Source organism: Polyodon spathula, chromosome 2, assembly GCF_017654505.1.
Source record: "Polyodon spathula isolate WHYD16114869_AA chromosome 2, ASM1765450v1, whole genome shotgun sequence".
NCBI lineage: Eukaryota > Metazoa > Chordata > Actinopteri > Acipenseriformes > Polyodontidae > Polyodon > Polyodon spathula.
This window is the reverse complement of record NC_054535.1, coordinates 35,056,958-35,200,450: the sequence shown is the minus strand read 5'-3', so window position 1 is coordinate 35,200,450 and position 143,493 is coordinate 35,056,958. Positions and strand designations below refer to the sequence as shown.

Genomic DNA, 143,493 nt, shown 5'->3' with positions numbered 1-143,493 from the left:
CACCCCATAAACTGCTCCCATGTAATCATGACTAGTCCGTGAAATATTTCAATCCCTCCTTGCGGAATCACCTTGACCAACCTCCCCATACTAGATAGGCCCAATCTTAAAAACAATCCCGTGCACACACAAGTTTTTTTTTTTTTTTTAAGGTTATTAGCAGAGGAATTAACCCTAATCCCTCAGAAGGCATTCCATCATCTTGCCCATCATACCCAAAAATGTCCAAAATCCCTAGGAGGTTGTTACTAGTGAAGATGACCACACTGGTGCTACATTCTTGTCATAATGTAGCCCCAAAAGGTATTTCAGGCAAATTCACGGCTGAAAAGAGCGAATGGAATAAAAGTATTTTCTAACAAAAGTGGAAAGCAATGACAAGTTGTTTTGCAGCACTCAATTGTTAAACAACGTCTTGTTTGCATACAGTATGAAAGCACCTTCAAAATTGTTATAATAAAGCATTCCACAAAATAAAGAACACACATAACTTGTGCTAAAGATTATTGTAACCACAACTGGATAAGCGATTCTCTATATAGGCCTATCTCTATTGACAAATACACATTGGCTGAATTTGCAATGCTAGACAAACACACTTCCAGATGTAATATATTTGAACTGCTTTACCAAGAAAAACAAATCCTGTAGTGCCAGAGTACAGATTTATTTTCCAACATATAGACAATCAATTTGGTGGCCTAACAGCAGCACATATAAAGTACTGTAAAATGGGGTTCTGTACCTGTGTAGCCATGTGGCATAGCAACACACAACTTTCTATATGGGCCTTAGCAGCACAATTCTCCAGAGATCTGCCCTCCACTAAGACAAAATGTACTCATACCAGGCTTGCCTTCTGTCTAAGTGCAGTTAAACACAGACAGCTCAAACACATGTTTCTCCATATGAACCCAGGTCCTGACACTGTCAATAACGTGAGTTGAAGACTGTTGTAATCAAGTTTGACTACAACTGGATGAGCCACTCTTTATGGGAAATACTACAATTACTGTACTTGCATTTAAAGTCTAATCTAAATTGTACCCCAATTGGAATCAGTTGAAAAATCAAGATGCAATCCTAAGGGAGCTTTGCAATATCCATTTCCATTCTCCCTCCTGAAGTCATTTTAATTCCAGGAAGCAGCACTCATACATTCTTCTGTATAAAAGAAAACCCTGATTGCAACCTGGGGGAAAGGAGTGCCGTCTGCCTGGGTTAAAAGAGAAAACGTGAACTTCTAAGCAACAGGACTAAAAGCAACCAGCAACTCATGATGCCACGAAACTATTTAAACAAGATTCTGCTTTAATTACAATGTCAGTCATCACAGGGTTGAGTGATTGAAAAATCCCTTGCTCAGTACTTAAATTACGTGGCACTTTTACACAATGTTTGACAAATTACACTGCAATGCCATAAATGTATTCCTGGAAGGGCAACTACATACCATCTAAGTATACATTTTGGACCAATTATTCTGAATGACTTGTCATGAATATCATTACCGATCTGGCTCTAGTGAATATTTATGAATAAATTTAGGCCATAATTGGGTCCGTTACCGTTAACTGCTGATGTTATGCCTTATAGTGTATTCGGTGTGTGACCTACAGTACATGTTACACATTTTGATAGATATCATCAAATGTATTAATGTTACGTAACAAAACAATATTTGTTTGGGGCATTTGACAATGGCTTATGTTTCGTGTGTAAGATATTATATTATCTCAATGTGGTTATTTCACATTCCACAGCACATTTATGCCTAAAACACGAACGAAGCAGCAACCAAGTGGCTTGCCTTTCTAATCTACTTTTCATCAGCTGTCAGTATATGAATGGCGTTAGGGAAAAAAGGGCGAGAAGACAATAGAGTGTGGACATATGCAGTGAGAACAGCTCTGAAATTTTCCGAATGGTCACTTTACAGTACTTCTCACTTCTGCATATTTTACTGCATTCAGTTTCTTATAAAGTAAAAATCTTGGGTTACCTTAAGTTAACATTCGATAGTTCAGGATTAGTGGCAATCAGACTGTGAAACCAGCAGTTAAAGGTCTCTGTGTTGTTATTAACCAAGATCACAACACAAGCTACACAAGTTTAATTCTGTACTGTTTGAATATACAGCTTCAGGGCTGACATTTAATAAGATGCTACGTCATGACATTCTAAAGACTGACAGCCCAGCAATTTTAAGAAAGCTGCAGAATATGAAGGTTTTATTGTTTTGGAGGACTCCTAAATGCTAAAGTACAAAAAAATGGGTGTCCTGAGGCACCTCCAACTATTTAACTACAGTCTTTGGCTGAAAAAGCACCACAGACTGTTTTTGGATTTTTATTTATTTTTTGTCTCATACATGGGAGTGCTACACACAGACTCCAGTTTTACAGAAAATCAATACCAATTTTAGGCAAGTCATGTTTATAAGATTTTCAAATGCAGCAGTTTTTTCATTATCAACATGGATTTTCTTGCCATGAACATTACTTGTGCATTTAAGGGTTTGGCACTCAATAGGGTTGTTACTGTATTCTGCTAGGACAAGTCAAATTGTAATATGACAATGTTCTGATTTTGTGCTGTAAGGGTATAAGTTGCTGATTCGTTTTTCAATGTTTTAAATGAATAAATAACATTAAGCGTCCTAATAAAGAATGAAATACAGCATTTTTTTAAATAGCTATAAACTAACTCCACCATTGCTCCTCAGTTTGTGTAGTGTAAACTTTAAGCTGAATGTATGGCAGGACAAAATTTCAGATCCTGAACAGTTGTCCTTAAGCAAGTCAGTCACTGTGTCTGTCCTTTAAGCCCTACTGACTTGAAATAATACTTTATGGGCAGTGTTTATTTTGAGTAATGCTGAGGTCAGAGCATATCAAAACAAGATTTATTATTGTAACTGTTTATACAACCTACAGATCAAACAAACATGACTGACCTAACTCTTGACTAACAGCTGAAGGGTGTGTTTGCAGTAGCATCCTAACAACTTGATCACAAAGTATTAAAATTGTATCAATATATGTGTTAAATTAAAAAAAAAAAGCAGTCCTACCAAATACCGAGTAGCATATAGTAATAAAAAAAAAAAAAAAATAAAAATCCAGTGAAAAGTTATTGCATTAGTGTTTCAATATGTTATGCATTTAATGATGGATTGATGCTAGTGTATGAAGGTACAATGTTAATATTTTTTCGATCAGTGGTTTAACACATTCGATACAGATAGCTACTGTACTAATATTGCATGATTGAAATTTCAACTGCATCGTTGCCTGGTGACACACTTAGTTAAGTTATCCAACATAACGCCAACGCCTCTTTTAAAAAAAAAAAAAAAAAAAAAAAACCATAACAATAACTGCACGTGGATTGCATAGCGCATTATTATACATTACAATGCACTTGAACAACTGATGCGAATTGGAATGCAAATTCACCACGGGATGCACACCAGCTGTACAGTGTAGAATAAGCAGATAATAAATCAGCAGTTTGCCTCTTAAGCATGCAACGTGATTTAGATTTGCATTATGGTACGTTTACTTACAGCATCTGTAAAACTGTTTAAACATAAACGTGACCAATTATAGTTAACAATAAGGATCTGAAAATATTAAATTGACTCCAACAAATAACGAAGGAATGCGTTCAATACTGGTACAAAATCACTACAATGTCAAATACTAATAATCCATGACTGTAATCATTTGGACCAAACGCTGATCTGACTAACATTTAAGCATGTCTTGATAATCAATTGAATGAGTATCTTTAGTCTCATTCCCAATTTGACAGACACAATACGATATAGGAACTACTGCGTAACTTGCCTAAACAGTGACCAGTGTCAATGAATTACACGACACTAATGGCAAAAAGATTAACTGCTGCATATTTTGAATTTCATAATGTAACAATAAATCTGTGAATGTCTCGACTTACCCATTTGTAAAGGCTCGTGGAGTCCACACTACAGTCCCCTGAGTGTATGGTTTTGATGATGCTGAGGGTCTAGACAATGCACTCAAACTATTATAATTTTTATGTTATTTTTTCTAAACTGGAGAAGTCTCAGAATAGGGATTTTAGTCACACTGACGTCCGGGCAAGGCCCACCTCACACCCGCACCTCACCACACAGATAACGATACAACTAGCACACACGCTTCAGATTTCTTCCGACGGCTGCTGCTGCTGCTGCTAACAATACAAAGATGCAGGCACCCAACAAAGTTAACGGACTCGGTTATGTAATGTATCAAGGGAGCCAGATCTAAACACCGAAATTACATAAATCCTCCAATCTAATTATTTACTTCCTTCACTCTACAGCCAGGTTGCAGCACCGACTCTCTGCAGGACAAAAGCCCGCCCCTTCGTTGGATTTCATTGGCGGTTTGCTTTTAGTAGGGATATATTTGATTTTGATTTGCTGAAATCTTTGTCTCCCGCAAACACCCCGCCTTCTTCACCCCAGCTGTGAGCTAATTTTTGTTCTGCACTGGCTTCACAGGGGTGTTTTGTTGTTTAGCGCACAATAAACACTTTACAATTTGACAAACGTGTCGCAAGGGGGTAAAAAAGACCGAATGGAAACGCATAATAAAACATACATGGACGCTGGACCATACCCGAGTTTAGTGTTTGCTGCCCTCAAGAGTTTTGATATTTGGACAGCACATTTCCACAGCTGTCTGTATTTAAAACAAAAACAAACAGAAGGTTACCAGTAGTCAAGATTCATTGTGATGAAACTTACTAGCTAATTTGCATTTACTTAAACATGAGGATATTTGATCAGTTCTGGTCTGTCATTGCTTGTGCTACTGAAGACTAAATCTTGAAAACTACTCAGTAGTATTTCATTAATCTGTGCTTGGACATGCTTTGAATTTAATTCTGGCCATATTAAGAAAAAAAGTAGTGCAAGAAAACCTCTTCAAACAGCTGTTTGATCAACTGCCAACTAATAGGCACATTGCAAATCTTCCCTAAAGAGAAACTAGTTATGGGTGTGAAATATCAGAGTTATCTTAAGTGATGTATTCTTAATGTTTAGATTAGTATCAGTCATCACATCAATAGAGATCCTGTGCCATTAACTGAAAGAAAGTCCTGGCAATATCACTGGGTGCACCAGATAAGATTCTGAGAGCACTATTGAGGCCACAGTAAACAGGATGTTATGAATGAAATACAGTGATACAAAGTCAATCTTTTCAGCAAGAAGGATACATCAGTCTGATATTTAAGTCTAAGTCACTCTTTAAAGCTGGATTGAAAACAACCTTTTATTAAAACTATAATTACCTTACACAACCACCTTGACAGCCAACACAGCACAACCACAAAAGTAATAGTTGCATTACAAATATGCCTTCAGATGGATGGATTGTGATACAATATATACCCTTCAACCTGTTCTTTTCTAACAATATCTACCAGCTCTTCCCCTTATAACTAGCATGGTTTGAAGCTTCAGTTTCCCAACTGTACATTGAGTCTATTGCCAGCAAAACAAAAAATGAAAACTTACAAAACAAAAATGTGCTTCTTATGTGTACATGTAGTACTTAATAGACTTCATAAGGGGTAGTCGGGACAAGCACATTTGAGTCAGTGTAAGTAATAACATGTGTCAAGTGCGTGTTCTTATGAGTGTGAACGTTGTTTTTTTATAGTTTTCGGAAACATGAATGTCTTCTAATTTTACAAAGGACAAGATAGAAATTTATAGGAACACAGATCAAGCACAATGCAAGGGATTTTATTATAAGTGCCCGTTACTGCGTCACTTCATCCATCTCTTCTCACGTCAAAACTTTATAGCAACTCAACATCAGCAGTAGATCATGCAAATGTGTAATCTAGTAACGGTAAACATAACCCTGCATTACATTAGACTACTAATAGTAATTTTATCTACATTTATCATAAAGCAACAAGTCTGAGTGCAGTTTGTTTCATTGTTTGTATTGCAGTACCGTCCCTTTCCTTTCGGCGCCAGCAATAAAGTCGCTGATAAGGTAAGTGTTGTTTAATCCTTTCATTAATAAAACTACCAACAGAACTGTAACTGTAGTATCATCCTCAGTGGCCAACTTGCAGGTCCTGTCTCTCTCTTCAAACTGTCACACCTTTTGATGGCTCCTTCTCCACCACTCACACACCACACCTGCAGTCCTCTGCAGATCTAACTAACCCTATTCACTCCACAACACGCACACGCGTGTTGAGTACGCTCTGCATCTAACTAACCCTATTCATCCTCTGTGCACACAGACTCCCAGTGCATACCCAGCTTAAAGCGATACACACCCAGGTACAACATAGACCACGCCCAGCAGTATTTGACAACATCAATGTTTCCCCCTTAAAGTCCATCTCCCTTAGTCCCTCATCCCTGAGAGAGTCACAAAGTCCCAAAAGTGACTTGGCATTCTTTCTGCTTCTTGTTGGGCATGACTGAGGGCTCCATTGTGCCCCCTCCTGGTTTGGGGCAACAGTGTCACTGGTTGTGGGTATCAGGCTCCTCAGGTCAGCCACATCTTTGTCTGGGTTGCGGACTGTGGTGGTCTCTTGCAGCATGTTGAGGTCCGGGGTGACAACAGTGGCAGGTGGTCCACCCTCAGTTCCCGTCCCCAAGTATGGTGCCATGTGGTCCCAGTGTATGATGACCTTCCGGCCCCTGTAGACTACCTCCCCAACCCGATCCAGCACTTCACATGGCCCCACCCATTGCTTCGGGCACCTCCAGGCTGAACACCCAGACATCCTCCCTGGCAGAGAAGTGGCGTCCCTGAGTCCTCTGGTCATAGTACCTCTTCTGTCGTAGAACAGCAGCCTGGAGGTGGTGCCTGGAGAAGTCATGAGCCTGGTGAAGTCATGAGCCGGCTTGCAGTCAACGGGCATACTCTGGTCCTGGGAATGCATCCGGGGCATCTGGCAGACTTCCATTCATCAACTCAGCAAACATCTGGATCTCTTGTCCCATTATGAGTAGGGCCGGGGTGGAGGAGGTGGACTCTTGGACCACGGATCTCCAAGCCGTGAGCACCAAGACCAGGTGTTGGTCCCAGTCCTGTTGGTGGGCAGAGATAGTCAGTGTGAGTTGGGTTGCCAGGGTTCAGTTGAACCTCTCCACCAGGCCATCGCTCTGAGGGTGTAGAGCCGTCATTCTGGTCTTCCGGATGCCCAGCAGGTGGCACGTCTCTGCAAACACTTTGGCTTCAAAGTTTCGACCCTGGTCTGAATGTAATTCTTGAGGTACCCAGAACCATGCATTGTATATCCAGAATGTTAAAAAAAAATAATTTATAAATACGATATACAGGAAAAAGATGAGGCAAGTTTCGATCACAACAGCTACCTAGTAGACAAACATCTCATTGTTTCTTTTCTATTACTGGTGGAGAGTAAAGAACACCTTGTTGTAATAAATTAACATAGTTTCAATTTCACCCCTGTGACAGAAATACAATGATTCTTGGTGGTAAATCTACAATGATTCGTGGGTGTGGTAAATCTGTTCTTGCTACTCTACTTGGTGCTACGAGAACACTGCATACTCTAACATTCCGAGGGTTAAAAGGAAGTCGCTCACATAAAAAAAGAGACGGAGCTTCAGTAAACTAACTCATTGACCTGGAAGGGCAAATGATGTGGCAGCTGTGGATCATAAAAACCAGCTGCAATCATTTACTAAGGGGTCATGAGTGACGGTATAAAAAGGGGGCGAATCAATGTATCTGTTCCTTTGTTTTTGGTTATTAATAAGTGACCTGGAAGGACCTGTATTTGTGTGGTGAATAATTGTGAGTGTTTGTTTTGTTCTGTCTATTGTTGTTTGTAATCACTAGATGGCTAACACGTTCTGGAGCTGTCGCCAGAGGCCAGCACAAACCCTGGACAGCACTTCACTTGTACCACTGTAAAACTGTATTGCACCACAATCACTAATTCACGCACTAAACAGACTTGTGTATGTGTTTTGTGTTTAATGTGGGGATACAATAACGGGACTATTATTTTGGGACCAGCCCAAGGATTATAAATGTAAGTAATACACGCCGCTGTATTACTTACCAGCATTATTATTTACTTTTTGTTTTGCCGTCAGGCACTGGACTTAAGGAATAAAAATAAACAAACCTTTTTCACCTGGATTACAATTGTCTCTCTGTTCTTTATTACCTGCACCAGCACAGTATTATGACAGGTGTCTCATATTATTATTATTATTTATTATTATTATTATTATTATTATTAAGGGGGTGCTCATGGCTGTGAACACATTTTCTGAGGGGGTGCACTATCTCATGACTATTAAAACAAGAAACTAAGAAAACTTCCCCTACTTGTGTATGTGTTCGCATTTACTTTTTCCAAAATACTTGTTTTATTTCTTTTTAGCACTATGCACCTCTATTAATATAGAGCATAACACATTATTTTAAAATAAAATACAGTGCATGGTGGGATACTATCATATTCATTTCCACTGTTCATTGTGCTGCTAGGAACTGTAACCAAACTATTTTAATAGTGTGTGTACACATATGAACCCAGACTAAACATGAAACAATACTTCAGTGTGGACGCTTTGAGCTGGATTAATTAAAACATTTTTGAGTACGGTTCTCGAGATCGGTTATGTAGTGTGGACAGGGCCTAATTCAACAATCGCAAAGCTGATTCTCTGCCAATCAGAGAGCTTATAACCCATCGCATGCTCAGCTATGCTTAGTTACGGTATCCAACCGCAATAACCAGAGACAAGCAAATGCCATATTGACATATTTTCGCAATGTTATGGTATATGTTTTTTTTTAGTTAGTGGTGAAAAATTGTGAAAAGGTGTGTCTGGAGGACTTGCAGCAGCGACACAGGTACAGTACCCAGAACGTTTGGAAGGGGCAATATATTTTATTCCTTTCCCAAAGCCAAAGATGAACTTTGAAAAATGTATGCTTTGAATCAAGCTTTGCGGTAGACCACAAGATCAGATGTACATAAAACGCATCAGTAATAGTAAAGACACCTACGACTGCTCCAAGGTACGATGCCCAAATCGCATAATGTTTGCACTTTACCTGCTCTTGTGGACTTTTTTTTAGTTTAGTAACAGTTTATAATTAAAAAATATATCTCAAAAACTGTCTGGACACGTCTGTGGTAATAATAATGCTAAAAATAGTTCACGCACAGTTTAAACTAAACTTGACAAAAGGGAGTTCAACATATCTACTGAATATGTAACATAAAAGAAATAATAAACCTCCACGTCATTCTGCTTCTTTTAGACACTACGAACAAACAGCACATTTGTCTTTTGGTATAACAATGAAGTTACAAAACATTTTTCAATCGAGAACTCACTTTATGACTGTAGATTAGGATTCATTTGTTAGAATACTAAATAAATAAGGGCTGCACAGTGGCGTTGTGGTTAGCGTTGCTGCCTCACAGCGTCAGGGTCCTAGGTTTGAATCTGGCCTAGGGGGTCTGTCTGTTGGAGTTTGCATGTTCTCCCCGTGTTCATGTGGGTTTTCTCCGGGCACTCCGGTTTCCTCCCACAGTCCAAAGACATGCTGGTTGTTCAGGTTGATTGGTCACTCTAAATTGCCCTGTGTGTGTGTGATACCCTGCAATGGACTGGCATACCATCCAGTGTGTAGTCCTGTCTTGCACCCTATGTATGCCAGCTCACCGCAACCCTGTAAAGGATTAAACAGTTAATGATAATGGGTGGATAAATAAATAAATAAATCTGATGTTGCCAATAACAATATAAATGGCAATACTCTTTTTATCATTTAGAAAACACTCCAACCAAGTACTTTCTTTCTATGTCCTCTATTAAGTTTTTAAACCAAAAATGTGTTTACATCCCCAGACCTGTGGTAACTCTGACTGTCCCTTTGTGTGTTGTTATTTTGTGTGTGTGTGTGTGTGCCTGCTGTCTCCCTTGCTCCCCTGAGCTCCCTTACTTTTTATAGTAGAAGGTGACAACAGCAGTAAACGTGATGCTTTGTTCTAAGCATACTGAATAGCTAATGATATATTAGTTTTATGTTTATGTGTATCGTTCTTTTAACAATTGTGCTTTTAACAATTGTCTTTATTTAAAAAAATAAGTAATTTGTTTTGTCAGAAACATGCAGTTTGTGTTACAAGGTCAGCTGTAAAAAAGCAAACAAACACAGAGAAGAGTACTCGACCTTTAAACAGCATTTAAAAAAAAAGACTAAAAATACATTGAAACTTTGCCTGCCATGAAAATCACATGAATTGTTCGCATTACAAACACAGTGTGAAAAAAACAGAAAGTGGAACAACCAATTTATTAATAAAGCAACATATTTTATTGAAAAATAAACAGTTAAATGTGAATATTAATATTCTGTAAGTAGGGGTGTAGAATTGCGAAGGGTGCACTTTCTTATAGGTATAGCTATGCAAAAGTGAATCCCCTTCACATTACATAATGTGTGCATGCGTGGCAAAGCCAACGGCGTCGAAGGGATGCACTGTTTCATGGGGTGCAGTTTGTCATGCTACAACAGGAGCACTTTTAACAGAAAACTAAAATTGTCTTACATATATCCTCTACTCACCGGCTCCTTGCCCAGCTGTCCCTACGTGCCAAAGTACCCCACGTCGAACAAAGTACATAATTTGTCATCGTGATTCGATTTTGATAGTCCCACATTAAACTTGAAACCGAAAGAGAAGTATATATGTAAAAAAAAAAAAAACATTATCTACAAATTAAAATTTTACAAAAATTATATTATATATATATATATATATATATAATATATATATATATTATATATATATATATAATATATAATTATGCATTATTTAAAAAATGATCATATCGGGTTTTAGCCTCTTGAAGTGCTTAACACAGAAAACCCGCCCCTTCAACTCTCTGATTGGTTAAATGTTGTGTCAAGACATAATACAGCAACACAGATGTCATGTGGAACCAACTGTTTTTTTTTACCCAGCACACGCAAGTGATCTAGTTTACTAGCAACACAATCAATCCTTACTGTTGAAGGCACAGTAGCATCTGCAAGACAGGCTGCTCTTACTTGAATAAGGACACTTTGGCTGATCTGGCTGATGTTACCTTTATCTATGGTAGACAACTAAAATTGAATGGCAGGTGGAAAGCATGAAAACACACTTATCAAAGACTAACTTCAAGAGATGTGTCTGAAATGAATGCTAAGAAGAGGCAGGGAAGATGGGGTCAAAATGATTGCTTATATTTATCCTTACGGCAACTAATATCACACTGAACACTTTTCATTGGCTCATTCAAGCTAACTGCTGGTAGAGCAGAAAAGCAAGTGTGATTTTTGGAATGACAAAGGGTTATCACATGCTATCACATATGCATACACAATAATACATATTTCTGTCTGTTTACATATCAGGCACAATAATTAAGAATCTCATCCATCAAGTTTCACAATGCAGATTTCAACCTAGATTCAGACAAAATGTTCTGGAAGCTTTTGAAACGGGTACAAGAAAAGCTGCTGCAAAGAAAAACTAGTGTGACTGCACTTTAATTCTGTTGACATGATATTCAAAAATAGTACTGTATGAATTCAAGGTGAACTCAAAGCAGTAGGATAAGTGCTGATTCATTCCAGACTATGTGTCACTCTCAACATCACTTCTCACTGAATCCCTGCATCATCAAATAACCACTGATTGAACCTATCATGTATTTTAAATTATACTGTGTTGTACAAATCTGTTAAGATATTTCTAGAAAAGTCTCTTGAGATATAGGGCCTCATTTACGAAAGGGCATTTAGAGTAAATTTAGTGCAAGCAATAATTTAATGTGCATGATAATGTCTGAGACTTACACGTGACCACCTATGATATAAAAAGCCCCAGCAGTCACAGTGGCTTATTGTGAAAGGTGGAGGTGGCTTACATTGACCGAAAATGAGCGATCAACAGACACAGGCTTCAGCAAGGAACAGGCAGTGGCAATTAAAGTGAAACAGCACTGCTTACTATTTAATTTTAACATGTATTCCTTGTCTGATGTCAAAAAAAGAAAAAAAGCCCTTGTCCTTTCTCCTTTAATACATAAAAGCAATACAAGTCATGTTGTGCCATGGCATATTTTCCTTTTTGTTCTGCTTACTCGAGAATTGCCCAAGGAATTCTGGGCAAGCCAGCTGGGACCCTGCTTGATCGGGGGGGCTCAGGCAGCCTACCAGGCCATGACGGACGCCGAAGCTGCCCAGTATGACCTGGTAAAGCAAGCCATTCTGCGGCGTCTTAACATCACGGGGGAAACACACAGAGTACAGCTCCGGGAGTACATGAATTCCCCGGATACACGCCCCAGGGTTGTTGCACAGAAGTTGTGTGATCACATGGTGCACTGTCTCAACCCCGCCCAGAAAACGAGCTTGGAGATAGGCGAGGTGATCATAGAAGAGCAGTTCTGCCATGTGGTCGGCACCTAAACCCAGGCATGGATATGGAACCACAACCTAGACACCCTGGAAGAGGAGGTGAAACTAGCCGAGGATTTCGAGTACTCCCTGGTTTCCACCCACTCACCGCTTCAGCACAATGGAGCAGCCAAGCACCACCTCTTTTCTCTGCTCCACCATCACTGGGACCGGGTCCGAGACCTCCTAGACCGCCGACCCCAATGGGCAACCTTGCCTTCCCTCAATGGAGGACAAGGTTGACCCCCAGCTGGGGTATAGTTGCTGCCCCTGCCTCGTTGCCATACCAGCAACGGGACAGATATTTAACCTCTGCGCCTTCCTTCCCCCCTACCTATTTTAGATGCCACCAGCCAGGACACCAAGCCAGGTCATGCCCATCTGCGATGGGGTGTGATATGGCAGCTTGCAACTGGGCATCAGAAGCTGGTAAGCGAGAGGAAAATGGTCGGCACGGGTCTTTTATTCTTGATGTAGTTTTAGGGAATATGAAAACCCACACATTAGTGGACACAGGATGTGAGCAAACCTTAATTAGGACAGCTCTCTTGGGCATTGTGTCGTGGCAGCCACAAGGTCAAGTGGTATCTTCTGTATCTATGGAGACACAGCGGCATACCCCACATTAAAAGTATACTTATCGGAAGGGCCAATAAAATGTCACCTAGTAGTAGGGGTGGTGGAAAGGTTACCACACCCGATTATTCTGGGCCAGGACTGGCCAAAATTTAAAGAATTTATTAAATTAATGGCAAGATCAGCCACACACGTAAATGTGGCAGAAAAAGTGAAAGGGGAAATGATTTGTGATATTTTCCCCTTACAGTGAAATGTTTTCCCCTGTTTTACATCCTAGAAATACATATAAAGAGAGAAGGACCGAAAAATGGAAGGGAGCATCAATGAGGCAAGGCTGGGATCTGTTGGGAGTCCGCTCGGATGGTAACAAAGGCCAATCAAAGGGGTTTGGAACACAGTGTGACTAAGAGAGTGAGGTTACTGGGCCATCTAGGGTAGAAGCTACAACAGCCCCTCTCAATATACCGGACATGAGGCACTCACCTACGGACATAGTGTGTGGCCATAACAACGACCCCTCACTAGTGCACACTTGGGGACAGGTCCGGTCTATTGAAGGTAAGCATATTGAAGGTACTGGGGTGGTAGTATTTCCGTGCTTTATTATTAAAACGAGGGAATGGATATTGGCTCTATTTTATTGGATAGGGCTTCATAATGAAGTGGCGAAATATGTAGCCAGATGCCCAGACTGCCAGAGAGTAGCGCCGGGTCAAGTGCGACACACCCCTTTAGTCCCACTGCAGATGCTGAGACGATTTGTGAACCAAGAGCAAAAACACTGGGCATCACTTCTTCCCTACCTCCTTTTTGCAGTGAGAGAGGTGCCACAGAGTATGGCTCTTGTATGGCCGACAGCCTCGCGGCATCCTCAATCTGTTGAGAGAGGGGTGGGAGGAGCACAAAGGTTCGTCCAAAAATGTAGTGCAGCATGTGCTCCTACTGAGAGATTGCCTGGATTTGGGTGGTCTTTTGACCCAGGACAATCTCAAATAGGCTCAGCACCGGCAACAGCAAAATTCTGTGCTAAATGGCGGGGGCCATATGAGGTGATTCGGGCTATAGGAAAGGTGAATTATGAAATTAGACCGCCCCAATCATCGTAATGAACAAGACATTTGTAAATGTATTATAAAGCCCTGGCAGTAAGTGTAAATTTACGTGTTTTGTTTAATGTGTGATTCTGAAGCTGAATAGCAATCGATCGTATTTGCTCCAAAGACACATTAAGATATACAAAACAATTAACTCAGTCTGCATGTACAGTTTCTTTGGGAAATATCTTGAAATGATCATCAGCTGAAATAAACTTTGCTTATTTTGTTGTCCATTTCTACTATTTCACCTCCAATGCTGAAAACTAGATTTTAGCAACCTAAATGAAAACAATGCATCACCAACTTTGTCCCACCCCCTACTGCACAGTACAGGTCACAGAAAAGCAGTAAAGACACACTGATAGGCTCATTAAAACTTTGTTGTCATTTGAATAGTAAACAACAAAGTTAACCGCTTTGGATACATTTTTTTCACGATTTCCGTGAAATCCGTGAAATTACAATTTAGGTAGACCCCTACCTGGCAGGCAAGAGGGCCTTATTTATAGCCCCAGGTGAAGCAGAGGATGATTTAAGCCCTGGTCTAGAGACCTCTGGCACTAAAGACATTTCGACGGGGGAACAGTTACTTCCAGATCAGCAACGAGAGCTGCGTAAGTTAATTGAGGAGTTCAATTATGTTTTTTTCTGACTTGCCCGGTAGAACTAAACTTCTTCAATATGACATTATCTCTCCCCCAGGTGTCACGGTGCGAGAGAGACCTTACTGGCAGAGATACTGATCCCATTAACCCACAGTTCTAGAGAGAAAACAGGAGCACTGCTTTAGTAAAGGTGAAGTGTTCTGTCAACAATCTGTTTCAATTTTCTACCATTTGGGCTTCTGTTTCTCATTGGCCTTTTTTCAGGTGCAGTGCCCCTGACTTACAGTATTGATTGAGAGGTGTGGCTGTAAATGAAAGAACATCACTTAATTAGCTAATTTCCACTTTTTATTTACGTATTTAACTTTTAATTATTTATTTTTTTAAATAGAATAGAGCTCTACCAAATGAAAAATATTCCATTAGGTCTGGGAAGGAAAATTGTAGCAATGCAATTACACTGTATTACGCAAAAACAAATCCCCATTATTGTAACAACACAAAGTACTTCAAGTGAAGGTTAATTTACCCATTTGATTTGTTTCAGTGTTGGCTGAAATGACTAATTTTCTTTTTTTTTTTTCTTTCTTGTTTTTAGGTTTCTAGTCTTGAGGGAAATGTGTTATTGCCACAGAGTGAGGCATTGTTGTTTTACCTCTGTCACATTACTAAGTTGTGATGTTAAAAGACAAGCAATTTAGGATGAATCAATGCTACTGCAGTCCGGACCAATGCTGTATTAACATGCCTTTGAGGGCTACATCAAATATTTTGCACTTATTTCATTCCACTGGGGAATTCAGTTATAAAACTCTAAGAACGGTTGAAGGCTTTTTAAATGTTATTTTTGATTCAGGATAACCTGAATATCTTTCACTTATTGAGAGTACTTTTTTAGGGATGTCCTCAAGTAATGAGACCTGCTTACACCAACCTGTGGGAGTGAACAGTTTTAGAAAACCTTATAAACTAGTGTTGTACAGGAGTTCCTCATACTTACTATGGGCTATGCATGCTAGGGGACAGTCAGTGGTACTGCTGCACAGGGAAGCCAAGCAAGGTAATTCAGTGACAGGTCTCCTTTGCTTTTCCCTAACCACTAAGGTACACTGCCTCCTCTATATACTTTATACTTGTACAATACCTTTCTGTAGCAGGCTAACAGGAACATTTACCATATAATGTAGGTGGGAAATTTACATTGTTGGGAGTGAAATGTTTTAGGACCAACTAGCACAAAGCCCTTTTCAATTCAATTCAATTCAATTCAATTCAATTCAAAGGTGTTTATTGGCATAACTAACATCGACAGTATTGCCAAAGCATTTACAAAGTACAATAACAGCTAATAATAATAATAACAGTAACAATAATAATTATAATAATATAAATACAGCATTTATAAACTCTATGAACATATTTAATTTACAAATAGTAAATGTTCTTTTCTTGAATATACATATTTAAAGAACATGTTTGTCATTAATCTACTTATGTTTCACTTATGTCCAGGTCATAACACAATGTTTTCTGCGACAGAACGGATTTTGTAGCATTTTAGTTTAGTTTAATACAGTATATTGACCTGCTGACCTGCTTACAATTAGATTATATTACAGCTGTGAGGTGATTTAGAAAGGATTGAATTGATCTCAGAAAATAAGGCACCATCTAGTGTTCAACTCACAATTAAAAAAATTATTCTACTTCAGAAGGGTAACTAGTAATACCGGGTTAATAAATAGTAAGTCACAAGGAAAGGTTAAAATAATTAAATCTCTTTGTCAAAGAAAAATGAGTAAGGGGAATTTAACTGAAGTTAAATAGACTATTTGTATGATAATATTCACTGATTGTACTACTTTACCTGCCTTATGTGCTACCATAGAACATAACCATTGTATTGCTATGTAATAGCATTTGAAATGCATATTTATATGTAAAAGCAAGTGTAAGGGGAATTTAAAAAATGTGAAGACCATGGCAACCGTTTAAAGCTCACTTAAGGGAAGAGAGAAAAAGGTTAATCGCTCAGCCTGTTAAGGTAGCGAATCTGTATGAATTCAGTAGCAGTAATGAAACAAAATGAAGAGGCTCTAAGACCCATACCTGACACTGCTATACAAAATGAACAGCTGTAACCTTACTTCACTGTGAACCTCACTGTGAACCAGCCAGCGCGCAGACAAGGTACACCTAGTATTTACTTGTCTGCGCGCCTGATGTTAGCTGAGGGTCTATAATAGTATTTACTTGTCTGCGCACCTAATGTTAGCTGAGGGTCTGCAATAGTATTTACTTGTCTGCGCGCCTGATGTTAGCTGAGGGTCTACAATAGTACGTTTTCAGGAGATCCTGGTTCCCAGCGGTTGATGTTCAGCTGACTGGTATTCCCCTGTTCTGGATGATATATATGGTGCAGTGCAGTACCTGGAAAATACTGTACACACTAAACTAATGTGCCAAATGTGTATCTTCCAGGAAAAAATATATGTTATCTGACCCACACTTCCAGCAGCAGTTAAAATAACAGTGCAATGTGAAAATGTAAATACACACAGCCACCTTAAATGGAGCAAAATTGTTGGTTTATTTTACCTCTCAAATTTAGTAACTCAGAAAAAACAAATGCAATAAGTAATATTAATTAACCCTTAAGAATTTAAACTGTTCGAATTATGATTCATTTCTTAATTCCAACCAAAACAAAGATAGCACTGTGATACTAGAACATAAACACAAATGTTGTGTTTTCTTAACCCAGCTCTAATAGCAAATTAGTTACAGTACAGTTATTTGAAATACATGTTCACAGTATCTACACACTAAACAAAAATATGTATATATATATATATATATATATAACGAGACCCACTGAGGAGGGACAAGCAGACAATCCTTATTCCTGAGTCATACAGTCTTCTGTCATTTTAACGACTCTTCTGTTGGCTGATACACTAGGGTGGAATTCAACACACAACAAGACGTTTTGGGGACTGTAGTTCCGCTAGCACAGTCAATAATAATAATGCTATGGCCTACAATTTCAATGGGGCTTACACATCATTTTAATTTGCCAATTCATATTTGTTGAAATTTAGAGCAGTTTCTAGAATAAGTGCATGCACTGTAAATGTACTACTAGAGAATGTAAATTCCTTGCAAATCCAATGTTTGTCCTTAAGAGGCCGTTCTGTACGAGTATAAATATTTTAATATGAACTCTTTGCATGTGCTAAAGCTCAATGAAAAGGGTTAGGTTGATTTTTTTATTTTTTTTAATTAATTGAGGAAAGTACCACTATTGTACCACTACTTGTTTCGATCTCTATTTTAAGCAGATTGTTTGCCCTTGTCTTATGACAGCTGATTCAGTGCTTTTACTAGACTGCATCTACTAATACACAGCACAGGACAACAACATGGGGGTCTGTTTTAACGATCTAAACCAGGAGCTTTCAGCCTGGGGTACGCATACCCCTGAGGGTCTTAGGGGGTTTGCAGGTTGACTCAGAAATGCTAAAATAAAAATGAAAGTAAAAGAAAATAATGATCTTGAGGTGATTATTTTAATAGTATAACCACTGGCATAAAGATTACATTTTAGTTTAGCAGCTCAAAGTTTACAGTCTGATTATAGTTTTAAAATGATCATCCACCTGTGCAAATGCGTGATTTCAATTGAATAGGTGGCATTTTAATAATAGCAATAGCGTCTGCTTGAATTGTTTTCAGTGTTTGATAAAATACATCCAGATAATCCTGTGCATCATTTCTCTAGTCAAAAATTGATACATTTCTTACCTGCAAAAGAAACATTAAGGAAGAAAACACATTTACATTACAGACTATTTTGGAGTATGTATAATAACTTTGCCAAATAAAAAACAAATATATGTGTTTAGCAGCACATGTGCTTTGCACACAAAGACATGTAATTTAAAGTGTTAAAAATTGTTGTTTGATATTCTGTCCCAAACTGTTGGTCACACAAATTATATATTAAGTCTAATAGGGGTCTGTAAGTCTATTTTTAAACCCAAATTTTAAAAAAAAATATCTCCCATTAAAACAGCTATCTTTTTTTATTTAAAAGAAGTTTGTGAATAATAATAATAATAATAATAATAATAATAATAATAATAATAATAATAATAATAATAATAATAAATAAAAAGGTTCTGCGTCTTTAAAACTATCTGTTAAATTCTGTGCAATTTCTAAACCATTTTTTTCCCTGACAAGCTTTTATTTTGTTTTTACAATCAATAAAAACAATACCAATATCATATATTGATATCATAATTACTGTAGTTGTTTCATCCATGCCTGTCTTAACAAAACATTGGATCTGGTTTCCAGTGGTTGGTTGTCTCTTTGATGTATTGCTTAGCCTGGCAAGGTCTATAGATTGCTGTGCAGTTTAGATAAATTGATCAATCTTCAGTGTTTCATCCTTGTGCACTGCCTAAACTGTAAAGGGCAAATAAACCTCCATGAATTAGAACACACCTACTATAATCATTAAGGTATTTCTTATATTGCAGTAAAAACACATTAAATAGATAGATACAATGCATTGTTTTATTGCAGCATCTGATATATAAATTTGCCAACAAATGGGTGATGTTGACAAACTGTGAAGCAACAATTTTGTTTCCTGGGTTGCTTTATGAACCAAGGTAATTTATGGCTTCAACTTCCTATTTATGGCTTCAACTTCCCAGATGGAAGAACAATTAATTATTGCCATCAACATAAGCTAGTTAATATATATTGTACAACTGTTAAAAGACCACAACGTGTAGCTGTCTTGTCCAGTATTAATGGTTTCTATGATTTGGATCACTGTATCAGGTCTCTTGTTGCACGCATGCTGCTGGCTCAATCCATCAAGACCCAAATTGTTCTTTCCGGTGGTGGTTTTCTGCACACGCTGTCGTTCCAGGAGAGATGGTTGATGAAAATGTAATTCAATGCAGCCAATGCGTTGAAGGATGAGTGGGTTGCACATGCACCCACTATCATGTCCATTATGACCTTCCTGCTTTCCTTATGTGTCTAGTGGATCACATGATACCGTACATACATGTATTGCAGACTAGGGGATTAATATGACAACAGTACAAACTGTAAACATGTAAATAATCAATTTTCTTATTTATTAAATGTGCAGACCTATAAGTGTTTCCAGCAATAAATGCTGAAAACATTAACTCGAAATTATGAAACTAGAGGTATGTTAATGATAAACTGTATGGGAAGCCTGCTGTGTAAGGGACTTTCAGTTTAAGTGTGAATAAACATGTTTTATATATATATATTTTTTTTAAAAGGTCGATTTTCAGGAAAACTGGTAACGACAGTGGTCAAATCAGTTGTTCGGTCTGCAGTGTCTGCGCAAATGTAGTTTGTTACAAAACCTGTACAAACACGCGGTTTGAAAAAAAAAAAAAAAAAAAAAAGAAATAAATAGACGCTTCGTCGGGCAATGGAGAATGCTCTGCATCACGATGACGACCAGCTGGATGCACATAGCTGGCGCGTTAAGTAAGTGAGCGGCTCAGAAAGCACAGTGAGCTCATTTAAATGACTTAACGCTGTGCAACACGAGAGCGCTGAGCGACATTTAAAAATGGAAAGTAATAATTCTTTAATTGTTTGTGTTTCTGAGGTGACGGTAGATGAAATGGCCCTTTGTGAAGTTACTGACCCCTGCTGTACCTCACCGAGTTCGGCGCTCTGTTTGGACTGAACTTACTTAACGCTGTTAGATGTTTACATTTGAGAGATTTTACAGTTTCACAGTTCTTGAAATTTACAGTTGCAAAGAATTTACAGGTCCCTTTTAAATCGGAAGTTACAGTTGTGATTGACTCTTTCAGAGCTCCTTCTATAAGTTTTTCCTTCCAATTAATTGCTGGAAGTGGGCTCTCCACTTCCCCAGAATCGGAAACTCGGCAACTGGAGGCTGAGCTAACGCTACGCAACTGAGTTTCGTTTAAAATGTGTGTGTGTGTGTGTGTCTCTCTCTCTCTCTCTCTCTCTCTCTCTCTCTCTCTCTCTCTCTCTCTCTCTCTTATATATATATATATATAAATAATTAAACAGCCTACATCGATTGTAGTCTGTTTCTAAACCTGCAGATTGCTGCCTTTGTTTTCTTCTGTTCCCTTTTTTTAGAAGGGAGATCATGATTCCAGTGAGGCACAGCTGTACTGTGATCTGCTGTGGAATCAAAGCCCTTGGGCTATGGCAAGCAGTTTTAACATTTAATCCTCAATTGCTGATAATCAAGAATGGCATTTTGGAGATCAAGAATTGCATTTTTGATACCAAGAATGGCATTTTTGATATTAGTATTGTAATCACATTTTTTATATCAGAAATACAGTTCTTGATATCAAAAACACCATTCTTGATAGCAGAAATGCCATTCTTGATCTCAAAAATGCATACTAATGAGCATCCGGTTTGAATTCTTGATATCAAAAATGCATATTAATTAGGTGATGAAATCTGTTTGGCAAAATATCTGAGAATTCTCATGACATGGACAATGTTTTACGAGCAAGTCATAGAAAATGCACTTCCAGACAGGATTGGAACTCGAAAGGCTTATATAGTTTCAAAAATTTAAGACAGCTGTAGTAATGTTCAGCTAAAGCATTCTGAATGCAGATTTATTTATTTATTTTTAATATATAGGTTATACAATGTGATATGACCACACAATACATTGTTAAATCTCTTTTTCTTCATCTTTGAAAAGACCTGCGTGTTAAAGACACTAACTGTGATACTTCGTTATTGTTAAACATGTCTGTTATGGCCCGTTCTATAGATGAAAAAACGCGCCTTAATACAACAGAAACATTATTAGCGCTATCGGCTATGGCATACCCAGGATAATGTGCTTACAAATGTGTCGACCGGATGTCTCCGTCTTATTAGCCTCGCTACCCCGGCGCTTCGACGCCCTGTGTGTCAGGATTGCTACACGCTTCGGTGCTTCGATGCCTTGAGGCTTTTTGAGCCTGTACGACTGGTTTACAACAGAACATCTGTCAAGGCTGGGTCTCTCCCTCAACGATGCAAAAAGCCAATTAACACTGGTGCAGAGTATGGTCTATTTGGGTCTCTGGCTGGATTCCCTTACAATGCAAGCCTACCTGTCGGATGACAGGGTGGCTGCTATTCGTAACTGCCTGGCCCTGTTTCAACCAGGGACCACAGTGAAATTAGTGTTGTGCCAGAAACTACTGGGTCTGATGGCCGCGGTGTCCTCAGCCATTCAACTGGGGTTACTTCACATGTGCCCACTCTAAGCGTGGATCAGTGCCTTTCAGTTACACCCCAAGCACGACAGACACAGTCGTCTGACAGTGTCTCGCCTGTGCTGGAGGAGGCAAGCCCCTCACTTGAGCAAAGGCGTAAAGATGGGAGTCATTTACAACCGTCGGGTGGTGACGACAGACTCATCCAACTGCGGTTGGGGGGCGGTCTGGGTAGGCAGAGGTGTTCACGGATCCTGGTCAGGCCACTGGACATCCCTGCACATAAACGCACTAGAGCTACAGGCATTGTCCATGCACAGTTCCTGTATGCGTGTTTGGGACAATGGAAATGGTGTCGTTGCACACGAACCCTGCTTTCCTCCCTAAGGTGAGTACAGCTTTTCACTTGAATCAGTCTGTGAAACTAGAGGCTTTTCACCCCCCTCCCTTTGCAGTCAGTCACAATTCAATTTCATTCTGTCTAATCTCACATCAAAATATCACCAAGTATGCTGGAAATGCAATGGATCAGATCATTTAAAGCACAGGTGCTTCATTTATTGTGCAGTGATTAGTCTTTAAAATGTCCACAAAAAAAAAAAAAAGGTTTCTCTCTGATTTACCATCTGCCTGAGTCATTTCAGCTTAACTAAGTAAGCAAGACTGTTAGTAGTGGCAAGCACAATAAAAGACATACCACCATGGAGAATATCTACTGCTTCTTATCTGATGCAGCACTTGTAGAGTCTTTGCAAGTTTGTGTGGTACTAAACTGAATAACACATTGCAATAGCTGATCCCTCATTAAAAGCCCATAAACATTTACTATGGTAAACACTCATACAAATGCCATATCCACACTGCCTAAATGATGCAGAATAAAATTTAAATAAAAACAAAAAATATGATTTTGAATGAAGTGAGTGACGATCGAGTCTTTTTAATTTGTGTTAATTGCGGGCTATTAGGTAGTGTGAATAGGGTATAATTTGTTAAAAATGAGTGTAAAACTCATAAAAACTAGAAATGCTTGCTATGAAAACTAAAATGAAATGAGTTACATTTAAGCAGGTATCTATCAGTATGTAGTGAGGGTCTGGAACTAACTCGTCAGTAATGTTGTTGAAGCTAACACACTGGGATCCTTCAAGAAAGTGCTTGATGAGATTCTCAGATCAATAAGCTACTAACAACCAAATGAGCAAGATGTGCCGAATGGCCTCCTCTCATTTGTAAACTTTCTTATGTTCTTACAGCTTCTATTTTGTGTTTATTACCTTTTTCTGTGTTTATTTTTTAGAAATATTCAGGTTTTGTAAACAGACAAAATACTCCTGTTTTATTAGCAACGGTTTGAAATACAGAGATCTTGAGAATGTATTTTGTGATCTCAGTATAGCAAATTTGTATTCATTTTTAGCTGTCCTTAATTAACCACCACGGTGAACTGATTGGGTCACATAATAACACAGGGGAATCACATGGCAAACTGAACCTGTAATACAACACAACACAATAAACTGCACAGCAAACCACAGGAGGAAGTGAACACAAGATAACTGGTAGTCTCTGGTGTTTTTTTCAATGTTTATAGAAAAAACACAGGTTTAACTAAGTTAAAACCTAATTATAAAAAAAGAAAACCTAAACTAGAAATAATATTGTCTTGCAGTCCATACTGCCTGTATATTGTTTACAAAAGTTTAGAATTCTGTTGTCCTAGAAGTTTCACAAAATGGTATCTTCATTTTTTATGACAAATGTTTATTGCATCTGGATCTAAGATTCAGTGACAGTGACAACAACAGCATCTAAATCTTCAGTACTTTGAATTCCCATCAGGGTTGTACAAGAGTAATATTTAATCACACTTTTAGTGATGTGTTTACCACTTGCCTCAGTAGAACTTCATGAAGTAATTGAAAAACATCACATGACGCCTCAATGATGAAAAATAGTCTTGTCATAAACCCACAAGCTACTAACCTCAGACTTGGGAGTCGTTACGTGTCAAACAGGCGAGGGGTCAGACGTGTCATTAAACTGTTAGATTGTTGTTGGCTTATTTAACAACAGCATAGGTAACTTCATTAGTATCAGACTTAATCTTAGTCATTAAAAAAGGTAGAGCTTTGAGAATAGGGCCCATGCATTTTGTTTTGATAACCTCGATATAAACGTATTCCTATGTATTTATAGAAACTTCCAGTACACCTATATGGTGCATTTTCATAGGTACTAGCGACACAATTTTAAGGACACCATTAAGGAATGTTTTGTTAAGGGCTTATTAAAGCCCTTTTTGATTAATTAAATCAAGCCTGCAGAAACCTGTTTAAACTGTTTTAGAAAAGGTTTTTTTTTTGTTTATCCTTAAAACACTATTTGAATAAGACAATGTGGTAACACTATATATTGTGTGGCATAAATTAATATTAAATAGATGTGCAATTGCATATTAAATTAATGTTATATTAATGTTTAATAGATATGCAATAGCTGATTTCTTGCTAAATGTTAACCAACCATTTATATTATGTTTTGTTACCCTTGAAAATATGTAATTTCCAATTGTTTACATGTTTTTAATTGAAAATACACTTAATCTAACTTAAATGTTAATGGAAAGTAACAAGGAATAATTGAAAGTAAATTTAATATCAATTGCATATGTATTAATTATTAATGTAACATTAATTTAATATGCAATTGCATATCTATTTAATATTAATTTATGCCACGTAATATAGTGTCTCCGAAAATGTTTGTAAACACTTAAAACCAGTCCTAAAAAAGCATTCCTTAAAACATTCCTTAATTTTGTCAGTAGGGTATACTTATTGATTATAAGTAGTCTTTCTTTTTCCATTTAAAATCTATAAATGAAGACCCTATCGTGGAGATGTATTGAAGACTATGTGGATCATAGAAATTTAAATAAAGATCCAAAAAGGTAAAAAAAAAGTGGTTCAAATCGGTTTCATTTAATATGATCTATAGACTTACTATATTTCTTTCTTACCATTTGTTTCATATGTATATAAAATATGTTAACAAATAAGAGCAATCGATTAAAGCTACTCTATGGGCAGGGTCCCCGGGAATGAGGTGGTGCTGACGTGGTTAAATTTAGTGTGATTCAGGTACTAGGGCAGCAGTTTGTATTCCCACCCACACCCAGTACCACTCAGCTAGCTGCACAGGGGAGTACATAGCAAAGGCTGCCTGATCACTGGTGCTGTCAGCAAGCTCTTGAATCAGCCATCGGGGGCTGCCTTCTCAGCTCCTGTTTTAAGAATTCATTTCTCTGTGGAGAACAAACAAAGAGCCAAGGATGGGGATGAAATCCAAGAAAGGGTGTAATTTTAAAAGCTGTTTTAAGAAGAACTGGCTTCTTATCACAACGGTGGTTGCTGTTATTTTAGGTAAGCCTTTTGTTTTCAGCATGCAGTGCATTAAAAATGTGCTATTGTCACACATATGCTGGCTGGAGATGGTTCTGTTTTCTTTTATCCAGCTTGTTTGTTTTTTTACTGCAGTGAGGCAAGGGCCCTTGAGCCTGTTATTTTATTTATTTATTTATTTATTGTTTAACATCGAGCCCTCAGCATCTCCCTGCATTGACAGCCAGGAATCAATACCTGAATGGGTTTGTAAGGGTCTATGTCCCTTGTTCAGTTGTTCTCCACTTAGCAAGGGGGCCTGAATCAGAAAGCAGAATTAAGCTCATCAGAGCTTCAGACTCAGCTGGTGATCTATTAATATCAACGATCCATCCATCCTGATCCTATTAAACACTGCTGGAACTAAAATGCAGTAGCGCCAGTAGTTGTACATTAGACACAAAGGCACGATTCTATCTCTCCATCCATCCACCCATCACTCCATCCAGGGTTCTACATACAGTGGGGCAATGGGTGATATGGCTCTCCCATAAGAAACAAGCACCCCTTTAAAGATATTTTTAAAGCAAAGAATTATAATCTTGTACTAATGGGTTTTATGGTGTATTATCTAGCTTTATTTATATTTTAGACTCAACAATATGGAACAGATGGAAATTACATCTGTTGAATAATTTCTTCTACCGTACACACATTAAAGCCCCAGCAGAATTAACTTTTTTTTTTTTTTTTTTAACTGTTGCAATACAAGAAGACATTCACCATAATAATAATAAAAAAAAAAAAAAACTTGCAATTTTATTGTCCAGTTATGTAGTATTTTAGTCTGGCAATGTGAGTTAGGTAATATAAAAGTAAACGTCAGGTTGTTTTTTGGGGGTTAAATAACTAGGTAGACTTTTTACTTATGTTTTGGTTTTGTTTTAATTGTTACTTTAATCTAAACTATCACAAGAATACTGATTCAATTCATTAAAACAAAAATCCTGTATCAAATGTATATTATCTTTAGAAAAGTTGTATAATATTCAAGCATCACACAGAATTATCTTATTATATTTTTGTTGTATTCAGTCAAATGCATAGATCTGCCTGCACAAATAGTAAATTATGTTGTCGGTTTATCTTTATTTCATGTCAGGCATCTACCACCATAAAATCTGTGACAAATGGCACTTTTAAAATAAGCTATATATATATATATATATATATATATATATATATATATATATATATATATATATATATATATAGTATTGCTGTGCCACCTCATTTCCATTTAATATTTATAGCATCGTGTACCTGAATTTCTAATAGTAGTTGTATTTTTACTTAACATTGCTGAATATTGTAATCTCACTATTAGTTTTAAGGATAATCTCAATCGTTCTCATTCAACCAGTCTGTGATTACTGTATGTCTTTTTATTTAGTTTCTCATATGTGGGTACGGTGACAGCGATCTGAATGACATGCTCTAGCAATGTTAGCTCTCCAGTTTTAACACACATATCCACACAATAGGTGCAAAGAAACTTGGGACACTTATGGGTGCCTACTATATTTGAGAGGTGCAGCAGCAGTTTGAGGAAGATAAAAGAATAAAAAAGTAGGAAGATCAGGAAGCTAAACCATACTGTTTTAGAAGTTCTGCTTCTCAATGGCCTAAGCCAGTGTTTAACAAGATTGTGGGCATTGACTATACTTTTAACTACTCTATTGTGAGAAAATACACAGCTTCCATTTACAAGTAAACAATTGTGTCATACTTAGCATGTGAGACTTCGCTCTTCACTGTACAAAAAACTATCTTAGCAGAATGCGTTTATATAAGTATATTACAATGTAGCAAAACACTGAAAATCATAAAGAAGCCTGGTAAACAGAAGTAACTTTCTGTGCAACAGGACATAAAATTTGTGAAACTGCAACACAAGTGAATGCAACTCAACAATATGTTTGTCTTTCCAAGCCAAGTCCCTCAAATCACATGATTTGACATGATTTCAAAAGTCTGTTTAGCCAGTCAGATGAACAATCACAATATAAAATATTTCTAGGTGCATACAATATGCATGGCAGCATCTGTCACGGTCAATCAACTACAGCCAAATATATAAGTGCTTGTAAATAATAAAGGTTTTTCCAATATTATAAAAGCAAGAGAACATTCAAAGATTACCTCAAATGTCTAAGAGACAAATGGCAAAATCATAGACAAAGAGAAAAAGAAATTGCAAATATATTAAATGATTACTTTTCACAAGTTTTTAAAAGGAGGATACGGGCAACATGCCCCACATGTCGACCTGTTCCTATCCAGTTTTAGGTAACTTTAGCATAACAGGGGCAGAAGTGTTAAAGGGACTAGGAGCTCTTAAAATAAACAAATCCCCTGGGCCGGATGAGATCCTCCAAATAGTATTCAAAGAAATGAAATAAGTTATTTACAAATCACTAACCAAGATCATACAACAGTCTCTTGACATAGTTGTACCGACAGACTGGAGAATTGCAAACGTATTATATGTAAATTTTGGAAACTATAATAAAATCCAAAATGGAAAATTCCCTCTATGGTAACAGTATCCTGGGAGACAGTCAGTATGATTTTAGGAAAGGGAGATCGTGTCTAACTAACCTGCTTGATTTTTTTGAGAATGCAACATTGATAACACCGTGTAACAATTTTTTTTTTTTTTTTGTTCCTGGGTAGTAAGTGTTATTTCCTAATTGCTTATGCCTCAAAAGTATAGAAAATGGCTATTATTCCCCACAAACTTTGCTTTTGTGACCAAGGCAGTGATATTTCAAAATATCACTATTTCCAATGGGAAAAAGGGCAAATGTGTGTCTTTTCGTTCACATAAAGTAAAAAACAACAACATATGAATCCAAATTAACATGTATTTATACTAAAGTAATACAAAAATGACTACAAAAGATTTAGTCATTTTTGTATTACTTTAGTATAAATACATGTTAATTTGAATTCATATGTTGTTTATGTTGACTCGGAAATGTCTTCCTGTAGACAACGTGGGGAAGCTATAAAAAAAAGCCAACAAGATGCTCGGATATATAGTGAAAAGCGCTGAATTTTAAGCCAAGGGAAGTAATGTTAAAACTTTACAATGCATTAGTAAGACCTCATCTAGAATACTGTGTTCAGTTCTAGTCACCTCACTACAAAAAGGATATTGCTGCTCTAGAAAGAGTGCAAAGAAGAGTGACCAGAATTATTCTGGGTTTAAAAGGCATGTCATGTGCAGACAGGCTTGAAGAATTTAATCTATTCAGTCTTGAACAAAGAAGACTATGTGGCGATCTGATCCAAGCATTCAAAATATCAAAATCATTCAGATTACTTGCAACAACGCCCTCCCCCTAATATGGTTATCTTTCGTTTCCACCTACCATCAAGGTGGTCCATCTAGGAGGCAGCATACCACTATCCTTACACGGTGCCCTTTCTGATTGGGAGGGAGATTTACAGCATCGACTCTTTCTATCTTTATCACAGTATCCCAATATTTTTTCAGGAAACTCATCACAGCTCCCTCTCACACATACGGCTGTTTCTCTTTGAATCAGTGACAATAGTTCTACAGTAAGCTGATATATTCAGTCGTGGATACAAAGGTATTATGATAGCTACTGTATATTCTGCAGGTATTGAGTGAATCTCTCATGTGTTGCTCAGGTTAATCAATGGAAACATTTGCATTGATGTAACATGTCTTTGATGGCGTTGTGGTCTATTTAGTTTTAAGGATGGGTTTCATTTCCTTGTTAATTTTCATATACAAGTCAGATGTTAGTTGTCTGTTTTTACATTTCAGCACATTGAGAAAAGCAACCCTTTGTCAGGAAGTCTAGCCTATTTTAAATCACTTTGTTATTGGCTGGATGACCGAAGTGTTTTAGAAGGAAGGCCGTAATGGAGTCTGACAGAATTCTGTGTGCTTGGTGAAGAGGGAGTGATTTCTGTGCAAGGTTATCCACCTCCATGGAACTACATCACTGGGCATTGCTTAGAATTAACTGTTAGATACACATTTCCTAGTACCTCGTTGTGATAGGGTAGACCTGCGCTGGCTATCAGGCACATGCATGATCCTGCAGGGGAGGGAGATCATCATGGTTGAGTGGTTTTTGGAATGCTTGGCTCCAGGGCCATGCCTGTGGATGCAACGACAGGCACCCAGCACACTGGATCAGGCAGTACAGCTGGCCTTACGGTACCAGGCAGCGGAACCAACGCCCGCTAAGCCGCCTGGAAAAGCCAGCACTCCAGCATCACCCCCACGACTGGCCCAAGGGAGGGCGAAGGGACTTCAGGGGGGTGGGGGGGGGGTGTTAGCCAGGTTTTCGGATGGGGTGTGGCAGCGGGAGCCACCCAGCCCAAGAATTGGGGCATGGTGGGGGTACCCATGGGCTGCTGCAATGTCGGACTGGGGTCTCACCTGACCACTCTGCCATCGATCCCCTTTAAAGGGTCCTATTTTTTAACCTCCTGGAGAAACTTCATGAAGAGAAACCAGCCCACTGAGGTGTTGGACATGTCAGGAGATGGGCCACATCACTCGGGATTGCCCCGCTGTGGAATGTGACCTCATCCGCCCATGTAAGACTGTTGAATTACCTCAGTCACAGCAGCACATGGATTTAGTTATTCCTGTTACCATGAGTGGTAAACAAACCCAAGCTCTCTTAGATTCAGGGTATGGTCATTTGAGACAGGTACACATTAAATTCATTCATGGGGATATGCACACTTATTCAAAGGATGCTGTAAAATAAAAAAATTGGCCAACACGTGACACGTGTACAAGTGGATTTGTGTTCTCGCTTGCCAGTGCCTGTCATTCTGGGGCAGGACTGTAAGCAGTTCAAACATTGGTTGGCTGCTGTGATGACCCCGTCCTCCCTATTGGCTAAAAAAGAGAAAGTCATTGGAGAGATTTTCCCCTTTTGGACCTGACGTTGTTTTTCCGTAGATTTAAACCCTGCAAAACTAAACGGGAACGCCGGGTCACTAAGAATGAGGGAGTCCGAGAAGTTTCAGGTGGGGGCGATTGGTGACAGTTCTGGGAGGCAGGTCGTGGAACCAGCACAGGGGTCTGGAGTAGCTGCCTCCGCTCAGGACTGACCTGATCCCGAGCTGAAAGCTATGGACGCTGATTTTTAAGCTCGCTCTCATGGCTTCCGACTGGAGCAAAGGCGTGATGACGCGCTGGGCAGGCTCTTTGACCAAGCTGCTGTGCTTAATGGTCGGGTGGTCGAGCTCAGATGTGTCGCCACGTACTCTCACTTTGATATCAATTAATCTCTTGTATCGTGTTGAAAAATAACCCCAGACAGGGGGAGTGTGTCACCAGTTGCTCATTCCTCAGTCTTTTAAGGAGGATTTATTGCAGTTGGCTCACACTATTCTCCTGTCTAGTCATTTGGGAAGGGACAAAACCAAAGTGAGGCTCTTGGCATGGTTCTATTGGCTGGGACTGGATGATGATGTGCAACATTTTTGCGAACACTGCAGGTAGTGCCAGAAGGCCAGCCCTAGAGCTCTTCCACAGGCCCCACTGGTGCTGTTGCCACTAGTGGAAGCTCTGTTTGAGTGTATTGGGGTGGATATAGTTGGACTGCTAGAGAGAAGCGCGGCGGGATATATGCACCTATTGATCATTTTGTATTACGCTACGCATTATCCGGAGGCTATTCCCTGCCACTCTGTGTCTGCTAAATCTGTTACCAAATGTTTTCTCCTGGGTAGGGATCCCCCCAGAAATTCTGACCAACCAAGGTGCCAACTTTATGTCATGGCTGGTCCGTGCAACACATAAACTTTTAGGGATTAAGACCATCAGGACTGATGGTCTTGTGGAGCATTTTAATAAAACCATGAAAACCATGTTGGGAAGATTTATTACAAGTGACAAGTGCTACTGGGACTAGCTGATTCTTCCTCTTCTCTTTGCTATCAGAGAGGTGCCCCAGGCTTCCACAGGGTTTTCTCCATTAGAGCTGCTGTATGGATGGAGACCCTGGGGTGTGCTCAATCTGGTCAGAGAGATGTAGGAGAAGCAGGAAGGTAATTTGACCAATACAGTCTGGTATGTGTTGGATCTGCGCAAACATCCTGAGTCTGTGGGAAAGTGGGCACATGACAATTTGCAGCAGGCTCAGCACAGACAGGAGACCCAATATAATAGGGGGGTCCAGTTACACATGTTTCAGCCGGGGGTTAAAGTGATTTTACTATTACCCAGCTCTGAGTCTAAACTCCTGGTGAAGTGGCAAGGACGTTTTGAGGTTACACGCCAGGTGGGATGGTGGACTATGAGATCTGAAAGGAGTGGTGGAGAGAAAAGCACATTTATCATGTAAATCTCTTGAATCCATGGTTGCAGTATGAGGCTTTGTTAGTGGAGCAAGCAGGTGACATCACAGACCAGGGACCTGATCTTTCTGTTTTGGCGAAAACGGGGTCGATGCTGATTGGAGACAATCTGACACCAAAACAGAAATGTCAGGCTCGGGCACTGGTGATGGAATTTCCTGATGTGTTCTCTCCAGTCCCGGGGCAGACGCGGGTAGCCCAAGTTCGCCAGAGGCCATGCCGTATACCTGAACGCAAACGGCAGGTAGTAAAGGTGGAAATTGAGGAAATGCTCAGGCTGGAGGTAAGAGAGGAGTCCCAAAGTAACTGGAATAGTCCAATTGTTTTAGTGGATAAGCCAGATGGATCAACTTGGTTTTACATTGACTTCAGACGGGTCAATGACAAATCGAAGTTTAATGCTTATCTCATGTCCCTGGTAAATGAGTTGCGCGAGCATCTAGGCACAGCTCATTTTATGACGACACTGGATTTAATGAAGGGGTACTAGTAGATACCTCTAACCCCGGAATCTAAAGAGAGAACCGCATTTTTGACTCCTTTCAGGTTATATCAGTTCAATATCATGCCCTTTGGGTTGCATGGTATGCCAGCCACTTTCCAGCAGATGATGGATCACATTTTGCTGCTTACATTGATGACGTAGTTATCCACAGTGAGGATTGGGCTAGTCATCTGTGTAAAGTAGCGGCAATATTGCAATCCTTGCGGGAGGCTGGTCTCACTGCTAACCCAAAGAAATTTGCAATTGGGAAGAGTGAGTCAGGGTATTTGGGGTATTGAATAGGGAGCGGACAGATCAGACAAGGTGAAAGCCTTGGTTGACAGGCCGATTCCTACGACTAATAACCCAGGTGCGCTCCTTCTTGGGATTAGCAGGCTGCTATGGGAAGTTCATCCCGAGCTTCGCCACACTCACTACTTCTTTGACGGATCTCACCCGGAAGGCTGCCCCAAATATGGTCCAGTAGACGAAGCCGTCAGAGGGCATTTCTTGCTCTGAAGAGGAGACTGTGTAGCATTCCAGTGCTGTGCAGTCCAGATTTCAACAGGAGGAGTCTGAGACAGGTCTCGGGGCAGTGTTGTCTCAGGAGGTGTGGGGAATCACTCACCCTGTCCTGTATATAAGGAAGCTCCTTCCCCGTGAGAAAAATTATATCACCATTGAGGAGTGCCTGGCAGTAAAGTGGTCAGTTGAGTCACTATGGTAATCGCAGATCATGCCCCCTTGGCATGGCTTCACTGCATGAAAGACAACAACGCCTGGATCATGTGGTGGTACTTGGCTCTGTAGCCCTTTGCCTTCAGAGTAGTCCACCGATCAGAAAAACTGCATCAAAACGCAGATTTTTTCTCTCTGGAAGGCATGGGGCTGTAGGATTTTCGAACGGACCAGTGGTTGGAGGAGGGTCTGTTGTCTCTCTCTCTCTCTCTGAGTGGTCGGGAGGCAGGTCTTGGGGGAGGGGGGGTTCGCTTGACTAATAAAAGTGATGACAGCAGGAGCTGGTTTTAGAAACCTGGAGTACCAGACATAAAAACATCACTAGTGTCTGGAAGGAAAAGGGGTAAGCAAGCCTGGCTGGAGAAGACAGCAGATAACTATTATTTTATTACGTACCCAAGTGGGATGTTGTCAGTTTAGCTGGGGAATATTGAGCAACAGCCTGAGTGTTAGTGAGGGATCAGCCAAGTATCTCAGAAACCCAAGCCGTACCAGAGAGCGGAGGCTGTGGGACGTTGCTAGGAACAGCACCTTTTATTTGTAGTTTTGTTAATGTGTTTTATTTCCTGTTTTGCTTTTGCCTTTTGTTTATGGAATATTATTTTTAGCACCTGTGAATGCAACCCAGACTGTATCCATTCCTACCATTGTTGGTAACCTTTAAGATCTACCCACTTACCGTTGTCGGTATTTGGGGCCGGGGCATAAGAGTGCCCTCTGCCGGAATAAACAATACACTGTACCCCAGTGGTGTTTCAAATAAAATTTCTGGCTCCTGTGCTCACTGAATTCCCCACACCCTCTCACACTCGTGCAATAGAAATGTCTCTTTGAAGACCAGGTTGAGCCTAATAGAAAAGACTGAAGAAACGTACTTCCCTCGTGACAGTTTAATTCAACAACTAACTGCTAGAGCCCAGCCTCTACCATAGCTATAGTAGATCCCCTGCTGGACAGAAACCGGAACATTTGCCTTAGTTTACCTCTGTCAAAGATTATCTGTGCTTTTTTTTTTTACGAATAAGATCTAATATATGAGACATAATGCATGGAATAAACTTCCATTTGTAGGCAGCCTTGAATAGCCATATGTCAAAAATAAGCTATTACATTGCACACACAACATTGTAATTGTTTTTCATAAGGCCTCTATACACCGGACGCGATATGACAAGCGAATGTGTCCTACTATTTTTGCACCACGATTTTTGATGCAAGATGATCACACTGTCTGTGATGCGATAGGCGACACCGAAGTGACACAGAAGCAATGTGAAAAAATAAGAATGGTGTCTAATTTTGTGACTTTGTCACGTGGCAGCTAGGGAACTGACCAATGAGGAACAGCTTCCCTTGCGTGCCTTCAGTAAACAATGGCAGAAGAAAAAATAATTCTTGTAGTATCAAAATATCTGGGGTGCACTGTGTTGTATAATAAAGGCCACAAAAATGAATAAGACACGGCAATGAAGGCAGTCCATTTCTAAAAAGTTATTATGTTTTCTACAGTTTTATTTACTGTACAACAGTGATATTTTTTCCAGCTGATGATACAACCAGAGGAGAGTCGTCTATCACATCATGCGCCTCTGTATATGTGTGTATTTTTATTAGTATTTAATCGTGTTGATACTTTTCTTACTTTTGTTATTTATAATCTCTGGATGCATTACATACATTGTTCTGTGTGTGCTTATTATTTACAGTAAAAAAATAAAACATAAAATATGGTTTAATTTTATATATCTATCTATCTATCTATCTATATATATATATATATATAATATATATAGATATATATAATATACTATATATATAGAATATATTATATATAATATATATATTTTTAACAAATTCATACAGAATACATTTTAACAAATTCTGTCTCATTCAGACACACCAATAGTGCAGCTTGTTTTTTTTTTTTTAAATGTAGTAATTGACAATTATTTTATTATTTTCTCCCAATTTGGCATATCCAATTATTTTTAGGCTCAGCTAACCGCTACCACCCCGCACTGACTCGGGAGCGACGAAGATGAGCACATGCTGTCCTCCAAAGCTGTCAGCCTGCCACTTTTTTTCAGACTGCAGACTCATTGTGCAGCCACTTCAGAGCTATAGTGTCGGAGGACAATGCAGCTCTGGGCAGCTTACAGGCAAACCCGCAGGTGCTCGGCCAGACTCGAGGGGCCGCTGGTGCGTAATGAGCCAAGGACGCCCTGGCCGACCTAACATGTAGTAACAGGCTCGTAAGGGTTTCTAAAACCATTCTCTTGCTTTTTTTTTAAGGTATTGGATTGGGAGTCCTAGTCCGTGAATATGCCAGACTCTCAACTCTGGACAAGTTCTACTTTGGATTTCCGGGAGAGATATTAATGCGAATGCTAAAATTAATCATCTTGCCTCTTATCATATCCAGCATGATTACAGGTAATTGAACATCTAACCAAGCATAAAACAAGATACTGTTTAAATAACACTGGTGGCAGGTGGAAGAGATCATTTACTAATCGCTTTTTTATGAGCCAGTTTGGACTGATGGAGCACACTTATTTCTATTTGGTAAAGGCTTTGCATTGTGACATCAAAATAATGTATTACTTGTACATGCGTTTATAGAATTATGGTCAGTTTTACTTATGGTTTAAGATCAAGACCAATGCTTGCTGAAATTAATTGTATACCAAAATAAATATATCTCTTAGCTGCCTTTCACTAGAAGCTTTCTCATGTATAACAAGAAGTAAATGTCAAGATCAACATTTATTGAGGGATTAAAGACTGCATTCACAGATCCCAGTTCTATTTTTCCCTTCAAGACTGACTTGATCGGAGAGCCTTGTTCAGGTTGCATTGTTGCTTCTGTCTGTATATATTTTGAATTTTTTATGTTTTTCCACAAATTATATATGATATTAAACAAATTGCTGTTATTCTTTTCTATTATTATTTGTGTGCACTACAACCTGTTGCTTGTTATGTCCCACTGTGGCCTTGCGCCCCATTTCAAGCCCCCTCCCTCCCCAGGCTGCATAGCTCTGGCTGGACCATATTTTATTTCTCGTTTTTGCTTTTTAGCACTATACGAGACATTTTATATTATTCATGTAATTGTTTAATTATTGTTTTTTGTTGAGCTCTGTCTCTTTTTCCCCTCCCCGCGGACGAGGAAGAAGAGTTGACATTCCAGAGGTGGGTGAGATGCTGCAGCGCTCTCACTGCACTTTTACATTTCAGGATACAGCATACAAGTTCTGTGTGTTGCCATTTGGCATCTCCCTAGCTCCACATGCCTTCTCGAAGTGCATGGAAGCTATCTTGGCACCACTGAGACTCAAAGGCATCAGAGTACTCAATTATCTGGATGACTGGCTAATTTGTGCCCAGACTCCAGAACAGACAGACCCACACAGAACTAGTCGCCAGGCCATCTTCAACCAGAGCCAGCTCATGCCTTTTCAGACAGCCTCCTATCTCAGAGTGTGCTTGGTCCATGCTGCCCACTCTGTTGGACAGCAGAATGCACAGAATAGCCACCTGTTTGGGGCTCTTTCAGCTCAACAGAGTGCCCACTTCTGGGCCTGATGATGGCAGCAGCTTTCCAGACCCTTTTATTGGGCCTCCTGTGCATGTGCCCTCTACAGGCCAGGTTCAACAGCAAGGCTTTTCAGCACACGTTGAACCACAACCGCCTATTTACAGTGTTCCACCAGTGTCTAAAGGCACTGTCTTGGTGGAAACAGCTGGACCATCTACGCCTAGGCATAGCTCTGGGCGGTGTCTCCAGAAAGGAGGTCGTCACCACGGACATGTCCAGCCTGGGCTGGAGCGCTATGTGGAATGGCTGGGGTGCGCAAGGTTTGTGGAATCCCACATGGCAAAGTCTCCACATCAATGTTTTAGAGCTGCAGGCAGTTTACCCGGTGTGGACGTACGATAATCTCCTCGCAATCTCCTGTCGCATCTGCCCGGGGTGACAAACTGGGTGGTGGACCTCCTCCCAAGGGGTCCCTAGCAGCTTAGAGTAGAGGCTCTACACTAAGGTGGTGAGCCTCATCTGGGAGAGGTTGGGGAGAGCAGAAATAGACCTCTTTGCCTCCCAGGAATCAACCCACTGTACCCTGGGAATAGATGCCTTGGCACACCAATAACCGAGCATCTGTTATACACCTTTCCACCGCTTGCCCTTCTCCTGCTGTGTCCGGAGTAAGTCAGGCAGAGTGGGCCAAGGTGCTCCTAGTAGTGTCATATTGGCCCAGGAAACTCTGGTTTTCAACCCTGATGTAGCTCTTGAGCGGCTAGCTGTGGAGACTGCCGACGCGCCATGACTTGCTCAGAAAGGCATGGGGGAATTTATGGCATTCTGACCCATGGAGCCTGCAGCTCTTGGTCTGGCCCCTGAACTGCTGCGTTTAAGCTGTCTGGGTCTGTCGAATAGGGTTATTGACACCCTATAAAATGCCAGAGCAGCTTCTACGCATTCCCAGTATGGGTACAAGCGGGGTGTATTTCAGATGTTGAGTCTGTCTTGTAGGTTCGACCCCACAACTTGTCCCATAGCAGTAATAATACAATTTTTGCAGGACCTGTTTGACGAGGGGAAATCCCCCTTTACATTAAAGGTCTGTTTGGCAGGTATTTCAGCTTGCCATGTTAAGATTGACTCTGTCTCCCCTGGAGCTCAGTTCTTGGAGAGGGGCAATTTTTTAGGCTAAAAGTGGTGCCTACTGCACTTGTGAAGCCTCCATTTAAACCACTGCATTCAGCTGAGGTGACATTTTTATTGTTTAAAACAGCTTTCTTGCTTGCTATCTCCTCTGCAAAGCAGGTGAGTGAGATGCAGACATTCTTTGTTGCAAAAACCTGCCTAATTTTTACAGAGGTCATGACAAAGGTCATGCTCCATACCAATCCTGCCTTCTTGCTGAAGTCTATCTCTGCATTCCATGTGCAACCATTCTGTGGAACTGGAGGCTTTCCATCCACCTCCTTTCCACTCTGACAGAGAATAACAGCCCCATACGCTGTACCCTGGTTAAGGTATACCTTAAGTTATTATCATAACCCTGGTTCCATGAAATAGAAATGTAACCATTGACCTTATCCTTTAGAGAAATGAAATTAGCAGAACCAATTAAAGTATGGGTGAACTAATGGCTTGTGGGTAAACCAAACATATCCAACATATCCTAAGAAAGGAATGTCAAAATCTTACCATTTACCTCATTTTCTGGCCAATTACCACAAAATCTATTTATTTTCAATAAGAAACTACATTCTGCTTTGCTTAGATTGTATAGCTTTTTCTTCCCTAACATCCAGTCCTGCATTAAGTTTAATAGATGGTAACAGCAACCTCAGTGGAACTCATCCAGGTTTACGGAAGCTTCCTCTAACAATGACAGAGATTCTTTCCATTTGGATTTCAAGCTGAACAACTACAGTACCTGACGGAATGTTAACACCCCAGCTGCATAATTCTTAAATATCCCGATAGCTCTAACGTTCCAAAGTTATTAAAATGCATTTAGTTAAGATTTTCATTTTACAATAACTGCAAATTCTGTTCATGTTCTTATGTAATGCAAATGTTTAATTAATTTCCAATTATTCTGAACAGTAAAAAATGTATTTGACATTCCCGGCATTTGTGTTACGATCCTTAACTTTGCTCCTGTACCACATTAGTCTTGTGTCACATAGTCTGTTTCATATCTAAGAAACAATCCAATTATAATCATGCTTTGGTATTGGTATTGTACCAGCGATATTAATTTTTAAAGTAGATATACACTATGTACTGTATCAGTTAAATGCAATACAATGTTTGCATCTTGGTCTGTTGCCTCTAGAGAGAGCATAATTAATAATGCCTTTATTTGCAGGAGTGGCTGCATTAGAATCCTCAGTTTCTGGCAAAATCGGATTACGTGCAGTTGTCTATTACTTCTCAACAACAATTATCGCTGTTATCCTAGGTAAGCAAGTTTTAACCTCCAAAGTATTTCTAATCACAACCTCCCAATACTCAAATGAAAAAATCCTCCGCACTCATTAATGAAAACAACACTATGAACAGAAAGAAACAAATCAATCACTCTCTGTAAGTATCCATTACAAGAACATAGTGGTAATGAACAACTAAGGTTTGAATATGTTTCAGAAAGGAGCAAGTTACTTGCAATAGACACACACACACACACACACACACACCCACATTATTAAATTACCATAGATATACTTTCTTTGTCTTTAAAAAAACTTCTGTGACATCTGCATTGAGTGTTCACTGTTGATATTAGTTTTTTTTTTCTTTTTTGTACCAGGGTTAATTAAAGGTTAATGCTGTGAAGCATATGTGTTTATATTATTATAAATCATATCTTTGGATAATTTATCTTGAACAATGACCCCAATTATATCAAGAAATGGTAACATAACGATTATTGGTACACCCATGTTAACAATTACATTTTTTTAAAGTATGACATGTAACTTACTTTGTTTGATTTCAATTTAGGAATTGTGTTAGTGATGACCATCAAACCTGGCATGTCTCAAAATGCAGATGACATTGACAGAACTGGTTCTACTCCAGAGGTCACCACAGTGGATGCCTTGTTGGACCTAATTAGGTACAAACTGTTTATTATAAATTGGTATTTCAGTGATTATTGCTTGAAACACTGTAATGAATCACTCACCTATTAGAAGTACTGTACTACCATCACCATTGAAGAAGCGGTGCACTCAGATATCAGATTTGTAATAGACGCCGCCCTCGAATAAAGCTGTTCTTAATAATGAAACGTCATTTTTTTTCCCTCACCCAGCTGAAATAAATGCAGCACTTAATAAAGAAACACATACAAAACACAGTATGGCAAAACATTACAAATAGAAACTAAATGAATTGAATAAACTTGAACACAATTTATTTAAAAGAATACAATTGCACACTGGATCATGCCGGTATTTTACTGTGAAGTTTATGGAACCCAAACAAAAAAAAATATATACACTGCATTGTGTACTGATAGTGATGTGTGTCCTCACTTAAACACTGATCTGGTCTGCGAGCACAACAGCTTTCAGTTTAAAAGTTAAGTTGTAGGACTTCTTCGCCATCCTGATTAAGTTGTATGCACAGAAATAAACTTCAATATATGCCTCCCTCAAATACCGTAAAAAACATAATAAAAAATTGCGCCTTTCGAAAACCATAGTAATTCTAATTACAGCCATCCTTGAATAAGCGCTGCAGCTGTTATTAGCAATTTAAAATAAGGAGAAATAAGCTGACTCAAAGATTTAAGGAGGCTGAATTGGTAACCCCAGACCTGCCATACTTGTCTATCCTGGGTGTCACAAGGCAGAAACAACAAGCGTTGGACATGTATGGTTCTTTACTCTTTCCTGTCAGACTGCTTGACCAGAGTGGATGCAGCCCGTGCCTCATCCGGATGTTTTTCACAGCCCGCTACTCTCTTCTAAAACTGACCACACCCAAATGGCTGTGTCATAATCCTTTACTAACTCCTGCTTCTTTTGACTGATGTCACAGCCCAGCCATTTATGGAGCTTTTCCCTAAACCTGAATTACAGGGGCCAGCGTAAACAATCCCTGCTAAAACTAGCCATGATTTTTCTATGGGAGCTTCCCCTCGAAGATTTATACAATAACTTTCATTCTGTTCAGAGTATTAAAAATACATTGTTTTAATAATGCTCTTTTATTTCAATTCTATCACGAACCACAGACCTAATGTTTTGTCACAGGTCTTTCGGATTGGCTATAACTCAGCTTAGCAAAACACCAGTGTGTGCAGCTGCCCCAATGATCAGGTTGCATGATGTTTCAATGAAATCTCCAAGCAAATACAATAAAACAAAATAGTGGTTGTAATTGAGTATTCCTTGAATGTAATAAATATTTAAACATTTTAAATGTACAGTACACAGAAATAGTTGCTAAAGTAAATATTGCATTCCTTTATTTTAAGAAACATGTTTCCAGAAAATCTCATGCAGGCTTGTTTTCAACAGGTAAGGTATTAATTATTTTTAAGTGCATGTATGGGATGTGTTAGTTGAAAAAAACTAAACAAAACAATGGTGTACATCAGTAGGCACAATTCATCTCATTACAAATGATGTATAAAAATTAGAGTAATTTTCTGAATTAACTTTATTTTGAATACCAATAATAGAGGGCACATTTGAGCAATATTAATGTAACAAAATGAGCAACACCAAAGTCAATGTACAGTATGGGCACAGAGGAAAACAAATAATTGTCTTAAACATAAACTCATAGACCTTGCATGTAGAAACTTCTTGTGACTTGGTTTTATGTGCAAAAGAAGTTTGGTATGGATCATTTAAATAAGTACAAATACAGTACTGTGGTTCTTAAGACCTCTGTTTATCACAATGTTTGACATAATGTTTTGTACGGCTTGCAATTACAGTACAAAACAAAGCGTGAAGAATTAAAACCTGAACCCGCAGTGAACTTTACTACCATGTCACCTGTGACGGTTGTCATGACAACTGCTTTACCGGAGGTAAGATTTATTTATTGTTTGACTTTTTTTTATTCAATTTGAAGCTCTGGATAATCATTAAACACCAAATGGCCTCTGGATTAACTTTATACTGAATAGTGATACACATCTTTAAAGCAGTGCTTGGCTAACCAAGGATTTAGGATGCTAACACGCACTTTTTCCTGGACAAAGGGTCTCACTCTGGTGGACCAATCAAGACCAATACAGTGAATCAGACAGGAAGTAATACACAGTGGAGCTTGAAAAATATGTAGTAACAAGGTAAATAAAGCAATGAACAAAGTGATATTCAGCACAAAGTTATAGAAAAAAATAAATTGGAAGCCTTGTTTATTACTCATTTGAAGTGTATATAACATATTATACACATACTTTATAACCATAGTCTAGTTGCACCTTATTTAATTCACTACGGTAACTTTAATCACTTTTCTTACGGTATTACTTTGTTTTAGGTTAGTCCTAAATAGATGTCTCTTAAACATGTTTGGGTCCTTCAATTTATCTAAACAGTGGTGATCCTAATACCTGTCCTATAACTTAATAAATAGGACCCATTCCTTCTACAGAGGAAAATGCACTGAAGAGACTCACATGCACTGTCATCATGGTCTTGGTTCTCAAATCTGAATGATCGACTGGTGGTATTTAGATCTGGCCCTCATTAGAAAAATGTAACAGACCCTGCTGCATACTATGGCATCTCTCAATATTTATAATGTTATGTACGAAATAAATTATATATATATAATATAGATATATTATATATATATATATATATAATATAGATATATATATATATATATATATATATATATATATAATATTTACAGTGAATGACGACTCACTTACTGCTACACATCTTTATGTTGTTCAATTTTAACTTTGCAGAATATAACTGAGAACTATAAAATAGTGGGCCTGTACTCAGATGGAAGTAACGTGCTGGGACTCATCGTTTTCTGTCTCGTCTTTGGGATTGTTATCGGTCAAATGGGAGAGAAGGGGCGCGTTCTGGTGGACTTTTTTGATGCCATAAACGAGGCCACCATGAAAATAGTACAGATCATCATGTGGTAGGTGAAATCTCACAGATTGGGAACTCTGCAGCAAGCAAGTCTTTTAATAAATATCATGTTTTATTTATCTTTTTTTCTTGTATACTACTATGTTAAACTACCTCTGTAATTTTATATATATATATATATAATTTAGATATTTTAAAATAAACTTTTAATATGTGTTCATAGTTACATGCCGATTGGAATATTCTTCCTAATTGCTGCCAAGATAATTGAAGTTGAAGACTGGGATATCTTCCGGAAGCTAGGATTGTACATGGTGACTGTATTGACCGGGTATGTATCTTACCATGTCACTGTTTTATTTATTTATTTTTTTCTTTTTTTATTGCAGATATTCAAATACTGATGAGGGCAGTATTTGTTGAGATTGAGAAAGTGTACTGGTATTTTTTTTTTATTATTTTTTTTTATTACTAATAGAAGTATGAAAAATGTAAAACATAAACTAGACAAGGCATTTTCAGTACACCGGTGAATCACTAATCTGAACAGGGTCTGCTGTAATGCAAACTCTGAGAGTAGCTGGAATTAGCTACATTTAATTCTGACCTGCAGCTGTCTGCCTGTGATACAGATCCAAAGAAAAATGATCTGTATTTAATAATATGTTATTAAGTAGTGACTGTAGATTTGTCAAACTGGCAAAACAAGCTGACCCACAGCAGACCACCAACAACCTCTCTCTTAATTATCATGTGTAATTCCTCTCTTAATTAACCTTACAATAGTGATGGTAACAGTAACTGTCAAGCAGCTTTTATTCAGCATTATTTCACTGCTGTTATCATAGTTTGAGATTGCATTCTGATTCATCCTAATGCTTCCCTTAATGTTGAACTGTTCAGTCCTAATATGTATTACAGTCACGCTGGCTCTTCTCTATGCTCCGAATTATGTCGGTTTACATTAGACACTTGTACTGTCAGTATATGGTTGATCTTATTGGCGGGTTAAATGTATTATGGACCTCAAACACATAAGAAAAATCTTGTGATTGGGCCATGCAGAAAAATTGTGCTTATAATAATAATAATAATTTAAAAAATCATAGACAGCACAAATATAAGAAATGATTAGGCAATTTTTCGTCCACTTAAAATGAAGCGCCAGCAGTAAATAAGTCAATACTGTACTAATTGCATTTTTGCTGTAGTCGTTATCAAACTCATTTACTGTTACATGTACTTTTTTCCCATCAGGCTTGCAATTCATGCCACTGTTTTCCTTCCACTGTTATATTTCTTAATTGTGAGGAAAAATCCATTAACGTTTGCCATGGGGATGGCTCAGGCACTACTGACAGCTCTCATGATCTCCTCCAGGTAGGTTGGAACAAATTTGTAGTTTAGAGGATTCCATGGGCACTGTTCTTGATGTTCTCTTCAAAATCACACACAAAGTTAAGTGGCCTCCACCTATGTTAAACTGTACTGATTCACATGATTTCAGGATAAATTCAGCAGTTGCTGTAGGTTCTCTCTGCTGGGTAGTGCATTTCACTCAACCATGAGCACCAAGGCGCTTTCAAAAGGCAACTCCGGGACAAAGTTGTTGAAAGGCACAGATCAGGGGATGGGTATAAAAAAATATGAAAGGCCTTGAGTATCCCTTGGAGCACGGTCAAGACGATTATTAAGAAGCGGAAGGTGTATGACATTGTTCAAAGTACTAGGCCAGTGTTCTACCTCAGCATCTATGTTTGATTAATATAAATTAATAGAAGTGAGCCAGCTTTCCTTCTCTGTAGTCCCATTTGAAAAATGATAAATGCCAAATCACGACAATGTTTCTTAGAATAGTTTCTTATTGTATACTTTATTAAATACGTTAATATGAACCTGTATTCCACAGTTCAGCAACCTTGCCTGTGACTTTCCGATGTGCGGAAGAAAACAACAGGGTAGACAAGAGGATCACACGTTTTGTGTTACCGGTGGGGGCCACAATCAACATGGATGGAACTGCACTCTATGAAGCAGTGGCTGCCATATTTATTGCACAACTTAATAATTATGCACTGGATATTGGCCAGATTGTAACTGTCAGGTAAGGAAACACAACATTAACTGAGTCGGGTGGAACATAGTCAGAGCACAAGATTTCTGCATTAGAATTCGGCCAGAAATCTTTCAAGCACCAGCATTTCTGCAAGAGGAAGCTTGATATGTAACCATTATGACTCCTGAAGTGCGAATACAAAAATACCAAACCAGTCACTGTTAAAAAATATATTGCTGCAATATGGACTACACAGGATACAATAAAGGTAAAATAATGTTTCTTATAAAAACTTCAGTGTGCTCCACAGCACTGCAATCCCTCTATACCATGCAAGGTCATTGTTTATTGAGTATTCTGGACATATTATTATTATTATTATTATTATTATTATTATTATTATTATTATTATTATTATTATTATTAATCAATACTTAATAACTTATTTATTCAGCCAACAAATTGAAAAAATCACCTTTAAAAAAACATGGGATAGGGGTGGCCTCCAAAATGCAGCCACCCTCCATACCCATGCTGCAAACTATTTACTGTTTATTTATTTAATTTTGTTACCCTTGTGCTTGTTTTGGTTACAGTATAACAGCAACAGCAGCTAGCATTGGAGCAGCAGGAGTCCCCCAGGCTGGCATGGTTACCATGGTGATTGTCTTGTCTGCAGTGGGATTACCAGCTAATGATGTCACACTAATCATGGCAGTGGATTGGCTGCTGTTGCTTTTTTCTTTCTTTTTTTTTTTTTTTTTTTTTTTTTACCACATTGCACTTACATAGCATCTTTCAAGACCAGATCCTCTCAAAGCACTGAACACATTTTAGGAGAGCAAATATGATTAAAACCTAATAGTTTGAACTTAATAAGAGACACCAGCAGCCTATAATAATGTATATATGCTACTGCAGTAACATTTTGTTTCAAGCACACTGGTTAAACTGAATATTGTTTCTAGAGAACTAAGGGTATAAGGAGGCCAAAACAATTGGTGTTGTTACAGACATTTCATTAATACTTCCAACATAGTTATTTTTATATACTGGAAGAAGCAATATTTTGGATAATGTTGTACATGTGAAATATTGTGGTAAACTGATGCTACACCTTTCATCAGTGAACAATTATGCAAATGTCTTCAACATTTATATTCAGGACTGTCTTGAGAGACTACTGTACACCAAAATTAAATTATTTAATTCACACACTTAAAGAGTAAGTAGCAGGGTTCCAATAAATATAGTTATACGTCCCCACGTGTTGCTGTTTAAATAATGAACCTGTAAATGTTCTTTTCATTGTTAACATCCTGACATCTTTTTACATTTATAACTGTTTCAAAGATCTTTTCAAAATGTATGAGAAGCGATACCCCCCCCCCCCCCCCCCAAAAAAAACACAAAAAAAACACTGGCTTTTCTGTTCTGACAAGACATCATGGGTACCGTTATTAACGTCACAACACTGTGTTACGACACTTACACTATCAGTTTACTAGAGAGGCTATTTTGAAAAGAGCTTTGAAGTTCTAAGAGTAAAAAGTTGTCAGGATGTTAACAATGAAAATAAAAAATTACAGGTACGTTATTTAAACAGTTACAGCAACATGTTGGGAGGTGTAAGGTTATATTTTTCGGAATCCCGCTACTTACTCTTTAAGGCAATGTACTGTACCAAGAAATGTCTTTTCAAAGAGTTATGTTTTTAAACAAGATTTAAAAACAGGAACAGACACTGCTTGTCTATCCAAAGGTGGTAATTCCAAAGGCTAGGGGCAAGGTAGGAGAATGTTCTTTTATCCCTGGTATGCATTTTAAACCTTGGAAGTTGCAGAAGAATGGATCCTGTGAGCGTAGTGAATGGACAGGGATATATGGAGACAAGTTCCAGTTAAGTTAGTTCAACCCAGTTACCAGCAGTTGCAGGGAGACTTAAGAATTAAAGTGGCTCTGTCAGGATTTTGTTGTCTGCTGATATCAGCAAGGTTCATATCCTTTCAGGGATCGGTTTCGGACCATGATAAACGTGCTGGGTGATGCATATGGAGCAGGCATCGTGGAGAAACTCTCCAAGGAGGAGCTGGAAAGGATGGACCTCTCGTCTGATTTGGAAGTTATCAACCCGTTTGCTCTGGAATCAGACACAATGGATGAGGAGGAACAGGAGAAAAAGACCTATATAAATGGAGGCTTTATGGTGGATAAAACTGACTCTATTTCATACACAGAGTCATCTCAGTTATAGTGAAAATTGAGTCAAAATGATTTAGGGTTAATATTAAAAAAAAAAAAAAAAAAAAAAAAGAAACCGGCTAGGTTTCAAGATGCAAATGTTACTTTTTTTTTCATGTTTGACAGTAATCAGCTTTAATTTCAGTGCCACCATGTGGGAGGATTATAAATACAAATGACTGTAAAACAGCCCCAGGGTCCTTTTGGCTGTATTATTTGATGGGTGTGGATAAAATGTAATGCACTGTGCATTTGTGCCAAAAATTGTAGTGGATTTCAGGTGACACCAATGCTATAAATACAGGTTCAAAATTTCTGACTGTTGAAATTCAAATTAGATGATAGCTGAGATATAGGTTTGTGGCCATCTGTCTGGCTGGAACAAGAAGGAACACGAAAACTTTTCATAAACCCTGATACGGATAGGAGCCCAGTTAGCAAGTAAATATGAAAGGTTTCATTTGCAACCCGATGATCCGCACATCTATTGAATACAATATATACTGTTGAAGTTTTCGCCGCCTTTGATGTATGCTCTCCTCTCCTGATATAACCATTTGTGCATAGTATAGTGTGCCAACAGTATGGAGAATTTTCAAAATAGAAAGGTCACCAACTACACACTCAAATCGGACTGGAAGCCTGCATTTCTTTAAAACAGATTAGGAATATTATAATGAGAAAGAGATAGTATTTGTCATTTTCCTAATTTCCTCTCCTTCCCCCTCTCTCCCCCGTTTGTTTAATTGGTCATATCAAACGCAACAAAATTATGCTGGTTATGGTGATGACTTTAAAATGTGATGCTATCCAAACAAAAATAAATACCTAGAAGTATAACATACAGAAGACTAGAACCCAAAGATCATCAACATAAGAGGGGCTTATGATAATATTGCTAGTTCTTTTTTTTTCAGACCAATTGTTTATCAGTTTTTGAAAACAGAATATACAGAATGTCATATTCGTACAACAGAAACTGTGTAATATATCTACCCCCTCCCCTCCCAGTAATTAAACAGTAATTATATAACTGACTACATGTACTTGAATGTACTTCTTTTAGATTTTTTTTTTTTAAAACCAGGGGCCAATTAAAGCATTGGCGTATAAGAGGCTAAATCAGTTTGTACCTTGTTGTATAGAGTTTAATAACAGGGACACCCCTGCAGCAGTTTCCTTCCATGTCTCCAGTGTGGATGACTTCATTGTGTTTATCCTGGCGATGGAGAGCTCAAACAGAATGATGTCTTTACATTTAAATAGCCATTGCCGCCAGGATAACTAGTGAGGAGGGAGCCAATGCTGAACTATAATGTTTTTTTTCCCACCGTTATTCCAGCCACCCGGATCTTATGCTGGAGCTCAGATAAATTAAGTTTAGTGTTATCATTTAATCAATAAAAGAAAGGGTTCCAGGAGCAAATCCTCGTCAAGCAAATTGGACAAAGTAGAGGCCCCATGAAAATGTGCCAGGTTCACTCAGGGAGCAGAATCTGCAGTGTGGGTTCGAGATAATACCCACAAGGAAGCTTCTATTGGGGGGTCAAATCAGATCTATGACAGACCTTAAGGTGGATTAATTGGTGATTAGGCTTTTTGGCAGCTCCAAATATATTATCCAAAACTGCTTCCCAATCAGCATGTCTGTCAGTTGTTGCCAGGTCTCTTTCCCATAAAATGGTTACAGTTGGTGGTTTATAGGAGGCTTTGAGTAAGTGTAAATAGATCTCAGAGACAATTCCCTTGGAACAGACCCTTGTGGTGATCCAGTTTATCATAGGACACAGCTGCAGTTCTGACCCCCAGGGCACAGCGAAGTCCGAGGTAGAAAAAAAACAAAACAGATAAATCAAAAGAGGAACATTATTCTTGGAATCTGAAGAGAACATCTTATTAAATATATCTTTTTTAGAACAGAAGGTCTGAGCACCAGAAAGAAGAGCTTTGCTATGGTGGAGTGTAGATGCCATATCATTTTGTGTCCCATTTGCTTTTCCCACTGCTCTAAAGCATGCAATCGAAAAGCACATTTTTTAGGTGTAAGCCCCACAAATAAAACATCTTGTAGTCTGATGGGTGAGACCAAAGCTTACTTATTTGCTCACCAGGGCACAGTAGACAGCGGAACCAGCAAGATCTTCAGAGGACTAATTAAAAGGCCCAGTGACACAGTTTGAAGTTTGGGGCTGCTAAGCCCTCAGCTGATTTAGCATGTTGTAATGTTGTTAATTTAATCTGTGATTGTTTATCGTCACACAGAAATTTCTGAATGAAAGAATCAAGCTTTACCCAGTAACCTGAAGTGGGAGGCAGCGGTATCATGGAGCTCACAAAGTTAACATGGTGGAGATCATTCATTTTAACAGTAGAGATCCAGGCATGTAAAAAGATGGGCATTAGTGTCCACCAGCGCATGTCTTCACAAACTCCCTTTAAGGTTTTCAGATTTTTCTTCGCAGTTGTTTGCAGGGTGGGGTAAATATCGATACCAAAATAAGTAAATGGCTTTTTAACAGGAATAATGGATGGTAAGGGAACCTTACCAGTGGCAGCATTGAGGGGCGTTAGGGCAGATTTAGACCAATTCATTTTATAACCAAACCAAGCGCTGAATTTGTTGAAAGCTGACAGGATTGTGGGTGAGAGTGTTGAGTTCCTTGTTTGCACAGGCAATAGAGCCTGCTTGTTTTGCACCCCGGAGAACAGTTTGGCGATCATTGTAGTGTTGACGTCTGTTTTAAGTGACTGCACCGCATCCTTGGTCTCCTGGAGCATACCGTTTAATTTCTCTACAGCTTGGCTCACAATGTTGATAATGAGTCTTGAGGGAGCTTTGCTGTTTAACCAGCGCTTCAAAAATGGCGCAGGTCGCACAAGCCTCAGAAAGTTTCTGAGAATGTTTTTTTGAGGTCCAGGCATCTTTAGTGAAAGGAGGATGTCGAAGAAAAAGGGGAAAATGGAATTAGGGATTTGGAGCTCTAGTGAACAGCAGCCATTAGCTCCAGTGGGTCACGTGATCTTCTAATATTGCTAGATTGCTAGGTTTAATGATATGCAACTGTGGCAGGCTGGCGAGTGGAAAGAGGCCCAGAGACAGACTGCAGTTCAAAAAAATAACTATTTTATTATAAATAAACACAAAAATGAAAGGGCACAAGGGCCAAAACAAAGCAATTTAAACACAAAGAAAGACAAAAAGCAAAACTTACAAAAATAACAATTTCCAGGCTGGGCAATGCCTTCACTGGATTCAAACTTTCCAAACAACCAAAAAAAAAAAAAAAAACCCAACCTGCTTCCTCAGCTCCCTCTCTCCTAATGAGAAGCAGAGGCCTCCTTTTATATCAGGTGGCTGGGCGCTGATTGATCGTTAATCAACCTAATCAACTAATCAACCCCAGCCACCTGAACATAATAAACCCAGGCAGGTAGGGGAAGTTAACCCCATCCCTGCCAATTTAAAGGGCAGAGCTTTGCTCTGCCACAGCAACTGTTTTTTTTTTCATTTTGGGGGAGGGGGTGGTACTCCTCCTTTAAGTGACTGAGGTCCTTGACTGATTATGATGTCATCATTTTCTAAAGCAGGTGATATCAACCATACCGGTATTGTCAATAAAGTAGTGTGAAAACTCAATATGGTATGGTTGATGTTATGAATGTGACTTGTTTATGGTGTGTCATGAAATACAGACACGTAAGTTGTGGTTGACTTTCCTAAAATCTCCTCAGCAGCCTATAATTATGTATAAATGATACTGCAGTAGCTTTTTGCTGTTTCATCTTGCAGTCTTACAACCACACTAGTTATTCTGGATGTTGTTTTTAGAGAACTAAGGGTATAATTGGCCAAAACAGTTGGTGTTGTCACAGACATTTCATTAACACTTCCAGCATAGTTAGTTTTTTATACCTTGAAGCAATATTTTGGAAAATGTTGTGCATGTGAAATATTGTGCTAAAGCTAAACTAATGCAACACCTTTCATCAATGAAAAGTTATGTAAAAGTGTTCAACGTTTATTTTCAGGACTGTGTCGAGTAAATATAACAGAAAGCACTGTTTCATGTCTATATAATACTTACAGTATGTCTGATGTCAGTCTTTTAAAATGTGGACACTCCTCAAAGCATAATATTTTTGGGGGGAAGGCTCCCGAATGGCGCATCCAGTAAAGGCGCTCTGCGTGGAGTGCAGGATGCACACTGTAGCCTGGAGATCAGGAGTTTGAATCCAGGCTATGTCATTGCTGACCGTGACCATGATTTCCCAGGGGGTGGCGCACAACTGGTTGAGTTCTGCCCGTGTAGGGAGGGCTTAGGTCAGCAGGGCAATCCACGGTTCACTGGGCACCAGCAACTCCTGTGGCTGATAGGGCGCCTGTGGGTCTGCTGTGGAGCCATTCTGATCTGAGTTGTCCTCCGGCACTATAGGTCTGATGGCTTCACTGTGGATCCGCAACGCGAAAAAAGACAGCTTGGCAGGGACACGTTTCGGAGGACACGTGTGTCAGCCGCCATTCCCCGAGTTGCAGGGGGGTTGCAGCAGTGAACCGGGTTAATAATAACATAATTCCAAATTGGGGAGAAAAATGGGATAAAATCATTGGCAACAACAACTAAATTTTTATATATATATATATATATATATATATATATATATATATATATATATATATATATATATATATATATATATATATATATATATAGGATCTGTATATATTATTAACCCTCTCTCCAAAATCCTAGATCGATTTTAAAAAATTAATTAATCTAAAACATTTCAGATCTGGTTTTGCTCTGTATATTTATAAATAAACAACAAGTATCAAACAGTAATTATAAATGTGTATATTTGGTTTGTAAAAAAATTACTGACTGAAAAATTGAACCCTGTAATAAACCATAGAAAATACCACAAACTATGTTCTGTCTTCTTCATTTAGACTCACCTCTACCTATCTATTCAAGGAACATCTCTTTTCCATTTTCTAATTATAATTTGCAGATGTTCCCTTAACACTGAAGGCTCTTTTCCTCTGAACAAGTGACAACTTCAGGGCATCAGCTCAGATGTTTTTTTAACTGAAGAAATGGTTTACAGAAGAAAAGTGTATTTGTAAATGTCACCATCCAAATATAACTAAAGGTAATTGTACAATGTCGTCAGTTACACAGGTTTAACTATTTTAAAGTTAATCTGTTTGCACCAGCAGTTACGTACAGTAGGGTCTTCATTTCATTTTCTGGAAGCTGATTAATCAAATGGATTTTCTAAACAAACCCTTTCTGTGCATTACTGGGCATATTCGAATCGGTAAAGTCATCTGCAGCCTTACAAATAATAAATGCTAGTGACGTGTCAAGTGGTGCCTACATTTCACAGTACAAGACCCTCCCTCTGCTTCCTGGCACAGTGCAAAGAGAGAATATGAGGTTTATTTACTTAAGGAGGCAGTGTGGTCCAGTGGTTACAGACGAGGGGCTTGTAACCAGAAGGTCACTGGTTTAAATCCCACCTCTGCCACAGACAGCCACCAGTTAAAATCCCCTCTGCCACTGACTGACTCAATGTGTGACCCTGAGCAAGTCACTTAACCTCCTTGTGCTCCATCCCACGGATGAGATGTTAAATCAATGTGATATTGTTATACAGTTGAGTACAGTTCACAGCCTACCTCTGTAAAGTGCTTTGTGATGGTGGTTCACTATGAAAGGCGTTATATAAAAATAAAGATATTATTATTGTACTTGTTATAATTGCACACTTCCTTAAGCCAGGCAGAAAATTATATGTGACATGAATCAAAGAATCAAAGCTCAAAATGTGCATTACAAATAATAATTTCAACTACATAATAAGTAATGAAAAGTCTGAATACTGTAGACGTTTAAGTTTCGAAATGTTTTTTCTTCCACATTGCGTTTAAAGAATTATTCACTTTTTTCAAATTACCGTACTCTAAAATGCTAAAAATGTATTGTGCTTTGAAATGCTGAAAATGCACAAACCCCCCACCCCCCCAAAAAACGTTATCTTCTGCTCCTTCAAGCCCCACACAAGTATTGAAATGAGCTGCAAGACATCCTATTCAGTTTGTATTCATAAATCCATATACAGATTTAAAAACTCTTTCTAGCTTACTAGTATCAGCTACTGTCTTGAGAGTAGTCTATTTGCGATTAGAATGTTTTTATTAAAGCCCATTTTTCTTGATCTCGCTGTCTTTCAAGTGTAAATTACCACATCTAGAAGGACATGTGCCGTGGCTAATCACTGAAGAAGCAATATTCTGGAAAGATGACTTTGGTCCACTTCAAACAATCCAACCATCATTTTCATTTAATAGCCCACTAGATACAAAGATGTTCAAGGTCATACTGCTTGATCTTGCCCAGACAATAATTTACAGCTAAGGGAAAAGTTTTCTCCCAGAATGGCTGAGAACAGCTTTATTTTTGTATTGGAATAATTAAACTGTCCATTTAATTATTCCAAAGGGAGTTCAGTTACTTTCTCACCTCATTTTATTTTTAATTAATGCACACAAATGTAGTCTTAAAATGTTTGCAAACAAACACTGTTATTAAAACTAAGTAAAAAAAAAAAAAATCTGACTAATTTTAATCAGTTTAATTTTCACTTGTATTGTTGGGACAAAGGGCTCAATTTTTTGCTCTGGTCATAATTAATAAATTGAAAGTTCACAACCTTACTCCATAGTATAATTTTTTGTTTTGTTCTTGCTAGTGGGCATATGTGAGACTAATTCATTGTTAACGAATAACTGCTGTAAACCCAGCATGCATTACACAATCAAATACGTTTCAATCTATAAATACTTATATCATGTGTAAATATCAGGGTGTCAAACAAATCAAAATGTCATATTTGACTTGTTTATAAAGAAAACTAATAAAAAGCTAGACTAACAATAACACATATAGAACAACTTCAGTTAAATATGCATACAATATTTTTTTGTGTCTAATCTTATTACACTTATTACAGAAACTGAGGAGGGAAAAAAGTAGCAATTGTGCTACTGGGTCTTTGTAACCTTGTGACAAAGAGCGAATGAATCTGGATCAACAATCTCCCTCTTGACCTGTGAGAGCACTGCACAGCAGGAATTACGTGCCCCGAACTGAATGGTTGGGCAGTTCATTCCAGGGTCAGTTGGAAGCTGGCCATTCAGGAAAGGACAACATCACGGTACCAGGAGTCACTGCCCTAGTACAGTGAGCGAAGTTTCATTCATGAATTAGAGGAGACATGATTGAACTAGCTGTGCTTACTGTAATTATTATTTCGGGTCTGCAACCCCCCTTGCTTGATGCTGGCTTCTCGACAGACTGGGAACGGCGAGGTTCATCTCGACTTTGGACCTGACGAAGGTATACTGGCAGATCCCCTTAACCCACAGATCATGTGAGAAAACTACATTTTCTACCCCTGATGGTCTGTTTCATTTCACAACCATGCCTTTTGGGCTACATGATGTGCCCGCTGCCTTTCAGAGACTAATGGACCCGGTATTACGCCCACATCGTGAATATGCAGCAGCGTATATTGATGATGTGGTGATTTTCAGCTCCACCTGGCGAGAGCATTTGGCTAGGGTCACAGCCATCCTGCAGTCTCTGAGGGTAGCCCAGCTGACAGCCAACTTGGGTAAATGTGCATTTGCCAAAGAAGAAACCCAATATTTAGGATTTATTATGGGACATGGGCAGGTGAAACCCGTCGCCACCAAAGTCCAGGCTTTGATGGATGCGGCAATCCTGAAAACCAAGTCCCAGGTGAGATCTCTCTTGGGGTTGGCCGGTTATTACCTCCTATTCATCCCTGAGTATGTCACCGTGGTGAACCCCCTAGTGAATCTCACTAAAAAGACTTCCCCAAATTTAATTAAATGGAAGGAGAGTGTCAGGGGGCCTTTGATACCATTAAGCAACGACTCTGCCAAGCCCTCGCCCTAATCACACCAGATTTTGATAAAAAATTTCTCCTCCACACCAATGCTTCGGATGTTGGTCTGGGGGCGGTCTTGTCCCAGCTGGTCGACGGAGTAGAACATCCCATCCTATATATAAGCAAAAAAATGCTCCCTCGGGAGCGTTACTACTCAGTCATAGAAAAGGAATGTCTGGCCATTAAATGGGCCACTCAGACCTTACGCTATTAACTCTTGGGGCATTCATTCAATCTTGTCACCAACCAGGCCCCACTCAGATGGTTAAGTACATTGAAGGATAGCAACGCCCGGATAACTCACGGCATTTGGCGTTGCAACCCTTCATGTATTTCATGACACACTGTGTAGGGAGAGATCATCAAAATGCAGATTATTCTTCCCAGGAGGGGGGCGTAATGGGCAAGGTAGAGTCAGCCGAATGTACCTTCGGCTCCACCCTGAGCAGTGGGATATGTGACAAAGAGCAAATGAATCTGGATCAACAATCTCCCTCTTGACCTGTGAGAGCACTGCACAGCAGGAATTACGTGCCCCGTACTGAATGGTTTGGCAGTTCATTCCAGGGTCAGTCAGAAGCCGGCCATTCAGGAAAGGTTGACGTCACGGTACCAGGAGTCATCACCCTAGTACAGTGAGCGAAGTTTCATTCATGAATTGGAGGAGACGTGATTGAACTAGCTGTCGGAGGGGGCAGGGCTATGGGTACTTTAGGGGTACTTGACGTCGTGATCGGTTCCTTTTGTTGTGGTTAATGGGAGGAATAGAGAAAGGGGACACTGTGAGTGTTGTGTTGGGGAAGCTAACTGTGTATGATTGTCTTCTCCAGGCGGCTAATAATAATGCCGGGAGCTGCCGCTTCAAGCCAGTATTAGACCCGGACATCACTGCACCTGAACACAAGCACACGCACGGATCACGCACCGCACCAGCACCCAGAGCACTCACTGTTTGGAGACATATCTGTGTTGTGTCTGTGCTTATTGTGATTGTTATTTTGGGACTGCAACCCCCCTTGTTTTGATGCTGGCAATACCTATTGGTGGGTAGAGCCAGCATTATTATTTAAATCCAGTCAAGAAGACCGAAAGGGAATTAAAAGAAATATCGTGAACCCTGAACTTTGTGTTTGTCCTTGTTGGAGCACCTACATCACCCTTTCACGACGCACAGCCACCCACACGTTCACAAACCTCCAAATACATTTTAGTAAAAATAATATAGCATTTACAGTGAGAGACAAAATCATTTACTTTAACATAAGAATGTAATGATCATATTTTGAAATGCTCTAAACAAAACATTATCCCTTTTAAAATATCTCCCATGCATTCTACTGCAGTACAGCTGCTCATGGGTGCCTTCCACTTTTGACAGTGATTTACATGAGAGATGGTGTTTTCAGAGACACATATTGTACAACCAAGTCAGCTATTTGCTATTTTAACAAAACAATACAGCACATGTTCACTTTTTTTTATTTGAATTGTTATATTATTTTAATATATTTATTTATTTATTTATTTTTTTACTACTGAAACTCAAAAGTTAGTTCAGCATCGACAGTTAGTCCAAGATGGACTTCCGGATAAATCATGAGTTGATTTTTGTGCATTAATAGTTTTTTTTTTTTTAAAAAAATGAGTTTCAGTTAGGTTAAAACTGATTAATACAATCCATCTAGATTTTAAAATAGAAAAAAAATAGAAAAACATTTTTTTTGGGTGTGGACACCCAAACAAATTTCTCTGGACGGACCTAATTGAAGGAACATGTTTACTTGGGCTTAAGAAGGGTTTTTTCTCATTCGCCTCAATCATTCTAAAAGACAGATCTGCTTGCAAATTTTTGAGGAAAAGACAGCAAGCACAATGTTTTGCACATGAATGTGATAACATGGGAATGCTATATAAATTCTAATTAAGATATTTAAGTTGTTTAAAGTACTGTTGAAATGCAAGGCTTTTCACGTGAAACCCTATTAACTAACAGGTGTAAGAATGCCTGAACTGCACACATTCACATTTATTAAAGCATACTTTCCTGGGTTAGAACATACTTGTGAGATTCATATAAACATTGAAACATTCTACTGGTATATGTTGAGAACCTCCTATTTGCATCCATAACCATAACATGAGTTTGAGAGGCAGGTTTACAATGAAATTCTTGTTACATTTAGAATTTGAACATTGATTTTAAAATGTCAATTGGCAGTTTCCTTTAATTGCATTCAATACAATATTATTTAGTAGTTTTCGGACTGAATCAAATATAAAATGGGTTATGTTCAGCAATATCCAGTTGGCTACTTTAAACAACATATGATTTAATAAGCATGGAGATTCAATTCAGTTTTGCAGAGGAGGCAGTTCATAAAGTACACAGGAGTATAAAATACAATTAATGTACAGTTATTGTGCTCTTAGGGACAAATCAAGTTATATGCTTTACAAATAAATATGAAATACAATGCAATATAAATTCACCATATAACTTCCATTCGCCATCATGTCAATTAAGCTTTGTTGTAATGCCATATCGCCAGCAATCTGTGTGAGAAATATACTAGCTTTTGCTGTGTTTATGCTGTATCACAACACATGGCACATTATGTCCTGGTATAATTTTGTCTATCACTGAAATAATTAGATGTACTGTAATGCTTATTCTTTAACACATGTCAGCTGTGTCAGCCAAGGTGTTTGTGTCTGAATTCAAAGCATTAATGTGCAATAAACTGGATTTTTGAAAGCCCCAATACATTCCTGGGACATAACAGAATTGCAACTTTCCCTTTACATCTATTATCTTAGAAGTACTGGCAGAAGATACAGATTTACTGACACAAACATTATTATTTTAGCATTTGGGCTATTAGAGTAATCAGATGGGCATTTGCATAACACAGCAATTCCAACCAATTTGCACAAAATAAATGAATATGCTCTTCTATCTGCTTAGTGGATGGATTTTAAGGGATTTTGGGGTGTTCTGGGGGAAGGGTTATTATAACAATCTGAAATTGTTTCGTTCCCCCACCATTATGACATTATAGGCCGTATTTTCAAAAGTTCGTAAATGACAACTCCAGTGTTAATCAACAAGTCGAGGTGTAGCATTGATTTTGTGATTTTCCAGAGGTAATTATGCCTATCTCGTTATTAAATAATCATGCTAACGTGATTTCTGAAATTATGTTGATTTACGAAATAATGTTAATATCTTAACGAGCACTGCTTCTTGCGACTATTTATTTTGTTTGCATGGGAATTTAAAAGCAAATCCGTGTTAATTGTCACCATTTACCAGGAGTTAATCTGCAATTGAAAGGGAGAGTTTTAATTAATGAAAGACTATATAACTCACCTTGAAACAGAAATTGAACAGACCACGACTGTGATGCCAACGATAGAGACTAATATAGATAATTCAATATTTTTAGTTATGAAAATATTTTAAACTTTTATATACTTATGAATGAGATTTGTTCACTTGTTTTAACAATTTGTAACCTTAAGCCCGGTGTTATGATGAATCCTGCACCACCTTGATCTCATGCATCCCCTAGCAATCAACTAGACTTCGCATTTGTGCATATCTCTCTAGATTGATTTGGAGCATGCACGTATTTCTTTAATAGAAGTCTGCTCGTGTGTGTGGTGGTGAACGCTCATGTTCAAGGAGAATTTAAAATGTAATACAGATCCACAAAAAGGGAGACAGAACCAAACCAGATAACTACAGACCAATAAGCCTGACTTCTATTACACGTATACTTATGGAAACTATAAAAAGATCCAAAATGGAAAATTACCTGTATCCTGGCCTGGGACAACAGTATCCTGGAAGGCAGTCAGCATGGTTTTAGGAAAGGGAGATCATGTCTAACTAACCTGCTTGACTTTTTTGAGGATGCAACATCAACAATGAATAATTGCAAAGCATATGACATGGTTTATTTAGATTTCCAGAAAGCTTTTGACAATTCTCAAACTAAACACAGTAGGAACTAAAGGAAATGCATGCACATGGATTGGGAAGTGGTTAACATGTAGAAAACAGAAAGTACTGATTAGAGGAGAAACCTCAAAATGGAGCAAGGTAACCAGTGGAGTACCACAGGGATCAGTATTAGGTCCTCTGCTCTTCCTAATCCACATTAATGACTTAGATTTTGCTATAGTAAGCAAGCTTGTTAAATTTGCAGATGACACAAAAATAGGAGAAGTTATAAACACCGTTGCAACTGCAAAAGTCATTCAAAATTATCTAGACAGCATTCAGAACTGGGCAGACACATGGCAAATGACATTTAATACAGAAAAGTATAAGGCACTACACGCAGGCAATAAAAATGTCTATTATAAACATCATATGGGAGATACTGAAATTGAAGAAGGAATATATGAAAAACATCTAGGAGTTTATGTTGACTCAGAAATATCTTCATCTAGACAATGTGGTGAAGCTATAAAAAAAATAACTAAATGCTCAGACATATAATGAAAAGTGTTGAATTTAAATCAAGGGAAGTAATGTTAAAACTTTACCGTGCATTAGTAAGACCTCATCTAGAATATTGTATCGGTTCTGGTCACCTCGCTACAAAAAGGATACTGCTGCTCTTGAAAGCGTGCAATGAAGAACGACAAGAATAATTCCAGGTTTAAAAGGCATGTCATGCAGACAGGCTAAAATAATTGAATCTATTCAGTCTTGAACAAAGAAGATATGCAGAGATCTGATTCAATCATTCAACATTCTAAAAGGTATTGACAACGTTGACCCAGGAGACTTTTTCGACCTGAAAAAAGAAACAAAGACTAGGGGTCACAAATGGAGATTAGATTAAGGGGAGTCTAGAACCAAATCCCCAGTAATGTTGTTGAAGATATTCTCATTATTTTTTATTTCCGTTTGGCTGCTGCTCGCTGGTGGGAGAGCCGCATGTTGTGTTTCTTGTAACAGTTGTGGTGACCAAACGTGTGAGTACTGTTGTGTAAAAAAAAAGTAGCTTAAAATGAACAGTTACATTTAAGAAACGTAGAACAAGAACAGCAACTAATACAATACACTTAAGGTTTGTGTATTGCTGTGCGCCCTCTCATCCGAGCACCCTGTGCACTCATCGGTGCACATCTGTTCTGTGCCCATGCACTTATCGTGCACCCCGTGCGCATACCCGCTCCTGTGCCCTGTGCACATTTGTATCCGCCGTGCAACCCGGGCAAGTGATGTGCGCTATGTCGGGTTTCCATGAATGCGGCTCTTGTAGCCGAAAAATGCCCCCAGAGGACCCGCATGAATTCTGTGTTTCATGCCTGGGTCCAGAACATGCTGCTTTGGCTCTGTCCGACACAGCATTCTGAACTATCTGCGGGAAGTTCCAGAGACGGGTCCTAAAGACTAGAGCCAACAGGGCAGTGAGGCCTTTAGGTGGTACAGCATCATCTCCTGCCCACCTACAACTATCTAGGTCACCCTCACCGTCTCTCGGGTGACACTCTCACTCACCTACCAGAAGCGTGGGGCAGCTTCGACGCTCCCCCCCTAAGGAGCGTTCACCTCTGGCGCGGAAACGTGCTTGCTCCAGGTCCCCTTGGGACAAACAGCCTAGCGGGATCTCAGCCCTCACAGACCAGATTGGTCGTTTTATGGAGGTGGTGATGGGACAACAGTCACTCGTGATGAGTATGTTGTCGGCCTCTGGCACCATGGCTGCGCCGGTTCCCCAGCCGCCCGTTCTGATTGTTCAGCCTGAGCCTGAACTTCAGCTTGAGTCTGTGGCCATCTCAAAAAATGAAGAGGACATCCTCTCTCTGCAGGTGTCTGGTGACGCCGAACTTGTGCAGTAGGGACCTTCTTGCAACTCAGTGGATGAGCTGCAACAGGAACCGAAGGTATTTTCAGGGCCAGTGTTTGAGGCTTTGGTTGAGCGAGTGGCTCAACGTCTATGGAGAATGGCCCAGAGCCTCCTGGTTCTCCTCAGTTAAGCCAGTACAGGACAGGACACTGCCCCCTTTCCCCGACTTTGTCAGGCAGATCCAGTCTTCCTGGTCCAACCCAGTGTCAGCACCTAGCACGGTGGCTGGAGCTCTGTTTTTTTCTTCCATGCAGGGAGTGGAGGGTGCTGGCTTGGCAGCCTTCCCCCCGGTGGACTCCGCCATTAAGGCCCTCATACAGGCACCGGGCATTGGACTGGCCAAGGACCTACAATGTCCTAACAGACAGTGTCGGACAACAGAGATGCACCTCAAGAAGGCGTATGCTGCTTGCTCCCAAGCTGCCCGGCTTTCCAATGTGTCCAGCATGCTGTCTGTCTATCAGGCCATCCTTATTAAGGAGCTCCCTGATATGGTCACCGCGGCTCACAGACAAGAGCTGAATCAGGTCTGTGAGACAGTCACCAGACTGGCCAAGCTCACGGCCAGAGTGGAGAGCTGATGCCTTGTGGCGCTGTTGGTCACCAGACAGCATATCTGGCTTTCCCAGGCTAGTGTTCAGGAGCAGGACAAGTCCTCTCTCCTAGACGCCCCTATCACTCCTGGTCATACGTTTGGCCCCGCAGTGGAGGAGATGCTTCAGAGGACTCTGAAGACCAGGGAGGCATCAAGACAGTATGCCCAGCTGCTTCCACGGAAGCTTGCCTTGCCTGCTAGGGCATTCTGTCCCCCCTGCGGGTTCAGGGCGTTTGACTGATGAATTATCTAGACGACTGGTTTGTCTGCGCTGAGTCACAGGAGCAAGCCCTGGCACATATGATTTTGGTCATAGACCACCTCTAGTGGTTCGGTCTCAGGATGAACCTGCAAAAGTGCCGCCTAACGCCAAGCCAGCAATCAGATTTTCTGGGCCTCCACCTAGACTCGGTGTCTATGAAGGCCACATTACCAACTCAGAGAGTTACCGCAATAGTCTTGCCTCTCCCAATTCAGGTTGAGAGAGACAGTAAGCACGGTGCTGTATCAGCGCATGCTGGGGTTGATGGCTGCTACCTCGCAGGCTCTTCCTTTGGGCCTTCTCCACCAAGGGCCTTTCCAGGTCTGGTTCAACTTGTTTGCGCTTCACCCGCAACGAGACAGACATCGCAGGCTGGTGATATCACAGTCCTGCTGGAGAACCCTGCGCTGGTGGAGGATCCCCTCCAACCTTGATCAAGGGACAACCATGGGTCCCATCTTCCAGAGGGAAGTAATCACCACAGACACCTCCAACGGTGTGGGGACTCAGGGAGTGTGGACGGGGCCTTGGTCCTCAGCCCACATCAATGTCCTGGAACTCAGGGCAGTAGATCTCGCCCTACAGCACTTTCTTCCAGTGGTCTGGAACAAACACATGCTGATGCGATGAGACAACACCGCGGTCATGGCATATATCAACCTCCAGGGCGGCCTGAGATCTCCGAGCCTTCACCGCATGGCGGTTCGGCTGTTACTGTGGTTGCAGCCCCGGCTGGCTTCTCTTCGAGCAGTCCACTGCCCTCTTTGGTTCTCGATGAGAGACCTCGACAGTCCCTTAGGAGTCGACGCCCTGGCCCACGAGTGGCCTGCTTGTCTCCTATATGCCTTCCAACCGATACCACTGCTCCCCGCCTTCCTAGAGAAGGTCAGGGTAGAGAAAGCTACAGTGCTTCGGGTACCTCCTCAGTGGCCCTGAAGGACCTGGTTTTCGACCCTGCTGCAACTCTTGCACGGCCAGCTGAGGCAAATCCCCCTGTGGGCGGATCTTCTCTCTAAGGCCCAGGGCAATCTGTGGCACCCGAACCCCCAGCTGATATAGCTATGGGTCTGGCCCCTGAACAGGAACCTCTGTCAGCTCTAGGGCTGTCATTAGCGGTTATTGCCACTATTCAGAGAGCGAGAGCCCCCTCTACCAGGTCGAAATACACATATAAGTGGCAGTTATTTCAGGACTGGTGTCTGGCCCAGGGCCAAGACCCAGTTACCTGCCCCATGGCAGTTATCTTACAGTTTCTCCATAAACTATTAGATAACGGTAGGTCCCCTTCCACATTGAAGGTGTACCTGGCAACCATATCTGCTTGTCACACGAGCATAGATGGGTTATCGCCTGGAAGCCATTTCCTGGCGTCCCAATTTCTTAAGGGTGCGAGGAGGCTGCGTCCTCCCAGGACATCTAGTCTCCCCTCGTGGCACCTTGATGTGGTGCTGGAAGCCCTTACAAAAGCCCCACTTGAGCCACTCTACACTGTGGATCTGAAGCTCATATCCTTAAAGGCTACGCTTTTGCTGGCTATTGCTTCACCAAAATGGGCGAGTGAGCTGCAGGCACTTTCAGTGCACCCTTCTTGTACTCGCTTTGCTGGAGACGTGTCTAAGTCACCACGCGACCAAACTCTGCATTTTTGCGGAAAATAATACCCTGTTCTACTTGAACCAATCTGTGGAGTTGATGGCATTCCATCATCTTCTCTTCTCTGGAGGACCAACGGTTGCACATGCTCTGCCCGGTGCGGGCACTGAGGTGCTATATTGACCGTAAAAAGGATGTCAGACACACTGAACAGTTGTTTGTGTGTTATGGTTCTAGGGTGCTGGGTCAGGCATTGTCTAAACAGCGCCTGTCCCATTGGATACTGGATGCCATTGCTCTGGCTTATGAATCTGCTGGCTTTTCCCCTCCGGGGCAATTGAAGGCGCTCTACCAGGGGTATGGCGACATCCTGGGCCTTCTTTCGAGGTGTCCCAGTATCTGAAATATGTTCTGCGGCTAGCTGGGCGACTGCTTTGGTACACAATACCCATTAGCTGATGGCTATTTTCAAATTTAAAGAGAACGTAAGGTTGCGGATGCAACCCCGGTTCTCTGGATGAGAAAATAGCCATCAAGCAGCAAGGTCGCTTCAGTAGCCCTTGCGGCCTGAAGCAAAAGAGGCTGGGCTTCCTATGCTCTGCATAATCATGGGGTGGGGAACTGACGTCAGAGCTACAGAGGCCGAAAGGCAGCTTTTATATTAAGCTCAGCAAAAGCCTATCACCTGACGGCAATACCCATTAGTTGATGGCTATTTTCTCTTTCAGAGAACCAGGTTTGCATCCACAACCTTATGTTATCGTTGCGAACTCCAATGAACCAGTATTATCATTCGCCAGTCAAATCGTAGAGTACCTAAATAGAGTCAACATGTCTGTTGAGTCTTGAATCCCAGATATAATACTAGATAAATACAAGATTCCAGATGAGCTGATAACATGTCTTCAGCAAAAAAGCAGGCACAGTACAGCAGTAGATCACCATTACCTAAAACAGTATGTAGTGTGAGTTTTGTATAGCAGTGTGGCAGGCTGGCGAGTGGATAGAGGCCCAGAGACAGTCTGTAGTTAAAAAAAATAACTATTTTATTATAAATAAACACAAAAATGAAAGGGCACAAGGGCCAAAAAAGGGATTTAAACAAATAAAGCAAGACAAAAAGCAAAAATAACAAACAATTTCCAGGCTGGGCAATGCCTTCACTGGATTCAAATTTCAAACATACAAACAAAACACCAACCTACTTACTCAGCTCCCTCTTCCTAAATGAGAAGCAGAGGCCTCCTTTTATGTCAGGTGTATGGGCACTGATTGATCATTAAACTAATCACCTAATCAACCACAGCCACCTGAACATAATAAACCCAGGCCGGTAGGGGAAATTAACCCCATCCCTGCCAATTTAAAAAAGGCAGAGCTTTGCTCTGCCACACACCTCCCCCCCCCATGTACAACGTACACCGGCCGCAATCTGCCAACTCCCCCATTCCCCCCTCCCCCACAAGAGTCCAATTATGTCCCTTGGGTGGGCTGTTATGGTGAGTGGTGGTGGGCGGGGTTGATGTCAGAGCCCCCAAGCCTTCTTTATTTAGGGGGCCCCGGATCTCCAAGGTAGTACGGCGACGGCGGCCCGGCTCCCTCTGGCAGCGGAGGCGGCGACGGCAGACCCTCGGCAACCCTAGAAAACAAAAAGGAGATACTAGCAGTCCCAAGCGATGCGGAGCAGCAGGCAACCCCAGGCGATCTAAATGAGTCATCCCTGGGAGCGGCTCCTCCTCCTCCCTCTCCGGCTCTGGGAGCGGCTCCTCCTCCTCCCTCTCCGGCTCTGGGAGCGACGGCGTCTCATCCTCCCTCTCCGGCTCTGGGAGCGACGGCGTCTCCTCCTCCCTCTCTGGCTCTCGCGGAGGCATCTCCACCCTCTTTGTTGGAGTGACCGGGGCATCTCCCATGTCTACCGCCAGGTAATTAACCACCATGAGGGCAACCTCTGGGAAGGACGCTGGGTGGTGTTGTTCCTCCCACTGTTCCCACCTCTCCACATCTCGACGCCACAGCGTGTTGATAACTATGGGGAGATTGTGGACGAGGTCTGCCTCAGGGTGCATCAACCAGTCCCAGATCTCCTGGGACGGTGGTGAAGGTGGTGGTTCTGGAGGTAGTGGGGTGGCCCCTGATGCCCGGGGTGAACACTGCACCTCTTCCTGGGCCTGGTTGTAGGGGCATCGTTGGAGGACTGCCAACGATGGTCCTCCTTCCCACACCAGGAACACCAAGGGAAGAGGCTGGCCGGGTCCTCCAGCGGTGGCTGCAGCAGCTTACATTTCTTCAGCTGCTGCTTTTCCTGCCTTTGCTGCTGTCTGCTCTTTCCCTTTCCCATAATCCAAAAAAAATATATATATATATATATATACCCAAAAATTCAAAAAAAAAAAAAATATATACTGCTCTGAGCCTCTAGGTGGCGCTATACCACTTCTGACACCATATGTGGCAGGCTGCCGAGTGGATAGAGGCCCAAAGACAGTCTGTAGTTCAAAAAAATAACTTTTATTATAAATAAAGACAAAAATGAAAGGGCACAAGGGCCAAAATAAAGTGTTTTAAACACAAATAAAGCAAGAAAAAAAGCAAAAATAACAATTTCCAGGCTGGGCAATGCCTTCACTGGATTCAAACATACAAACAAAACACCAACCTGCTTCCTCAGCTCCCTCTTCCTAAATGAGAAGCAGAGGCCTCCTTTTATGTCAGGTGGCTGGGCGCTGATTGATCATTAAACTAATCATCTAATCAACTAATCAGCCCCAGCCACCTGAACATAATAAACCTAGGCAGGTAGGGGAAATTAACCCCATCCCTGCCAATTTAAAAAGGGCAGAGCTTTGCTCTGCCACAAGCAGGGTCAACTGTTACAGGGAAAACAAAGTTTAATTCTCAAACTGACCATTTAAAAAAATGTGACAGAATAACACACAGAAATACTTGGAACTGTAATTAGGAAGTGTACTATGTAATGCAGCTTACTTGACAGCAGTAAATAAACAAACAAACAAAAAAAAAACTCAATTTACTAAATTTTGCTCAGATTGTGCTAATGAAAATATGGCAGTGTGCTTGCTCTGGTGTATTTAATATTGTAAATATAGCAGAACAAACTCACTTCACTTTAAACTTGTTTTTACTGAAGAATAAACGGTATGTAAATCATAAGAGCTGTCTGTGTTACATGCTGTCAGATCAGGATGTCACTAACGCTGAACATGGCAGCTGCAGCACGCTGTCTCCATATTACTGTACAACTGTCCACAATTAAAGGTGCAGTCACCAATTCCATACACAACACTTGCAAAATATAAAAAATATAAACATGCGGATTTCATGAATAGACTAACCATTCAGCAGAATGAGGCAACAAACAAGAGTGTACAGACACAAACCTGGTTGTAAAACCTAGGTCTCGGTTTTACAACAGCAGTTTAAGATTGCTCATAGTCACTGGTAAACCTGGTGGTCCTTGCTGGAAACACTGGTACTTGAGATAAAAAGGTTGGAAACCACTGACATAGAAGGTCTTTGGAAGCAGAAACGAGCATTTATATACACCTATTTAGTATTTTGTAAACATGCCTGAATGTGTTCATCATAAATGTCATCATTCAGAGCAATTGTATTTTCAGTTTAGGACTGTTTCGATATATTCCTTACAAAAAAGTAATATAGGCTACTGCTAGGGTGACGACCTTTTCGAAATGCAAAAACGGGACACCGTCCAGTTCTTATGTTGGGGTATGTTTACATGTTTAATTAATTAATTTTTTTTACTGTTACCCCCCCGAAAAGCGAGAGAGTGACATAAAATCGGACCCATGCAGGACTCTAGCTTGCGATAGGATGCAATCCTATCGAGCCTGATTGCACGGTGCAATAATGATGTGATAACCATACGATCATGGGCTGCAATCCGATCTCACTGCACTGAAATTGCATAGTGTATCGTGGCCTTTAGAAAAACGAGTGACTTGTACAATAACCAGAGTGCAAGGTGAGGGTTGTATTCACGCTAGCAAGAAATGACAATTCAGTAACCATTGGTGGACTACCAACTATAGCTTTGTAGTACTCTTAGTATTGTACAACAATTCACAACCACTGTTATCACAATATCACGAAGGAAGTATCAAGATTCATTGATATATAATTACTTGTTTTAACCCTAACATGAGATAGACCTGTTCTATTACCATTTTGACCTCTTTAACAATGAGAACAAGGAAAACAAGTGTATTTTTTTCTAAAATTATATATATACACACACACACACACACACAGTTTTTTAAATATATTTTACCAATTACAGAAACAGTTATAAATGGTAACAACGAACATTTGAAAACAATATAAAAATTATTTCCCTCTGTCACTCCAATTCCTATAGCTAATATACAAATATTTTAGTTCCATGTTAGTTTACTGCAGTAAACTTTTATAAGGGTATTTGGTATCAGTGTAACTGCAAAAATTACTCTCACTAATGGTTTTTGGGATTAAATCCCTATTTTCCCATAAATAGCAATATATAAAAAGAGGGTTGCAACGCATGTAATGTATTTTCTTAACAAGACTAAATCACTGTACGATTTGTTAAGTACTGTGGTACATTACAATTATAATACTTCAACATATTTTTTCATAATATCAAGAGGTAATTATTAACACAATGCAATACTACTGAGAAGCAGGATAATCTGTGTCTGTTGAGAAATGTATGCAAGTGTGATAATTCAGCACTATTCAAATCTTAATTTGGCTCCAAATACATTTTAAATTCAAAACATCATTATTCATTTTCATTCCGACCTTTTAGCTGTTATTGAGGTAGCAGTTCCAATCAATGATGTTGCAAGAGTTGTTCTATTTGCAGGAGTTACTGTTGATATATTTCTTAATTTGTTTTATTTTTATTTCAATGTACCCTACTGTCAAGTTACAGCTGGCACGGTTTCCATTTCCACAACATATGGTGTATGCTGCTCTTGTGTTTTTAATAGTATTTTATCCTGTACTACATAAAGCAAACTCACTTTTTTGTATTAGTCAATATAAACACATCCAAACCAAAATCATATAAAATTGAAAATTTTTAAGCAATAACACAACATACTTCATACTTTTCCACACTCTCTAGTTAAACAACAAACTTTCATATTTTTGATTAGCTTTTTGTAGAATCAATGCAGTATTTTATTAAACAGCAATTTGACTACAGTTGCATCACTTTCTTGATAGTTGATAATGTAGCATTACATTTCTTTATCCAAGGGGTCTTCCATTCCAAGCAAGTTCCTGCAAGGTTTGAAAAAACTGCATATTTATTAACCTCTTATGTTAATCTTTTTCTTACTGCTTAATTTGAACAATAGGTTGGAGAAATGTTAGTCAGGTCATAACCTACTTATGGAAACAGCAGTGTTACTAATGCATGGGTTAGTGTTATTTTTTTGCTAACAACTGAATACATGATACACAAAGACATTAAGTTCCTAGTAGAAGCTGTACAAAACAAAATTAAATTTCTCTACGATATGCCATGCCTGTATACATGCAAAATCAGGAAAACTGATTCCACACTGAAGTCCTGTGAGGCCATAACATTTATGAAGAAAGTTAAGTGTTAACGTTGGCGTTCTGGCTAAATAAAATAAAATAACACATTTGCTTCAGGGGCGTCCTAATTCATTAGCTCATGTGCACATAAACACTAAATATCATGCAATTGTATGACAAAATCTTGAGCAGTTAAAAATTGATTGTATGGTACACAAGGCAAAAAGGGTAAAACAGTAACCCTGCTGACGCATCCCAAAGTTATAACCAAAGTTATTAGTTACCTTATGAACCTTAATATCTTTTTTCCATTGAGAAGTTGGAAGGGGATATAGATCTCCTTTCAAGGACTTCAGCTACCTCAGATTCTGTAGCCCCCTAGAAAATGTGAGCATATTAATTCTATGAACTTGAGTGGTTTGAAACATAGAATACACTTAAAATACTGAGAATAGAGTATCTATTCAACTGATCTAAACAATGGAGGATCTAAATAACCCCACTGTTTAAATATTACATGCTTACTTATAAGAGACTGACACACACTGTCAGAGACGTTGGTTTTCATACAATGATTTAAGACGACAGTGGTGTTTAGATGTGCTGCCCTTTACAATAATTGAACACAATAACTAAACTTATACTTAATAACATTTTACTGCACCATATTGTAGGATACATTCTGTTCCATTATTTAACAAAAGTCTTTAACTTTTTTGACATTGTCACCTAACAATGTATGAAACAGCAAAATGTTAGATAGAATTTATTTAGGACCCAGCCAAAGAGCTACCATATACTCTAGTTTAAAATATTGTACTAAAAAAGTATCTAAGTTCAAGAGCTAACCTAACTGAAGTACTGCAATGCAACATAAGATTACTAAAGATGCAATGGTACAGTTTAGCCTAACAGTGCTCCTTGTCAAACCCTGTGGTAATAATGTTAACTAAAGCTCTTTTTATAACAGATCGGCAATAAAGTAGAACATGTCTCAATACATAGCACAAGGGTTAGTGAAATGTAAGCATAATAACTGATGTCACATCTTTATAACTGAATTAACAGCTTATCTGATTAGATCCCATCTCTCTTATGGACACATAATTGGCATTTTACTTTATTGGGTCTGGAAAGTATTTAGACTGAAAAAAGAAACACTCCAAGCAAAGACTCCCCCCCCCCCCCCCCCCCCCCCCCCCCTTACACATTGTAAAAACATATTATATTAGCATGATAAAAAATATCCCCAAAATAATATTTTGTGCCAAAAAGGCATTTTCTTCCTAATGTCAACTGTTGCATTACTACCTGAATAGCAGACTCAAATGTGAGTTCATATTTTGTGAGCACATTTTGTGGGAAGATTGCATTCTGTCTGACTCCATATCCCTACATCAAACTCCTCTCAGTGATACTTACAAAGGAAAGACGCTGTCTAGCACTGTGGGTTGTTAGAAGATTTCTAACTCGGTCATGGATTGATTCCCAGGTATTGTTAGAGTCTGATTTGAACCTGCACAGTAAAATATAATTTATTAACTCAAACGCTGCAAATAATTAGAAAGTTTTAAAATGTCGGTATTTTTTGGATAAAGTTTGTAATATGTTACTACAATCAAAAAGGGCAAGGAAGATACTTTAATTATGTATATGCCCATAACTGACAGAACTGCATGAATGAAAAAATGTATATGCACAAACATTAAAACATTGTGTAATGTGTAGAATTTCACAACCAATTATAGTGCTGAATATTTGACAGAATATTTGAACGAAGATTTCTTGACATGTATTCAAATCCAAAAATCCATGTCCATGCCCGCCATAAATGACAGTTGATAGACTTTAGAAATACATATCGCAACACGTTTTGCCTTGCACCAGTTAACAAATTTCCCAGAATTTGCGCAACGGTTTCTAAAATGGCAATTGAAATAGACCTCGGTTTGATGTGTGTGATAAATAAAATAGTATCAGCACAGCGGCTCTTGACAGCAAGAAGGAAACAGACCAGATTAGGATGCATACGCATAGTGGTTTGTACCTTAAAACACAGATGCTGCTTCTGATTTAGGAAGCGAGTCAGAATCAGGAGATAAAGATGCACGTACATCTCTCAGAAATTTGTCATGCTTTAAAACATTGGCCCAACTTGAATGGGAAATGTTATGTATAGTGATCAATGTTTTTTTTTTTTAAAACACTGTGATGTTAGGTGCAAAAGCAGGAGGAAAGGATGAGGTGTGTAAAGGCCATTTCCCAGGCCAAGCAGGGAGAATGTTTGAGATGGGAGTGTGGAACAACGCAAGATTGGCTGGCAAGACTTATGGACAATGGAACAGAGCAGAATCAGTTTCCTCATCAGATCAACATATGATGTTCTTCCATCACCACAGAACCTAAACCTCTGGGTGGGTGAGGATCCCTCATGTCCTTTGTGTTCATCACCTGCAACATTAAGGCATATTTTGACAGGATGTAATGTGGGTCTTAGCCAAGGATGGTTTTCTTGGCACCATGACCAGGTGCTGCAATGTTTGGCCTTAGCATAGGAAGACTAGCGTAACCTGACCAATAAGTTGCCACTAGTTCCATCAAAGCATTACATAAAAAAGACAATATTCCTCCTTCCAGGAGAGCAACCACCAAGAAAAGGTGTTAAAACCAAGCCAACTGGAAGCTGCTAGAGACTGGAAAATGCTGGCAGATGTTGGTCAAAGGCTTATTTTTCCACCTGAGATTGCCACCACAAAACTTCGACCAGATAGTCTTGTGATCTGGATCAGCACGCCTTTGTTCACCTGGTAGTTAACAGTGGCATGGAATGATGCTGTGGATGAGGTGTATGACAGGAAGAAACTGCGGTATGCTCAACTAATTGCTGAAGCAGAAGAGCGAGGATGCAGAGTCCGGGTTTACCCAGTGGAGGTGGGTTGTCGAGGATTTGTGGCACACTCTACAACCAGGTTTCTCAGTCGTCTGGTTCAGTGGCCAAGAGATGTGTTGCACAGTTAAGAACTTATCTGAAGCAGCAGAAAGGAGCAGCAACTGCCTGTGGTTGAGACGGAAAGATTCTGGCTGGGGATCTCAAGCACAACAGAAAAAAAGCAACTGTGATGTACAGGTAAGTACAGAGTTGACTGGGGGATGGATGGGGGTGATGCTGGGACGCCAGAATCACTGTCGAGCCCTCTTGAGGTGTCGTGGGCTAGTCGACAAAACACTGAGGATGGGAGGTGCCCACTTGAAGACCCCAGAGATGTACCCTACTTAGCTCAATCCAAACGGTTGTCATGTTGACACGCTGGGGAGCCAGCATCGCAGCCGTTGTGTGTGCTGATGGGCTGGGGAGGCAAAATAAGCGGATACCTGGAGCCAGCATTACACATCAGCCATCAACACCACGCAGAAGGATATCAACATCATCAGACCAATGGAAAAAAATACATTAGTTTACTGTAAAGCTATGTCTTAGTTGGTGCTTATCTTAGTGACAGCTGAATTCAAAACAGCATGAAGTTTTAACATCTACTCTCATGTAATGGAAATCATTCTGTTATATGGAATGTAATAAATGAGAACCAAAACGGTAAGTTTCTTTTCATTCTTCAAATCCCCTTTTCCAAGTTTATTTTATACTGAGTGTTGCCTTGATAAAATTTGACTGTATTCACTTGTTCAGCTAAAAAAAAGGAAAAAGTAAGTCCCAGTAATGGCGGCATTACTTTATGAAAATGTATCTACGTCCACTTTTTTGCCTGAAACACACTTTTTTTTTTTTTTTTTTTTTTTTTTTTTTTACATTTAAACTACTGCGTGTCATCCTTTGTTTTGTACTTAATTTTATTCCAATACTTGCCTTAATTTTGAATGGATAACCGAACATGAAAATCCATGTTCGTCCCAGCACTAACTAGTTATAAATAATGTCGCGTCCAACTATATTTCAGACCTGATGCATCTAGTAATATCTATTAATATTCAATATCTAACCATAGCACTTTTAATTTATTTCTTTAATAACTCCACATGTGGTAGGGGACAACATTAACATGGGATATTATTCTCCTTTATTGTGTAAAGAAGAAGTTTGCTCAGATTGCCAAGGCTAAAAGTCAAAGGAGACTTGGATTAATTATTCCTACAACACAATCAATCTGGAGCAACTGATCTCCATGACATTGAGAAACAGATCTTTATAATAACTTATTCCATGAAAGTGACAGAATCACTTAGAAAACAATTTTGTTCAAGAAGGCCACACTTAACTTTAATGTGTCTCTGTGACAAGGTCTTACTCGTGTCACGCGTGTGGGTCGCCACTGTTCAAGCACAGAGAGACAGACATGGTGTTGTTGAAAACGCCGGCACAGGCACGCAGGATTTATTAACAAAAACAGAAAATGAAAGTAAAATAAAGGTGGTCATGTGATGTTACCAGAGATGGTAACTCACAGAGGACTAATACAGCAAACTGTACAAAAAGTGCAAAATAAAAAACAGCACAACAAACTATAAATCAAAATGTGCCGTGAAAACGGCAGGCCTTGCAGCAGCCCTGATCACCGCAATCGCCATGTTTTTATACTGACGCTCTGCTGAGACACGCCCACCCGTCTGCTGGAACAGCTGACTGCTTTCAGCTGCTGCGCCACGCAGACGGGTAATCATCCCCAGCGGAGCACCACAGCAGCTAAACAATTAACTGAATCAATATGCTAACAATTAACACAAAACATACAACAAACTACATATTTCCCCATGTGCAAGGCTTACGCTTTGCCACAGTCTCTTATGTAAAGAAAACCAAATGAGGCAAAAGGCTGTCTGTATGTTATTTTTTTGAACGGTACAAAGAGTACTTTTCCCATCAGTTTGAATAGCTGGCTGCCTAGCTGTGAAGTGCATAATGCAAATGAACTCTCTAACTTCCTCATCATCAATCAAATTGTAATCACAGTATCAACAAGGGGGAAACCAGAATTCCATCCTAAAGACAGCTTCCCAACTTGACCTACCTTTGCCTTAGAGGTGACCGGTTCAGTAGGCTTGGTGAACTCAACAGCATTGAGGCAGAGGTGGGGGATTTCATGTGGCTTCTCAGAGCTGAGCTTGAATTTGAATTTGGGGAGTAACTGACTAGATCATCTGCATCAGTAGATGCCAAATGACCAGTATCCTGGGTGCCTCTATCACTACTCTCCTGCAAACAATAGTTATTATTTAACAAGCATCAAATGTGCCATGTACAGTATGTGACCCAGATCGGCCAGGTTAAGTTTCAATTACATTTTTGCAGTTATCATTAAGTGACCTTCCCTTGGGTGCAATTAATTGTATCACTTGATTGTTTTGCAATACATTATACAACTGGCTTCAGTGTGTGTGTTTTAAAAATAAAGTTTAACTTACAAATTGTGTTTTTTTTATACATTGGAAAAATACTGAGATCTTGGTTGATTTGACAATAATGGATCAAACCACTGAAGATAATGTTCTCAAAACAATACAATAGGCTAGTTTATTATGGAACTTATGACAGAAAAGATAACACAAAATCTCCACTAAAGAATATCTGATAATTGAAAATAAGAGTAACAGAAGTCTGACGAGATCAATTAGACACTAATGCTTTATTTAATACCTGGACTTTTTTGAGCTTGAAACTATTTATTTAATAATAAAAAAAGTAAAACATAAAATGTCATAAAAGTGAAAAAAAAAGCATACCATAGCATTCTTTTGTCTGGGACTTCCAAAAGAGATATCTAAAATTAAAAGACAAAAATATTACAAGATTTATGACTATCCTGCCAGTCCTACAATAAGTAACTCACTACCTCCCAACTTAAAGCACTGGCGAACAGATCATGACTTTATAGCAGGCTACCTAAACAAAATATATATGCATGTGTGTGTGTGTGTGTGTGTGTGTGTGTCTATGTGTATATATATATATACACACACACACACACACACACACACACACACACACACACACACACACACATATCACATAAACTGAAGTGTGATAAAGACGGTAACAATTTGATCGCCAGAAGAATATGGAACTCCAGTTTCTTGTAACAGTTACTACAGGTGTGTGAAATTCGAGTATTTAAAAAAAAAATATATATATATATTTTTAGTACTCTAGAATGAATGAATCGCTCCAGAGAGCTCAAATCAAGTCACAGTCTCCTAATTGAAAATATAACCAATTGAGTTGTACACAGGAGACAGCAGAACGAATGTTATTAAGAGTTGTTTGAAAATGCTTTAAAATTACTGTGTTCAGATGATTCTAACTGGCAGGGAATATAATTCCAGCTGCTAAAATAGAAGACATTTTAATTACGTTTAGCAACGCTATTGTAAACAACTTAGGTATTAAACATCACTTTGACGGTTTTATTTACCCCCCAGACACAGTTTCCAAATACTTCACATCAAAAGAACCACAGGGGGTACTCAACATGGAATATGCTATTTCATGCACAACTTTCATTATATTATAACAAACACATCTGCAGTTTTAGAAAAACAAAAAAAATACTCAAAAAATTCACACACACACTTGTGATTTTCAATTTGTGCCTATTCCCTGCAGTTCCAGATTACCTTAATTTGCAAAAACAAATGAGATATCTGCATTATTAATAAATAAAAGAGAAAATAAAACAAACAAGGCCAAAGTCAATGAAAACAAGAAGGATGAGAACTATTGGCAGTGAAAGCAGCCAATAAGCAAATCACTGTAATAGAAGTCAAAAACAATAAAACAATAAGCAAATACTATTAATTAAATTAGAAAGGCAGCCATATACAACCCAAAAGGTTGCACTGCAATACTTAGACATTTAACAAATAGGACACCTGTGAACTGCAATTAAGGCTCCCTATATAATGCAAACACCGATCAATAGAAGGGGTTTTGTGTCCTGCCATCCTTGTTGGCATGTTGTAGAAACAAAGGAGATATGCAGTAAAGAACAGCTAGAGTAAGAAATAGCTTGAATCAATATCAGCTGGCTCAGTTTTTAAAAGGTGAGTGATCGAATCAGCACATGTACCTCTGTAATGGGCTAAGATATAATTGTCAGCAAACCTACCACCACTAAGATGTGACTTGGGTGAAGTGCTTCTTGATCTTGATATAAGTAAATCTGGAGATAGCTGTGGTGGTGAGTCATGTTTACTGATAGGCCTGGAGCTGTCAACCTGATAAAAGAAAAAAAGTAACATGGAACATTTCCTGCAGATCTGATGCCAAGTTAATTATTTTTATTGCCATGTTCCAGTAAAATGTTCAGTTAATACACAAATGTAGAGAAATATTCAGGAACAATCCTTTAGTGCCCACTGAAGTGTGTCAAGTTAAAGGTTTTTCATTTTAAGAAAGCACACTGCAACCACAAATAAATTACTACTACCAGTACTCCTTGACAGCTATTGAACAGGGTAAACTGATCTTAGATTCATTACGTACATATTATCAACGTGACCATTTCAAGTTATTTTTTTTTCAGCACCTATAGATCTAAATTATGAGGGTATAGCTTTGTTTTGATTACAAGGTCTTTACAAGGAGAATGACATCATTCCCCTCACTCTTACTATCATGCACTATGAGAAGCTATCTCAGACTCCCTTTAATACTATTACCTACATGTACACACTGGCCAAAGTATACATTAAAGATAGCGCAACCCCTGTTCAGAGACCAAACACATGCATTATACTAAATATGCCTATTTCAGATATATCATTCAAGCCTTACTAAACCAAGTAGTTACCACTTAACATGTACATTTTGCAGCACATTAATTATGGAGGGGGCAATTTGTCTGTGATTTGCCCAGAGGTTAAAATATAGACCATGAGCTTCTATTTAATTTATCAAAAAGGTGGTGACTATAAATACAGTAAGAGGTACATTTGGGGCCCCACACAGTACATCATGTTGGCTGGGGGACCTCCACCACCAATACAGTGAGTGAGCAGACAGTAAATAATGAACCTCTATCCCTGTTTTGTGGTAATAAATTACAATTATCTTCCAAGAGTTGCAGTTACTGTCTGTAATCTATAGAGGGAAGGCTTCCATAGTCTTTTTACTGACTAAAGGAAATCAAGATATCAATAAAATTACTTTAGATTATAAGTTAATAGGTCACTTTTGGCCATAAGCATGGTGCAGAGTGAAGTCAGCAGGATGTTATGATGCAGTCTTTTAAAAAACAAGAGCTTAAGGAACAGTTAGTAAATCTTCTAAGTTCTTAATCCGATCTGGTTGAGGACAGAAGAGTCTCTGTTAAATTGTGCTACTCCCTAAACAGCAGACCTTTAGAGCACTGTATAGTACGTCATGTGCAATATGCACATTAGGTGTACGTGTTATGTGTATGATCTATGATAGTGTATCTGAACCAATAATTAAGCCATTTTGCCTATTCAGAGCATCAGCATTCAAAACAGTTTCACAGTATTTACAAAATATGAACAGTGAATATTTCACCCAAGAAATGTGTGTACAAGTGAACTGTTTTCACGATTAAAATGCATTTTTTAATAAATAAAAAAGATACAAGGGAAGGAGATTCTCAAGACTGGTAATGGTTAACTGTCTTGATCTGCTGTCGAGTGGAGTCGTTTTTCCTTGAGAGGTCTACTGAAAGAGTTAAACTATTTCTCGTCCCCAAGTCGCAATTGTCGTTGGCATTTACCAATTGGCTTTTTCTCGTGCGTTGCCAGTTGTGCTCAATGCATTTTTGAGTACCTCATTTTCACTAAAGTCAGGGTGCACTTACAAGCCTTGAAAATAATTTCTATGACATTTCTGGTTTTCCCAGCGCATTGGGAGCAATATACTGCACACATGTGCCACAAGTCTGGTTTTACAAGGGGCTACTGTATGATTATGAAAAGCTTTTAGGGGGTGAAGGTTGGGGCCCCACTATAGAATCTGATGGGATTAAACTGCCTTTCATTTATATATATATATATATATATATATATATATATATATATATATATATATATATATATATATATATATATATATATATATAACAGTATTAAAATAGGTCAAATAAATACGGAACAGAATGCATTGTACAGATGGTGTTTACGTTCAACAAAAACAATGTTATTTTGATTCTTGCACCCTTGCATGTATAGACGTTATCCTTCGGGCACCCTCTGCTGCACCAAACCACAACTCAACTCCCGCTAATTATTAAACAATGTCACATTACTCTCGCAATTGTAGAGATCTCGCCAAGACCACAAATTTTACTCTCGCAATTGTAGAGATCTCGCCAAGACGCAACAAATATTTAAATTACTACATTGCTGCTTATAACAGGGTGAAGAGCCCTGTACAGTATTGTTTATTTATTTTTAGAATGTTTTGCTTCCTGCATCTGGCCTGACGTCACCAGACATGTCCATCTTGTCACACGGCTCTTTTCACCAACATATTTTCTCTTAGTACATATGAGAAAATGTATACTTTGCGAATTGTTGCAATGAAAATGCAAATTGCCATATGTCTGCACTGCGACTGTACCATCTTAGTACTACCCCTAAAACGGTTAAAGGAAAACGGTTCTACTTTTAGTAAATATTTGATTCTAGTGTCAGTTTCAAAATTACTAAATCACAGTGCAAACTATGAAATGCACTTAATAGTGTTAGAAAAGTGGCCTTATTTGTAATGATCATGAACAAAGAGTAAAGGCCTAGCGCAAAGATGAGGATGGATTTTTTGCACTTATGCATGTTTAAAGTTCCTGATAAAACTCCAGCAGGCACTGCCTGCACACATTAATACTATGCAGCACTTCAAATTGCATATCATTTAAAAATATACACTCCCCTGATCTCTTACATAGAAGGAGTGTAAAGACAGAGACAGTTCAGAGATACAAAAAAAACTGAACATTTGTAATTTTCTTGACATTAATAGGCAAAACAGCAAGTCTATGCAAGAAGCTGAATGACAAGAATGTTGGTGACTACATACAAGATCATGTAACTGTCCATATGTACAACCAAACACTTTCTAAGCCTAAAAACACTGTTTTTTACTTACATACCATTTTTATGTTGACTAGAGTAATGACATTTCAGTGATAAGATATGAAACTTTACTGCTCTGTTTCAAATTGGGATGGAAATTTTTTTTTTTTTTTTACAACTACAGAACATTCTAGAAGGGCACATAAAAGTTTTTGTGCAGCCTTTATCTTTTTTTATGGCATATTTAAGTTTTACACACAGGTATAGCACCTCAGATACATGACAAATGAGGATAACTAGGTTATTCAAGGATATATTTCCGATACATTTAATACATTGGTATAAAATAGTTGACTAGATTTTTTTTTTTTTTTAAAGCCAAAAACAAGCATAAAAAGTTTCATAAATATCTAATTCAAAACAGTCTTTAAAACAAACAAATAACTCATGATTAAACACTATGGCCCATATGCATAAAGCTTACCACCTCCTTTATTGTGCCAGAGATAGTGTTTAGAATAACCTGCCCTTAGAGACCAATTTTCTCATTAACATATTATTCAGCTGATTCACAGAGCTGTATGGTGCCATTAATTGACCCTTACCAGCATCATAATTACCACGTGCCTCAGACCAGATGAGAATGAGATGTGTCTTAATGGTATAATTTCCTAGATTAATTTCTGTGTTTAGGAACATGTATTTAAGTCAATAATAATAATAATAATAATAATAATAATAATAATAATACATGTATGTTTAATTATCCATGTATTTTAATCATTTAAGTAGTATTTTGTTATTTGTAATGCACAGTAAATTGCATTGTTAACTCGTCTGAACAAGATAGGCTACTTACTGTTTGGAAAAACATATACATCACATTTGTATGTAGCCTATTCATTGAACTAAGTGGAGAAAATGGCAGGCTTCGGTGTGCTTGTGTGGGCTGTGCATCAAAGGGAGGGAGATATATTTGAAAATGATCCTCCCGGAAGAGTAAGACAACCTGCAGATTTGAGCTGCGACTTCCCTCTGGATTACTCTGATGATGTGACTCGTAGGAGGTACCAATTTAACAGGAGCATTATTCACTTTTGTGGAGAACTAACGTGTACTGAAGAGACGAACTGTTAGAAGCAAGACTGTATTAACGACTAGGATTCTGATGTTGGCGAGTACTGACGTCCTTTTTTAAAAAATAAAAATAAAATAATATATATATATATATATATATATAATATATATATATATATATATATATATATATATATATATTATATCTTATATATTTTCATTATATAGTATATTCATCACTGCCATATTCTTATAGTATATTCATCACTGCCATGCACAGAAAGTTAGTAATAATACTTAGCTTTACATAACTGGCATAACATTCAATCTACCAATAGAGGCAGTTCAAGTCATTTTAAAGTAAATTATGTTTCATTACACAACCCAACACGCAGTGAGTGTTTACTATTTACAGCTATGGCCAAAAGTTTTGCATCAACCTATAGAATAAACTAATTTTGCTTCATAAAGTCAAATTAAACCTGCTGAATATGTTACCTTAACACATTGAATTACATACCACTTTACAGTTTTCCACATACTTAACGAAAAACTGATAAAAATGTGACATTTTGAAATCTAACATGAAATACAGTAACACCTGCCAAGAGCGGCCACTCAAGGGAATAAGCAAAAGTGGACGCTTGTAAGAAGTGGTCTCTCTTCAAAGGTCAGCTGTAAATTGGCACTTCTACGATGTACAGAAAGGCTATTATTGTTACTGATGTTTCCTGTAAAATTGTAATCGTGTGCATCAAAAGGCATCCCACTACACTATCTTCTTTTTTTAAAATTAACTTTACAAACAGTATACAGTACTGTATTTAAAGTCTCTGTGGGTTTTGCAACATTTATGTAACTCAAAAGAGGAGATTCAGTTCTAACCCAAGTGCTTATTTTCTAGACTGTGAAGTTATACAATCATTACCAAAAAGACCAAAATGATTCTTTTTTTCTTTTGGCCATAGCTATATACTGAAAAATACATATTCATGTCAAATGGGGTTGTAGTTAGTTCAAGAAGTTGTATTTCATGATGATACAGAAATAAGTAACAAAAACCAAGTACCTTGGGCAGGTTGGCCCGACAGTACTTTCCCAGGGTTCAAGGGAAGTCAGCCAGCCAGAAAGGGGGCTGAACTCCAGTGCATTAACTCATCGACCAGGAAGGGAAACGATGTGGCAGTCGCAGAGTGGAGGGGTGGCTGCACTCGTTTACCAAGGGGTCATTTGTGACCGAATAAATGGGGACAGAGAGATGCAATCTGTTCCTTCGCTTTGGTTTACGAATAGAACCCGGAAGGACCTGTGCGAGAACCTGTGATTAACGTATCGTGGGTGTTTGTTTGTTTTTGTCACTAATTATTATTATTGTTGTTAGTAGAAGGCTAACAAGTTCTGGAGGTGTCACCAATGGCCAACACAAAACACTGAACACTGCACTATTGTCACGAATAAACTTTTATCACCCACCACGAGCACTACTGCACTCACCCAGGACTGCTGACTGTGTTAGTACATTGTCGGCATGGATACGCTGTTTAACTTGAAAAATAAAAGGCAAATCTAAAGCTGTAAAGTTTTACTGATTGATATATTGACTCACCTGGAACAGATTTCTGTAATAATTGTGAAGGATTGCACAATATTACTGTTTAATATCAAGGAGCTCCCTTTCAGTCATTCTACTCCATCAGACACCCCATCAACAGTGGAACATCTTAAAACCACCACTATTTAGATCATTTAGAGAAGTCAAAGGTTATTAGTCATTCGTGTGATTATCTTCAGTATACGTTTGTCCTTTTTTGATGATTTAAACATCAGCAGCATTTAGAGAAACATCTGTGTAGCCAAATAAATTTGAGCTTCACGTAAAACTAAACAACTTTCAAATGGACCTATATCAGCAAACATCTGTTCTGAAAACTAAACAGGTACCAGTACATTTACCTTTGTGAGGCAAATGTTTATGAATTTATTAAAATATTTTAGTTAACCTATTCTTTCAAGAGCTGATGGGGTCTGCAACTATGGTTTGAAAATTCTCACCAGTGTGATACATTGGCTTCAACTGATTCAAGAGTAAATAATTGTCAGTAATAGCAAAGTGTGTCCAATGGTCTCAATTCCAGATTTTTTAAAAGAGTAATAGTTAATAGTAATAGTTTTCATTATGAATAATGTATTGGCAACTTTGAAACTTAATTCATTTAAATATTTGTTTACTTCTTCTTGTATTCTAAAGATTAACACACTTGTTGTCCCTTAACATATTGCAATTTTTGTTACAGAAATAAAATGTCCTGGTAGTCCTTGAATATTGTAGTTGATACTTTTCAAAATAAAATTTATGAACGCTAGTTCTTAACAACGGTGAGTCCATCGGACTCGTATTGCTCATTTGTGGTGTTTGACTCACCTTGATCATACAAAAAGGTTTCTATTTGGGGAGCACAGAGCTTCTTACTAAATATGCATATAGCAACTCCAACCTGTTTTTTTTTTTTTTTATATAATTCACAAAATTCTGTTTTTATTTTATGAACTAGAGCTGTACTTACACTGGGAACCTGAAAGTGTGACCTGGTGTTCTTGTCTGACTTGAACTTGTGAGGACCCAGGTTGAGCTGAGTCAGTCCCAGTCTGTTCAGCTCAAAATCCTCTGCAATGCGCTTGTTTGCGCACAGCGATAAAGACCTGGGCTTGGACACATTTGCCTGCTTTTTGGAATTCCTTTCAATACAACAGGACACCTGTTTCTTCCCTGGTGATGTACTTCTATTTCTGGATGGTGTGGATGATCCTGACCTTTGTGCCTTCCGAATGTTTGATTTTCTTGGAACTACCTAGTATATTTCAAATTAATATAATTAATATATGGTCACTGCAATACCATTATTTGGTAAGTGAGGTGTCACATGATAAAATAAAACCATAATATATATATATATATATATATATATATATATATATATATATATATATATATATATATACACACACACACACACACACACACACACACACACACACACATATATATATATATATATATATATATATATATATATATATATATATATATACACACACACACACACACACACACACACACACACACACACACACACACACACACACACATACACATATACTTGCATACATTTTGTGTATGGTGTCTCATTTCTTTATAGTTTACGTTTTAGTCTATGCATCATAACAAACAACTTTGTTTACAAAGCGAGGGGTTATTTTGTTTATTTATTTATTTTTTTAACTTCAAATTGTGCCATATTTTCTATGCACTGGGTAAGATTTTCAGAACAGTGTTTTAAGAACTTTTATAAATCCATAACTGCGATTAACTGATTTACTTACGGTCAATCTATTATTTTAGATTTAAATAGTGTAATAGAAATAGTTTTGATAAATACTTTACCTTCAACACTGCTATCATCTATCATTCATGTGCACAGCTCATGGTCAAAAAGATTACCTACAGTAGATTCTAGCCTGTGGTGATGTGCTTGGGACAACAGCACAAAGCAATCACAGTGTCAAGAGACCAAGCACTGTATTTGGATTCCAATGGGACCCAATTAGCATTCACTGCTGTACTTTCTTGTTTTTAAAATGTGACCAGTGAAAGTACATTATATAAAGTATACACATTAATATTATTTGTTTAAACCAAAAGAATAACAAAGGTGCAGTGGTTGATTAAGGACAATCAACAGAAATCACAACATAAATTATCTCAGATCTTCAGAATCTCAACATTTCGAACTGTTATGTTGAGAACACAAGACATCTTGTCATCTCAACAGAACACATTTCTATTTTTTCACCTGTCCTCAATAAGCCACCAGACAAAAGAGTGGCCACTTACCAGGTTATTATTTGAACAGACTCCTTTCTCTCTTTTGAATGAGCATTCCTTAATTGTAGTTGTGGTTGAAAATTCTAGTTTTGGTGCAATTCCCTGGAAAAAACAAAAGTGAGCATGCATCATTTAAAATTGCTCTTGATCACTACTATCTTAAAAGTGTACAGATAATACATAGAGACTGATGTGTAAGTCCCTGTTTTTTTAACAGTCTAGTGACCTCTGGTGGCTTATGGCAGTCCACATTACAGAACCTGCTTTATATCATGAATGCTATGCAGGCATACTGTGTGATATAAAGCAGGTCATGATACAAACCAGGTTTCACGTTTGCCTATAGCACATTATGATTGCGAGAAAAAAAGTTAAGCAAACTAACGGTGAATTAAAGAGCAGTGTTTTAATACTGTACATTTAGTCGTTCTTTACATTTAAACAGTTTACTACAGGATAAATACGTTTTGTATCATTAACTGCAACTAAACAGTTTGTGTGATTATCTAAAAAAGGCATGAACTGTCGACTAATGAGAGCTATCAGGCGTTGTACTTGTTTTGTTTTGTTTTTTGTGACTGACTGTTAATTTGGTGACGCTGATGTTTTGTAACTTAACTGTATCCCATTAAAACCGCCCACGCAGCATATGACAGGCTGCACAAAATGTCAGTTTATCAGCCGAGATGATTATTAGTTGTTAGTTGCGTTGGAAATTAATTCTATCCTGTGGTTACTTAGTAAAGCTGGCCACGCAGCATTTGACAGGCTGAACAAAACGTGACAGTAAGCGGGTTTGTGAGATGATAGTAAGAGAGGTAATTTCTCAAAGAACCTATGGTGCATCACGGTGAGTGATTTTTCAAAAATCGTGATAATAAATGGGGTGTAATATTAAGTGAGGTGATATAAAAAACGGGTTAATCTGTATTAGTTTTATTTTTTCCACAAAGAATGACTTAACATAAATTCCTGCTTAATCAAATTGGCAGAACTGTGACTGTGGATTCCCTCTGCAAGGCTCTCACATTGATGTATTTAAAAATTCAAATTTTTTATAGTTTCCAGAACTTTCTTACTGGGAAATTTGGTGTCCGTCTCATTAGTACTTCTCTGTCAACTCCAGGGTAGGTAGGGGACAGTTTAGGCTCTGGAAAAAGAAAGCTCCTTGCCTCTTCTTCATAAGATGCCAATGTCTCCCCCACTAAAGTAAAGGACATCATATAATTTTTAATACATTGATGCTGTTTGATCTTTAGAAAGTGCTGACACCATGAGACCAATCCTTCATACAATTTAGTCTTAATATTTTACTGGCTTAGGAACTTCTGTGCAGATTTTTCAAATGGATGAAATATAAACATTAGGGAGTTAAGTAAAGCCGTGTTGTATATCACATCCTGAGGTATTTTAAAAGGCATAGTTACAAACTATAGTACAATATATTACTTACATTTTTGTAGTTTTCAGTAGAAATGCTGCTTTTTTAAAAAAAGTTTCCAGGGATATATGGCAAGGGCCTCCCAAGATATGGCCTAACCTTCCATTACTCTGCCAATCAGGTACCAATAAACTGAGATTAAAAAGGTGCAATAGCTCCATCTCATTTAGGAAAATGGTTCTTAAGGTATAGATGGCGTCTGCATTAGCCCAACGTATCAGAGATCAGATAGTGTGCTAATTCCATGATATAAAAAAATAAATAATTATTTGATAAACATACCTGGAGGAAATAACTGTATTAGCTCAAATTTTGCAGTTTCATCTATTAAAAAAAAAAAAAAGAGAAGAAAACATAATTAAGAGATACAGTACAGTAGTACAGGTAGAGTAAAATCTACAGGTACTGCAAAAAAACAGTACATCAACTCTCCAAACAAATGTTAACAATACATTCGTATGTAACAATAGTATACAGCACAGTATTCTTGAGATAGATACGGTGTACTAATGGTTTTAAATTTATAAAGATATATATATATATATATATATATATATATATATATATATATATATATATATATATATATATATATATATATATATATATTGTCATACATACATTCTAACTGCTCAGCTACAGCAGCAGGGTCCATCGCCATCTTAAAAACCTAAATATGAATACAAAACAAACAAAATACTCCGATAGATGTGACAAGCATACATTACAAAACACTTATTCAGAAAATAAGAAATGTTATCAAATAGCTTTAATTCCATTAAAACATTCTGGAAAACATTTTATGTATTCATTTTTCTGTCTAATTTTTTATACAAAATTAAGACAAGTAACGTTTTCTGCTTAAATACATTTTCAATTATTCATTCAGAAAAAAGGTTTGTTGTTGCGTCAATCACTGTAAAATAACAGCAAATAATATTACCAACCTTTTCAAATGTCATCTTTTCATGAAAAAGCAGCGGGAATACTGGCAAACGACATGCTGACTTTCTGTACTGTCCCATGATGCATACACTAAGGTAGACATCATCTTTGTCTGTCAAAAACACACCTGGGCAAGTCACCTAAAAACAGAATGGAAAGAAATGTGTTTTGTCCAAATTAATATATTAATGTACAAGAAAGGGCATTTTCCAGGATTTAATAGTGAATACCATTTTGTGCATCAAAGTAAACATGCCCAGCCATTTGAGGGGGGGAGGGGGGGGGGGGTTGTTCTGTAAATAGGGGCAGGGCCTACCTGTAATGCCCATTGTTTCATTCTAGCTTTAGTCCATTAAAAATAAAAAATAAAAAAAAAAGAAATAAACTCATTGCTTGAAAGGCTTTACTATTAGTGCTAAAGAACAGAAAACGCGTGCATTTTGTGGAATTTTCCATGAATATATTAGAAAGACATCAAAAATCATGATAAAACTTTTAAACACAGGCAACCATGGCAAATCACATGGTGTGTTCACGGAGGTCATTCTCAGAAGATCGTTGGCTAAACCAGATTCTGCACAGAATTTGCGCAGTGATCCCCGTGAACGCGCCCACAGAGTACTGTATTAGTATGGTAAAGTAAGGTACAGAACCCATATAGCCTGTCTGTGCTAGGAGTGCTTAGTATAGTAAAAGAAAATTCCAAAATACAATCTGACCGTGGTAAAAACTTGACGGTTTCTGGTTTGGTCGATCGTCGTTAATTGCAGTTTGTGCAAGCATACAGCTTTGCCTTTATGCAGAATTTGTAGCGCTTAATTTACTTAGCTCTACAGATTTTGATAAAGGTTGTGTTATGACCTGTGCAAGTCTGCTACTTCCTTGTTTGTACTAGCTAAACGTCCAAATGAACCTCATATAAAATAACATACTACAGTACATTTAAAGCGTGTCTGACACTTTAAATAGTATTAAAACCTTACTTTAAAGCTAGCAAACAACAAGAATAGCTTACTCGAACATATTATTATTATTATTATTATTATTATTATTATTATTATTATTATTATTATTATTATTATTTTATTTAATTACAAAACACATTAAAACAAATAAATAATTTTGACTATAAACACAATGCAAGCATTTTGTTTTAAAATGAGTCTCTTACCGCATGAAGCTGGAATTCAACAACTACCTTCACTGCTTTCTGTGGCATGTTTCATTCAACGTTATTTTTAACGTTTAAAGCAGGTGAATGCGTATGAAAACTTACACACAACTGCACCCGCCGACGGGTCCGCTGTTTTGAGGAGCTTCACGTTTCCATAGAGACTCGCAGTGCACGTTCTAACCCTTTGACTCGATTATTCCCAAGCGATGCACTTCTGTTGCTTTCTGACAGGGGGCTGCAGTGAAGCACATTTTTGAAGTGCGGTGGATGTGTGAGCTAGTTGAAAGTAAACCAATATAAGAACAGAAAAATAAAGTTGTAGACAGTACAGTAGACATGAACCACATTTTTTCTATATATTACCATAATACATTATCCACATATTCACATCTGCATACCATCAAAATTTCTAGCCACTTTCTAGCCACAACAGTCGTTTTAGCATTATTCATTATACAGGAAGTAGGGGGGAGTAGGCTACCGTCACTGGATCATGGACCAAAAATATATAAATAAAAAATCACTGACTCAACGGGACCTCTTTAAATACTAGTACCGTATATATAATTAATGTAAACATGTGTGTTTAATTGACTATTTTTAAAAGTATCAATACTGGTACACATTCAATCAAACTCCATTCCTACAACCATATCTGTTAACCTTGTTGCTGAATGTTTATTTATTATTTTTTCTTGGGGTTTTTTTGTATTTAATTAATTTTTTTAAGATAAAAAATCATTCCTAAAGAATAAAATATATGTTGATTTGTGTCAAAATTTAACGGTAAACCAGTGAGGTCAATCATCAATAAATAAATAAATAAACATGTATTTCTAAAAAATAATGTACTCTTGGTCTGTCCACAGTGGGCCATTTCCATTCTGCAGTATCTCTCCCCTTAGTGCCAGTGAAAAGAAACCTGCCTGTTTTGTGCAGTCATGGTTAAGATGTAGTGGTTCGAGTCAGATAATTATACATTTACAAAACATTTACCCTGGTACCAGTTCTAAGAAGAAAACAACATTCATGTTCAAAGCATCAACAAGTCTGAACTCAGGGGATTGTTTTAAGAGCTTCTTCAAGCACTTTATTAGGAGCTGTACTTAAAAATCAACTGGGCCACCGTTTCCCTGACAACAGCCTTGAGACAGGTCCTACCACAAGATCGGAGTGCCCCGCAGCAAGTCAAAACCTTCTTCTCCAGGCTAGACTCTACAGAAGCAAGCGTGGGAGAACACAGAGCAGTACAGCCCATACTGTCCAGGGCAGAGATTTTACAAATGAAGTAAATGTTTATGTAATGCAAACTCCAGCAGTAGGGTCATAAAGTACTGCTACGGCCAAAAGTTTTGCATCATCTAGAATCTGAGACAAAACCTAATATATAGACAAACACACACACACACACACACACACACACACACACACACACACACACACACACACACACACACACACACACACACACACACACACACACACACACACACACACACACACACACACACACACACACACACACACACACACACACACACACACACACACACACACACACACACACACACACACACACACACATATATATACATACACACAGTGCCTTGCAAAAGTATTCAGACCCCTGACCAATTCTCTCATATTACTGAATTAGAAATGGTACATTGAAATTTTGTTCTGTTTGATATTTTATTTTTAAACACTGAAACTCAGAATCAATTATTGTAAGGTGACATTGGTTTTATGTTGGGAAATATTTTTAAGAAAAATAAAAAACTGAAATATCTTGCTTGCATAGGTATTCAACGCTGCCTCGGTTGTGTGACTGCACGCGGTCCAGACTAAACACCCGGCCCAGCGACCTCGGTGCATACACCCCTGGTGCTTCTGCCTTCAGTGCCCCTGTGCCCCCGTGTCGTCGGTGCTTAGATGCTCCCTGCATCGGTCCACCTGGTACCCTTGGTGTATCGGCACCTTACAGCTTCCATGCCTTGGTGCTGCGGCGCCCTTGGCACTCCAGAGCCTCTGCACCTCTGTGCTTGGACGCTCCCTGCATTGGTCCCCACAAGGCTTCCTCCACAAGACAAACACCTCCTGTGTGTCAAGTGCTTGGGCATGCAGCACGCCTCCTCCACCTTAGGTGATGACACGTTCTGTTTGATTTGAGCAGCATCCCAGCCTCGGACCCTGCAGAAGGCTTGCAAGTTCACAGGAGAGGCTTCTTCAGTCAGCTCTGCTGAGCCCTCTGCAGCGTTGGGAAACTGGAGCACTGGGTATGGAATGGATGTTGGGTACGGTACACTTAACTCACACTCAAAAATAGAAAATTCTGTCATATTTTTTTTTCTCGTTAAGCTAATAGTCATTGTAAAAATAATAAAGTGAGAAAAATACAGAAATCATGAATTTCTTTATGAACGATAGCTTAGAACATTACTGCGTATTACCTTTCAGTTCACGACGGTGTGTGTCAGATGTAGTATCCACTAAAATGGTGCAAAAGAACTTAACACTAAAGTCACACACAAAAATAAAAAATTCGACCAAATTTCTCATCCTTTGCCTTTATTATATTAATTTACAAAAATATAATAAAACAAAATACAGCTGCAACGTCAGTCCATACTGCATCACATGTGACTTACACCTAACCCCTAAAATTAACCCCTACCCCTAAACCTACCCCTACCCGACAATAAACAGGTTTGTTATTTCTGTATGGGCATTCGCCTTTAACAAAAGACCAAGGGTACAAAAGTTTCAAGTATATAGTACAATATTATATATATATATATATATATATATATATATATATATATATATATATATATATATATATATATATATATAATGTGGGTAATCATTTTGCCTCGGGTATCTGTCTACACTGTTTAAAAAAACATGAATTGTTTAAGGTTCATACTCACTGCCATCCCGTTGTTTTACACAGTAGATGAAGCTTGCCAGGTGTTGGTCCAAGTCGTTGACAGGAATGGAATTTAATTTCACGTTCCTCTCCAGCTTCTCTGAGATATGACTGTACCAGCACTACATCAAATTTGTTTTTGTTTTTTTCGCCAAGGTATTTTCATTTTGTTGTTCTTAAATTGACATTTCTGTACTATTGTGGGTGTCATCAAGTGATTGAAAACAAGACATTTTGTGTTTGAAAGTGGTCTCGGGGTGCACAGGAATCAAATATGGGTCAAGTATAATCTTCTAGATGAATACGACATTTTGCGGTCACTACTGTGCTATTATGCCTTCTTTTCCAGTGGCTCAGGAGCATGAATTACTGTGGGCACAGTGACACGCCTTCTCTTTCTCATTAATTTCAGGAAGCTGTTATGTACATAATGTCCAGTAGGTGCTGCTGGTGTATACACGTACTGTTCATCATAGTACTTTGGAATATTTGCATTCCAAAAGATTTATTTATTTATTTTCAAAAGCACTTAGACTGGTGTTTTATGAAGAAACTTCAATCGTGTCAATGCTTTTTTCATAACACTGTGTAACAATTCTTTTTTTTTTTTTTTTTTTTTTTTGTTCCTGGGTAGTAAGTGTTATTTCCTAATTGCTTATGCCTCAAAAGTATAGAAAATGGCTATTATTCCCCACAAACTTTGCTTTTGTGACCAGGACAGTGATATTTCAAAATATCACTCTTTCCAATGGGAAAACAGGCAAATGTGTGTCTTTTCGTTCACATAAAGTCAGAAAAAAACAACATATGTATCCAAATTAACATGTATTTATACTAAAGTAATACAAAAATGACTACAAAAGATTTAGAAGTGAGTAGTTTTTCGAGATTTACGATTATACTGTATTCACAAACTAAATTATTGCCAGCAAATCCTTTTTGCTCAATAAATCAGGACTCTACCCCTATATCAAATGTAACTTGTTTTGGTGTAACTTATGGAAAATAACACATAACACACAAAAAGCAAGCAGCTTCAAATTACAATTTTTTCTGACGTTTGCAATCAGTCTGCATACTTTTATTTCAAACAATTACTAAAATATTCCTTATTGTGTTAAGGTGCGCTCAGTGAAGTCAGGAGCTGCTCTTTGGTTCTAGTGGCCTGCCTTAGACATTTGTAACCAAGTATAGATTAGTGTCATTATAGAACTATGACCAAGCGCCATCTAGTGTACAGCTGCGTATTTCAAGATCAAACAAACCTTTTATATATACAGGTTACACATTTCACTATATGTGTTATGATGAAATCCTATCTCACAAGTGTCCTTTTATATAACCCTTGGTGTCAAATTTAATCTAGTTTCTAATGGTTAAAATTAAATTCACTGGTAATTTAGGAAAAAAAGACTCTAATTTATCCGAGGTCTCACATTCACACACAGTCATACAATTACTCATCTGATCTCCTCAAGCCACAGTCCCTAGAGAGAGGGTTGTAAAAAGATATTTTTATTAGCACATGAGCCCAGCTGCACTGTAGAACATTATTAATTCATAAGCACAATAATCCCGGAATTTCCATTCACAACGCTGGATCGTTTCATACCTCTACCAAAATGTACTCATGAGCTCAGTGTGTACCACGCAATGCAGTTCTGACATTCATACCTCATGTGTAACACCTACTGCAGGCTTGATGACCTGCATGCCATTGAATCTGGATTCCAAATATATAGGTTTTGTCATGATTGGGATCCAGTGTAATTACATCTGAACTAAAATGTTATTTCCTACCCTATCATAGTGCTCCCTCTTTATAAGGCAGTTAGATCATGGCTTCCATTTACTGCATGTCATTACAGTTGCACTTGCTTTCTTGCTATAAGGCAGAACACAAATTGCACAGCCTCTTACCTGCAACTCCCAACTACAGCATTGTAAAGGGGTGCCTTATATAAAGCAAGTAAATACTCAATTCACAATTTCTTCACTTATTCATATAGAAAATGGCCAACTCTATGGGGTTGCCTGGTCTCGATTCTAGGTCTGCAGTTTTGATTCCCCTGGAACTCAATGATAACTGTGACTGCAGTAAAGCTGTTAACTATAATAAAGCTGTCAGCCATCTGAAAGCAAGAAGACTGCAGTAAAGTGTTCAAATTGCTGTTTATGACCCACGGTGCATCAGTGCAATACCTTGTGGTGATTGTGATCAACGGGGCCTCCTACAACATATGCCTTCGGTCAAATATATATGCTTGTCTTTCTTCAGGACCTCGGTGTAGCGCTCCGGCTTCACAAGGATGTCCTTGAAGACACATAGAGGGGCAGGGATTGTTTTAAATTGTTTTTTAAACAACCAGTAAATAGTCCAGTTTATCACTGTTTTCAGTTAATAGTACAGGCACGTTCTTCAGTGGTTTACTATAACATTTTGAAAACTGTTACTCTTTTTTTTTATTTTTAGCTCTGACATGCATGAAAGCAGAATACAACACTGACGCTGACAGAAATACAGCTGCCTTTTGATTAGACCTAAATAAGCATACTGATTTTCCTAATGTTGGTATACAGACCCCATTTTCAAGACCTAACATGACATTCTGGCTTTGTTTCCACCAATAAATTCATCTTTTATAGCAGTAGTTCATTTTCTCAGACCTATCTATCTCAAGGTAATGACTTCAGCTGACACTTATTCCAAATTCACTGTTTTGTACATCACAGGTTAAGTCAGATTTATATATTGCAGTTCTAAAGATATACTCATGCGTTTTTTTTCCCCCTGTATGACCTGCATGTATTTGCCTGTGCTTTCATTTTGCATGTGTCTAAAGCACAATAAGAACATCATTACAAAAATCACCCATCCTTTATCATTTTTATCATTGTTCTGCTTTAACTGTCCACCATGACTAGATAAAAAAAAATAATAGGAGAATTTAAAAAAACATTTCAATAATGTAATTTGTGTCTAGATCAGATCCACATCAAGGTGCAGGAAAATGTGGGGAAAAAGAAAAGTTGTCTGCATATAACAGTTTTAGAATCAAATATGCTGTTTTCCAATTTTTAAATAATTTCTGTGATTCCTTTGTAGGTGAAAGACTGAAAGCTCTTGGATATTCTGAAGACAGTGTTTCAGACATACCTGGACAGGGTGTAGAGCCCAGAGGTTTTCAGCATAGCACCTCTGGATCTGTTTGAAAAGCTTCTTCACATCCTAGGAAAAATAAGTTATATATATATGCAGGTACTTTAGAAATGTACAGGTCTTTAGAAGCCATATTCACAAAGCATTCACCCCATGGTTTATTAAGGAACCACTTGTTTGGGTGACACTAGTCACAACAATGAGAAAAGTGAAATAGTGAGCATCTACAGAGTAAGCTTGGCTATACAGTTCAGTGTTAGTGTTCCTCTTACAGTGAGCATTAAAGAGTACTGTGGTGGGTTATGGGAGGAAGTGATGTGACCCAGAAGTGATGGAGACAGGAAGCACGTAGTTGAGGGTTGGATTTTATTTACAGCACACCCAAAAGTACAAAGTCCCAAGCAGTGGGTTTCCACACAATTGCAGCGAACCAAGAAAACTGCCTCTGTTACCAGCTATGGTAAGCAGAGGCTTGCAATGAAAACAAATAATCCACACAGAACAGAAAACACTGCTACGTGGTATCTCAATAACCACACAGCACAGCACGAGGCTTGGGCTCCCTCTCCCAAGCAGGATAAGTAGTTCCTGGAGATGCCAAGGATCACAGGGGGAAGTCCGGGCTCGGAGGCAGCCATCCTGGGAATCCTCAGTCTGGGTCTATGCACAACAAACAAACAAACAAACAAACAAAAAAACAAACACGCTCATGCAGCAGGACTGTCTCAGTCCAGGATAGGGAGACCGAATGGCAGAACCCCACAGCTAAATAGTACCAAGCCTCACCCCTGCAATCAGTGCACTGCCCCACCTCAGCCAATCGTCGAGCGCAGCACAGCTGATTGCAATAATGGGGTTTGATCATGAGATCATGCCCCACGTTAAGATGGCCGCTACTACTGCGGCTTCTGCCCCAACCCACGAGTCTTTCTCCTCGGTCTCGGTCCTTCCTGCACAGCGCTGCCAATAGTCGGGAGGGCGAATTAAAAGAGGGACTCATTTCACTCCTGTCACAGGTACATAAGGACCTTTACTGTGTTACATGTTCCCATGTGTTGCTACCCACATGGACTAAATTTCCCATCACCCTCCTGCTCACAGTCGCATTGGTCGGACATCCAGGAACTCTGCACTCCAAACCAAGGCTGGGGTAAAAAACGCCATATTATTGATATGTTTACAATGGGAAACTGTGCTGTGTTGAGCGTATTTGTGCAATAAAATGCCAAAACAATGCAAAGCAGTTGGTTGTACTAACCACAATTTGATGAAGGGAAACAAGCTTTCATTTCACCGTTTTCCAAAGGTAAAACTTCAAAAGAAAAAGTAGATAAATACCTTAAAGAAGCTCAGGAGAGTCGGGTCCAAATGGCAGCCATTTGCAGTATTCAGGACTTTTATTATAAAAATAATAATTTACACAGACTTAGGCTACATACCTATTGGCACTATCCCTATCATTTATTACCTAAGAAACATAGGATGACTCATTCTTTTGCTAGTATGAACTAAACTATGTATTATTAAGTAAGCCTTTCAGGATAAGTTTACACTGGTTGGCTAAGCGGAAGTGATGCGGCACCGACCATGCGAATATGTAACTGAGATGTATTTACCAGTGAACAGGAGGATGATGGGAAATGTAGTTCTGAGAGGTCCATGCAGGTACATGGGAAGCCATCTTGAGGCAGAGAATGCAATTTAATATCCGTAGGTAAGTCGTTCCACCACTGAGGGGCAAGGATGGAGAAGGAGCGGGCTCTGGAAGCGGGGAAGTGGTGGGGAGGGTACAGCTAATCTACCGGTGGCGGAGGAGCGGAGGGGGCAAGAGGGGGTGTACGGGGAAATGATAGTCTGGAGATAGAGAGAGCAGAAAGGTCAAGACAGCGTTAGACTAGTACAAGTTTTGAATTGGATGTGAACAGTGATAGGGAGCCATTGCAGACAGCGATGCAGTGGTGTAGCATCGGAAAAGTGAGGAAGGGAAAAGACAAGGAGAGCAGCAGAGTTTTAGATGAGCTGGAGTTGACGGATAGCAGAGGCAGGGAAGCTGGACAGGAAAGAGATGTAGTAGGCGGGACAGTACCAGGGACTGAACTATGAGCAGTGCGGAGTAGTCGGTGAGGAAGGGTGAATTCTGTGTATGTTGTTGAGGAAAAAGAGACAGGAGTGTGCCAGAGTATAAATGTGCTGAGAGTAGAGAGAGAGGGGTCAAGGGTGACACTGAGGTTCTTGGTGGATGACTAGGGAGAGAGGGTGGTGGATTCAAGAGGAATAGAGAGCAGCGGTGAGAGACGTCGGGGTCAGAGGGGGAAAGGCGAGGAAGATCTGGGCATGATCAGCATAGAGATGATATGAGCCTTGGGGGACACCTGTCGAAAGGGTGAGCCACACCAGGATACCCCAACGTGCAATCAGCAAGGTAGGAGGAGAACCAGGCAAGAGCAGTAACGAAGAGTCCCAGGTCAGCGAGGGAGGTCAGAAGAATATAGTAATCGACCGTGTCAAAGGCTGCAGAGAGGTCAAGGAGAATTAGGACAGAGGAGAGGGAGGCAGAACGGGCAGACAGTAGAGAGTTAGTGACAGAGAGAAGAGCAGTTTCAGTGGAGTGTGCAGGGCTAAAACCAGATTGGAGGGGGTCGAGCAGAGAAAGTGTTGACAGGAAAGCAGAGCTGGTGATGTACTGCTCGCTTTAGTCCCGCTTCTCTCTGGCTCTCTTATTCAGTTATCTCTGTCTCTGTGTTCTTCAGCTCTCTTTCATCTCAACAGCCAGCTCTCCTTTAGTCTCTGCAACCCCAGTTCTCTTGTCCATGCACCAGCTCCCTTTCGTCTCAGCAGCCCGCTACTTATCTCTCCATCCAGGCCACGCCCCCAGTGCATCAGCCACCAATCCATAGCATGCATGACTTCCTGCTCTCGATTCTTTGATTGCTGCAACATCCCAACCCCTGATTTGTGACAACAATGTTGAAACCGGGACCCGCTCGCATGGCAAGCCGAGCTTCTGATTGGTGGTGATTCTCCTGTCTCTAGAGTCCCTGAACACCTGCTGCAGTTGAACCTTTGACTCTGGGTCACCGCAGCAGACCCAGGGTTGATACTTTTTCTTAGTCTTTGTGATTGTAAGAAATGATGGGGATCAAACCAGCACCATTTTTTTCACTCTGTGTAAATACTTTCAGATTGTGAAATAATGTACTGTACTGTAAATTAACCCTATGTTACCGATACATCATCATGTAAAGCTATTTAAACAAGTAAGTAAGAAACTTAAAAATGTAGCAAGTCTTTCTTTCCCTGCATGTATAAATACTAGCTGATGAAACTGTGGTCAAATTAAACATGTGTTGAGTTAGTGGAATAATGACACCCATACAAGCTTAAACTTAATTAACAAATTGATTACACATGATAACATAAGCAACGGTGCTAAGTTGTGTAAGCTACAGCAGACTCAAATCTTGTCTAATAGTTTTGTCTAATAGTAAATGTCTTTTGAGTTTATGACATGATTACATCTTTACAAAGCTTAAACTACTGAAAGAAAACTCATTACGATAAGTTCAATATAGAAAGTGACACACATACCTTAAGATACAAAGCTAACTTCCTGTAGTAGACCTGCACATGTGCGTAGCAAAAAAAAAAAAAAAAAAAAAACGTCATCATCAAAAAGCTTTGTTTTACACAAAGTCAGACTGAGTTCTTCCATTTTCACTGCCATATTGTTAAGGTCAGACATCAGCACTGTATTAATAGTAACTATGTTCTCTTTCTAGATAAGGCCAGACGTCAGTACTGTATTAATAGTAACTGTTCTCTTTCTAGATAAGACAAAACATTTTTTTCGGGTCAATTTACTACCTCTAAAATACATGTTACAATAATCCATTATTATATTATTATATTATTATTATTATTATTATTATTATTAATATATAATAATAATAATAATAATAATAATAATAATAATAATAATAAATAATAATGTGGAGCGCTCAAAGAAAACATGGTTAGCAAGGAAATACTGGGAAATATATAAACAGTACTGCAGATTACAGACCCCACAAAGTGACAAGCAGAAGAATATGTAACCCTTGTTTGTACTTACTGATATCCTAAACGTTTACAAAGTAATTGTACTTACCCTGTAGACAAGTTAACTCAAGTATTTGTTTGATTTCTATAGATTTGTTTAAGAATGTGCGATAGAAATATATTACACTATAGCTGTCTATAAAAAGTAAATGGATTTTAAAATTCTGATATATTTTTTTATGTTAAACTATAGTATATTTACGATTTATTATTTTAAACCTGAAATGTGAATAAAACTAATTAGAAACAAAGCTAGTTACACCATAATATAAATAACTTCAACATTTGCGCCGTGAACGCGTGACGTCACCAAGAGCTTTGACCCGACAGCTCACACACAGAAGACTGAAAGGAAGTAGGTGAAAAGAAAGGCTCATGGAATAAAGTGTAAAATAAATTCCTCAATGCTGATATATCAATTTAAATCTGCGTATTTTTTTACGATATTTATTAGCATTTCAAAAGCTGGGTGAATGTGTAGTCATAATAATATAAGGGGATATAAACACGATTGAGACAGAGTGTCTATTTGTGAGAGAGTTAATCCATAACATTTTAGATGTACATGTATTTGTAAAGCATCCTAATAAAAATAGAACGAACTTTGTTTAAAAAAAACAACCGATATTCGATATTCTTTTTAAAAAAGAAAGAAACATAGGTTCAACTACTAAGTCGATGAGTTGTTTTTTTTTTTTGCCTCGAGTGGGGTGGTTACTTAATACTACAGCAAAGAAGTGAATTGAAAACACCAGATCTCTCAAGTTTAATCATTTACCTGAGGTCATTGTGTGAACTTAGTACTTGCGCGTGGAATTTGGAATCTGCCCCCTAGTCCATCTAGAAAGAAAGAAAGATAAACTGTATTGCTGTCGACCTGAGAGGCTCTCTGCTTTGTTAACTTAATTGTGAACACTTCACAGCCAGTTACTTCAGCGATCATTTTAAATGAGCTGCTAGATAGTCGCAATCATTCGAAATCGAATAACCCTAAATATGATGCGGCTAAGTCTGATTTTCATCTGCATATTTTATACTTCATTTTCTGCTGCTGCTAAAGGTGAGTATTCCTTACATTTGTAACGATACTAGTATACCTAATGAACTATAGTATTAGCATTAAGATAACACGGTTGTCTTTCCTTGGTTTGCCAACATTCAGGTTTTGTGAGTTCTAGAAATGTTGGAATTACACATTTAAAATCTAATGTAACACGTAAGTAGAGCATATTAATGATGTGTACTTTATTATGTTTTACATTGCAAACGTCAAGTATAAAATCCCATTCATACTGTACCTTCCTGTATATCTACAGTAGATACAAGTAGTAATTGTAGGACTTTCTTATTTTGCATATGTTTCAGAGCAGTTTCATCTATTCCAGGTTTCACTATGAGCTTGATTAGCCATAGTGTATAGGTAACAAGCACAGGTGTGTCTTATTAAACTCGGAGTAAAACCAGGAATGAATCAAACTGATATGCAGTGGAAGTATTATTTCCATCCCTGCCTTACAGTACAAATACAGTGGATTGATTACCTTACCTTTTATAACAAGCATTAATAGAGAGGGTTTACTGTATTTCATGCAAATGTCAAAATGTCTACTTGGGTATCTTAAACTACAAAGTGTATTTGTGTTAGAGCTGCTTGAGTTTTCAGGTTTTCTATCGATATGTGTGAGCTGTTGAAGATTTAAAAAGAAGGCCTTTGCTGTTAGTACAGGAAAACTGTTTAACAATGATGTAAGCAAATCACTGTTGTCCCATCAGTAAATATAGGCTAATATCAAGGGAAAGAATGCTATAGTTTGGTTATATTGGCACCCAAATTAAACTGATAAAGCATTGGTACAAAATCTGAATGTTTCACAGGTGGTTTTGAAATCTCAGTTTCTCTCATTACAACACAAGTCCCAAGGGTGTTTCTAAATGTCATTATCTCCCCACCTACCCATTTCAAATTGAGGAAAGCTATTTAGTTCAGTAGAACCAGCATTATGCAAAAGTTTGAGTTAGAATGCACAAAGTGATTCGGTCCCTGGAAGCAACAACAACTTTAGCATCTATTGCATTAACTTTTGAGATATTTGGATATTTTAAAATAAAGCATTGAAGATACTTACAACATAAAGGCAATGGAGACTAGTGATACTGCTAATGCTAATAAGTGGCAAGCAGTCCTTTACGAGTAGGTTACTGTGTAGTGCCTTTAAAAACAGTTTTGATCTGTGTGGTGTTCTGATACATACAGTACAGTCCTAAGAGGCCACAGACATTGCTATATAGTTATTTACAGGAGGGCAAGATTTCTCAGTAAAACAAAGGAACTTCTAAGCCTTTGAAAGCTCAGAGGTAAACTGGTTACCATTTTAACAGTGTATAGTAGCTGAGTCAGGGTTTATTTGTTCATGTCAGCCAATGCAATATGTCTGCCACCCACTCTGAATAATCAATAGAAGTGCAATGACTTGAGTGATTGCCTGCGTTGTAAAACGCAGGCTTTGTTTTCTCTCGGTTTCTTTATACTTCTTATTAGTCCATGTTTCTGACCGATTTTTGGAACCTATCTCCTCCTAGAGCTTTGAACTGATCAATTCGAAACTTGGCACAACTATTCCACTCTATCTGACTTGAGTTGCTATTGCTTTTGGTGCCGATCGGACTTCTGTATTTGGGGGTAGCAGTTCATGACCCCCCAAAATTAAACAGCTTACAAGTCATTATGGGGACAAGATAGGGTCATAGCTATTATTGAACGTAATAGGAATCCATTGGTTCTCTTTAAGACCAACTCATTTCCATTGATATATGAACTTCCTAGATAATGGACATTTGGCTAATTAAAAAATGACCGCTAAAACTGGACAGTTCATAACTCCTGAAAGAGGGCAGATAGGCCCATAGTTTGTATGGAACACATATAGGAACCATGGTATGCGATATAAAATATGTCCTTGCCCATGACCTATGACTTTTCTAGAGCCAGATATAGAAATTTGGCATTTTGCCAAAAAAAGTAAACACGTTTGAAAGCTCATAGCTCCTTACAGAGTGCTTTTTGGGTACTGGTTGCTATTGAACACTAACAGGAAACTGCCAATGGTCTGTCTAAAAATGCTGTTTAATTTGACCTTTGATCTTTCGCTACAGGTCAAATTGGACAACAGAGTACTATAATAGGTTAAATCTCCTTAAATATTGCAGATAGACTCATATTTACTATTGAACACGTATAGGAAACCAACTAAAAATTTTCTAAAAATGTTTTGGACTTTGACGTTTGACCTCTTGTTCATGGTCAAACTGGACCATAGACTGTTTACAGCTTCTATCTCCATAAATACTGCAGATAGGCTTAGATGTACTATTGGACACTTATAGGAAACCAACTAAGAGCTTTCTAAAAATGTCTTGTATGGTGACCTTTGACCTTTCATACATTGTCAAACTGGTTAATAGACTGTTTACAGCTCATATCACCTTACAGATTGCAGATAGACTAATATTTACTATTGAACATGTATAGGAAACCAACTAAGAACTTTCCAAATATGTGTTGGACATTGACCTTTGACGACATCTTATTGGTCAAACTGGACAATAGACTGTTTTACAGCTTGTATCTCCTTAAATACTGCAGATAGACTCATGTACTATTTACATGTATAAGAAACCAATTAAGAACTTTCTAAAACTGTCTTGGACTTTGAACTTTGACCTCTCTTTTAAGGTCAAATCCTAAATTATACACTATGAATGCTTATAAAACGATGTTGGCTATTGAAACCACTTCTACCACACTATTTAAATTACACACCATCCAAAACAACCAACAACACAGACAACGTTTCTGTAAATACTTCCATTCTAGTTTAGTTTGCATTTACAGAAGCATTGTAGAAACATATCTTTATGAAAATAATCTGATATCAAAAAATAAATCTTTATTTGTTTGAAATTATTTAAACCAAAATGTTTAAAATAGGATTTCTGAATAAGTTGTGTATCTGTTACAAGTATAAATATTGAAATTGTTAGTATGTGTTTGTCTGATTGATTTCATGTTCTTCCTAAAATCTTTAGCATGTAAAACCAGAACTATTGTCTGATGATTTAAAATGGATATCCATGACAGTAAATCAAAATGTTCTTTTATGTCCATTTGTTTTGCATTAATCTCTTGTTAATGCCTTATTTTAGCCCAGTGGTACATGTATCCAACTTTATATATGACTGGAGCTTTGAATAAGACAGCAATGTTTTTTGTAATTGCATACAAGGCTTATGGGCTTGGTAGTTGTGTAATTACAATAAGAACCCCTCAGAATGTTTGGCTATGAAAATGAGAGAGAACAGTAAAAAGAAAAACTTAACTCATTTTAAATTAAATGTCTTCCTTCTGAAGTTTCAGACCAAACGGCTGGACCGAGACTCAACAATGGAAAACTGTACAAGTACAGCTATGCTGCTGAGGTGCTGCTGGACCGAGCCAAAGGGACAGCTGAGGAAAGCACGGGTTATAGGATTTCAACCAGCGTCAATGTCAACTTAGTTTGGAGAAATCCAAGCAATGAAGATGAGCAGCTCATAAAAATTTTGGTATGTGTTCTGTAGGGGAAATGGTGAAATAGACAGGGTTTGATTTCTTTAAATGCAGTTGTATTTTTTTCTTTTTGACACAACAGTAGTGCAAATATAAGATTAGTGCAAAAGCCCAGCAGTTCCTTACCCTGGAAGGGTATTGGCTAATCAATTGTGAATATACTTTTGTAAGGACATTATTTAGCACAAGTTATTGAGAGTATCATAATCTGGTGACATATGGAGATGCCTGTACGTCTGTCGTTAAATAATTTTCATGATACTGATTTGGTGAGGGATGTACAGTATGTTACTATCAAACATGTTTAAAGTATGTCTAATTCTACACTACTATCCTATACTAAGTCCATGTGAATGGTTAACCTGTGTTGCTATGTTCACTGGACTTCCCTCTAGATGAGTGACGTCAAGATTGAAAATGTGAACAAACGTGACGACAAGAGAAACATCTTCCTGGGGTCATCTGTAAAAAGCATCCTGGGAAAAGACAATCTGGCAGCTCTAGAAAAACCACTATTCCTTCACTTGAATTTTGGAAAGGTATTGGAATCTTGAAAAAAAAAAAAATCTATCAGTAGAAATATTATTTTAGCCCTAAACATTTGGTTGAGCCTTTCATTTGTTTGTTTGTTTTTTTACTTGTTCATGGCACAACTGTACTTATTTAGGTATTTGTAAATGACACATTTATTTTGTTTTATTAACTTTCTTAGTGATAACTTTTTAGGGCAGGTGTATTGTTTTGTTGATATGGTTAGGTCTGTGTGAGATTACAGTAGACTACGCTCTAATCTCCTTATCACCTATTAAAATGCAATTGTTATTTGCTTGACCTTCAGTAAAGGATTAGCTCTTGTATACTGTGCACCAACAGTACAGTAACAATAAAGAAGTTAAAAAGTAAAATATAGCCTTACACATCCCCATGTGTTGCTACAACTGTTAAGTAACATACCTGTCATTTATTTTCATTGTTAACAACTTTTTACACTTATTTAAAATCTGTTTCAAAACTCATTACAAAAAGGCCTCTCTAGTGCACTGACAGTGTAAGGATTATTGCCCACATTGTCAAACAGGTCACAGAGCAATAACGATCCGTGATGTGGTACAGAACAGAAAAGCCAGAGCACTTGTTGATATTTATTTATTTATTATTATTATTATTATTATTATTATTTTTTTTTTTTTTAAATCACTGTTCCTGCAGTAAATTAGAGGACAGAACTCCAGTGCACTAGAGTGGCTATTTTGAAAACAGATTTTAAAGTTGGAAGTGTAAAAAGTTGTCAAAGTTATTGAAACAGTTATAGCAACACGTGGGGACGTGTAACACTCTATTTTTTGGAACTCCTCTACTTACTCTTTAACATGGCAGTGCTACAGTTAATAGTTCCTGTGCAGCGTTGCATTGTTATCTCTTGTTTTCTGATTTCAACTTGGCTTTTTGCTCTGTTATCCACATTTGTACATTTTATTGCTGAACACTTTTTTTTTTTTTTGTTTCGGTTTTTAGGGTTTATGTAGTGGTTGTTGACTTCAATACAAGGTTTGGTATCTTTAAAAAGCTTTTATTTTATTTTATTCACAATATAGGTATACGAAAGATCATTGAAAAGGTAATCTAAATATTTGGAAACTAAGAAATTTTAAAAAGTAATTAATATATATATATATATAATATATATATATATAAAACATAGATTTAGAAAATAAATAGCGACTATAGAGATCAGAGACTTTCATTTTAAAATGCAGTTCAACCATTAGACTTTACTGACTTTATCGTCTTTTTTACTTAAACTGACGTTACTTTAGCATTATTATTTTAGTTTTTATTATTTTGTCTTTCGGAATCCCTGGAAACAAAACATTAGTCTTAGCTTTGTGTTTAAAAGAAATTTAATTATGAAAAACTCTTACTTGGTCTTAAAACTAAGTAAAGGATGCATTCATAAAGTCCATGTGGCCCAATGATAGATTATGATTGTTAATGTGTCCTGATCTTTGCTTTTATTATCGCTATCTGAAGCACAGTGATGCAATGCTGGCTGATAACATTGCAGGTTACACACATGGCTGCAGAGGACAACGCTGTGTCACTGAATAAAGTCCACAGTAGTGCACAAGGTGCAAAAAAAAACCTGGGTAGCTGGACCTTGATGTTTTAAAGTTTGAGGTATTAAGCAATGAGGAGTGCCAAGATTTCTTGGAGTGATCCTCATTTGCGGGGGAGTTATGATGTGTTAACATTAATTTCTTGTGCAAAGTACAACTGTGTAGATACTGTAATGTAGCATTTGCAGGGTTTGCTGTCTCTGGAATACTGGTATGGAGTTACTGGTAACCCCACAAAGCTTCTAAAACCTTTTTTTATTTTCTTTTTAATTGTGAATGATTTAATACTCTAATGTCTTTTCTTGCTTCCCTGTAAATTTTTCTCTGCACTCACTGCACTTAGGATGTACTGTATAAACTGGTGCCATGGCGCTGGTTGCAGTAAATGCATGTCTACCACAGTGCAAATGTAATCTGTGGTTTCTGCTTGTTTTAAGGTCAAAAGCTTGTATTCCTATCCAGAGGAACATGCAGTCTTTAAGAACATCAAGAGGGGTCTGGTCAGCCTCTTTCAGTTGCAGCTCAGCTCTGGCAGGGCTGAAGAGGTCAGTAACTACAGCTTTCACTTTAACAGCGTTGTGCAATAACTGATTAATTTGAACATTATATATATATATATATATATATATATATATATATATATATATATATATATATATATATATATATATATATATATATGTTTGTGCTTACATTTTTTCTAAATGTTGTTTTAGTGTATATTTACACCTATTGACCACAAATAGTACACATTATTTTGTTTGTATACAATACCAAATTGTAGTGGTCAGTAGATTAAATAAATGACAGTAATGCAGAAGTTTAGCTCACAGTCAAGAATTCCCATCCTAAGAATTCTGAAACTCATCACACCAAATATCTGTTTTAATGAATCCATTTGTCATATATTCATAAGCTTGCATTTTCCCCATGGAAAACAGATGGATGTGTCGGGAAAGTGTAAGGTTAATTACCAGGCTCGTCAAAATCAGGTGACTCGAATCAAAGAATTGGACAGCTGCAAGACTGCAGACACAGGCTTCACAAGTCACAGCAAGGTCAGTGTTCCATGGAAAAGATAGTTTTAGTACATTGACGTAGAAAAAGTGAGTTGTGAATGGAGAGATTAGTAACAGTGAAACGTTAGTCATTATTCCTGAAAAATCTTACAGTGGACTACTCCTCTACAGCCACTTACATTTTCCAGTGAGAAAATACCTGTAAGTTTACCAGTTCTTAATTTAGTTAGCAGTGTAAATATCCTGTATTGTGGTAACCAGTTACCATTAATTATCAACCAGCTCCAGTGAAAAGACCTCCTGATGTCTTTGCACTGCAGTTATTGGTTTATTTGCTATTGTTCCACGGATGTCCTTTCTTTTATCCCTTCTCCCACTTCCTAGGTATTGGGAGTTAGCAGCAAGTCCACATCAGCCACAGTTTTTACTCTGGAGGAAGGCTTCATCAAATCGGCACACTCCGAAGAGAATCACCTTTTGTCTGTAAATGTACGGCAGGCTATCGCGGCCAAAATTGTTTCAAAGTAAGGAAACGTCAGTAGTAAAGGCTTGCTGTTTGGAAGTAAAGGCTGTGTAAACAAAACACTAATTAATAAAGAAAAAAATTAAAATACAAACTTTGCGGCACAGCGGGTTGATAAGCAATCCTGGGGTATTCAACACAGTTGGAACCAGGCATATTTGACAATGAGGTTTGTGTTTTTTTTTTTGTTTTCAAGAATAAACATTTTTTTTGTGTTGAATTGCTTTGAAAAATATATTTTCTATTTTTATCATGCAGACAAAAGTTGCAGCTGGTAGAGATTGAAGCTGGACCCAAAGAAACGGCTGGAAAAGCAGTGAAGAGTATTATCAAGTCTGTGGACCCAAAGTATGTGTCCATCCCCTTGCCAGCTGAAATAGTTAAATCAGAATGCAAAGGCTGCCCCACTGTAAGTACAAGTAGATCACTTAACAATAAAGCTGGTGCCTGCCCTAATTACATGCTAAGGCCCACCCAGATTATTGTTATTATTTTATTTTTTCTGAAAATATGTACATGTCTACAGTGTTGAAAGAGCTAATATGCTAAATACCCCCCCCCCCCCCCCCCCCCCCCCCCCCCCCCCCCCCCCCCCAAGTATCTTTTTTTCAAGATTAACAGAGTCCTTACACATAAGTAAACTTGTACATTATCTGAAGGTGTTTGTAGCCTGGGACTTTATTAGTCTCAAATTCCAGCTCAAGTTGATGTTTTCCCTCCATTTGTTGTTGGTGATACATAACACACGATTGTCAAAATGGTGCCTGGGCAGGTGTCGTGTGTGTACAGAATAAGAGCTGTGTAAGACATGCTAAACATACCGTAAGTCTTTAAATAAACGCCCCAGTGTTTATTTACAATATTTGCCAGTAGCCCCGGTACCTATTGGAGACCGGCGACTATTTGAGACTCTGCGTTTATTATGTAAGATCACTTCAGATGCAATCATGAAAAAGCTGCCTGCACACAACCTTATAGAAATGGCACAAGTAAATTACAACATTCCAGCAACGTCATTAAAGGTTGTGTCAGTGGGTAATAAGTTTGTATTGTAATAATAAAAACAGTAAAATCCACTAAAGGCAGCCCTGTAAATATGGGAACACAAGCGTGTATTAAGGTAGGCTTGCAGCACAATAAAAAAAAAAAAACAAACATGGTTTTAAAATTAATAAAAGCAATAAGTATCGTCTTTATTAACACATTATATTTATTGTTCACCCTCAAAACGTGTACGTTGGTAAGCATGGGCAACCGATGAAAAATTAACCAGCAACGAATCTTCATTGCAAAACAATTGCATCAAATACTACATACAACAGTACTAAATACAACACACTAAAAAATGCTTCAAACTGTTTAAAGATTAACAATAGAATCAATACAAGTACCAGGATTATCACAAAAAAAGCGTGACTAATTTGTTTTTATAAAGTGTGCATTTATAGATAAGAACGCTGGAAAAGGAGCAAAATAGGAATATTCATTGCAAGACTGAAATGCACGAAGTACTGTTAATACAATAAAAACAACAAAAAAAAGAAAACACATACAAATACACAAAGGCAACCTTGTTTAATATCAGAAAACAAGTTTGTATTTTACTTTCTTTCAGCATGCTCAAAAAAGCTTCACAACTTGTTTTAAAATAATGTCACAACCCCCCATTATGTGTGCCTTACGTGTACCTTAAAATAAGTTGAATTCAGTTTTCTTATCATTCATCTTGAGCTTCAGGGTCTCTTCATTGCTGTTGAAAAACAAATTGGTAAGCTCGCTGTACAGCCATGTGTGTGTATTGGCTGGAACATTCAGTATGACGCGCATTATATTATTATTCATAACCCAGAGTTTAAAAGAGACCCGGCATCAATTTACCATATGTCCCAGAAGCCCCAGCGTTTATTAGCGACCAGGCGATTATTGGAGACCAGTAAATATCCCACATTTTTCAAACAAAAAATGGTTAATTAAGGTTGAGTAATCCCTGTTGGTCCACTTAAACGGCAATGACTCATATGTAGCGGTGAGGTTGTCATCACGTAACCACTTGCCGTTCGGCTGTCATCAGCTTGCATGGATTGAAGCTGCATCCTCTGCCCTACTCTATACAAGTACATGTGCCAAACAAAGAAGACCCCCCCGCCACCCCCCCTACAATTTTCACTTTTAAGAAAAAACACAGCTTGACTGCAATACTTCAGGCCTCTGTTATGGTTCTGTTGTTGGCATTAGAAACCTGAACAGTTTTGCTTTTTCTTTCACTCTTAGCTCTGGGAACACTGGCAGTCAGTCAGTAAAGAATTTGAACCCAAGAGCCTTTCCAATGCCACAGCTGCCAGGAAATTCCTCTCCCTGATCCAGATTATGAGGAAAGCAAGGAAGGAGGAGATCTTACAGGTGCTCAGAAGTGCAAGCAGCTCAGTCCTGTAAGTACAGTAGCAGTATTAGCATTTGTACTGAACACTGATTGTCTCAAATGTAAGTTTATTTGTTGTCTCCTTCCTCTTGCAGCCCCCCATTAGTGGACGCAGTTACCTCAACTCAAACCTCGGCCTCGCTAGAAGCTATCCTGGAGTTCCTTGATTTCTCAGAAGAGGAAGGTTTTATGTTACAGGAGAGGTTCCTGTATGCCTGTGGCTTTGCCTCTCATCCCAATGAGGAAATGCTAAAAACCTTGATGGTAAGCTTTGTTATCGGAGGGTCTGGTTTTTGCCCTGACCTAGTGAGACAGAGACCAAGCTTGGATTGAACCCATCCTGCAGTCAGTTAGTAAGAGTTGGGAATTGAAACACACATTAAATGGTTTCTTTCTAGAAAACCAGTTTATGTAAATCCCCAGCACAGACTTACAGAACCTTTAGAAGGTTGACATGGTAATTGCAGCGTGACCAGGATAAACCATTGCAGGAATTTCCAGCAGGTAATTTTCCGTGTTGTGCTCATACTATGTTGAATTAATCTTTCCATGTTATTTGTTGTATGCTGTATTGCTTCAATGATGATGCCATGCCAGCATTATAAGTTTCACTACACACTTAAGCCATAAATGTGAAGAAATACAAGTTATGAAGGAATTATCATTGAGCCTCTTGTTGACATATGGGTGTTGCCCGTTTTAATACTGTGTGTTCTTTCTAACATGCTGTACTGTTCTTCTTTTCAACAACAGGGCATACTGAATGGAAAAATTGGCAGCAATGACATCAAGGAGTCTGTTGTAATTATTATGGGAGCCCTTGTTAGGAAGCTTTGTCAGAAGGGAGGCTGTGAGCTTCCAGTAAGTTTGTTCAATTGGATACTTGTGGTTGGAAACAATTGAGACCATTATGAGATTGTTCTGATAATTTACCTGCAAGTGTTCTTTTTTTAAAGACTTCTCAGAAACAATTAAACTTGTTTTAAGAACCATACTTTTAAATTGGCCTAAAAAAGCATGAGCTGTTTTATAACATCAGAGTTCTGACCAATGCATTTCCTTGCTAATTCTTTTTAGCCTCATGTGATTGTGTAGCATGTAAAATGACTTATATATATATATAATTCATGCTTATCTGGATGTAATTCTTCACCCCTGACAGAATATGAAAGCATTATGGAACACTCCTACCACATTACACTATGTAACACAATTTTTGTTCCTGGGTAGTAAGTGTTATTTCCTTACAGTATAATCATAAATCTCAAAAACCTACTCACTTCTAAATCTTTTGTAGTCATTTTTGTATTACTTTAGTATAAATACATGTTAATTTGGATTCACATGTTGTTTTTTTCTAACTTTATGTGAACGAAAAGACACACATTTGCCTGTTTTCCCATTGGAAATAGTGATATTTTGAAATATCACTGTCCTGGTCACAAAAGCAAAGTTTGTGGGGAATAATAGCCATTTTCTATACTTTTGAGGCATAAGCAATTAGGAAATAACACTTACTACCCAGGAACAAAAAAAAAAAAAAAAATTGTTACACGGTGTTATCAATACTTGTTGCTGCTTATGTGCTGCAATTGTTGCAATTTCTTTTGAGAATTGTTGATTGGATATTTTTTTATCCAGGGTAATTTCACAACTTAGAGAGTGTGCGTTATCTCCTCCTAACTTTCTCTCAGAACATCTACATTTTTGTCTTCTAAATATCAAGTTATTGTATGTTGAATAAATTGTTGAATTGAGAATACAATAATGAAGACCAAATTACAATATATATATACATACACACACACATTAAAAAAATACATCTATTAAATAATTAAAAATACATATTTATTTTTTTTCTTATTTAGGCTGTGGTGGAGACAAAGAAGTTGATTCTAGAGGGCCCAGGCAGCACTGAGGTGGAGTCGGAGATCAAGATGTACCTGCTGGCTCTGAAGAATGCACTCTTACCTGAGGCTGTCCCTCTGTTGACAAAGTACTCGGAGTCAGGAAGCGGGCCCATCAGCAGCATTGCCATCGCAGCCCTCCAGAAGTATGATGTTTCCTTGATCACAGAGGAGGTACAATACCTTTTGATGTTTCATCCAACACCGAGGAGCAAGTGGCACAAAAATACCTTTTGGATTAGCTTTTTCCATAATCTTTGTTTCCCCATTTCTGCAATGTCATCTATTTGCACGCTGTTCTATAAATAGAGGAAGGGTCACTGGGGACAAATATTTAGAATCTCCACTGCCTTCCTGTCGTCTGTGGTAACTGTATATCACTTGGCAACCAACAGCTTAGAAAAAATGCAGCCTAATGTTAGTGGGCTTTTTAGTGTGTACCAACCTAAGTACAGTATATCTTGTTAAGAATATGTTGTACGTCTAATTTTTATTCACCAAAACCAAACAAACAAATCAAAATATTTGATTAAAACTTAAATGACAGTGTTTCTGTGTGAAAAGAATATGACAGAGAACTGTACTATACAATGTGGCTTGCTTTGCTTACCAGGTCAAGAAGACCCTGAACCGGATCTATCACCAGAACCGCAGAGTCTACGAGAAGACTGTCAGGACAGCTGCAGCAGATGTTATTTTCAGCAGCAACCCCACGTACATGGAGGTGAAAAACCTGTTTCTCTCCATTGGATCCCTGCCTCATGAAATGAACAAGTACATGCTCTCCAAGGTGCAGGATATCTTGCATTTTGAAATGCCAGCAAGGTAAGGTACCACCACATAGAGCACCTCCTAGAGAGGCAAGGAAATACTGCCTGGTCTTTGCTCAGCAGTTTGGTTGACTTAATTGCTGTCAGGATACTGGTGTAACAGCTGTTTCTACAGTAAGCAACTGGTGTGCTCTAGGGGAATAAGGCCAATCAGTTAAACTGATCATAAAGGTCTCACAATTTGTTTGTTCTGTTAACTAAGTGAAACAGAAGCATATAATACAGAGAGTGAAGCTGATTTGAGAAGTGATGTCCAAATGTAAAAGTTCATATGTATATAAAGACATGTTTTTGATGCAAATACTGACACTTGGCGCAGAGAGATGTTTTTCTGTAAAGCTTCTGTAAAACCGGAAAAGTGTTGAGACTGAGTTAAATTTGTTGGTTCAGTGAATATCGACACAAATAATACACCTTTAGAACACCTGTGAATCTGCTCTAAAAAATGACTTGCAGAAAACTTTTTTGTGTTTTGTTTCAGTAAAGTGGTTCGACAAGTGATGAGGGACATGGTTTCCCACAACTATGACCGTTTCTCCAAAGTGGGATCATCGTCTGCCTTCTCTGGATACATTACACGTACGTGACCTCTCCCTGGTTGTTACCGTCAATATACCAAGAGGCATTCCACATTTGCTTTCTGCAGTCCCCATGCAGGGTTGTTTATGTTGGTTCTGTGTTGCAGGCAATCCAGACACCACTTCCACCTACAGTTTGGACATCCTTTACTCAGGCTCTGGTATCCTGAGGAGGAGTAACATGGACATCATGGCTTTCAGCAAGGAGACCCAGCTTCATGCAAGCCAGGTAATAAACAAACAGGGTGATGCTATATTTTGGGACATGAGTTATTTTTAAACATATAACTCTATTAAATGATCCAGCCATCAGGGTAGTCATAAAGACTATATGAGGTTGCTTATCTATGTTGCTTAATTGTGGGAAAAATATTGGAACATTTGAACGAACATTGTTTAACCCTTTAAGGACCGGGATCATGTTAACACGATCATACTGAAGTTGGCTTCTAGGACAGCGATCGTGTAAACACGATAAAAAGAGCACTTCGTTTTTTAGGCTTACAGGGCCACCATACTGTGCAGTACAGGCTTGAAACACACATCAGTGGATAGGAAAAGAGTCAACTACAGCCAAAAAGCATCTGGTCCTGGGGGAGCATCCTACTGAAAAATGCTTGGTCCTGAAAGGGTTAACATGCATTCCAAGGCTTTGTAATATTTCAAACCTAACCAATGTGTATTTAAAAATATTCTCAGAAGGTATTAGGAATAAGTGGACACCAACACAATTGTCGTCAACATCAAAAGTTGTATTAGTTAACTTCTAATACAGTGGCAACACTATTAAACTGTAAGAGTCAAAGAGAATAGATATCACCCGTTCTCCTTGGCAAGTCAAGTACCCAAGCCTCACTGTCTTGCTAGCTAATTCACCTTTTTATCCTCTTAACTCCTTTCTTAACTGTCGTCATCCCCAGGCGCTATATTGGCTGGGAAGAAGCAACGGATGGCAGCAGTTATGCTGACCTTTCAATTATCTTTCCTGATTCACATTCCCATAACATTACCTTGAATAGGTGCCAGACTGTCTTGAGTACAAGTTCTCAGCACATTGCATGGATAAGTTCTCGGCAAGAAAGTGTTAGACTATTAAATTGTTATGAAATATATATTTAAATACTAAAATGATTAAAAGTACTAGGTCTTACAGCACAAAAACATTGGTGTCCGCCACAAATTACATAATTGATAGAAATTAGAAACACGTGTCAAAACATGTTTTTGGTCACATCAATTTACCACCTTGACACAATCTGACTGACAGTTTTTTAAATGTCAAGTGAAATAAACAGCTCTGTCTGATTTTAGTATTTTAAGCATAAAAAAGAAAAGAAAGAAAAAACAACACTTAAAGGATCAACACAGCTGCTCTTGACCCCCTATTTAAAAAGTTTTAGACAGCTGTTTGTAACCAGAGTTCATATTAGGTTGTGCACACTGCTTCAGATTTGGGAAGCGATTCAATTTGGGTCCGTTTCTTAATACAGATCAGGGATGTCACCCCAAAATGCCGCAGGTTTCACAACACTGGCCCAGTTTGCAAAGGGGATGCTATGTATAGTAATCAATGTTTTGTTTGTTTGTTGTGATCCTAGTTTCTGCTATATGAAATGTAAACAAACAACATTTATTTGTCATTGTACAAAGCCCCCTTTTCGCCATTTATAATTTTAAATGTTTTATTTTGTGTTCAAGTATTCAAGTTGAATTTGACAGTTTTCACTTAGTTGTTCATATAGCTAAAAAGGCACAAGTGAAACTCAGAATGCTATTACTATATGAAAATGTGTCTTTGGCACTGTGTCACTTTGTTTACAAAATAACATGGTGTCTACTTTATGTAATTTTTTGTCTGAAATAAATATTTGTTATTTTTGTTACTGTTTGGCATTCCTTGATTGTAGTTAGTTTACAAGGATAAAGTAAGGCCTTCACAACCTATTCTCTTGCATATGTTTCTACTTTAATACATAATTTTATACAATGCCTTTGATTTATGTTTTGCAAATGAACAAATATTCGAATACTTGTCTGAGTCTTGAACAGATATCCGACCATGATAATTCCATGTTTATTATTGCTAAAAAAAAAAAAAAAAAAAAAAGTGAATTTCCCCTCGTCAAGGGGGTCTAAATCCATTATTGGTGACAACTAGGAAGTCATTCCACCCTAACGAAGGCCCAGCGTTACTCCTTCGTCAACCAGCCAAGGCCCACTTTTGGCTGGTCTGTCATGGTGAATGACTGAGTAGAAGTTGTAGACAATAATTACAGGAGAGTCAATAAGGCACCTGTAAAAGTTACATGGTGTATTATGTGTAATTGGAATTGGCAGCGCTGTTCCCTAAACGCTGTTATACTGGTGTACTGCAGGTTGTGATTGAAGCTCAGGGTCTGGAGTCGCTCATCGCAGCCACTGCTGATGAAGGGGAGGAGGACCTGGAGTCCTTCTCTGGGATGTCTGCTGTGCTCTTTGATGTGCAGCTCAGGCCAGTTACGTTCTTTAAGGGTTACAGCGACCTCATGTCCAAGATGTTCTCTGCAACGGGGGAGCCCATGAATGTGGTCAAGGGTCTCATTCTGTTGGTGGACCACTCACAGGTAGGCACTCTGTAACATTATTTTACTGTGCTTGAAATGGTCATATTTTAGAACCTTCACTAAAGCATAGGTTGACTCCATCGCTGTTCGCTGTCATATCCTGGGTATCCTTTGCTATTCCCTGACTTTTGTTTTCCTAATAACCAGGCCAACACCACGAGTCATTTTCATCTGGTATTCATTTCCTTTAATTGCAACATAGTAGTATATATCACGTATGCAGTCACCTGTACATGTGATATAATGTGTTCGTGTCCCTTTTAGCAGCTGGGAATGCTTCTGACGTATAGTGTTCAAACTTCAAATAATCTTTGTGATTTCAGGTTTGCAGATGAAAATTAAAAATAACAATAATAATTATATGTAGACTTTAATGCATGCTTTCCATTCATTCTATATGTGTTGGTTACTGTATATACCACTTGCTAGAAATATATCTTCCTCTGATTTGGTGGACGTTCCTTTTCATTTAAATTTTTTATTTTAGTCTGGTATTGCTCTGGCTGGTAAACGGAGGTGAGTCTTAATTAAACTCCGCCTTCCCACCCTACCAGGTGATCCAGTTGCAGTCTGGGCTGAGGGCCAGTGCAGAGTTCCAGGGAGGGCTGGCCATTGATATTTCAGGTGGCATGGAGTTCAGCCTCTGGTACAGGGAGTCCAAGACCAGTGTCAATAACAAGTAAGCTGCCCACTTGGTCCATTTGCCTCTCTTTCATATCATTTTTATTCAATTAACTGAAATTTTATATTTTTAACTTAATTATATAAAGATACAGTAGATAAGGTAAGACAGTTTGTGAAAACTATAGGAAAGTTACTGATACATTTTAAATGCATCCTTTTTGTGGTGCTCATATACAGTAAGTGGCTCATTTGCTAGTACTAGAGTTGAAAGGCTGTTGTGTATATTCCTGGTGATGGTGTTACAGTGGATGCTTGCACACATGCTTGTATTTTTCATTTTATCTAAGTATCCACTTTTTTTTTTTAAGTATACAATTTGCTTTAAAATATGTTCATACTAGCATTACCTTTAAAATGTTGGTGTACATACTACAGAAAGATATTGCAGTCTGTATCGGGTGAAGGAGCTTTACATTATTGGCCCTATGAAATAGTTTGAATGTCTTTCGTGTTTCGCAGGGGAGCGATGGTTGTAACTGGCAATGTTACAGTGGATATGGAGTTTGTTAGAGCTGGAGTGGAAGTCAGCTTTGAAACTGAAGCTGCGTTGGACTTCATCACAACAGTGAAATTTTCAGAGTACCCGTTTTTGGTCTGCATGCAGATGGAAAAGGCTCAGTTTCCATTCAGGTAAATTAATACCACAAGATACAGGACATTTTATTAATAATAAAATACTGAAAAATAATAGATTAAACCAAGTCACTTCTGCTTCACATTAATTCACATAGAGTTGAGTTATAAAACACAATGGACCAGATTTATCAAGGCCTTTACAGTAAAATGCAATTTTCACCATTTAATTGTGAAAGAATTTTAATTGTTAATGTTACGTTATTAGTAGTCAAAAACATAGCCATACACTTGAGTCCTGAAATTAGCCATTTGAGTACTTTGTTACTTGTTTTATAAGATTAGCAGTTGTTGGGTTTTTTTAAACCAAAAATGGAAACAAATGGAGTAAAGGACATAAATCTGGTTCACCTTTTGCAAATTATCTCTCCGAAAAAGATGGATAGTTCTTATGTTTAATTCATTGTCAATTTTCAGACAATTCCTGACCAAGTATGAAAGTCTGCCTTCTGGAAAACACCACGTCTCCCGTAAAGGCAGGAGGGAAATTGTGCCTGGTTCAGAATTCCCTCTCCATCAGGAAAACTCCAACATGTGTAAGAAAGTGTTTAGTGAAGACTGGTAGATACACAAAGAGAAAACGCTGGAAGAGCGGCATAGGGGCTGGCAAGCCGCTTTAGTAACTAGTGAATTAGGAAGTAAACTATTCAAACGATGTGCATACAGTGTTTACATAATTACAGTTATTTAAAACTATTGTAAAAGTAATAAATATATGTAAGACCTCACAAAAAGAGTTGACACAGATGTATAAAGTCTTAACCTACCATACAGCATTGTATGTATAAAAAAAAAGAAAAACAGGTCTTTCCAACTCCTAAATAGTTCAGCTTTTATGACCAAACTAATATGTGACATTCCCGTTTTGCCTTGCCATTTGACTTTGTGTGCATTATGTGGTAACATTTTATATAGATTTTCATTTGTTGGTAGGTCTGGAAAAACAGTTGTCTTGTAAACTCTTATTTAAAAAAAAAAAATGTTATGGTGCCATTTTAGTTAGAATCTGAAGTCCAATGCTGCTTCCTTTTTAAAAAATATATCTACTGTATGACTTCACCCTTAAATCTTCTTTGTCAAAGAGAAAACATAGTAAGCAGTTTTCTAAGTGAAAGAAGTATGTATTTTGAGTTTCGATTAAATTAGACATTGAAATTTGTGTCTACAGTGGATTATGCCATTTATGTTAATATTGTATATTAATCCACTGTTATACACAGATTCAAATCTTTGATGCTTAAAAAAAGAGAATCCTTTACTGAAAATAAAGTGTGTGCCCCCCCCCCCTCCCCCTTTTTCTTTTCCTATTTCTTTTTACAGTGATTGGTAAAAATGATAAAAATGACAACCTAATTTTGATTGTTTTTACAGAGATTGTGCAGTTGGTGTGCATTCACAGGCATGACCCAGAAATGCTATCTTTTTAAATCCTTTTTTTTTTTTTTTATTTTTTTTTTTAATGTTTAACTTTTTGAATTTATTTACGTCCACACTATTGGCACTATGGACAATTAAGAAGTGCACTGTTATTTATTTCTGGTACACTTGAAAAACAATACAAAGCATGGTGGCAGAGGTATGCTGCTGTTTTAATTACCCTACTGATGTAGTTATTGGGTATAAACGGTAACACCGTACAGAGACTGCCTTTGTGTTGACTGGGATAGAATTATTCAGTTAATTTGTGTGGTACTCTTCAGTTATGCATTTTAACTCCTCACCATGGTAATATATTTATGTGGACAATAGGGGGAAGAAACAATGTTGTATTTACATTTTTCAGATTGTCAATTTGCTGGTTGCTATTATGACTGAACTAGGTCATCCTGTAAAAGCAGCCTTGAAGAATGGAGGCGTTTTTCAGATTACAACGTTAGATTCCTGCATCATGACTGATTTTAGTGTCATCAGGATTAATTTATCTGTGATGGTGAACAAATCTCCATTTGTTATTTTTGTTCACAAAGAACATTACTTAATTACGGTGAAGCTGACATTGCAAATTTATTAGATAGGTACTGTAGATAGATGGGGTGGGAAAGACCTCCAGAATAAAATTATTGTCCCTGGTAAACTGCAGCGTTTAGCCATTTCATTAGTTTCCTGTTGTTTATACCATGTAATATGTCTTTCAGGTATTATGTACAGTGCTGAGAAAGTTTGTGAACCCCAATGATAATTATGAAAATTCCATACTTTTACCATGATAGTCCTCTTGAATCAAAAACCAGTCTTTTCTTAAATATCCAATAGGTTTTATAATAACCAGTTCCATGTCTTTTGAAACAAAATGACGTATGAATTAGACAAACAAAGAGTAATTGAGATTCAGGGTATGTGAAAAAGTAAGTGAACTCCTGGTTTTATCAGCTTAATTAAGGGGATAATTAGAATCAGGTGTTTAAATAATTAGGTAGATCTTCAGGGGTTAGTTTGGGAGGCCCCACCTTATATAAAGATCAGAAACTTTGTGAGTTTGGTCTTCACCATGCAGGTGTGTGGAAACACGCCATGCCACAATCAAAAGAAATCTCTGAGGACCTCAGAAAAACGGTTATTGGTGCTCATCAGTTTAGAAAGGGTTACAAAATCATTTCTGGGGATTTGGGGCTCAACCAATCCATTGTCAGTCTACAAATGGAGAAAGTTCAAGACTCTACCCAGGAACGGTCATCCTACCAAAATCTCTCCAAGAACAAACCGGAAGATCATCAAGGAAGTCACAAAGAACCCCAGAGGCCACTTTCACCTTGGCTAATGTGAGTATTCATGACTCAACTATCAGAAAAAAACTGAACGAAAATGGTGTTCATGGAAGGATAGCCAGGAGGAAACCACTGCTCTCCACAGAACATTGCCCATCTGAAGTTCGCCAAAGAGCACATAGATGATCCACAAGACTTCTGGAACAATGTTCTCTGGTCAGACGAGTCAAAGGTAGAACTTTCTGGCCTCAAGGAGAAACGTTATGTTTGGCGAAAACCAAACACTGTGTTCGAACAGAAGAACCTCATGCCAACTGTCAAGCATGGTGGTGGAAGTGTGGTAATTTGGGGCTGCGCTGCTGCCTCAGGACCTGGACGGCTTGCCATCATTGACACAACCATGAATTCTGTATTGTATCAGAAGATTCTAGAGGAGAATGTCAGGCCATCCATCCGTGAGCTGAAGCTGAACTGAAAGTGGGTCATGCAGCAAGACAATGATCCTAAACATACAAGCAGATCTACAAAAGAATGGTTGCAGAAGAAGAAATTCTGCGTTTTAGAATGGCGTAGTCAAAGTCCGGACCTAAACCCCATCATAACGTTGTGGCCTGACCTGAAATGAGCTGTCCATGCAAGGAAGCTCTCAAATGTCACCGAGTTGAAGCAGTTCTGTAAGGAGGAATGGGTCAAAATTCCTCAAAACTGATGTGAGAGACTGACCAACAGTTACAGGAAATGCTTAGTTGAAGTCATGTTGCTCAAGGGGGTGCCACCAGTTACTGAATCTAAAGGTTCACATACTGTTTCACATGTGGATATTGAATGTTGAAAAAGTATCATGGGTTTATGTCATTTGTTTAATTCAGTTATCTTTATCTATTATTAGGACTTAGATTAAGATCTAATAACATTTTAGGTTTGAAATATGTGAAAATCCTAAGGGGTTCACAAACTTTTTCTCTGCACTGTACATTTGTTTTTCTCTCCATTGTTTAAGTAAGACATTCCCACATTCTAAGTGTACTCAGGAAATAAAGGACTTTGTAACAATTTAGTCTTCTGTGTGTTTTTACTTTTTTTTTTTGGTCTGTTGATTTACTGATATTTTATTTTCATTTGTTAGTTTGTGACAAAAACATCACTGTGGTTAAACTATCCAAAGTAGTACATGCCAAAATAGGGCTATTGTACTGTACATCTGAGTGACAGTGGAACCAATGATACAGTTTTTTGAAATCACCAATGCTTGCTTGTCACTTGTCTCCAACAGAAACTCAGAAGTCACACAAATAACATGCTGCAGGCCTTTTATTTTTGAGGTCATGTTAACATTTTTGTCAGGGTGTTAATGTTTAACCTTGCAGCAAATAAGAATTCTATATCTCAAAAAATAACTGCGATATGAGTTTAGTGATGTGGAACACTATGTCCGTGCTATGAGCCTCAGAAGATAACATGTTTGTAAACCTGCCACTGGACATTCATCTCGAAATGTATTTCATATTAGCAGCGGTATGTAAACATACAAGAAACATGTTCTTCTTACCTGGGCTTCAGACCAAATGGTTGATTTTTATATATATATATATATTGGTTAAATGACTTGTATTTTAGAAGATTGAAAGACTTGGTTCACAGCAGTAGTCTGTGATTCTCGAAGTCAAGTTTCAATATATGTGTTTTAAGTGTATTTTATTGATGGTCATGTCAAAAGTGTGTGTATATAGTTTAAATTTACTTATGATCTTTGTACATTGACATCGTAATCCAGATAAAGTAGTTGCTTCAGTTGTATCCAAGAAAATGTCAACACAAGTAACACACTAGACCAAAAACATGGTTACAGTATGTGCCTTCAGTGCTGGAACTGATCCCCATGTTAAACGTTATGAAAGACAGATACGATATTCCCAGCAAGCCAGATAATAGAGGCTGAAATATTTACATCACACTGCACTGTGCCCATTCAGCCCATGACCTCAAGCATTGAAGATGCATTATGTAATAGCACAAACAGTTCTTGACAGTCTCATGTGCCTGCTCCCTTTACAAGTGGCCTCAGCGTAAGCTTTAAAATTAATTTGTATTATTTAATAATAATAATTTTAAAAAAGTGTGGAGAGTGAGAGAGAAATATCCAGCCAGGCATCACTTATTGTAATTTGCTGTTATTGATAGAGCAATTGATTTGGTTCATTTTTATGGAATAACAACACAGTAATAGGATTTTAAGTTTGTGTGTTTTAATTATGATTGTCATTCAGTATACTTTCCTTCACTCTAACATATTTTTTTTGGAGACAACAAAACAAATTAACTCTGGCCTTGTTTATATATCATGCATGACATTAGAGAGTACACTTGTCTGGATGCATCTAAGCACAACAGCTGGACTTTAATAGGGATTCTTCAGGAGCTTGGACTAAGCAGCTGGGACTTAAAAGCTGCATACGCAAGCATAGTGCTCCCATGGTTACTGAGAAACAAACCCATTAAACTTCCAAACTGAACTTTACTGCAAGAAGGGCACCGTATCAAAGCACAGGCCACACAATCCAGAAAGAACTTAGTTTTTTCAAACGTAATTACTCTTCTCGGAGGAAGTGAATTACTGATCTCACGGGGTCGACGCTGCTCAGCTTTATATATATATATATATATATATATATATATATATATATATATATAGTCTACACCATAAATTATTCCTGAGTGATTTAGTTTACAAGATACATGTACTAATTGTTTCATACTCAACTAAAAGGTGAACTTTTACTTGTAACTTTTTTTCTAATCACAATGTTGATGGACCATAATCAAACAGTTTTAATAAATGTGTGCACTGATAATGGAAAAGTAAGTAATTTTATTGGACAACTTTCAAAACATACAAATGCTTGCAAAATCCATTAATCTCTGCTACCAAAGGATGTATACAGGTACATATGTCATTTTTACAATATCTTTGTCTCTCGAAAGTTTTTTCATGTGCGACACTTCGCTAGTGCAATTTTCCAACCACAGCTCCTCTTAATATCTCCATTCTTTTCATTGTTTTTTTTTCATTCTGCGGTCCATGCACTGTTGTAGCAGTGTTATAACACTGACATTATCTATTTATCACTGCGCCTCCTGGCTTCATCGCAGACCGCAACTCATTGCACCTTCCTTTCACAGATGGACTGTGCAGTATACCCCTCCCCTACCCATCTCACATCCTTCACATAACTCTTACCATCTCCACATAGCTTTTTCACTCCAGAACAACTACATACCCAGACAGCAAGTTGTACACACCTGGCAGCGTAAATCAGGTTTCAACATCCAAAGGCAAGCATTAACGTATTAAGTACTAATACAAAACAATACCAGTAGCAAGTCGAAACTGAAGAACTGGTTGGCTTTACAGTCAGAAATACTAGAAAAGGAATGAAATACTAGCAAAGTTGATGACACAAAGTTCTAAAAACTCACTCCTTCAACAAATGAGAAAGTTTACCAATGTAACATGGCTTGATTAGCAGCATGCAAACCTCGACACAATTCATTGTTGAGTTCTATTTCAAAATGAAGTGTTTCTCTTTTACTTTTCCGTTAAGCTTTTGTAAACCTTGTGACCACAATAAAAACCTGCTATATTTGTACATATACAGGAGAAGTAAAAGGTGTGCAACAGATCTGACACTGACATACATAACGTGCAAAACTGATGAAAAACTACTGAACAAATCTCACCTTTAATAACAATAGTGCTTGAGAACAAATATTCCATAGATTGCAATTAAATTGTACCTGCATTCTAGCAGGTAATAAAACTTGTTGTTATGTAAATGTAGATGTTTTTTTTCAAGTGAAACAGCGAAAGGAAACCCTGAGAAGTTCCTGTGCAAATCCACAAATTGTGCTATGGGGTTTTTCTCATAAAGCACCTCTTTAAAAAATATAATGGTGTAAAAAGCTGTAGTTTTAATCACAGACAACACAGATAATCATTTTTAACTGTATGCAAGTATATGTACTGTCCAGCAGTTCCAGATACCAGCTTTGTATTCAATAAAAATCAGCAAACTATGCTTACTAAAAAAAAACTTATATGGATCAGTCAGAAGTTCTTATAAAAATAGCATTGCTCATTTTCAGAGCAAGCATGTAATGCAGAGATTACAAAGGCAAAATGATATGAAGGAATAAAAAGCATTATTGTACTATCGATTTTACATATGCTTCATTCAAAATAAAATATCCCTCATTCCAATAAGTCATTTAAAAGTGATTTGCCTGTGTGTATGTACACAATCTTCATTCTGAATTATTTCAGAACAGTTCGGTACATCCGATAACCCTCATCAAGTTCATTAGAGGGTGTTAATTCATACTGCTGAGAAAAAAAGCCATATACTGCTAGCAGCCTACAAAATCCAAAATATGCAACTCAAAAAATGAATCCTCAAAATACATACACAACATTTTAAATTAATATGATTATACTGAATTGTCACAATTAAAAACTAAAGATATACCTCAAAATTAAAAATGTTTGGCTAGCAGTATTCAGGAAAACCATTTAAAACGAACAACAACAAAAACATGTCTAAATAAGTGCTTGGATTAGAGATTGTTCAGTAGTTTAACTGTATAGACGTTAAAGTAAATTACTGGGGCCATAGCTATGATGCTTTAACCAGTGGGAGAGAAGATGAATATCATAAACTATCTGTTTAGTTTACAAAGAATTTAAATAGAAGATAATTTTATACTGATTTATTCAAGTGTCCCTTTCCCCCTTATCAGCCTCTTTTGACACTGCTTTCCATGCTAAAATGAATTGGTTCATTTGGTAGATGCACTGGGATAAGCAACGCCTTGTGGTCAGCTATGAGAAGTGGTTTGTTAAATTAGTATAGTAAATTAACCAGTGCTGGTAGGGTTTAGCCAAGGCAGTTTTTATCACTTGTTTTAGCAATTTAGCCAAGGCAGTCATTTAACAGCCCAGTTCTCTTCTTTGAGAGAGCATAATTGCATCTAGACCACAGATTACACAGGACATTATCTATAACAACACAGTGCCCCTAGCACTAGAGGCTGTTTATGATGAGTTGTAGCCCAGAAGGCAGAATGTCCCTTGGAGGGCTCTATCTTCCAAGTACTGACCAAGCCTGTCTCTGTTTAGTTTCTGAAATCCAATGAGATCAGAACGCAGGGAGATGAGGCTGTAACACTGGAATATGCATGAGCCACATATGTACCATTACACATGATGTTCAGTGCATACCAAATGTGTTTTTAATCCATACCTGGAACTAATTCATATGAATTCTAATCATATGAACTGCTTATTGTGTTGTGTCACCAGTACAACAATATGTACAGCACAAACACCACAGGAAGCAAATAACTAAAAGGATTTAGAACATCCTGTCTGTTCTGTGGGAATTAAAGGACACGCGGGGCTATTTCAAAGATGAGCCAGGGTGTTAAAGAACACTGTCCTAGTTAAATTCCAATACTAGTTCAAAAATTCTGGCCGGGCTAAATCCTACCTGCCCATGACAAGCTTTATTAAAACGTTGCCAATCCCTCAACCCCCAAACATAGAATAGGACACCTCTGGAAACAAGCTATTGTATCTCAGCGGATATATTCCCATATATAAACATTACTTCAAACAGTGCATGACATAGGCAAATACATTGGGAACAACTTCTGGGACATGGAAATACGTTTATTTCCTATTATGGGAATCTTTATAAAATAGCACAGTTAACTGTAGTTCATATTAACAGGGACATTTAAAGTGGATTTACCGTAACTTTTTGTGAGCATGGAAATATGCAGTAGGCTATAGGGGATCATTAAAAACTTGGGTTTACACAATTGAACTGGAGAGTTTGTCTAGATCACAATATAATTAAATTGAGATCTTGGCATTTAACTATTTTCTGTGGAATTTAACACTTCAATTTGGTTATTATTTTTTTTTTAATGTTTATAAATGTCAGCAATTCTTTCAAAAGGAATATTACTCTATATATATATCTATATATATATATATATATATATCTATTATATATATAATTAACTGCAGTTTCAAAGTTCCCAAAAATTTGAAAGTGTTTTAAATTTTAAACTCAATAAATCAATTACATTTTGTTTTTAAACAGGAACTGAAACTGTACTCCTGATACAGAATTAACTGTTACTCATATATATATATATATAATATATAAGTATAGATATATATATATCTATATATAATATATATATATATATATATATGCTTTTTTTTTCCTTTGACAGATTCTTAAAAAATTAATGTTAATTAATACTATTTAATAAAAGACTGATGTTTTATCTTACAATAGACTGACAAAAAAATACTTTGTTTAAAAAACTAAAATGTTAAATTATATTTAAGTTATGAATTATGTTTTATGATTAAAACAATAATAATAAAAGAAAAGGACTGGTTTAGTAAGTTTGGATGTTACAGAAAGTTAGCAAGTCAGTTGAAAGCAGAGTTTCTTTCAAACAATATGTTGCTATATTTCTGATTATTCATACACAAAACTTTCAAGGTTCACCTAAATATTTAAAAGCAGCACAAGGTGATATACTTAGCAGATAAGCAGTAGGTCAGAATGCACAGTTTCAAATTTTTCTGCATGCTGCAAAGATTAATAAAAAAAGAAAATAAATTGAGGGGTATTAAGATAAATAAATCAATATGATAAAACACACAATATTCTGTTGGCAGCAGTGATGTAAAAGGCCTTGTTTTAAATCTCTCTGACAGTACCAAGCCGTCTTCATAATCGAAAGGGGGGTGGTTCTTCATAGCTTGCTCCTTTACAAAATAAAAACAAAAGTCAAACCAATGTGAAAACTCTTAGAATTAAGCATACTGTAATTCAGTGAACACTAAATTAGCCATGTTGTCATTAATGCAGGTTTCATTCTCAAAGGAAACACTTTTTGTTTGTTTCAGTTTTGGTGCTTGAAAATGTAATGTTCAAGAAAGGGATGAGACATTCACACTGGGTACTGTCAACCATGGAGAGGTTGATGTAAGAGACCTGTGAGTACATTTCAGTCCTGACCTGACCCATCCCTGCCATTGCATTCTGGGCCTCTATCAAACACAAACTACCATTGTTTCAAACTGTAGACTAATAGCCACCAAACTAATTTCACTAGTTAACTATGCAGATTTCAAAGACTGTATTTTAAAAGTTACAGCAATTCAAGTGTATAAAAACATTCATTGTTCTATATGTCACTTTTTATTATAGTTTTCATTTTCAGTATTTTCTTTAGTTGTGCTGGAACTGGTGCAGAGAAGGGGAGACGGGGTCTCATACTTGCCTTGATCACCCTGAATGCAGACACTCGTAGTTGGTGTCACTCAAAACCAAATCATTAAGACCAGTAAAAAAAAAAAAACCTTTACTGTAATCCTGCAAGTCCTGGAAAAGTAGCCAATATCCTGCTCATTCAAAAACAAAGCCTCATACTGTTCAGCTTTGACACAGAGCAAGAGTTTTAATTGGGGGCTCAACTACAGTTTGCCAGTCCCTGCTCACCAGTACATGCACACTCGATTTGCATATGGTGCATCAATGAAACATGCCATTGACTATGAGGAAGTGCCTCTTAACACATGAATAGGTGATGAAATAGTTATATATACTCACCGTTAAAGCAGAAAACCATTGATACTACAGCAGTGATCACTAATAATAAGTTGCAGAGGGTTGACCAACAGGAACAGGGTAAATCCAGCATCAGTATAATCAATTTGTCTTTGCCAATTTCATGTACATCTTGAAGTAAAAATAACATCATACATGAAAAATAAACTGGTGGGGACCTGCAAACTGTAGATGTCCCTATTTTTTACATGTTTTAAAAAATTTCCAGTATGGAGTGTTGTGTGGGGTTGTGTTGTTAAAATTTATTGCGACACCCCCCCCCCCCCCCCCCCCCCCCCCCCCCCCCCCCCCCCCCCCAAAAAAAAAAAAAAAAAAAACAAAAAAAAACAAGATGATATTTAACATACCCAGTTGTGAAGACCAAGATATTGTGTATGTGTATTGCACCTTTCAAGGAAATCCTGGCTGAGCACAATTCATGAAAACAAAGCTACATATCCAGGATTATCCAAACTGTGGTTAATATACAGTCGTATGGATATATATATATATTATATATAATATATACATGAATACTATATATATATACAGCATACTATACTATATATATATATATATATATATATATAGTATGCTGTATATTAACCACAGTCTGAGAACTCCTTATTCTGTTCTTAAATACCAAACCATTCAACTTAAAACAAAAAGAGGGGCATCACCTGTTTAAAAAATGAAAGCATGTGTCAGTATCTAAAATAAAGTTTGTTATATATGTAACAGGGTCAATAATGCCCCTGTTATCTTTCACATATTTATTTGTCAAAGGTTTTATTTTTATAATTTTGATTTTTTTTTTCATTTTGATTTTGATTAGTGCACATTTGATTCATAAATTGATTCATCACTTTGTAGTAGCTTCTCCATCCAGTTCACTTGTATGCCTTATTGGGTATTGGCTAATTGAAAAATTGATAATTTTACACACCTGAATATAAATAGTACATGTCTCTTGCAAACGGGATGGCCATCCTGGGGGTTTGTGTTTGTGTGTCCATCTTTCGTTTGGTTTTGTTTGTGCAGGAGTGGGAACACATGTAGCGTTTGGAACGGAGAGTAACAGAGGGAAGTGAAACAATACCTGTTCATGGACTTTCCTGATGATAAGTACTCATCTGGTGTACAGTATGCTGGTTTAAACAATAAGCATGAGTGAATTAAGAGTTCTCTTTCAAGTCGAAAATGACCACCAAATGATACTTTTAGGATATTGCCTGCCTTTGGTAGGTATTTCTGAGCATTTTATGTCAAAGCCGCCAATAGACCCTTCTGCAGAGTGACGTCCTGGGTCCCGTGTTGTGTCGAGTCTTTTTCAAAAAGAGCTCTCACTCTGAGTTGGCCTGTATTTCCCCTGTTATAAACTCGCTGGATGTTGGCATAGCCACTACTGTGGAATCAGCCGCTCCACTTCTTCCTTCTGTCTTCTCAGTCTGCTTCACTTGCGTTGCAGACTGCTACTAACAACTTAATCATATTTGCATAACTGTATTCTGCTATTTGAAAAAAAAAGAGAGGGAAGATATCTGTTTTGATCCTCCATCAGGGCTTGGCTTGCCATGTCCCCGCTGTAGAGCTGGTCCGTCCGCTGCTCACTTTTAGTGTGTAGCCAGAAAAAAAGAGAAACAAATGGAGTTTATTATTATTGTCTTGCTCACTGCCCTAATCTGCAATGCAGGGTCACGGAGGTCCACTTAAAGAGGGCTTATGTGGCAGGTGCACAAGCCATTCACCTTGCCAATACAGTGAGCCTGCTGACAGCATACTTGGATGGTATGTTCCAGTCATCGCCACTCCCAGAACCACTAGCGTCTGAGTTAGCTTAGTGACCAGCGCTTTACTCCAGGTCTCCGGGTTCCAAGGGCAAGCCTTGGGCTGGAACCTGGCCAGTCTCATCATGGCTTGCAGACAGCTCTGGCTATCCCAGGCAAGGATCCTGATGCTGATAAATCAGCGCTCCTAGATGCGCCGATTTCACCAGACCATACTTTCGATCCAGCAGTGGTGGAGATACTACAGCGCTCCCACTGGGAACATGAAGCATCAAGGCAAGTGGCTGCAATGCTCCCTCCACGCGCCCTGGTGCAGCGTAGGTTGAGCAGTGGAAAGCAGCTAGGACACAGCAGGTGATATGCACGGTCCCGGTCCTGGTCCCCACAGCTCCTGTGGGTGACCTGAGGCACAGCCTACAGTCTGCAGCGGCGTTCCAAGCATCAATATAAAGCCCACCGTAGGCAACAGCAGGAGCGTGCCCCATCTTAGCCTCAGCAGCCCCAGCAGTGGCCCTGAAGACTTGTGGCCTCAGACCTCACGCTTCTCTCCACACCAGCTGCAGTACTGGTGCACTTGCACCTTGGACATCCGGGTTGTCGCCAAATTATTCCAAATGCTGACTCACCGTCACATCCACCAGTCGGTCTGGCTGGGCGACTGGTTTACCACAGTGGACTTACAGGATGCGTATTTTCACGTTCCCATTCGTCCAGCGCACATGAAATACCTCCGCTTCGCCTTTCAGGGAAGCGTGTATGAGTTTTCAGTGCTGCCATTCTGCCTCTCCCTTGCACCCGCACTTTTTCAAAGTGTGTAGATGCCATCATTGTGCTGAACTACCTAGACCAGTGGTGCATAACTGAGGTCATGGAGAACTAGTGTTCCTCCTGGTTTTTGTTCTAACCATACATTAAATTAGTTAATTGGACCAATTAGGCTTCTAATAAGGTCCAATAAAGTACTTTATGGTGTAGTTGGAATAAAAACCTGCAGCGACACCAGCCCTCCAGGATCGAGTTGTACACCACTGACCTAGATGATTGGTTGACGTGTTGCAAGTCGCAGGAGGGAGCAGTGGCCCATACAATACAGTGATGGAGCATCTGCTGAGACTGCTTGGGACTCCGACTGGACTCCACTGTAATGCGCGCTTACCTGTCAGTGGACAGAGTAGCAGCTATAAAGGATTGCCTCTCCCTGTTTCATCAGGGATCAAGAGTTCCTCTGGTGTGTTTCCAGAGACTACTGGGTCTGATGGCCGCAGCCACATTGGCCATGGAGCTCGGCCTACTCTGTACACGCCCGCTCCAAGCATGGCTCAACACCTTCCAGCTACACCTGAAACATGACAAATACTGTTGGCTGACAGTATCCCGTGGGTGTTTGGTAGCCCTGCACTGGTGGAGACAGACCTCCCACCTCTGCGAAGGTGTGCTACTAGGAGTAGTGCTGAATCATCAGGTGGTGATGACAGATGCCTCCAACATGGGCTGGGCTGCAGTCTGGGAGGGCAGAGGAGTCTGCAAGTCCTGGTCTGGCCCCCGGACGTCCCTGCACATGAACATGCTGGAAAAGCAGGTGGTTCACCTCGCTCTCCAGCACTTTCTCCCAGTGCTCCATGGGAGACATGTGTTAGTCCAGACGAGCAACACATTGGTAGTAGCATATGTCAACTACCAGGGTGGACTGAGGTCCCTGGGGTTGTAACACGTAGCCTACCGGCTCTTGATTTGGGCCCAACAGAATCTACAAATTGGGCTGCGAACCACCTCTCCAGAGAGGGTCCGCTTTCATCAGAGTGGCGACTCCACCCTGGTGGAGCGCATTTGGGTACGGTTCGGGCAGGCGCAGGTCGATCTTTTCACCTCGGCAGAGACAACAGATTGCCCCTTATGGTACTCCCTCCACCGCTCAGATGGTCTACTCGGCGTCGATGCCCTAGCCCAGTGGTCCTCAGAGTAATTTGGGCACGGACATAAATTGATCTTACTTGGCTGTTTGCACTAACTATTACGTAGGTTCTTGTCTTACACACTGCCTTCTCACGACATATACATACATATATATATATATATATATATATATATATATATATATATATATATATATATATATATATATATATAATATATATATATATATATATAGATATATACCAAATATTTGTAAATAGCATGTTTACACAGATAACCATGAATAAAAGTGTAGATAGTCTCACTTTGTTTCAGCTCGACAAATCTGCCAACACTACTCTGTTTTAAAGATCGCTCATCTCCAGTACAATTATTCAGAGAAAGTGGATTCGTAACTAAATATACTACGGTGTTTCCCTTGTCTGTTGAAATAAAAAATAAAAAAATAGAGATAGAAAATTAAATTGTAAATACTGAAATGTATTATTTTTCTCAATAACAGTCGGAAAAATTCAGTGCTTACCCGGCATATTAACACCTGCCTTTGCTCACGAATGCCTTCAATTTTCATGCAGAATACCGTGAACGGCCTCTGCTTGCTTATGACTGGACAGCTGCGTAAAACTTGGCAGATATTTGACTCTCCTATTGGTTAAACTTACAGTCGGTACCTGCACCTGAAACAGACACAGTTTATGTCCCACCCAGCTAACTTATGATTGGGCTACCACAGAGGCAATGCAGATATTCAATTGGTTGATCATATCACAAAAGCCATTCAGAAAAAAAAAAAAAAATGTTGAGTACGTACAAGCAAAACATAAGCGAGCATCACTGTCAAGCTTTTGTTGGAAAACGTGTTTAAAGCTTTCTTTATTTTCCCACGCTATGACCCGGCAGAAATGTGTTCATGACCCATAATTTAATAACAGCTGCCACTGGCACGATGGCCTGGCTTCGTGGGCACGAATTTGCCTACGGGCAGGACTTTGAGGACCACTGCCCTAGCCCATGGGTGGCCCAGAGCGCTGCTTTATGCATTCCTGCCGCTGCTCCCAGCCTTCCTAGAGAAGGTCCAGATCGAGAAGGCGACGGTTCTCTTGGTTGCCCCTCAGTGGCCCAGGAGAATTTTGGTTTTCAACCCTGTGCTAGCTCCTACCTGCCTGGTTCCAGTTGCCAGAGAGTGCCTCGGACCAAGGTCAACGGTCTCTCACGGTCCCGTGGCATGCTTTGGCAACTGGAACCAGGCAGGTTCCAGTTGTGGGTCTGGTCCTGAACGGGACCACTGGATAGCCCTAGTGCTCTGATGCAGTTGCGGGCACTTTGCAGAATAACAGGGCAGCCTCCACTAGGTTGTTATACAACTATAAGTGGAGGTACTTCCAAAACTGGTATCTGACCCTTGGGTATATTACCCCATATCTTGCTCTATGCCTGTTATCTTGCATTTACTATAAGAGTTGCTAGATGTGGATAAAGCTCCTTCTACATTGAAGTTGTACCTGGCAGCCATATCTGCATGCCATGCCCCGGTGGATTCTGTTTCACCAGGCACAAATTTTTTGGCGACCTGGTTTCTAAAGGGTGCCCGACATTGTAGAGGGATGCTCTCCCAGAGTGGAGTCTTAACGTTTGAGCCCATATACTACTAGAGTTGAAGTATTTGTCAATGAAGACAGCCCTTCCTCTTAGCCATCACCTCCACATAAATAATAATATATGATAATGCCAGCTTAGCCCCACCTGGGCGGGTAGCTGCACACTCTACTAGAGGGGTGGCCACATCTTTGGCCCTCTTTAGAGGAGCCTCACTCTCCAAGATTTGTACTGCGGCTAGCTGGACTATGCCGCATACCTTTACCAGGTTCTACTGCATTAATGTGGTAGTTCCATCAATGCCTTCATTGGGCACAAGGGTCCTGGAGGTTGCACACTCCCACTACTGACCTAATCGGTTATGCATGGTTAAGATCCCTCAATCCCTCATTAGCTGTCTGCACACACTCCCTCGCGACAGCTTTGGCATACTTTCCCAAAAGTATCGTTTGGTGGTCGTCTTCGACTTGTAAGGGAACGTTAGGTTACAGATGTAACACTGATTGCATAAAAGAGAAGACGACCACCAACCAGCGAGGTCGCTTTGGTTGTAAAAGGAGATTGAGTATTCTACGAAGTGACTATTTGATCCCTCGGGATACGGATCCCAGGACATCACTCTGCAGAAGGGCCTATAGGCAGCTTTGATATAAAATGCTCAAAAATACCTACCAAAGGCAGGCAATATCCCAAAAGTATTGTTTGGGTGTCATCTTCTCTTTCAGGAACCAGGGTTACATCCGTAACCTAATGTTTTAACTTGTCGGTAACTGATTGGAGCCAGTGGTATGTAAAATAAAGACAGCATGTTGTTATACAGATATTTTCCCTCGCCCTGAGGTTCCCTCCCCTGCACAGACAACGTGTCAGATGTTCTGTGTTTTATAAGTTTGTTTTACTCTGTAATTTTAGTCTGGTTAAACAAAATCTATCTTTCCTTAACACACTGGTGGTGTTTAAAACTAACTGTCTTGATAAATCTTCATTATGATGTCTGTAATTGATCAGTTACATATTTTAACAATGTGTTGTTGAGCCTTTTTGACCGTCTTGTCCAATAAAAACGTTCTCTATTCGTTATATATATATATATATATATATATATATATATATATATATATATATATATATATATATGTGTGTGTGTGTGTGTGTGTGTGTGTGTATATAGATATATATATATATATATATATATATATATATATATACAGCTCTAGAAAAAATTAAGAGACCACTGCGAAATTATCAGTTTCTCTGGTTTTACTATTTATAGGTATGTGTTTGGGTAAAATGAACATTTTTGTTTTATTCTATAAACTACTGACAACATTTCTCCCAAATTCCAAATGAAAATATTGTCATTTAGAGCATTTATTTGCAGAAAATGACAACTGGTCAAAATAACAAAAAAAGATGCAGTGTTGTCAGACCTCGAATAATGCAAAGAAAATAAGTTCATATTCATTTTTAAACAACACAATACTAATGTTTTAACTTAGGAAGAGTTCAGAAATCAATATTTGGTGGAATAACGCTGATTTTCAAGCACAGCTTTCATGCGTCTTGGCATGCTCTCCACCAGTCTTTCACATTGATGTTGGGTGACTTTATGCCAATCCTGGCGCAAAAATTCAAGCAGCTCGGCTTTGTTTGATGGCTTGTGACCATCCATCTTCCTCTTGATCACATTCCAGAGGTTTTCAATGGGGTTCAGGTCTGGAGATTGGGCTGGCCATGACAGGGTCTTGATCTGGTGGTCCTCCATCCACACCTTGATTGACCTGGCTGTGTGGCATGGAGCATTGTCCTGCTGGAAAAACCAATCCTCAGAGTTGGGGAACATTGTCAGAGCAGAAGGAAACAAGTTTTCTTCCAGGACAACCTTGTACTTGGCTTGATTCATGCGCCCTTCACAAAGACAAATCTGCCCGATTCCAGCCTTGCTGAAGCACCCCCAGATGAGTCCAATTTTCAGCTTTGCCCAACACCTGGTCATCTAATGGTTAGACGGAGACCTGGAGAGGCCTACAAGCCACACTGTCTTGCACCCACTGTGAAATGTGGTGGAGGATTGGTGATGATCTGGGGGTGCTTCAGCAAGGCTGGAATCAGGCAGCTTTGGCATGAATCAAGCCAAGTACAAGGTTGTCCTGGAAGAAAACTTGCTTCCTTCTGCTCTGACAATGTTCCCCAACTCTGAGGATTGGTTTTTCCAGCAGGACAATGCTCCATGCCACACAGCCAGGTCAATCAAGGTGTGGATGGAGGACCACCAGATCAAGACCCTGTCATGGCCAGCCCAATCTCCAGACCTGAACCCCATTGAAAACCTTTGGAATGTGATCAAGAGGAAGATGGATGGTCACAAGCCATCAAACAAAGCCGAGCTGCTTGAATTTTTGAGCCAGGAGTGGCATAAAGTCACCCAACATCAATGTGAAAGACTGGTGGAGAGCATGCCAAGATGCATGAAAGCTGTGCTTGAAAATCAGAGTTATTCCACCAAATATTGATTTCTGAACTCTTCCTAAGTTAAAACATTGGTATTGTGTTGTTTAAAAATGAATATGAACTTATTTTCTTTGCATTATTCGAGGTCTGACAACACTGCATCTTTTTTGCTGTTTTGACCAGTTGTCATTTTCTGCAAATAAATGCTCTAAATGACAATATTTTTATTTGGAATTTGGGAGAAATGTTGTCAGTAGTTTATAGAATAAAACAAAAATGTTCATTTTACCCAAACACATACCTATGAATATTAAAACCAGAGAAACTGATAATTTTGCAGTGGTCTCTTAATTTTTTCCAGAACTGTATGTGTGTGTGTGTATGTATATATATATATATATATATATATATATATATATATATATATATATATATATATATAATTTCTTAGTGACATTTTCCCCATATTTTAATTCTGCACCTGAATAAAAAGAACCTGGTCATTTATCTGATATTGTTCTGTGCTTTATTGAACTGAAGTGGTGTAGCAGGGCAAAAGATTCTTCAAGGTTAACAAGGGAAAACATTCAGTTCATCCAATAGCTTTTCAACCATCTGCTTTTTGACCATCACTGTAATATTACACCTGAACCAAGCTTGGTGCTTATTTTGGGTATGTGTCTATATTCAGGTCTGGCTATGAGCTTGGAGCAATATAAACAATGTACTTTGACTTACATAATGTAAAGGGAAGAATTGTTTTTTTTGTGGTTATTTATTATTTTATTATTACTATTTCAGGTGCCTTAAAGGTGTCAAAATATACTGTATTCACTGATTTATAAACATTTGACTAATGGATTGAAAAAAAAAAAATTGGTATCTATGGGGTATATTCAATGTGCAGTTAAACCACATTGATATGTTATTAAGACCAGGTTAAGTTTGTTTAACTAAGCACAGTTGCTTTCTCTCAAGCAAGAATGACTCAGGTTTTCTGTGTTTCATAGTGTGTTATACTGCGTTTTATATTCATGAAGAACTTCACATTTGAGTTATTTGAGTTGTAATGCCTAAACAACTAAATGAAGCCACATGTACAACAATTCTAGAGCAGACAGAAAGTAACTTTGCTTAAACATTGTTTGTTTGTTGGAAAACCATCAAAGCCTGTTATAGATCAGGTCATTATAGAGAAGGCTTTTTGCTACCTATTAGATACTAAAATAAAGATGCTTTTGGTTCTCAAGTTACTGCTTTAAAATTCCTTTTGTGCTTGAGCAGCAATTTAAGAAAGAGTGTTGGTTAAAAAGTCACTAATAGTACTTTACTACATGAATGCTGTTTTCCAGGGAATGTACACATAACTTAGCACTTTATTAGTTTTTATAATATTTTAATGAAAAAAAAAAACGAAAGCAATCTCTTCAGACTTTTCCTCAACCATAATAAATTAGACAAAAAAGGAGAAGGGTGCCACATTGCCATAGTAGTTTATTTAAATTACTCTATAAATTATCGGTTCAAAAGGCTTCACTTTTCACTTCACTTGTTTTTAGATGTCATTTCAGAGAATACTGGCGCTGTCTTAGTATTAAAATGTGCTGTACAAACGTAGGACGAGCAAGCATACTAAATTAGTCTTCATAGTTTGGTACAAGTGTACTAATTTTAGTCTAAGCAAGTGGATTTATCCGGCTTAATCCGCTAGTAGACCCATCAAGTGGACAAACTTTGCTAAGCTGCAATCGACCCAGACTGTAGTATAACTATTATTATATATTATTATTATTATTATTATTATTATTATTATTATTATTATATTATTATTAGCAGATGCCTTTATCCAACTCGACTTCCAAAAATAGTTTACTGTATTCATTTCAATCATACGTATTTTTATCTGATGTTTTGTATGTTGATATCACTTATGTTATCCGAAAGTGTTATTACGTAATGACACACATACATGACATTAATAATAATAATAATAATATACTAATACTAATATACTAATACTAATAATAATAATAATAATAATAATAATAATAATAATAATAATAATAATAATAATAATTTGGTATTTTGGTTTGGTATTTACTAAATTATAAATAATTATATAAAATAATAAAATAATTGAAGGCATCCATAAATGTGTTAGCAATTCCTCGTATTAATATTTATATTTTTCAGTTGCTTCTATTACTTTAAAAAGAGGTGTAAAAGGTGGCTTCTTAGATTCTACAGCTCTAGCCAAAAGCTTTGCATCACCCTATAAAATTAATTCATGTTGTTTCATAAAGTCGAATGAAACCTATTGAATAATGTTACATTATCATATTGAATTTGTAGTTTTACTTAATGAAAAATGGGAAAAAATGAATGTTACTTTTACCAAAGAATACACTGTAAAGTTTTCTTTATGCCATATAATAACGCGGGATATCTGAAAACGCTATACTAAAACAATTAAAGTAATGTATTTATAATTTATTTTATATATATTTATATATTTATATTGGATAGAATAATATCAATAATAATAGATATGTTCTAATAACCGGTTATACATATCCCTATAAAAAACAAATACAGATATTAATGAATTCCTAGGTTAGGATATTAGATCCACTATGTTTTGACAACCGGTTTTGACAAAAAAAGCTGTATAGGGATTTTTTTTTTTTTTAAATCACTTAAAGGAAGAAAAATATTATGTTAATAATAATAAAACAAAAAGAACAAAAACCTGTAAGGAAAAATATTACTGTAAGAAACTGTTTGCAATATCCCCCCCCCCCACCCCTCCCAGTGCCCAATTGGTCAGGTATATTACAGTGACCTGTTATTGTTTCTATCGCTTAATAAAAGGGTTACATTGTTAAATAAAATGTGTACTTACAAGTCGATCTCCATTGATCTACCTGTGCTCCACAACAAAACTCATGGTAGTTCCATCAAAGGAGGGTGGGGCGATTATTCTTGGACCTTGCTGTGACACAATGCTAATCACAGGTTTTCCGTCAGAGAATGCTTTTGACCCCCTGCTTGTTATATGCTGGCTGGTAGATGGTGCCTGTGCAGATTTCCCAGTGGGGACGTAGTAGGGGCTTTCCATGTAAGCTACATCTCCTTGTTTCCCCAAATGTATTACTTCTTTGCTGCTCATTTTATCTATGTCATCTGCCTCTGAATGAGATGACAACTGGGTCTGCAAAGTCCTGGTGGGCAACCCAGCGGTTGTGGGCAAAAAACCTGGGTATAGCATATATGTGGCACCATAAGCACCAGGACTTAATGCTAATGGTACTGGGGTCATTGGCTGCTGGGGCATAGGGACATCCACATACTGCCCTGTTTCAGGGTCAAACAGCCTCTTAGTGGCAGGTTGGACGGGGGTATCCACAAGATAATATTGTCCAGTTGTTGGATCCAACAGCATCTTCCTTTGTGTCTGTTGGTACTGGTCTATAGGTGGCGGCACAGATGGTGAAAAACAAATCACCTGAGGCTGTGCACCAGACATTGCCATTGGCAGGGAGTGATGATAGATGGTGGCAGTAGGGGTATCTGGGGACCGTGTCTCCATAACAACGGAAGATCTTTTGGGGGACTGACTGCTGTCTTCTTGTCTTCTAGAATCAGCTGGGTTGAAATAGCTCAAAGGACTGGTGGTCTGGGGTTTGGCTCCTGTGGCTGCAAAGGTGTACACAGCATTTTGCTCTCGACTGGTTGTGGTAGGTTTGGCTTCGCTGGTTTGTGGTTTAACTGGTATTGTAAGGTAATTTTCTGAATCTGTTGTAAAGGTTGAATGAGCCTGCTTCTTTTCTGCTTCACTGCTATTTTTCTCCGTTTTGACAGGTGCAACTTTGGCCTGTAATATTTTTAGTGACATGGGGGCTTTAGGAGATTTGGGAACAATGCTTTTTGTGCTGAAAGGTGGTTGTGAAGAAGTATATGGCTGAGGCAGTTTATTGGTGACATTGATACTGCTGCCTCTGGAGGAAGTTTTCTGGTTGTTAGTAAAAGTGGAAACGTTTTTGTTGGTGAAGGCTCCACTTTGCTGAGAAAGAGATCTGGACACGTCTTTGTCCTCTCTGTTAAGGGGAATGTGAAACGTTTTCAGATACTCTTTGACTTCTTTCTTCGGCAAAAAATCGAACACTGACCCTGCAACGGCGGACTGACTTGACTTTTCTGCAGTAGGATAAGAGTTTCTCCTGGCCAATCTCTCTACTGTCGATGGACTTACAGTCACATTCTCCTCTCCTGTTGTTGTTTTTACCGCGCACTGTTCCTGGTTGCCCTCTGGACCCTCTTCACTAGCAATGAGTGACAGCACATGACTATCAGTAATTGGCTGTGGTTGGGTTTTTCGCTTCCACTCGTTTCTGTCGAAAACATACAACTGTTCCATGGTTTTAACAGCAGCTCTGAGTTTTTCCAAGGCTGCCTGGTTGGCCATTTTTGATTCTGGTTTCTTTTCTGTGGGTTCGATATTTTTTTCCGGTTTCTGGTTAGTTGACTTGGTTTCAATTTTCACCCCAGCAGGCGCCTCGGACGATTCGCTTTTATGTTGCTTTGATGCAGTAACCAGGGCAACTCTGCCTGTTGTTCTGTGGACCAGTGTGGTTCCGTTTTTGGCACCCTCTGAAGGAGGTGTAGACACTCTGCCTGCCTCCAAAATACCCTCGACTGGTCTGCGTTTTGATGGTGTCACGTTGCTGTTTGTATTTACTGACTGGCACTTTATCACTATAGGTGAAAGCGAACCCGGTTTTCTGAAGTGGCCCTGCTGGATAGATTTCTGTTCTGCGTTCTGATCAGAAGCAGAGCCTTTGGAGTCGTTGTTGTCCAGAGAAACAAAGTGATATGAACTTTTAACCAGCTTGCGCACGTCCCTGACCTGATGAATCGGTGTTTGGAGCTTGCATTTGTTATCCCTCATGTCTCTGACCGTGAAATGGGGCACTTTTTCCGACGACTCACCCTTTAATGCTACAGAAAGCGCTTGGCATTTTGAGTCATCAGCTGTCTTTATCAGGTTGGCCGCACTGCAACCTATATTAGGAGTTAGCAGCTTAGCAATGTTGAACGGGTTGTGCTTGTTTTCCTTTACGCTCCGCAGGTTTATTTTGATTTCAGGTGACTTAGAAGTTACCAAGCTTCTGGCTGAATCAGCTACGTACAAGGTGTCGGGGCTCAGAACGTTGCTTCCATCTCCTAGATCTGGAACTGCCTTGGTTGAATAGTTGTTGTTTTGCTGTGTTTTTCCAATTTTACTCTCATTGGAAACAAGCTGAATGCTCGGCACAAACAGTTGTGACATTTTAGTTGATTTTCCGCTGCTTGGTTGGTGCTGCAGTTCCGTCTTATCTGTGGAGGTAGCCGATTTCCCTGCAAGGGTTTTATCGTCGTTTTTATATTCCTTTTGAAACTCTACCTCACCGTCCTTCCATGATCTAAATGCGCTATTCTGGCTACGAAGTAGCATACCCTTGGCTGTATCAGATACTCCTTTTTTAGTATCGAACCCCGCTTCAAAGGAGGACTCCAAATTAGTTTCTGATGTAATAGTTGAAGCGTCTTCCTTATGAGCCGAGTCCTTGAGATCACACGGTTTACTTTCCGCAGAATCTTTTATATCATTCAATGAAACAATTGTAAATTCAGAACTCCCTTCTGAGAACCTGGAGTTTTGCCTTTGAAAATCCCGGGATTCGCCACCTACCTTTTCTTTCGGGAATTCGAACTCTTTACAAGACAGACCAGGTGACAATCCCGGAAAGGGTGTTTCGGAGATCTCTCCTCTTTCCATTTTGCGCTCCTGTTCAAACTGCATTTTCTTAGAGATTACATTTTTGAGAAGACTTGTGGCAAATTGTGCTTTCTTGTGTGTGCCTTCCATGGCTTCCCCTGCCTTGCAAGTTTGCCTGCTGGCCTCACCCCCCAGCTCGCTTGACAAGGTGTCTGTAACTTCATCTGTAGAACGCGATCCTGCGACCTTTTCTGCAAATTTTGCACGCCTTTCGCTTCCAGGGACGCCCGCTTTAACATTGCAACGGAAATTTAAAGTTTCAGTCAAAGTTATTACCCCTTGTTCAATTCCCTCTTTCACTTTTATTTCATTTGTTGATGAAATGCTCCTTTTGCTATCTGCAATGTTTCCATTTAAAGCTATGCTTTTACTCTGAGGTGGCTGTATATTGCCTATAGCCAAATTCTTGTTAATTTCAAAAGTTGATGTAGAGCTCTTATGTGAAACCACGTTTTGTTTGCTTCTTTGGGTCAGATTGCCATATTTTAAGTCAACAAAAGTTGACCACTTGTTAATCCCACGGCCGTGTTCTGATAAAGATGCCGAAGAGTCGCTGGAGGTGCTAAAATTAATTGTGTCAAAATAAGGGCAAGCCAAACTTTTGAATGCTCTGGCAGTTAAATTACGCACTTCCTTGTCAGCATCATCCAGCTCACTGACAGCACTGGATGCGCCACTCGAGTATTCAGTTATATCTTTTTTACCTTTTAAATTACTTCCAAAGTGAAGACGTCCTGGAGCTGCAATAAAACATTTCGCACGATCAGTGATGTTCTCTGTTTTAGCACCAGTGTTTTTTAAGACATAGCGGCTCATGTCTCTCTCATACTTGGCATCATAACCAATATTTTCCCTTTCTTGGACGTTGTTAGGCTCATTTATAGCCCTGGAAGTCGTTTTGATTGACAGGTGAATCTGGCCTGCAGAATTCTCACTGCCGTTTTGGTTCTTTGACAGGCTTTCATCTGAGCTAGCGGATTTGTCCGTGTCACATAGATCGCTTTCATGCTTAGTGCTGACTGCTGCTCCGCTAGTGCGCTGAACTGTATTATTAGATTGAGTCTGATTGCTTTTCACATTTACACAATCACTATCCTCTATTTGTGTCCCTTCCACAGTTTCATCACTGTCAAAAGAGGCATAATCCACAAAGGAATAGACCAAATTGTCGTCCTCAAAATCCCATGACGACCCCTGCCCAAAGTCATAATCAACATCATCATCTAACTCACACAGCTGTATTTCGTGAGTTGAAATATAGTGGGTCTCATCCTCATTGTCGTTTGATGCGTAATCGTCCGATTTCTGGCGGCTAGGGCTTCCTTCTTTCTCATTCTTTCTGTTCAAAAATATATCCGTGTATTCCAGTTCATCGTTGTCCCAATCCAGTGAGGGTTTTGCCTTAGACATTTTAGGTGCATTTTTTGTTTCAGTTCCAGAGATCATGCCCCGCTTCTGAACCGACGTTTCAGGGCAGTCTGTAAATTCATCATCGTTCTTGGGTATTTCAGAAGATTCAGACGAGCCAGAGAGATCCGCAGTGAGAAACTGCTCTGCTCTTACGCCCGTTGTGGGTTTAACTTCATTTGCATTCATTTCTCGGTAGTCGGGGCTTTCATTTTCAGCAGTGGATGTGCCGTTTTTACAGTTAAATATTGCCAGCTGGCTGCCTTCTCCAGTACTAAAAGTAACTTTGACAGTTTTTGCGCCTTCCGATTTCATATCAAGAAGATCATCTATCTCCACGTATTTGGATTCATCCTGTTGTTTACCTGAATTATAGATAGCCTTGTCTGGGAGTAGCTTTCTGTAAGGACCATGGTCGCCCCGGTAAGTCAAAGTTTTCTGAAGCGCTTCCATTATTGCCTTGTCTACTGTCCGACGGTCTTTGTTTTTAAAAGTGACCTGGCACGGTAAATCAGTGAGAGATAGAGAGAGACGAGTCCCCAGGAATCCCTACTTCACTCCCTGATGTCTGGTGGACCAACCAGAGTCTCCTGGTGGAGTTGTTGCTTTGCTGTGCAGCTCCACTCGACAGTTGTTTGTGTGGTGCTCAAGGCTGTCAGTTTGAATGCCATTGGTAACAGTAGCAGAAACTGCATTCCGACCCGCTGCCACATAGAAGTGAACGCAAGCATATGGAAATTCTTTTTTTTTTTTTTTTTTTTTTTTTTTTTTTTTTTACAGGACAGGAGTAATACGTCACCCTTCAAGCACTTTTAAAGAAGGCTGCCTCAATTACTAATATGAATTACGTATAGGGTACAAATCGCTGTGGGATGATAAACACATTGTCAGTGACGTAGTGAATGATACTAACACTCAATCAGTGTGCCAAATACACGGCAAAAAAAAAAAAAATCCCAAACAAAAACAAACAAAAAACAGTTTAGAAATGTATAGTATTTCCATTTTACCGTTTACTGTTAGGTTTTATTAAAATGAAGATTAAGCAATAGCAGTTGGTAAACTTTCAAGAATGAATGTATTTTAAAAGTTTTAGGAAAAAAACACACACAAAGTGAAATACATTCCCTAAAATAGTACCCCACCTCGCTATTTTAAAGAAAAAAAGCACTGCCGTCATTTTCAGCCTGAAAAGATATGACATGTGTGAGTAACAATGGCAGGCACCCTGTAAATTCCTAGCACCTTCCGTTGCTTTCTATTTCCATGTTGTTATGTAGTATCTAATTAACGCCCAACCTTAATGAAATGACAAGATAAGAATTGCCCCGGAGACGCTGAAGGATCTTCGAAGTTCACAGAAGCAGGAGATGGGACGATGAATGTGAACAGTTTCAACAGCGAGTAGCGACTTCAACTTTATTAATCACCAGATGAAAAGAACAACTATAAACTATACAAAGACTGTGCGTCAGTTGTGCCGATTGAATAAACGCTATTTTAAACTGTCACATTTGTTTATTATGGGAACCACTATCAAAAGAGGACAAGTGAAACACAAACAACCAGGAACAATCAACACCTGCGTTAACACGTTCTATTGAAGGAAACACGATTTGCTTCATCATTTTAATTCGTTTTACAAAAAAAAAAAAGCTTTTGTTTTTAAATTTTACATATACCCTTCTTAGATGGTGAAATACTGTTTGAGTGTTAAAATAACACTTTACATTTTTTTCTTAATACATCTTGAAAGCTGTATTATTACTGACCCTCTTTACTGCTGAGAACCCAGAATAACACATAAGTGATTATGGTACCAAGAAGCAGCCACAGCTGTTGTCTTTAGTGTTATCTTTTAAAGATCTGTACATTTCAAACTGAAATAAGTTAAAAAAAAAAAAAAAAAAAAAAAAAAGGAAACACAATGTGCATGTCGCAATTGTGACAGTGGCTTATTCTTGCTTGAAAAGGCCTAACATTTTAAGAATAGTAAATAGTTTAAAAATTAGGACATAAAAAATGACCTTATATGAACAATTATATTTTTCAAAATTATTTGCTTTATGTGAAAATTGATCTTATTCACTAAGACGTTCAGTTCTTAAATAAAATGTGTCGTTATTTATTCAATTATTCTTCAAAGGATGTTACATCTGACCCCACCCCCAATTTCAATTGGCTCTTGCTGTATGTACATCAGCTCTTAAAGCTGGATAAGTATGAAGGCTGGTAGAAGACAGATGTAATTTGTTTGTATCAAAGTCTGGTCAAATTAGCTCAAATTGTCTGTGCATAATGGAAAAAAGGTAAAAAAAAAGTCACATATATAAGTATGTAACTATTATCTTTCTATCTATTAAACAACAGCTACAAAAGAGATTGCGGTAAGCTATAATATGACAATAAATTATGGTTCACTTAATTGTTTTAGTGTATCAGTTACTGTATCACTTACTTGGTAAATTACTATTGTTAATACAAAATAGAACTGTTAATTTTATGTTCGGTAGCGATGGCCTCTGAAATATGAAGATATATTTCATTGTTTATGATATATTCAGTTTGCACAAGGTTGTTTATTAATTTAATAACTTCAAATACACCCACAC

At 38.5% G+C, this 143,493-nt stretch overlaps 4 protein-coding genes and 1 long non-coding RNA gene across 8 annotated transcripts; 2 read left to right on the top strand and 3 right to left on the bottom strand.

The window, feature by feature from the left end:
- Positions 1-25,269: 25,269 nt before the first annotated feature.
- Positions 25,270-50,135, top strand: LOC121295678 (excitatory amino acid transporter 3-like). The gene is made up of 12 exons (XM_041220640.1): positions 25,270-25,501; positions 35,397-35,537; positions 38,993-39,085; positions 39,628-39,742; positions 41,111-41,153; positions 41,579-41,674; positions 42,569-42,753; positions 42,928-43,035; positions 43,962-44,084; positions 44,614-44,808; positions 45,357-45,491; positions 46,771-50,135. Exons 1-12 carry the CDS (start codon positions 25,411-25,413, stop codon positions 47,012-47,014), a joined length of 1,569 nt encoding a protein of 522 aa, XP_041076574.1. The 5' UTR covers positions 25,270-25,410; the 3' UTR covers positions 47,015-50,135.
- Positions 50,136-67,582: 17,447 nt separating this feature from the next.
- Positions 67,583-88,780, bottom strand: LOC121327896 (spermatogenesis-associated protein 6-like). Of its 2 annotated transcripts, XM_041272218.1 has the most exons (13): positions 87,404-88,780; positions 86,235-86,372; positions 85,909-85,957; positions 85,570-85,611; positions 84,926-85,050; positions 83,856-83,948; positions 82,528-82,812; positions 75,976-76,084; positions 74,594-74,631; positions 73,882-74,066; positions 70,283-70,376; positions 69,145-69,238; positions 67,583-68,599 (listed from the first exon to the last, which is right to left on the bottom strand). In XM_041272218.1, exons 1-12 carry the CDS (start codon positions 87,449-87,451, stop codon positions 69,155-69,157), a joined length of 1,290 nt encoding a protein of 429 aa, XP_041128152.1. In that variant the 5' UTR covers positions 87,452-88,780; the 3' UTR covers positions 67,583-68,599; positions 69,145-69,154. The 2 variants fall into 2 exon arrangements, with proteins under 2 accessions (XP_041128152.1, XP_041128160.1); XM_041272226.1 differs by lacking the exon at positions 82,528-82,812 and having other exon boundaries at positions 67,588-68,599.
- Positions 88,781-91,272: 2,492 nt separating this feature from the next.
- LOC121295673 lies at positions 91,273-97,753 on the bottom strand. Its single transcript, XR_005946959.1, has 4 exons — positions 97,643-97,753; positions 97,084-97,116; positions 93,493-94,155; positions 91,273-92,649 (listed from the first exon to the last, which is right to left on the bottom strand). It is a non-coding gene; the product is annotated as an uncharacterized LOC121295673 (long non-coding RNA).
- Positions 97,754-97,929: 176 nt separating this feature from the next.
- On the top strand, positions 97,930-117,812 carry LOC121295664 (microsomal triglyceride transfer protein-like). 2 transcript variants are annotated; one of them, XM_041220625.1, is made up of 18 exons: positions 97,930-97,948; positions 102,002-102,195; positions 102,595-102,738; positions 104,754-104,861; positions 105,258-105,374; positions 105,720-105,859; positions 106,117-106,267; positions 108,130-108,287; positions 108,373-108,541; positions 109,031-109,138; positions 110,146-110,358; positions 110,798-111,009; positions 111,496-111,593; positions 111,700-111,821; positions 113,968-114,195; positions 114,750-114,874; positions 115,339-115,509; positions 115,930-117,812. In XM_041220625.1, exons 3-18 carry the CDS (start codon positions 102,595-102,597, stop codon positions 116,075-116,077), a joined length of 2,412 nt encoding a protein of 803 aa, XP_041076559.1. In that variant the 5' UTR covers positions 97,930-97,948; positions 102,002-102,195; the 3' UTR covers positions 116,078-117,812. The 2 variants fall into 2 exon arrangements, with proteins under 2 accessions (XP_041076559.1, XP_041076548.1); XM_041220614.1 differs by lacking the exon at positions 97,930-97,948 and adding an exon at positions 97,955-98,653.
- A 6,850-nt stretch (positions 117,813-124,662) lies between these two features.
- Positions 124,663-141,627, bottom strand: LOC121295656 (uncharacterized protein C4orf54-like). Of its 2 annotated transcripts, XR_005946957.1 has the most exons (3): positions 136,559-141,627; positions 125,912-126,040; positions 124,663-125,064 (listed from the first exon to the last, which is right to left on the bottom strand). XR_005946957.1 is itself a non-coding variant. In XM_041220595.1 (2 exons), the coding sequence occupies exon 1, from the start codon at positions 141,332-141,334 to the stop codon at positions 136,577-136,579; it is 4,758 nt and encodes a 1,585-aa protein (XP_041076529.1). In that variant the 5' UTR covers positions 141,335-141,626; the 3' UTR covers positions 124,664-125,064; positions 136,559-136,576. The 2 variants fall into 2 exon arrangements, 1 of the variants encoding a protein (XP_041076529.1); XM_041220595.1 differs by lacking the exon at positions 125,912-126,040 and having other exon boundaries at positions 124,664-125,064; positions 136,559-141,626.
- Between the last annotated feature and the right edge of the window lie 1,866 nt (positions 141,628-143,493).

What these genes read in the sequence shown, in the direction of transcription:
- LOC121327896 (XM_041272218.1), bottom strand. Translation starts at nt 87,451, where the DNA reads ATGCCACAGAAAGCAGTGAAGGTAGTTGTTGAATTCCAGCTTCATGCG. An exon ending in TCTGTTCAAATAATAACCTG is followed by an intron (nt 82,813 to 83,855) that starts GTAAGTGGCCAC and finishes GAAATATACTAG; the next exon opens with GTAGTTCCAAGAAAATCAAA. An exon ending in CACACTTTCAGGTTCCCAGT is followed by an intron (nt 76,085 to 82,527) that starts GTAAGTACAGCT and finishes TTCTTTTATCAG; the next exon opens with GTTGACAGCTCCAGGCCTAT.
- LOC121295664 (XM_041220614.1), top strand. Translation starts at nt 98,590, where the DNA reads ATGATGCGGCTAAGTCTGATTTTCATCTGCATATTTTATACTTCATTT. An exon ending in GCTCTGGCAGGGCTGAAGAG is followed by an intron (nt 104,862 to 105,257) that starts GTCAGTAACTAC and finishes CATGGAAAACAG; the next exon opens with ATGGATGTGTCGGGAAAGTG. An exon ending in CCCAGCTTCATGCAAGCCAG is followed by an intron (nt 111,822 to 113,967) that starts GTAATAAACAAA and finishes GGTGTACTGCAG; the next exon opens with GTTGTGATTGAAGCTCAGGG.
- LOC121295656 (XM_041220595.1), bottom strand. Translation starts at nt 141,334, where the DNA reads ATGGAAGCGCTTCAGAAAACTTTGACTTACCGGGGCGACCATGGTCCT.
- LOC121295678 (XM_041220640.1), top strand. Translation starts at nt 25,411, where the DNA reads ATGGGGATGAAATCCAAGAAAGGGTGTAATTTTAAAAGCTGTTTTAAG. An exon ending in CATATCCAGCATGATTACAG is followed by an intron (nt 35,538 to 38,992) that starts GTAATTGAACAT and finishes CTTTATTTGCAG; the next exon opens with GAGTGGCTGCATTAGAATCC. An exon ending in ATGGTGACTGTATTGACCGG is followed by an intron (nt 43,036 to 43,961) that starts GTATGTATCTTA and finishes TTTTCCCATCAG; the next exon opens with GCTTGCAATTCATGCCACTG.